The sequence below is a fragment of the Manis pentadactyla genome, chromosome 1, assembly GCF_030020395.1.
Source record: "Manis pentadactyla isolate mManPen7 chromosome 1, mManPen7.hap1, whole genome shotgun sequence".
In the NCBI taxonomy this organism is placed as follows: domain Eukaryota; kingdom Metazoa; phylum Chordata; class Mammalia; order Pholidota; family Manidae; genus Manis; species Manis pentadactyla.
In genome coordinates, this window is record NC_080019.1 from 44976407 (window position 1) to 45087407 (window position 111001).

The 111001-nt window shown below is 44.3% G+C and overlaps 2 protein-coding genes and 2 long non-coding RNA genes across 9 annotated transcripts; 2 read left to right on the forward strand and 2 right to left on the reverse strand.

Moving 5' to 3' along the window:
- Positions 1-931: 931 nt before the first annotated feature.
- LOC130682627 (uncharacterized) lies at positions 932-35441 on the reverse strand. Of its 2 annotated transcripts, XR_008995922.1 has the most exons (3): positions 35330-35441; positions 2272-2605; positions 932-1588 (listed from the first exon to the last, which is right to left on the reverse strand). It is a non-coding gene; the product is annotated as an uncharacterized LOC130682627 (long non-coding RNA). The 2 variants fall into 2 exon arrangements; XR_008995921.1 differs by lacking the exon at positions 35330-35441 and having other exon boundaries at positions 2272-4529.
- Positions 35442-35450: 9 nt separating this feature from the next.
- HIGD1A (HIG1 hypoxia inducible domain family member 1A) lies at positions 35451-43106 on the forward strand. Of its 2 annotated transcripts, none has more exons than XM_057497378.1 (4): positions 35451-35588; positions 40547-40661; positions 41268-41402; positions 42093-43106. In XM_057497378.1, exons 2-4 carry the CDS (start codon positions 40565-40567, stop codon positions 42140-42142), a joined length of 282 nt encoding a protein of 93 aa, XP_057353361.1. In that variant the 5' UTR covers positions 35451-35588; positions 40547-40564; the 3' UTR covers positions 42143-43106. The 2 variants fall into 2 exon arrangements, with proteins under 2 accessions (XP_057353361.1, XP_057353369.1); XM_057497386.1 differs by lacking the exon at positions 35451-35588 and adding an exon at positions 35658-35815.
- Positions 43107-54039: 10933 nt separating this feature from the next.
- CCDC13 (coiled-coil domain containing 13) lies at positions 54040-105864 on the forward strand. Of its 4 annotated transcripts, XM_036897194.2 has the most exons (16): positions 54040-54949; positions 66951-67177; positions 68969-69117; positions 72635-72777; positions 74339-74428; positions 78282-78398; positions 79511-79615; positions 81767-81928; positions 84625-84801; positions 86343-86549; positions 88576-88715; positions 89223-89306; positions 91222-91344; positions 101995-102149; positions 104347-104461; positions 105008-105864. In XM_036897194.2, the coding sequence occupies exons 2-16, from the start codon at positions 66957-66959 to the stop codon at positions 105165-105167; spliced, it is 2148 nt and encodes a 715-aa protein (XP_036753089.2). In that variant the 5' UTR covers positions 54040-54949; positions 66951-66956; the 3' UTR covers positions 105168-105864. The 4 variants fall into 4 exon arrangements, with proteins under 4 accessions (XP_036753089.2, XP_036753090.2, XP_057353397.1 ...); XM_036897195.2 differs by lacking the exon at positions 81767-81928; XM_057497414.1 differs by lacking the exons at positions 104347-104461; positions 105008-105864 and having other exon boundaries at positions 101240-102110.
- LOC130682635 (uncharacterized) lies at positions 78875-84423 on the reverse strand. Its single transcript, XR_008995942.1, has 3 exons — positions 84095-84423; positions 81070-81263; positions 78875-78958 (listed from the first exon to the last, which is right to left on the reverse strand). It is a non-coding gene; the product is annotated as an uncharacterized LOC130682635 (long non-coding RNA).
- Positions 105865-111001: the final 5137 nt, after the last annotated feature.

Consider the following 111001-nt stretch of genomic DNA (forward strand, 5'->3'; position numbering starts at 1 on the left):
CTGGGACAGTCAGTGGGAGGAAACTGTTGAACCAAGTCTGCGGGACAAACCCCTGGGGTCTACAGAGGACCACTCTGCCTCCTCTGGTTCCACAAAACAGTGGGGCCCAGAAGGGTTGGGGTTGGGAGGACAGAACAACACAGATGCTGCTCCACACGAGCACATGCTTCCCTAGATATTACATATTACAATGGGAAGTGTGGCCACAAAATGAGGAAACCATGAGAGATAAGGAAATGCAGAACTGAAGAATGCAATGGAATGTTTGGAAGCAGACCTGGGTGTGGCCTGAAAGTCTAGAAAAAGGAATATGTGGATGAGATCAGGAAGCTGACTGTGAAAAGTCCCAGAGGCTTATTTGACCTGGTTCCAACCCTCCCTTCTAGAGAGCTCAGTCCCTCAGAGGTAGAGAGAGCTCTGAGTATGTGAATAGGCTCAAGGACACTTTGGTTAAATCAGAGTCCCAAGCATAAACATGTCACTTTCACATCTGAGCCACCAAGCAAAATTAATCTACGTCCGTGGCTCAGAGGCTATGGGGACCACCCCACTAACCAGCAGGACAGGAGTAGAACTTCTACTAGAAGCCAGGCCCATTTCCACCCACAGTAGGATATGCATCTTACCTGCAGGTCCATTACACAAGTTTCATAAAATAATAATTAACCTAACCGCAATGCATTTCAGTATTTTCTATTCTATCTCATATTTTCTAAATGCTGGACATGACCCATTAACTGATTTCACAACCCACTTTTGGGTGGCAACCCACAGTTTGAGTGTATCCTTCTGGGGTGGATCCAGAAATGAAAGGGTGTGGTCAGTATTTCTGGACTTTTCCTAAATACTGTCAGCCCCCACGTCCCATTCAGTACCACAGGGATTGCTGGGCTATGCGAGGTGTTAAAAAAACGAAATTCAACCAACTAAATTTGAAGATCTAATTGGCTTTATTAAGTGTTTCATGGATCAGGCAGCATCCCACCTAGCAAGTAGAGTAATGCTCCGAAGGGCAACAGAAAGGTTTTTAAAGGCAAGACAAGGAAGTCATAAACAGCAAAAAGGGTTGTTTCAGAGGTCACCTCCATCTGGGGACAAAAGGGCCTTATTAGGTTGATTCCTTTGGGGAATGGAGAGGGCCCAGATGACATTTTCTTATTGATGCTTACCAGAAAATTCCTGACTGACTACAATCTGGGGGAGGTTGAAACTGCAGCTAGGTGAGGTATTAAGCCCCAGTTTGGTGACTTTGCCTAACAGAAGTGACCCCAGGTTGGGCCTGTGTCTATCTTTTTAACGGTTCCCTCCCTTATGATCAGATTCTCAGCCTGACGGAGAGATGTGATCAGAATGTCAGGCGTCAGCGCCACTGTCAGTTACTGCTCTGTAGCTGCTGCAGCTTTTCTAGCTTCTCTTATGTGGTGGTGTCCATGGGTCATGACATTTGTGCTTTTACCTCTGTGATATTCACAGGTTAATTCAGATTCAATGAGAGCCTTAAGTCGGTCATTCTCTTCAATTCTCCTCTTAAGTTCCAGTATCAGGGAGGTCATCTGTTTGGTAGTTAGTTGTTTAACTGCATTTAAACCTTTTCAGAGAATACAACACTTCAGAGAGATTATTATGGTAATTATTAAGCAGGATGATTCCAATGTTTGGAGTGCATTTCAGAGCCATGGTTCCCAAACCCAAACCAATCAAAATGAAATAAATCAAAGAAAGACACCTTTTTAAGCTAAGTGGCTTGTTCTGTGATCCTACTTAACCGAGTTTCACCTTCCCCAGAAGTGTTAATCCAGCTTCAGCAGGTGGTGTGGCCACAGCACAGACGATTCCCTTGCTCAGCTAAAAGATACTCAAGGGCTATACGGTCATCAAGAACAACTTTGGCCAGAGTCCGAGGATCTTTGTTGGGCAGCTATTGCTTCAGTAGCAAATTCTGCAGTAACTTCAGAAATTAGGAGAAGTTCCTGATCATATTCCCCTTTACCTTTACCCCTAACCAGGGAAGCAGGGACCTGCCAAAAGAAACCATGAAAGCCTGTGGGAGGTTTTAAGCCCATGATATAAACGTAGGGGAATTTGCCAATGAGATACCTTATTTTGCTAGTAATAAATTAGGGACACAGTTTTCTCCTAGCCTGAAATTAAAAACTGTTCTAAATTCCAGAGGTTACCACCCTTAGCAAGGGCTGAGGAGCTATGGATGAGAGTGCTATCTTTCCAGGCCAATGCTAGAGTAAAGGAAAGGAAAAGAAGAAGTAGTTTCACATCTAGTTGAAGTATAGTCTTGATCCATCATCTTGGGATGAAGCAGTCTACACCAATGTCAGCTTCTCTTCCTCAATCTGATTCACAGGTGGTCTCCTGTGTCTGTTCAAGACCAGGTGTCAATGTGAGCCGCATTTAGTTGTGAGATGTGTATCCGGGTTTCAATGCCCTCTAATTCTGCAACAGTGTCAGTGGTCAGGAGCACTCAGAAAGGTCCTTCCCAGGGTGACTCAAGAGCTCTCTTCCTCTGATGTTTCCAGTATACCCGGTCGCCAGGCTCTAGTCTGTGACCAACTGGATCCTTTGAACTGGGTTCTGGTAAGGCTTCTTTTACCTGCTGACGATATGCTTGGGCATAATACATTAGACACTTGCATTTTAGCATGATATACAACAAGGGACCAACAAAGGTTGTACACCAATAGACATTGTTCTGCTGCTAACTATCTCACATGGAGTGAGTTTATGTTTTCAAAAGCTGGTACTGTGAACAGTCAGCAAAACCAAAGGCAATACCTTAGTCAGGGAAGTCCAGTCGTTTTTGCAAGTTCAGAAACTTTAAGATTGAGGTCCAGAAGTTTGCGGGGCTTTCCTTAAAGCTTATATGATTTGCACAGTGAAGTGAGGACCCCTATCATTGGAGATTACAGAATGTATACCCTAAGTGGAAACATGTTCTAACAGTTTCTTTGTTACTGTGAGGGCACCAACCGTGTAACAAAGGAAGGCTTCAACTCTCTGGAAAACAGAGTACAATAATAAGAACATTTTATAACCTATATACTAAGTGGCAGTTGAAGTTCAGCTGCAGGTGTTCACAGAGTCCAGTGAGAGGAGGTCTGAGGCCTCTGGAAATCAAAATGGTTTCTCCTTAAAGGCACTAAGTGAGTGAAGAAATGCAAAAACCAAAAGAAAAAAGGAGTCTGACAGGGATCCAGGAAGGGACCGCAGACATCTTGGGGTTCCCATAGCCCTGACTGTTTAATTTGCAATCATTGTTTGCTTAGCTTAATTTCTCTGACTCTGGTGAAGACTGTTGCTACATCACAGGAATATCAGAATGGCAAAAGTCTGGCAATAAAAGGTCAAATTTTGCAGAAGCTGAATGGACTTCATTTACATGTGCCATAATCTCTTTATAGATATATTGGCTATTGAAGAGACTCGGTTTTCTTAAGAAATCAAAGACCTGATTAAGACAATGAGAAGCACAAGAAATTATTCTGATAAAACAAAAACACTAAGGACAAGGAAAACCCTTCACAATCTCTTAATATTAAGCAGACCAATAGTTCAAGAAAACTCTGTTCTTTCACACAAAGAAGAAGTTTCAGTTTTATATAAGATTATTATTGATATTAAAGCTTACTTTTGACATTGAAATCATTTTTAAATAAATTAATTTTAATTTTCACCAGCTTGATCACACACTAACATTCTTTTTCAACAAACTAACATTCAGATTTTGTCCTAAATTGTCCCTCTTTAAAAAACCAGCCTCTCACCTGTGGGACAAAATTACTTTCTTTTCACTTCAATGAAAAATGTGTTTTGATTCTTCACACCTTCTTTTACCAAAACGACACATCCTACTTTTCTTCTCGCAGAGATGTTTCCCTTATTTCTAGTGGCTTTAATAACATTTATGAGAATTCTTAATTTTTAGAAACCTTAATTTCTAGTGAAAAATAAGTAGTAAGCAATTGTGAACTGTCTGTTGCACCAGTATTCTTTATAATGGCAAATTTAAGACTACATTTCGTAATTTCTAGAAACTTGCTTCTTCATAGTACGGTCTTTCAATTAAGTACAAAACATGTTTACCAATAGACCAAATTTATCTTTAGTTTCTCTGTAATAAGGAGACAAAAGTATGTAAATTTAGACTTGCCTAGTAATTATATCTTATTTGGAAATGATTTAGATATTCAATGAACTCCCATCACTTAATTTAACTTAGCAAAATTTTAAGGTTTCAGGTTATCAAAAAGATTTTGGATGCTATTTTTAAGTAAAGATCTTTACTATACCAAGTTATTATTGACAAATTTTGTAACAGTGGTTAAGATGAGCTTATTCTTAGTCACCTTGGGTAGAATATAAAGGATACTTAATGTTGGTAATGCTAAAGACATGTCTAATTTTATTAAACCAACAAACCTAAGCTCATTTTTACTAAATGAAAATTATCCTAGATCACATGCACTTGAAAAACATTTGGGTTAGTTTCTATTACATTTCTGAGATTTAGAAATGTTCAATTTATAAGCACTTATTTTTAAACCAATTAAATAGAGCTTTTTACAAATTAACTTTAGCAATACTATCTGGAGGTAGAAAATGCCACACATATTGTAAAGAAGTGCAAAGAGCAGCAAAAGTCAGGAAAAAGAATAAAACCTAGCTAAACCCTAGAGCAAGAGCCACCCAGTTTTCGTAGAAACTGCCCGAAGCTAACACGCCTGCCCTAAGTTAGATAACCAGAGGTGGGCAGTAGCCTTGGGACATAACCCGGGATAAGTCACGAAGACATGCTTGTGTGAGCTGGAGATTACCGGGAGCGGTTAGGTAACCGGGGCTTTCTCGTTTCAACTCCATTGGTTAAAATATAGAATATATAGAATGTGTTTTAAAATTATTGGTTGTAGAAATGCGCGGGCTTCAGTGCAACGGCTGTGAAAACCCTATATAATCCCTACCTAAAGTTGCCTGGGGGTCGGCAGCTCGGACTCGGCCTGCGTGTCAGGGGAGGTGCTAGCTGGCTGAAGACTTTGCTTGGATTTACATCTCCGTGTCCGTGTGGTTTGCTCTCTGGGGAAACCCCGGAGTCCTGGACCCTAACAATATAAAACACACACACACACACACTCACTCTCACTCTCTCTCTCTCTCTAACTGCAAGTTCCTCCCAGAGTTTACCAAGCATTTTGAGATAAACAAGGGTTGGGGATTGGTAAAAGAATCCGTGGGCTTTGAATTGTTACTGGAGCCACACCTCCAATCCTGTAAAGACTATAGTTGTAAAACAAGAACAGCTGTTTTTAATTCCAGAAAGAATTGGGTTGCCACCTAAATGATATCAAAGGACAGACCCACCCATCCACCTATGTTAGAATATTTTTCTTCCCCTTTGGGTACATTTAACTTGCGGAAAATCCTTTAAAAATTCCTATAAGGTTTTTAATATCAGCTTCCAATTTGGAAGTTATTAAATCCTTTCAAACACCATCTCGGGTTTCAGCCAGGACAAACAATAAAATTTCTTGGCAGTACTGAACAACCTCATGGACCCAAAAGGCATCCTCAAAAACAGTGAAGAAGATACTTCTTCACAAGATCTGGAGTTACTACTAAAGATAGCCTGATAACCTACATGTCTGAGGCAGGCAGAAAGCTGATGCAAGTTCTTGGGATATAATATGAGCAAGCAAGAAGGCAATAGTTAGTCACTCCTAGGAGAGAAAAGATCAATAATCAATTGGTCTGGATTAGGAAGTATTGGGGAGGAAGAATATTCCTCTACCCTTCAAGGTTCTTCTAGCTGGTCTAAGAATCAAATTTACATGAGACATATTGACAGCTGAAAAAAAAAACAAAATTTAATTACATACAACAGGGAATCCATAGACATTAAATTCTAGACAGTCAGGGACAGTGACATATGTATGTCATCCTGAACTAAGGAGAGAGGGTAGGGAAGGAAGGCAATCCACTGGAATATGAAAGAGTAAATGTTTGGTAAACAAATACTTGATGGGCCATACAGAAACAATAGGATAGAGACCAATTTTAACAGATTTAGTCACATCCCTGTCTACCACACCTACTTCATATTATAAAACATTGTTGTCTGTGGTGACAGCTCTCATCCTGGAGGAATCCCTCCATCTAAATTCTTTTTATGCAGTTGCAGGTGTGTGTGTGTGTCTTTCTGCATCTTGATTGTTTTCAGCTGACATAATCTATGTGCCAAAGTGGCATTCTTGGGTCAGCCTGCTCTGCCCATGGCTCCTACAGAAGGGACAATGGGAAATTTTATTTTTCTCTCTGTGCTTGCCTCTATTTACAAAAATTTGAGGATTCTCCCCGAGGGTAAGAAATCTTTTTAACTGTGGCCCTTAGTTCTGCCTTTGACCAAGGAGTGAAAGATACCTGAAGAGGATCTCCTATAGCCCTGGGTGGTTTTTATCTTAAAAGGTAACTGTTTAATAGTAGTTGGCATGGAAAAGAGTCCAGAATGAAAACTCCCTCTTCCACAGGCTAGTGTCTATGGTTTGAACTTCCCACCCTTACCAATGAGAGGAGCACCTGGGTTTTCCTACTGGTATGTCTAAGCGGGGCAAAAAGGAAAAGGGGAGTAATGGGGTTTGAATGATATCAGTGGTCAAACATCAAAAATGGAGTCAGACTCTTCATTACAGGGTTATTACAAGTAGCACTGCTATGAACATTCTTGTATAAGCCTTTGGCAAACATGCATTTCTCCTGGGTTAATCTCCAGGAATACAATTGCTGGATGTATTGACTTTGGTAAATACTGCCAAACAGTTTCTCAAAGTGATTGTATCAAATTACATTCTCTCCAACGTTTGTCTGTACTGCAGCTCGTTTATCCTCCCTGCATTTGAGGGATATTCAGTTTATATAAACAGGATGTTTCCAGTTTTTTTGTGATTATAAATATTCATGTGCAGATTTGTGGTAAGCATAGGTTTTCATTTCACTTGGGTAAATATTATGAATGAGATGGATAGGTTTTATGGTAAGTGTATGCTTAACCTTGTAAGCAAGCGGGCCAGCTGCTTTCTGAAAGTGACTATATTACTTTGCCTTAGCAAGTCCTGTTCCAACTCCAGGGGCCTTTTGAGTTCTGATTCTCCACATTCTCATAAATACTCAGTGTGGTCAGTCTTTCATTTTAGTCTGTTAGGTAAGTGTGAAGTAGGTTTTAATTCATTGTGGTTTTGATTTCCATTTCCTTATTGAACATATTTTCATGTGCTTACATGCCATACAAATATATTGTTTGGTGAAGTGTCTTTTCAAATCCTTTGCTCCATTTTTTAAAACACTGGGCTGTTTGTTTTCTTACTATTGAGTAAATAGGGCTCTTTATATATAATCTTGGATATATAAAGATGTAAGTCCTGGATATAAGTCCTTTATCAGGTATATGATTTACAAATACTTTCTCCTAGCCTGTGATTTCTGACTTGTGATCTGTGAGTTTTCACTACTTTAACATTGGAAGAGCAGAAGTTCTTAATTTTGGTGAAGTTCAAACAATTAACTTTTTTCTTTTATGAATTGTGTTTTTTGTGTCTTATCTAAGAAATCTCTGCTTGCTCTAAGGTCACAAATATTTTCTTCTAGAAATTTTATAATTTGGAGTTTTACATTTAGGCCTATGATAAGGGGGGTTCTGATAATGTACATTTTTAAAAGTCATAGCTTATGTCCAGTAAAACAGTGAAGGTATATAAGGACAGTCATAATTCCTGCGTATATAGTCGAACATTATGGATTTCTGTAACTCAAAGCTTATCTTTCAGAATAAATGACATGAAGCTCTGGGAACAATGGGGCTGCTTTCCTCTTTGTATCCTACCTTTGATAGGTGTGCTGTCAACTATCTATTTAGTAGGCTATAAATACACCCTTCCATGCTATAAATAATTTCACATAGTCTTGGCTTTGTCTCTCTGCTCCTTAGAGGCTCATTTGTTTGGCCTTTCAAAAAGTTAAAAGTTGGGAAGCAGGTTTGCTTAATGAAACTGACAAGCAAACCCTCAGTAGTATAACAAACATATGAGAGTTCATCTTGAAATCAGAATAATTTGTAATTAATAACTTTAAAATTGTCTACCAATGTCCAGGTCCACCTCAACAAACTGACGGATTATTCCTCTCTTAGAGAGTGAAGAACCTTGGATATCTCTTTATTTTTATGTGTACCTTTTTTTATCTACCCTGAGTCACAGTTAAAGTTAATGAGCTATTTATTTCTTTACAGAGGCAAGAGACACCTCCTTGATTTGTGGAGCACCAGTGGCATCCCTGGTTGCATTTGGCCTTGTTCTAGAGTTCCCACAGGTTTCACAATGGGCCTTCAAGCTCAAAAATCCCAGTTCCAGGATTTGAGCTAGATAAAGGACATAACTTTCCTCAAGGTGAAGGAGTTCTCTATATTCCAACACACATGCAATGTCAGAGAGAGTTCACATCTTAGAGAGTCTTTAGGTGGGGGAATCTTTATAGCACTTAGCACATTGTGTCCCAAAGGTAGGACATGCAGCAGAGAACACAACAGACAATGCCAAAGTCTGTTGTGCACCAACTATTGTGTGGGTATGTGTAACCCTCTGCAAAAGACATTTGAAGGAGAGCTATGGTGCACAGGGACAGGGAAGATGGACCTCCCTGATATGCAGACTGTAAACTATGGAGTTAAGCAAGGTGAAGACTTAAGAATCTTATAGTATTATTAGCCCAGCAGTCTCCCATTTCACAAATGAGACCTAAGACTATTTGTCTTGCATCCCCACACAGTCCTATATAACTCCTTTGTGGTCTTCACTGAGCCCAACTTGAATGCCATCCAGTAACCCAGTCTTTTCCAGGTTAAAGATGCCACAGGGCTTTGGTGGTCACTATGAATTATATCCAGATTTACCTTGCTTGCTCTTGGTTTTGAGGTAATTGTGACTTGCGACCCTTGGATCCTTGAGGATGGTCTGGAACCCCACAGTCATGGGGATGGTCAAGAGAACATCACAGGCTACTTTCCACTTGTGTTCTTGAAATTCCCTGTCATAGTTCTAGTATCCTGCTGGAACATATGTGCCGGATGGAATGGAGGGTGGTCTGGCCTACTGCAAAGGAGCACCCAGGATATAAGTAAGTACTACAACAAGAGAACAACAGATTATAAGGAAGTTCTCAGGGTTTGAGCCACACTACTGGAATACCATCCAGACAGCAGTGTTGGTAAGGCCTGAGTCCTGAGGTCTGGTGGATTGTAGAATTGCAGCATTAGAGTCCATTTGGATTCTTGGAAGGGCTTCAGGCCACATAAAGCCTGCTTGTTGCAAAGTTTTATTTAGTTTTGTTTACCACCATAGTTTTGCTTCTCTCACCAGTGCTTTGGAGGATGGAAGGGGGGATGTGTGGTTTGTAATTTATACACGTTGGAAAAGTCGTCCCATAAGGTGAGAATATTACTGAGTTTAGATATGAATCTAAATATGAATCTATGTTTTCCTGGAGAGGAACACATTTTTGGAGATTTGACTGTGGTAGCACCTGCCTTCCAGTAGGGGTCGTCTCGGGCTGCCCACAAAATAAGCCTAACTCAGACCCAGGGATGGCTCCTAACCTCACATCTCTTAAGAGGGTGCTTCCCCACATTACCAGTGGCAGAAGAAAAGCAGGGCACACAAGGAAAAACCACTAAGTTAAAAAATCCAGGTGTGTGCCTAACATTTTTAATTCTCTCATGCTCCTTCATCCAGTTGTGTGCTAAGCTGTCAGGGAGAGTAAGGAGGAACCTGGGGATCACAGGTGGGCCATCTTGGTGGAAGTTATAAATAGATAAGACAGGATGGCAACCTGCTAGTGTCCAGGCAGCCTTTTCTATATTGGGGCTCCATCCTGTGTGGCTCTGTGGTTGTTCTTACATGGGGAAGGGAGGAGGGGTCAGGGACCAGGGTGCTTGTAATTGTATGTATGTGGTGGACTGCTTCACCACATTTCCTTTTGGGTACTTCAACTGCTTTAATTTAGTAAACAGCTTTCCTGGGTAGAAATTCATACTTATAAATCCAATGCAGCAATAAACTTATAAATATTAGGCATCTAGAGATCTCCTAGTTGTTTCAATATTAAGACTAGTTCAGTAAGATTTCACCTTAAAATAAAAAATCTATATTGCTCAAACATTTCAAATCACGCTGTCATCTATCAGACAAAACCCCCATTCCTGTGACAAATATGTAAAACATCAGATACGCAAAGCCACTTTCTTAACACAAAAAAAATATTAATACCAATGGATCTTTTCTCTTAAATATTTCTATGTTTTATTCTAAAGCTTCCCGGGTTAAAAAATGTTTACTACCTGAAGAAGGCAGTTAACATACCAGTGACCTGAAACTACTTACCAGCACTTGGGCTGGGAGGCTAACAACCTTGTTTTAGATCCCATGGGAAGCACTAAACTCTATATATGGTTATGTTAATGATTCATAATGTCAAGAGGGTAATAATTGGTTGAACATATACAATATCTGATATTTGCTTTAAAATATTCCACAAAAAAAGAAAATACATACTTTAATACATAAATAGGGGAATGATCACCTAGACACTTCCCTAGCTTTGTTTTATGTTACATATTTTTTCTCCTTAAAAGTATGTGGTTTTTAGCCAAGTTGAATACTTGATTGAGTTCTGAAATCTTTATATAAATGTACATGTTGATATGTAAACACCTTTACATTAAAAAGTAAAGATATGTAAATATCTCTCGAGATCCTTGAATTTGATGTTACATAGTAATGTCTTTTGCATTTAATTTTAAGACATGAAGAACTGAGGGAGTTGTGCCTTCTTTCATATTCATAGGACTATATAAATCCTGAGGATCTTAAAAATTAAATGCAATTGGATTTTGGATATTTTACATGGCTAGATCTGATTCAAGGTCTGGACTTCTAGGTTCATTCTACTAATAATCCTTTTGAGTCAGAAAATGTATCCTAGCTGCTATATTTAAGTTTCTATATTCTTCATGATATCAATAAACAAGTTAATATCAACATGATTGAGTAACAAGCTCAATAGTTATGCAAAGCGTTACTAATAGAATTCTTGAATCTGTGAAGACTTCCTATTTATAATGAAAATCTTGATTCCTAAAATACACATAATTACTGTTTATTTGTATCTTAATACAAGAAAATGACTTAAAAATACAATATTAATTGTATCAATAAAACTCCAGAATAAAGCCCAATATTTTTTATGCAGTTTCTTTTGTTTTAACTCTCTCCCACAGTGTCATTGCCATTAAGTGTGTGTGATCAAACATGTTCTAGAACTGCACTGCTCAATATAAGTAGCCACTAGCTCTATGTGCTGAGTGCTTGAAATGTGACTAGTCTGAGCTGAGAAGTGCTGCAAGTATGAAGCACACACCAGATTTTGAGACAGTATACAAAAGAATGTAAATATCTCACTAATATTTAATATTGATTATATCTTGACAATATTTTTGACATTTTGGGTTAAATGAAAATGTATTATTAAAATTAATTTCACCTGTTTCTCTTTACTTTCTTAATGTGGCTATTAGAAAATTTTTAATTACATAAGTGGCTCACATTTGTGGCTCACCATTTATTGCCATTGCCCAGTACTGGTCTTGAGTCACCCAGTCATGCATTCTGTGTGTGCTGATAGAGTTCCTTCATTGGATAGATGGACTGGTGCAGTTTTTTTCAATTTGAGGGCATTGGATTTCTAACAATGGATGGTCCTGAGGTCTTAAAAGGTGGAGGCTTTCTGCTATTAGACTGTTCTTAGTGCCAATGCTACTAGAGGGAAAGGGAGAATCTGCTGTTTTACTCCAGAAATCTCAGTCTCCAAAGTTTTGTTAAGAGTTTTATTTCACTACCATTAAACCATACAACGATTTAATGCCAATTCTAAGTATAAAATTAATAATATGATTTCTGGCTTATTAATAAGCCAGTTCTAAATCATTATGTATAATTTCCAGTGATATTAGGAACCATGTATTTTCAGATGCTCAGTTGATTTTGAATTTATGAAGACTTTGACCTAATAGTATTAAAAAGAAAAACAGGCCCAACATGGTGTCACTTCTGCTAGGCCAAGCATCACACCTGAGCTTACAACAGTCTCAGCCTCTCCCAGGAATGGGATTTTAAACCAATCAATCAGGAATTTCCTAACCATTGGTGAAATAATCTGCATAAGGTCCCCTGCTCTTCCTCCTACGTGAGGGCGACCTTTCCTGAAACAATCCCTAATCTTTTCTATAACTTGTCACATCCTCCTGCCTATAAAAACCTTCCATGATGTACACTCCTGCAAGCATCTGTGCTTGGTTGAGGGGATGCTGCCCATTCATGAATCGCTTAATAAAGCCAATTAAATCTCCAAATAGACTGGTTAAATTTTGTTTTTTAACGCTAGTAAAATCAGCATCATGACCCACAGAAGGACAGTCAGGAGACAGTAACCACAGTCATTTGAATAGGGAAAGTTTAACATAAAGAATTTTAACTATTTAAACGGGACTAACCACTATGAGAGAATAAAAGAGAACTTGAAAAAATACCTTAAGACAGAGGGAGAGTATTCAAAGAAGGAACTAAACTTGGAAGTGGAGGGAGTTCCTCCATGAGGTTGGGACCCAGACCTCACTGGAGAGGGTGTGACTGCTGCCAACGGATGGCAGAAGTTCGCCGGGTTGCCCGGGGCCAGAGCTGTACAGTCAGCCGCTGAGGCTGGCAAGCAGGAAACTATGGGCGCTGGCTGACAGGCAGAACTAACCCAACAGCTGGGGTACAGTAGGCAGAAGTTAGAGAGCAGGAAAGCACCTGCGCTTGTGGATGAAATTTACCCTCGAGCACCCCCTACTGATAAAGCTTCACATTGAGCCTGCTGGCAAAGAAGGAAGGTTCCATCAGGAGCAAGGAGGCATTAAGTGACAATTGGCACACCTCCTCTAAAGGTAGGAGGGCCTAATCTTCTGCCATCTGAGGCCTTTTAAAGGTACATAAAAGACCTCCTAGAAGATAATTTTACCAATATTCTTAGTGAGGTTTTGTAATTTCTCCCAGTGGCAATTAAGGGCTTAGCCTTTTACTTTATAAGATCTCTGACTCAGTCTGGCAAGGATGAAAGTTCACTTTTTTTTTTGCCTTAAACATTTCAGGAAGTAGTGGTCCCAAGATCAGTACCAGAAGTTTTGGGTCACCGCTGGTACACCAATCCCAAATTATAAGGAAGAGGGGCCAAGATGTTTAAAATTAACTGACTTGGGGAAGGCTGGGCTTTCCCTCCAGCCAAATGGCATCAAAAGGACACTAATCTAGCCTGAAGGGAAATAGAATGCACATGATATTGAGGGATCTGAGAGGAGAGGGGCACAACAGAGGCAAGACAGTCAAACGGGTAGAAAAACAGGTTTCTGATACTTGCCTGAAGCAACAAGGCCTTTCTAAGCCAGCCCAGGGTCAGAACTTGATACATTAATACCAGTACGCTGTGGAAGGCTGCGAGAGGCTTGGAGGAGGGCACAGAAGACACTAAGGGGTCTCACCGAGTGGGCACTTATTTCATCCTGCATTACATCTCTACTCTTCCTGGGGTCTGTACTGCTCCTTATCTTGGTGACTATGCCAAATTGTTGCAGGGCGGGGTAGAGACAAAATTTAAAAGCATTATTTTGTCACTTGTAGGGACTGCATCACAGAAGGAAGGGGGGAGCGCTCACTCGCCAGAGATCAGAGACCAGCACTTGCAATTCTTTACCTATGAAAACTGCACTCTTCCTGTGATACAAAATGGATTCAGTTTAAGACCCCCTCCATAATTGCCTGTGGTCACGGGAGGAGGAGAATGTTCCTGCCTCGGGACATCCCGGCAGGAAAGATGAGACCTCATCCTGTTTATCAGGGGAGAAAAACTGGGCCTTGTTTTAAGTTCACAAACTTCAAAAAACTGTTTTAAAAGGGGAACAGAAAACAAAAATCTTGAAAAGAGGTCCCAATATTTGTCTAGCAAAATATTAGAGATCTATGAAAGGGTCACAGAGTTTGTTAGCTCAGAGTTTAATTTTTAGAGAATGCAACCTGAAACTGGATTTTCTGTTGAGAATAGGGTCTTGAAAGATCAGCCTCTGCCGTCCAACTCCTCCTGCCTCTCTGTAAATTCCCTGGAGCACTTCACAGTTGAGAGACATCCCCTTCAAATTTCCACCATGTCTCCCGTGTCCCCTGTTGGCTGGCACTCAAAGAAGAAAGTGACATGGTGGGGGCCGGAACAAGGGGCTGGTAGCCAAGAGGCCCTGCTAGTGCCAGCTCTGAAAAAAATGAGCTGCTGCAATAAGGGTGAATCATTTCTCCTCTCTGGACCTTGGCATCCCTCTCTATAAAGTTAGAGTTGTTCCAACTCCAGGGCCTTTTGTCAGAAAAATCAAAGAATGAGAGAGTTGACAGAACTGGGATTTGGGGAAAAGGTGAAGGGAATGAGCAGCAGAGGCAAAAGCCCTTAGCCTGGTTTCCTGGTATCAGCCCTGGAGCAGATGACTCACTCTGGCCTGCCCAGAACTGCCCATGATTCTCTGCCCACCACTCCCATTCTCTCCTCTGACCTCCTTGGGCAGAGAATTCCTGATAAGTCATGTTTGGATTGCCTTAGTCATCAACTCAATAATGACTATTGCTTAGTGCACAAAGAGTCTTGAGGATGACTTATTTGCACCTAGTGACCTAATCTTGCTTAAAAGCTCTAAGAGTCCTAACACACCTATGTAGGCACACGGACAGCAATTTTCCTCTGCCTTGTCCAAAGACCAGGTTTGCAGCCTTCCAGGTACTTTTGTTGCCAGGCAGTCCCATCTGGGGAGGTATCTCCCTGCACTCTAAGTGAAACCTCAACCCAGGAGGTCCCGGACTCTGATAAAGAGAAAGAATTCAAGAACAGGTTCAACAAGTACAAGTAAAAAGGAATTCGTTAAAGGGAAAGTAAAAACAGGTATCAAAGTTGAGTAGTGCCAGGAAGAGTGGCTTATTTATTTGTGCAGTTATGCATGTGGTGAAAAGCAAGAAAGATCAGAGGAAGGAAAGGAAATTTCATTTAACTCTTGCTTGGCATAGGACAAATCCCTTGCCAACTCCTAAAACCAGGGTCCAATGTCCACGTGGATGTGTGTGGTGTGGGAATTACATCCCTACCACCCAAGAGTTATGGGAGCCTCAGAACACTGGATGGATTAAGTTATGATCTTAGAACTTTCCAAAATAAAGAAAAGGAGACATTCAGGCAGGCTGCTAAAGAACATGACTATATGGCTGCAGTCCTGTCCAGGTCACCCAGGCAACAGGAACATGCAAGCCTCCGCAATGAGAGGTCTCTGCAGCTGCTTTCCTACATCTGAAAACAGCAGAGAGAAAAGACTTGAGCTTAAGGCATGAATGAAATAACAAAGTAACAAATATACTTAGCACCAGTGATGGAAAGGGGTCGCCTATAAACCTCCCAACAGGCTTGGAAGGATTCACAGACAAAATGCAAGAAGCTAAGCAGCAAGAAGGTTTTATTTAAAGCAAAGTACACTCTCAAAGAAAGTGGAGTGTGGGCAAACTCAAAGGAGAGGTGTGCTTTAAAGGTTTAAGTTTTGAGTTTTTATAAAACCTTTTGGGTAGGGGTCAGTATAAGGCATGATATATACAAGTGGTTAATAATTAATTACTTTGAAGTTTTATCTTAAGAATAGGCTTGTCATGTTGATTTATATCTCAGCATTTTTTATCCATCAAAACTGACACATTGGTTCATTAGCACTGTAGGTCTGTTCTCTGTCCTGACTATGCTCGGGAAGTTTGTTCTCTGTCCTGACTATGCTCTGGAGGTTTGTTCCCTAGAAGAAGGGAGAACAACATGTTAAAGGCTGAGTTAAGGAATAAACTAGGCCTGGAGATTCAAGATGGCGGTGTGACAGAGAACTCCTAAAACCATAGATAGTGTGAAAATATAGTTAATACAACTAACCCTAAAAAACAACAGGAAAGAAGGCAGCACCAGACTGCATAGAGACCTCATGAAAAGAGCAGACCTCTCGAAACAGGGTAACATACGAAAGCCTTGATCCAGCGGGACCCAAGGCCTTCCCCAACCCAAGCTCACCGGTTGGAGGAAGAGAAACAGAGCAGGGAGGGGGTGGAAGCCTGGGACTATGGAACACCCAGCCCTGGAGGTCTGCTTTGGGAGCAGAAACCTACACTGTGTGGTGCTTTGGAGGATTGGGAGCTGGGACAGGCAGAGTACTTGAGAGACAGATTCTGGCCATTTGTGGAGGAAAGGATCCACACCTGGCTGCTCTGGGACAAGGGAAAGGCAGGTGGTCTGAGAGGCTTCCTAGCAGCTGAAGGGGTGAGGCAGAGCTTGCTGCGCGGGAGAATGGATAGGGGGACAAGGATGTCTGGGTGTGCTCTGCCCAGCAGATTGGGAACTTTGAGGAGCTTCAGACGCTCCATTCCCCTGGCTGGCTACTCAGCTCTGAGGCCCCCCACTGTGATTCACAGCCTGCTGCATCTTCCTACTGGCCTAACAGTACCGGCTCGCAAACCGGCAGTCACTGTGCAGGTGTCAGGCCAGTCAAAGGTAGGCCCCGCCTAAAACAGCTAGAAACGCAAAGCACAGAGGCTTACACCTGTGTGCTCAGACCACTGGCTCTGACACTGGAGACAGGCACGGCAGATGGGAATCAGGAATCCTCCCCCCAGGCACCAGGTTTGCTCCTGTATGACCCTCAACCTCACTTTAGGGGCTGAGCAGCTCCAGAGACTGGACTTCTGGGCACTAAAGGAAACCACACAGAAATATAAAACATCAAAAGAACATGGTTCAGACCAAAATCTCACGAACCCCAGAAAAAGGGTCAAATAAAACTGAACTCACCAATCTTCCTAAAAGAGTGTTCAAAATAAAAATTATAAACATGTTTACGGAAGAACAGAAAAGTATTCAAGAAGTCAAGAATGAAATTAAGATGGAGATTCAATCATTAAGAAATTCTGTATCTGAAATTAAACATACAATGGAGGGACATAAAAGCAGATTAGATGTAGTAGAAGAGACTTTAAGTAAGTGGAACAGAAATTAGAGAAGAGAAATACAAAGAAGCTGAGGCACAGAGAGAAAAAAGAATCTCTAAGAGTGAAAGAATTATTGAGAGAACTGTGTGACCAATCCAAACGGAACAATGTTTGTACAACAGGGGTACCAGAAGAAGAAGAGAGAGAAAAAGGGATAGAAAGTGTCACTGAGGAGGTAATTGCTGAAAACTTCCCCAATCTGGGGAAGGAGATAGTCTCTCAAGCCATGGAGATGCACAGACCACCCAACACAAGGGACTCAAGGAAGACAACATCAAGACATATAATAATTAAAATGGCAAAGGTCACGGATAAAGACAGACTTTTAAAAGCAGCAGAGAGAGAAAAAAGATCACATACAAAGGAAAACCCATCAGGCTATCATCAGACTTCTCAACAGAAATCTTATAGGCCAGAAGGGAGTGGCATGATATATTTAATGCAAAGAAGCAGAAGGGCCTTGAATCAAGAATACTCTACCCGGCAAGCTTATTTAATTTGAAGGAGGGACTAAACACTTTTCAGATAAGCAAAAGCTGAGAGAATTTACCTCCCACAAACAAACTTTTTTGTTTGGAGAGACTCCTGTAGATGGAAGTATTCCTAAGGTTAAATAGATGTCACCCAAGGGATAGACAAACAGTACAGAATATGATTCGTAACATACAAAGAATGGGGGAGGAAGAAAAGGAGAAAAAAAAAAGGAATCTTTAGGTTGTGTTTGTAATAGCATATGGGGTGAAGTAAATTAGACTGTTAGATAGTAAGGGAATTACCCTTGAAACGTTGGTAACCACGAATCTAAAGCCTGCAATGGCAATAAGTACATACTTATCGATAACCACCCTAAATGTAAATGGTCTGAATGCACCAATCAAAAGATGTAGTCACTGAATGGATGAAAAAACAAGACCCATCTATATGCTGCCTCACATCAAACCCAAAGACATACACAGACTGAAAGTAAAGGGATGGAAAAAGATATCTCATGCAACTAATAGGGAGAAAAAAGCAGCAGTTGCACTATTTGTACCAGACATAATAAACTTCAAAACAAAGAAACTAACAAGACACAAAGAAGGACATTACATAATGATAAAGGGGTCAGTCCAACAAGAGGATATAACTATTATAAATATCTATGCACCCAACTCAGGATCACCTACATATGTGAAACAAATACTAACAGAACTAAAAGGGGAAATAGAATGCAATGTATTCATTTTGGGAGACTTCAACACACCACTCACTCCAAAGGATAGATCCACCAGACAGAAAATAAGTAAGGACACAGAGGCACTGAACAACACACTAGAACAGATGGACCTGATAGACATCTATAGAACTCTACATCCAAAAGCAACAGGATACACATTCTTTTCAAGTGCACATGGAATATTTTCAGGAATAGATGATGTACTAGGCCACAAAAAGAGACTCAGTAAATTCAAAAAGATTGAAGTTGTACCAACCAGCTTCTCAAATCACAAAGGTATGAAACTAGAAATAAATCACACAAAGAAAATGAAAAGGCCCACAAACACACGGAGGCTTAATAACATGGTCCTAAATAATCAATGGATCAATGACCAAATAAAAACAGAGATCAAGCAATATATGGAGAAAAATGACAACAATAATTCAACACTGCAAAAATCTGTGGGATGCTGTGAAGGCCATGCTAAGAGGGAAATATATTGCAATACAGGCCTACCTCAGGAAAGAAGAACAATCCCAAATGAACAGTCTAAACTCACAATTAATGAAATTAGAAAAAAAAGAACACATGAGGCCCAAAGTCTAGAATGAGGGATATAAAAAAAATTAAAGCAGAAATAAATAAAATCAAGAAGAACAAAGCAATAGAAAGAATCAATGAAAGCAGGAGCTGGTTCTTCGAGAAAATAAATTAGATAAATCCCTAGCCAGACTTCTCAAGAAAAAAAGAGAGTCTACCCACATAAACAGAGTCAGAAATGAGAAAGGAAAAATCACTGTGGACACAACAGAAATACAAATAATTATGAGAGAACACTATGAAAAATTATATGATAACACACTGGACAACCTGGAAGAAATGTACAACTTTCTAGAAAAATACAACCTTCCAACGTTGACCCAGGAAGAAACAGAAAATATGAATAGACCAATTACCTGCAAAGAAATTGAATCGGTAATCAAAAAATTACCCAAGAGCAAACCCCCTGAACCAGACGGATTCACCGCTGAATTTTATCAGACATTTAGAGAAGACACAATACCTATTCCTTTCAAAGTTTTCCAAAAAATAGAAGAGGAAGAAATACTTCCAAACTCATTCTATGAAGCCAGCATCACTCTAATACCAAAACGAGGCAAAGATACCACCAAAAAAGAAAATTACAGACCAATATCTCTGATGAACATAGATGCAAAAATACTCAACAAAATATTAGCAAACCAAATTCAAAAATAAATCAAGAGGATCATACACCATGATCAAGGGGGATTCATCTCAGGGATGCAAGGATGGTACAACATTCGAAAATCCATCAACATCATCCACTACATCAACAAAAAGAAGGACAGAATCCACATGATCATTTCCACAGATGCTGAAAAAGCATTCAACAAAATTCAACATCCATTCATGATAAAAACTCTCAACAAAATGGACATAGAGGGTAAATACCTCAACATAATAAAGGCCATATACGACAAACCCATAATAAAGGTCATATATGACAAGCCAACATCGTACTTAACAACGAGAAGCTGAGGGCTTTCCCTTTAAGATTGGTAACAAGACAGGGATGCCCACTCTCCCCACTGTTATTCAACATAGTGCTGGAGGTCCTAGCCACGGCAATCAGGCAAAACAAAGAAATACAAGGAATCCAGATTGGTAAAGAAGAAGTCAAACTGTCACTATTTGCAGATGACATGATAGTGTACATAAAAAACCCTAAAGAATCCACTACAAAACTACTAGAACTAGTATTTGAGCTCAGCAAAGTTGCAGGATGCAAAATTCATACACAGAAATCTGTTGCTTTCCTATACACTAACAATGAACTAACAGCAAGAGAAATCAGGAAAACAATTCCATTCACAATTGCATCAAAAAGAATGAAATACCTAGGAATAAACCTAACCAAAGAAGTGAAAGACCTATACCCTGAAAACTACAAGACACTCTTAAGAGAAATTAAAGAGGACAATAACAAACGGAAACAAACTCATTCCATGCTCTTGGCTAGGAAGAATTAATATTGTCAAAATGGCCATCCTGCCTAAAGCAATCTAGAGATACAATGCAATGCCTATCAAAATACCAACAACATTCTTCAACAAACTGGAACAAATAGTTTTAAAATTCATATGGAACCACCGAAGACCCCGAATAGCCAAAGCAATCATGAGAAGGAAGAATAAAGCATGGGGCATCTTGCTTCCCAACTTCAAGCTCTACTACGAAGCCACAGTAATCAAGAAAATTTGGTACTGGCACAAGAACAGAGCCATAGACCAGTGGAACAGAACAGAGACTCCAGATATTAACCCAAATATGATAATGGAGCCATGGACATACAATAGGGAAATGAGAGCCTCTTCAACGGCTGGTATTGGCAAAACTGGACAGTTACATGTAAGAGAATGAAACGGGATCACTGTCTAAACCCATACACAAAAGTAAATTCAAAGTGGATCAAAGACCTAAATCTAAGTCAAGAAACTATAAAATCTTAGAAAAAAAACAGGCAAAAATCTCTTGGATATAAATATGAGTGACTTCTTCATGAACATATCTCCCTGGGCAAGGGAAACAAAAGGAAAAATAAACAAGTGGGACTATATCAAGCTAAAAAGCTTTTGTACAGCAAAGGACACCACCAATAGAACAAAAAGGCATCATAAAGTATGGGAGAGAATATTCATAAATGACAGATCCAATAAAGGGTTGACACCAAAAATATATAAAGAGCTCACACACCTCAACAAACAAAAAGCAAATAATCCAATTAAAAAGTGGGCAGAGGACCTGAACAGACACTTCTCCAAAGAAGAAATTCAGATGGCCAACAGACACATGAAAAGATACTCCACATCCCTAGTCATCAGAGAAATGCAATTTAAGACCACAGTGCAATAGTGCCTCACTCCAGTAAGGATTGTCACCATCCAAAAGGCAAACAACAACAAATGTTGGCGAGGTTGTGGAGAAAAGGGAGCCCTCGTACACTGCTGGAGGGACTGTAAATTAGTTCAACCATTGTGGAAAGCAGTATGGAGGTTGCTCAAAAAACTCAAAATAGAAATACCATTTGACCCAGGAATTCCACTTCCAGGAATTTACCCTAAGAATACAGCAGCCCAGTTTGAAAAAGACATATGCATCCCTATGTTTATCGCTGAACTATTTACAATAGCCAGGAAATGGAAGCAACCTAAGTGTCCATTAGTAGATGAATGGATAAAGAACATGTGGTACATATACACAATGGAATATTATTTAGCCATAAGAAGAAAACAAATCCTACCATTTGCAACAACATGGATGGAGCTAGAGGGTATTATGCTCAGTGAAATAAGCCATGCAGAGAAAGACAAGTACCAAATGATTTCACTCATATGTGGAGTGTAAGAACAAAAAACTGAAGGAACAAAATAGCAGCAGAATCACAGAACCCAAGAATTGACTAACAGTTACCAAAGGAAAAGGGACTGGGGAGGATGGGTGGGGAGGGAGGGATAAGGGGGAGGGAAAGAAAGGGGGCATTACAATTAGCATGTATAATGTGGGGGGGGTCTCGGGGAGGGCTGTGTAACACAGAGAAGACAAGTAGTGATTCTACAGCATATTACTACCCTGAATGGACAGTGACTGTAATGGGGTTTATTGGGGGGACTTGGTAATGGGGGGAGTCTAGTAAACATAATGTTCCTCATGTAACTGTAGATTAACAATACCAAAAGAAAAAAAAAAACTACCTAAGAACAAAACTCCTGGACTAGATGACTTCACTGCTGAATTTTATCAAATATTTAGTGAAGACCTTATACCCATCCTCCTTAAAGTTTTCCAAAAAGTAGAAGAGGAGGGAATACTCCCAAATTCATTCTATGAGGCCAACATCCCTCTAATACCAAAACCAGGCAAAGACAGCACAAAAAAAGATAATTACAGACCAATATCTCTGACGAACATAGATGCAAAAATACTCAACAAAATATTAGCAAACCAAATTAAAAAATACATCAAAAAGATCTTCTATCATGATCAAGGGGGATTGATCCCAGGGATGCAAGGATGGTACAACATTTGAAAATCCATCAACATCATCCACCACGTCAACAAAAAGAAGGACAAAAACCACACAATCATCTCCATAGATGCTGAAAAAGCATATGATGAAATTCAATATCCATTCATGATAAAAACTCTCAACAAGATGGGTATAGAGGGCAAGTATCTCAACATAATAAACTCCATATATGACAAACCCACAGCCAACATCATACTTAACAGCGAGAAGCTGAGAGCTTATCCCTTAAGATCAGGAACAAAACAAGGATGCCCACTCTCCCCACTTTAATTCAACATAGTTCTGGAGGTCCTAGCCACAGCAATCAGACAACACAAAGAAATAAAAGGCATCCAGATTGGTAAGGAGTCAAACCGTCCCTGTTTGCAGATGACATGATACTGTACATAAAAAACCCTAAAGAATCCACTCCAAAACCTACTAGATCTAATATCTGAATGCAGTAAAGTTGTGGGATACAAAATTAATACATAGAAACCTGTTGCATTCCTATACACTAACGATGAACTAGCAGAAAGAGAAATCAGGAAAACAATTCCATTCACAATTGCATCAAAAAGAATAAAATACTTAGGAATAAACCTAACCATGGAAGTGAAAGACTTATACTCTGAAAACTACAAGACACTCGTGAGAGAAATTAAAGAAGATACCAATAAATGGAAACACATCTTGTGCTAATGGATAGGAAGAATTAATATTGTCAAAATGGCCATCCTGCCTAAAGCAATCTACAGATTCAATGCAATCCTTATCAAAATAACAACAGCATTCTTCAATGAACTAGAGAAAATAGTTCTAAAATTCATATGGAACTATAAAAGATCCCGAACAGCCAAAGCAATCCTGAGAAGGAAAAATAAAGTGGGGGGAATTAATGCTCCCTGACTTCAAGCTCTACTACAAAGCCACAGTAATCAAGACAATTTGGTACTGACACAAGAACAGACCCATAGAATAATGGAACAGACTGGAGAGCCCAGGTATAAACCCAAGCATATATGGTCAATTAATATACGATAAAGGATCCATGGACATACAATGGGGAAATGACAGCCTCTTCAACAGCTGGTGTTGGCAAAACTGGACAGCTACATGAAAGAACATGAAACTGGATTACTGTCTAACCTCATACACAAAAGTAGACTCAATATGAATCAAAAACCTGAATTTAAGTCATGAAACCATAAAACTCTTAGAAAATAACATAGGCAAAAATCTCTTGGACATAAACATAAGCAACTTCTTCATGAACATATCTCCCTGGCAAGGGAAACAAAAGCAAAAATGAACTAGTGGGACTATATCAAACTAAAAAGCTTCTGTACAGCACAGGACACCATCAGTAGAACAAAAAGATATCCTCCAGTATGGGAGAATATATTCATAAATGACATATCCAATAAGGGGTTGACATCCAAATTATATAAAGCACTCATACACCTCAATAAAGGAAAAGCAAATAACCCAATTAAAAAATGGGCAGAGGATCTGAACAGACACTTCTCCAAAGAAGAAATTCAGATGGTCAAGAGATGAAAAGATGGTCCACATCCCTAAGCATCAGAGACATGCAAATTAAAACCACAATGAGACATCACCTTACACCAGTAATTATGGCCACCATCCAAAAGACAAACAAGAACAAGTGTTGCCGAGGATGTGGAGAAAGGGGAGCCCTCGTACACTGCTGGTGGGAATGTAAATTAGTTCAACCATTGTGGAAAGCAGTATGGAGGTTCCTCAAAGAACTCAAAATAGAAATACCATTTGAGCTAGGAATTCCATTCCCAGGAATTTACCCTAAGAATGCAGCAGCCCAGTTTGGAAAAGATATATGCACCCCTATGTTTATCGCAGTACTATTTACAATAGCCAGGAAATGGAAGCAACCTAAGTGTCCATCAGTAGAAGAATGGATAAAGAAGATGTGGTACATATGCCCAATGGAATATTATTCAGCCATAAGAAGAAAACAAATCCTACCATTTGGAACAACATGGATGGAGCTAGAGGGTATTATGCTCAGTGTAGAAAGTATTAAGCCAGGCGGAGAAAGACAAGTATCAAATGATTTCACTCATGTGTGGAGTATAAGAACAAACAAAAAAACTGAAGGAACAAAACAGCAGCAGACTCACAGAACCCAAGAATGGACTAACAGTTACCAGTGGGAAAGGGACTGGGGAAGATGGGTGGGAAGGGAGGGATAAGGGGGGAAAAAGGGTATTACGATTAGCACACATAATGTAGCAGGGTGGGGGATATGGGGAAGTACAGCACAGAGATTCTATATCATCTTACTATGCTGATGGACAGTGACTGTAATGGGGTATGTAGTGGGGACTTGATAATAGAGGGAGTCTAGTAACCATAATGTTGCTCATGTAGTTGTAAATTAATAATACAAAAATAAAAATAAAAAGAATAAACTAGGACTTGTTCATAGGCAAGAAAAATTAATCATGATGCCTGCATGTGCTATGTCCCTGCTTGACTTCACTTTGCAGTGATCAAATAGTATATCTCACACATTCCAACCTCTGTAGCCCTCTCAGTGACCCTCACATTTTCTTCCCTTCTCTCCATCCAAAGCTTGCCCATTCTTCAATCCTGCTCAAGTCTTGTTATTCACCAGACCTACTCTGTATATTCTCTAATTCTCCAAGATTAGGTGGCTTGACATTCCTTCTCTTAGAAGTGTTCTGCCTAGTAGTATTCTGACTCGCTGTCAATAAAGGTGACCACCACTAATATATTTGAATGACCACAAAATACTCTGAGTTATGGCTTGGTTTATACAGAGCCACACTATTAAACATAATCTTGCAATAAACTGCTCTGAATATATGGATTTTCCCATATTTTAAATTAATTGCTTTGTACAAATTCCAAAAATAAAGATTACCATGAGACTAAAAATAAAAAAAAAGGTGACCATGATGATTCTATTAAAGATATCACTCATTTAGTCCACTACTATAGTGTATAACTGTGGGCCACCCTTTGTATCATCCTCCTGTTTTATTTAATGTGTACCACCAAAATTGCAGGTATTGTACTTCAAAGTATAATTTTACTTCCTAATATAATTCTATTTTGAGAGGTTACTAGAGAAAAGAGTTTACATTCTGGCTTGAAAATCTTCATCAGACTATATTCCTGACAAGAAATCTCCAAGGATACTGATTAGTCCCAGAAATCATCAGTGTTACCCTGAATTAGATAAAGTGCCCAGCTGGTATGTGGGATGAATTCAACTCTCCTTATCTCATTCCTTTTGATCTTTCCAGAAATTTCCTATACAAGTAGGCTCTAGGAGAGTAATAGGCCTCAGAAAGTAATTCACCTTTGTTCCCTCAGAAGTGACTCTTTCAGGATGAAATTGATCTGACTTTCCTTACATGATATCCAAATGCAATTTAAGTATCCTTTGACCTATCCTCCTGGGATTGAAGATTTTGATGAGGGCTCTTTCCTTTCCTTGTTGACTTTATACGTATTCTTTCAGGTTTATTGTTTATTTTATGGGAAAGATTTAAGAGTGTATTGCAGCTAAAGAGCGGTTTGATTTTCTTAGTGCCTGAAGTTGACAAACAGCCATTACCAAATCCTAACCGGGGAGTGTTGGGCCTTCTTCCTGTGAGTGAGGGTGTACAAGAGTCTGGATCACCAGCTTCCAGAGGAGTCTACACTGACTGAAAGCTGATAATCAGGAGACAGAGACCTATGGGTTGTTCCAACAGTACAACTCTACAAGTCCCTTTCCCATGCGTGGAAAGAGAGACAAAGTGGACAAGCCCAAACTCCTAGAGCCCTCATCTTGGTACTTGGTTAGATCCTACATTACAGATTTCTCATGTAGATATATTGTCTTAACTAAGCTTCAGGTCCCCAGAGGCAGGATGCACTGCCTTTCTTCTCCTGCTCCAGTCTCTACAGTACATAGCCTAGGGCTCAATATTTAAAGTGTTCAACAAACACCAAATTTTTTCATCCTTTCAATGGCATGCTTTAAAGTTACTACTAGAAGTTAGGTTTCAGAGATATGGAAATACAGTTAAGGCAAAGAAACCTGTAGCATCAGAGTATAGAATGACGGACTTGTAATAAAAACTATAACATACTTATGAGTATTGGCATACCCATATAGCACAGTTATGGGTGATGGAAGTTCAAATGAGGAAACTATGTTTTAGCTGGTAAAATGGATTAAGAAAGACTTGACTGATGAAATCCTTTGGACCTGGGACTCAAAGGATGAAAGAGTTTACGAGGTGAAAAGTGAATACCTAAGAACTTGGATAAGTAGAACACTCCACTCAATAACACATTATTATTCTCAAGAGCACATGGAGCATTCTCCAGGCAAACCATATGTTAGGCCATAAAACAAGTCTCAATAAATTTAAAAGAAATGAAATGACACAAAGATGTTCTCTGACTACAATGAAATTAAATCAATAACAGAAGGTAATGTGGGAATTCACAATTTTTATATGAAAACTAAACAACACACTCCTAAATAACCAATGGGTCAAAGAAGAAATCACAGGGGAAACTAAAAAACACTTTGAGATTAAGCAAAAACAAAGCACAGTAAAAAAATGTTTAATTAATTAATTTTTATTAAGATATCACTGATATACACTCTTATGAAGGTTTCACATGCACAACATTGTGGTTGCTACATTCACCCATATTATCGAGTCCCCCCCCATACTCTACTGCAGTTACTGTCCATCAGTGTAGTAAGATGCCAGAGTCACTACTTCTCTGTGCTACACTGTCTTCCCCATGACCCCCCCACACACACCAAAAGCACATAAAATTTATAGGATGCAGTGAGTGCAATATTTAGAAGGAAAAGTAAAGCTGTAAATGCCTGTTAAAAAAGGAAAAAAGACCTCAAATCAATGAATTAATCTTCCTTCTTAAGATCCTAGAAAAAGTAGAGCCAATTAAACCCAAAGCAAGCAGAAGGAAAGACAAAATAAATATTAAGAGTGGAAATAAGTGAAAGAGAATAGAAATACAATAGAAAAAAATTTTTTAAGTAGATTTTTGAAAAGATCAACAAAATTGACAAACCTGTAGCTAGACTGACTAGGGGAAAAAAGGGAGAAGACTGAAATTATGAAAATTAGGAGTAAAAGAGGGATTATAAAAAGGATGATAAAAAGGAAGTAAAAAGGTTTATAAGGGAATACTGTGAACAACCACATGCCAAGCCATTAGGTAATTTAGATAAAATGCACTCATTTCTAGAAAGATACTACCAAAACTGTTAGAAGGAAATAAAAAGTCTGAATAGATTTATTTTAAGTAAAGGGATTGAGTTTTTAATCAGAAAACTTCCCACAAGAAAAAAAAAAAATGGAACCAGATGGCTTCACTGGTGAATTCAATCAAACATTTAAAGAATAATTACAACCAATCCTCTCAAAATCTACCAAAAAACAGCACAGGAAGGAACATTGCCCAACTCATTCTATGAAGCCATGATTACCTGATACCAAAACCCAACAGAGACACTACAGGAAAACTGCAGACCAATATCCTTTGTAGATATGGTCACACACACACAAACTCAACAAAATACTAGCAAACCAAATCCAACAACATATAAAAAGGATTATACACCATGATCAATTGGGATTTTTTCCCAGGAATGCAGTGTTGGTTCAACATTCTAAAGTCAACCAATATAATATGCCATGTTACTAGAATACAGGACAAAAACTACTTGATCATTTTAGTAAATTTGGAAAAAGCATTTGACGATCTTCAATATCCTATCATAATAAAAATATGTAATAAACTGAATAGACATTTTTCCAAAGAAATATCAAATGGGCAATGAGCATATGAAAATATATTCAACACTGTTAGCCAAGGAAATGCAAATCAAAACCATGGTAAGATACCACTTCACATCCACTAACATAGCTATAATCAAAAAGATGGACCATAACATATGTCAGTAAGGATATGGAGAAATCCGAACTCTCATACACTGCTGCTGGGAATAAAACAGCTACTTTGTAGAAAAATTTGAGGAGAACAACTTCCTTAAAAAGTTAAACACAGAGTTACTATATGATCCAACTAGGTATATACTCAAGAAAATTGAAAAAATAACATGTACATGACTGTTTACATTAACTCTATTCATAATAAACAAAAAGCAATCCAAATGTTCATCAATTGATGAATAAATAAAATGTGGTAGAGCCACGTGGTGAAATATTTAGCCATCAAAAAGGAATGAACTATTTATATATGTTATAACATAGAACATTGGAAACACTGTGCTAAGTGAAACCAGATACAAAATTCTATATATTATATGATTTCATTTTTACAAAATGTCCAGAATAGGCAAACCCATAAAGAAAATATATTATTTGTTGCTTATTGGTGTGTGGAGGCGGCAATATCGAGTGATATATATGGGTGCTGCCTGTATCTGGCATGATAAAAATGTTCTGGACATGATGATGGTTACACAACTTAATGAATTTATTTAAAAAACACTAAATTATACACTTTAAAAGGGTGAACTTTGTGATATGTGTATTATATCTCTACATTTTAAAACTCAGATAAATCATGGACTCAGAATCAGTGTGATATACTTAGTACAGAACAAAGTGGGACTGTTTACCTTTATTTGGTTGTTAGCTGCAGTAATGTTAAGGGAGGAAAGCACAGCATAAAATTCAATAGGTTTTATTCATTCTGTAAGATTTTGGAATCCTTGCTCTCCAATGAAACTATGCCAGTTGTTCCAGAGCATACAAAGCTGAACGATGCTCAGCTCTTCTCCAAGGGTCATAGAAGCTTACGAAGAGGCTTGCAGGAGGACACAGTAGAATGAAAGCCCAAAGAGTGCTGGTTCTGTGTGTCTGCCCAAATTGGGCATCTAAGAGCAGGCCACCAGACTTCCAGGTCTGGGCACCCAAACAGGCCTCTCTGGAAAGAAAATAACCAGTGAGATGAAGGCTGACAGGCTGCCCAGAAGAAAGACACTTGAATAAATTATAGAAGAAATCATATCTCCCATTGGTCTCCCAGATAAGAGTGAGAGAGAGCAGTTGTGCATGCTTCTGTCTGGGCCCTTTGACTAAGGAGAGGGAAGGACTGGGCCAGATTACAGTGACTCCTGAGCTAGCTTAGTATAAATTCCTCTAGATAAGGGGGAAGGGGAGGGGATGCTGCAAAAAACAGAAAAATTCAAACATAGGAGCTGTCACACAATGTTTTATCAGAAATTAAGAAATAAGAGGAAGGGGTAAAAGCACAGCCTGGGTGGGAGTTGGTCCTGCTTCTCACTTCAGTAAAGTGAGGAAGAGAGGCACCATGTGGACTGTGTGGGGCCTGGTGGAATAATGGGGCCTAGCTCAGTACAAATGATAGGAGAGGGACAGTGTCACACACTAACACCAGCGTGAGCATGGTGGCTGACTCGTGTCATGGGAACAGCAGTGAGGAAGAGACACAGCAAAGACCACAGGGATGGGAAGGGACATCCGTATGGGACATGGGGGTGCAGCAGGAAGACCCTAGCTTTCCTAACGGGGGCAGCCTGGAGTCATAACTATTCCGTTACTATTTTTTCCTTTAGCTGTGCCTTCTTGACTCTTCCACTCTGAATTTGTGGGCCCTGGGAAATGCTAGAAATGACCAAGGAAAATACAAATTGCTGGGGAAAGGGAGTGTGTTTCAAAAGAGGAAGAGGTAGCATCAGCCTAAAGAAAGATTTTATGCACAAAGGGAAGGGCATATGAAATTGAAAGGACATGAAGAGTTTAAAAAATTGTTTTCTGGTAACAATGAAATAGTTTAATAAACACATGAAAATGAAAACCACAAATTCTACTACTCAGATAAAGCCACCATTAACATTTGAGTATATCTTTCCTAATTTTATCTATATTGATAAATATCTACATCTACCTACAAATATAAATAGATATATAGCTATGAAAGTGCATGTTTGTGCACACATTTTTCAAAACAAAAGTTGTGATCGATAAGGATCCTGACAGGGGAAACAGAAGGTAAGAGAGAAAGCAGGCACAGGCAGGGAAAGGAGAGCAGAGGCAATGCAGCATACCAGAAAGAGCATGAGCTGTCCAGGACTGGATCCAAACCCTGCCTCTGCCTCTATGGAAACCCAAGCAAGTTACTTAACCATACTGAACCTCAGCCTCCTCATGTAAAATGGGGATAATAATATAGTGCTGTTTTATTGATCAAAGACACTTCGTATGTCAAGTACATAGTAATGTGCCTAGCGAACGGTAGGCACTGAGCACAGGCTGCTGCTGTTTCACAGCAGGCCATTTGGGTAGATCCATGTGGCTCTCCTTGCTTCTGGGGTAAGACATTACCAGTTACGGACCAGGTCAGGCACAACTCACTATAGCCCATGGATCACAAGCATTCCAGATCCCAGCTAAGAACAAATTAGCCAGAAGTGGTTACAGGTCTTTTAAACTATTGGTGAACTGCCCTTGAGCAACAGCCCACCCAATTTCTAAAGAAATCACAATCTATGCAGTACATTTAACACTTAGCCATCTCACTGCCTGTGATTTCCCTCTGATCAGCCATATTCCACCAGGCAACAGGCCAAGGTTACTGGCTCCTTTTTATGGTTATTTAAATATTCATCAATCTTGAAAAATTCTTCTGACCCTCATAGAGCAAAGTAGCAGAAGGACTCTGATAGCTAGCACCTAAACCGCTGGTTCACTGAGTGAACTTGGGTCAGGCAGATTGTTTCTGTTGCAGTTTTCCCTCAAACAGGGCAGGCAGGTTCCTGTGCCTAAGCAAAAGCATTAGCATCAGGAGAGTAACTCAGGGCCACCAACTTGGGTAAAGTATCTCTTTGTGTTATCTACTTTTCTCCCAGAGCTATGAAAGTAACTGTCCATCCATTCTGGCAAAGGAGACTATTATCCTGTCCATACTCTGATTTGGACCTAATTTAGATGTCAGCTGCATTTATGATCCCTTAATTCATTAAGCCATCAAGACCACAGATGGTGCCTCACAATCAGTATAAGTGCACAATGACTTGGGGAACCTGGATATCAGTCAGTAAAAACCTATTTGCAGTGCCACTGGGTATGGTAGTGCCTCCCAGATGAGGCACCTCATTCTCACAGAACCAGCAGACTGTAAAAATAGCCCTAAATCGCTGGGAGAAATAGTGAGGGAAAGCAAAGGGGCAACCAGTATCCAACGTGGGGGAAGGGGGAAGGGTTCTGAAAGGGAGACTCCAAACGTCAGGTGATCAAGAGAACTGAGAAGGCAAAGGAGGCCACAGACCCCACCCAGGGACTGTAGCCCCAGTAGCTGATATGCGGTTGGTATCACTGTATTCAGGTACCTGCCTCTGCACAGAAACAGCTTTGAGTCATTCAACCAGTATTTACTGCAGGCCTATGTGTAGGACATCAGTAGGTACTGTGTGGGTGATACAAAGATACATGAGGCAGGGGTCTGCTGCCAGGGTACATGTAACCCAATATTCACATGTAACCACTATTCAGTATCACACCAAGTACCAGGAACCAGCTAGGGAGCCCAGATGAAAATCATATTTATCCTTTCTGATGCAGTGTTCACTGTGATAAACAGAAAGCTTTTGCTTCCAATGATCAATACTGTTTTTGTGTGATCTAGTCCCATTCTTGTACAAATACAGAATTTTTTAAGTCAATCTTTTAGGTTAGACTATATAATATCTGCTTTTTTAATTAGCATATAAAATAAAAAATTGAATATTAAGACCAAATTCTGTCTACTTGTTCTCTACTGAAAGACATATCTAATAACAAAATATATGGGATATAAAATTATGTAAATTTTAAGAAGAGATGGTAGTGTTGTTAATCCCAAATCCAAATGTCTTCAAAACAAGAAAAAGAGGCAGGAAGTCTTCAAACTCAGATGGGCTTCAGCTAAGTTAGGGAAACTCTGTGCCCAACCACCCCACCTGCCCATCTTCCCTGCTCCCTCCAAAGAACTAAGAGGAAGAACAACAACAAATTTGAGGAGCTACAATGAAACCACTTTTTACTCACAACCTCACAGCATTTTGTTTGGAAATATTGTCAGTGATAACTGTCTTGTGTCAAGCCTAAAATGATGCAAATGTATTTCCTTATTTGATCTGTTAAGTGCTTTCGTGTATAAATTATCCTCTCAACATCACTGCATACAGGAATCAGGCTAATCTGGGCATGTGGTCAGCACTACGTGACGGTGAAGTGCAGGCACAGTTTCATCTCCACCATAGGTCTTCCCCTGGAATTTCCCAGGACTGGCCCCTGGTCATTCAGTTCTCTGCTCAGATGGCACTGGCTGGATGTGGAGAAAGGAGGGAGTTATGTCAGGGATTTATCCAGGTTTCATGTTTGGTTAATGGGATGGACAGCTGTTCTACCAATGAACTCAGAGGATTTAGAAGGCAGGTTTATAAGGAGCAGGAGAGAGATGATTAACTCAGTTCTTGTGGAATCTGTGGAATACCGAGTAGAGATATCCAACACTCAACTGAATATATAGTTCTGGAGCTGAGGCAAGTATGGCAGAGAACATCAGTATGCAGATAAAGTAAACCATGAAGATCCATGAGATCACCCCACAAGGAGGGACGAGAGTAAGAAGGAAATAATAAGCACAGAATCCTGGAAAACACCAACATTCAAGGAAGAGAGGAAGTGAAAATAACTAAGAAAGAATGGCCAGATTCTTAGGAGAACCAAAAGAAAGGTATTCAAGGGAAAATTCATGGTACCAGATACGACAGAGGAGTCAAATCTGATATGGGCTGAGAAAATGAGTCATGTCCACTGAATTGCGAGGAGTGTCTACAGTGTCCCAAGCATGGTTCTTAGTGTCTTATGCAAGGTTATTTTAGATCAGATAATGTAACTCTATATAAGGTACTTACTAAGACCCTCATTTTGTTGATGGAAAAGTTGAGGTTCTAAGAGGCTCAACAACTTGTTCAAAGACATCGCTAAAAAGCACTGTCAGCATTTAAATCCAAGTCTCTTAATTTCATGCATGTAGCAATCCTGGGTCCCCAGGCCAGTCCCCCTTCTACTCCACATGTTTTTCTCCTGGTACTTGAAAAGAATACTGCTGCCCCAAAACAACAGTAACAAATAATTCTGAATGCATCAGTGGAAAAATCAATTCAAGACTAAAATATTTAAAGTATAATTTTGTTCACTACAGAAAGTAGCACTACATAAACACACAAATCCTACTACTACATTGGTTACTAATGGAAAAATACTTTGCATGACTGATTGAAACCGATGACAGAAAAGGAGGAGACTGTGTAAGCAAGAGATGAAAAGATGCCTGGTAGCTTCTTGCTTCTTCTCTACTGCAGTACTGGTCATAAGCATCCTGTATTTATGATTTTTTTTTTGTAAATCTGTAAACTAAAGACTTTTAAAAATGCAAAGTACACACACACACACACATACACAAACCCAGAAATACAATGACAAATACATAAGGCACTTACTATGTGCCAGGCAATGCTGAGGTTTTGCATATTATTTAACCCTCCCAAGGGCCAGATTAGGTAGGTCCTATTATTGTAAAGTGAAGAAACCAAGGCATAGGATGATTAAGTTAACTTGTTCAATATCACACAGCTAGGAAGCAGCAAAGCAAATTCCAGAGTCTCTGGTCTTAAACACTACTATACCGTGTTTAAAAGAAGGCAAGACTTCCCTCCCTCTGGCAAGTTTTAAGACTGCATTTTAGAACTGTTCTTCCAAAGGGCAGAGAGATGGACCAGGTACCTTCGAATTTAATGTTCTGGAATATATATAAATTGTGAAAAAGAAAAACTGTCTTAACCCTGAGCAAAACATGATGATCCGATATGATTATCAGCTGCTGCTTCTGGAGGAAGAAAAAAGCATTTTTTATACAACACTTGATAAATTTAACTAAGCAGTCCAGGGAGGGCCCAATTACTTTTTGCCAAGAATCCTTTGTTTGCTTAAAAGCACCTACCTTTCAAAGGGAAGTTTCAAAAAGAACTTTAAAATGTGTTATTAATATGCCTGGGAAGTTTGTTTTTGTTGAAAACAGCTTAAGTACTATTCCATGACCCTGCAAAGAGTAAAATACAGAGTTGTAACATATTATGCATAGTCCTTCAAGGCAATCCTCTAACATGGAATTTTACGAGGTCTAGACCCTATTCCTTGGGGACTGGTCTGTAAGGACTACTGCTGTTTTTGTATTTGATTAAGAGATTCTAATTTAGTCACAGATATATTCCCCACGGTATAGTCACTGATGCTTTGCATCAATTCGTCAGATAATTAATGATTATCCACCCACTCTACAAACAAATTAGGGGCTCTGTCCCCGTAAGTTCACTGTCGGAAGGGGTCTCTGGCGCTTTCCACAGAAGGAACTCCCTTCCCTGTCTGGGTTGATATCACAACTCTAGAGACCCCGTGTTTGCAATTAATGGCTGCCCCTCACTGGAGTGTAAAATACATGGAAGCCCCGCGGCGCACTTTCGTGGCGAATAACCGCCATGATCGAGGATTCCGTCACACCATCGCCATCGCGGCCCCTGGGGGAGCGAACACCTCCCCCTCTCACCCGCAGCCTCCAAGGATCTGGCCGCTGTCGAAACCTCTCGTTCCCGGCCCGCAATCGGAACCCGCCGATTGAGGTTCTCGCAGCCGCTACCGGAAGGAAATTAGGGGAGAGAGACCTGCGTCCTCGGCAGGCCTGGGACTCACGGCAGCTCGAGCGTTCTCGCGCGAACCCCGGAGCGCTCACCTGTGATAAGATTCTGATGCGAGAACCGGGGCTGCGGAGCCAAAGCCGGCGCGCGTCACTTCAGCCAATCCGGGGCCCGTCCGGGGCCGCCCCACCCACCACGCACACGCACGCCCCACCCGTCGGCGCAGATCCCGGCATGCCGGCCGCTGGCCTGTGATTGGCTGGAGCCTGCAGCGGGCAGGCGAGAAGCCGGTCAGAGTGCGCGCGTGGGCCAGGGTCAGAAGCCGGCTGGAGCTGGGAGGCCCTGTGACTGTGGGTAAGTGAGGCGTGAGGCGTATTGGGAGGGGGCCCGCCCGACCGTGGGACGGGAAGAAGTGGGAGCAGCGTTACCCTAGGCCGAGAGCACTTTGGGAATGTTGGGGTCTCGGGGCCGGGTGTGCGGTGCTTGGGACGAAGCAAGGAGCTGAAGCTGGCGGAGTTTAGGCCGGCCCTCGCGGTCAGGGCCTGTCGGGGACCCAAAGGCAAGGCCTGACTCCCTGTCAGGTGAGGGAATGCAGAACCAAGAGGGAGGTGAAACAAAGTCATTGCTGAGAGGGGAGACTCGCGGATGGGGCAGTAACGTGGAGGGGGCTGGGGACGACTTCAGGGAGTCGGTAGCCCGGATGGTACCCGGAGAGTGGAGCCTACCTGAGAGCCGGGCCGGGCTGTGGGTGAGGACGGCCTGGGAGGGTGCGCGCTCCTGACATGGAGGCCTGACGAGGTCGCAGGGAGAGAGGGGGGAGGATGGCTGAAAGGCTGAGGAGGGCGTAAAGCCACATGACCTTACAGTCGTCGGCTTACGTTTGTTCCTAACCCGGTGTTTCCTCCCGCCTTTGGCGACCCGCTCCTGTCCTAGGATGGAAAAACGGCCTCGAGCCCTGTATAAGGTCGCTGTGACGGAATTTGCATCAGTTAATGATAAGTAAGCCGAGCAGCAAGTGTTTAGAATTGAGAGCAGTTGAAGTGGTCGGGCAGTGTTATTCGCCTTTCTCTCATTACCGGTGTGGGAAGCGGCTACAGCGATTTCCCTCTTGGGGTAATCCCTGCGGAAGGAATCCATGCTTTCCGAAGTACCCGGGCACTTTTAGAGTATGACCGGCTTGGATTGAAGAGTTCTGACAGATTGAAGCGGTACCAGGCCCCAGCGTGAAGTGTGTTTGAGTAGTCTAGACCAGGGGATCTCTTATTTCCGTGTGCACCTTGGAGGGCCTGGCTTCTTAAAACACAAGATTCCACGGGTCATGCCCAGGCTATCTGAATCAGAATCTCCAGGGCGGGCCCTTTGTAGCCCATTTTAAATTAAGCAAGCTGAAAGATGACTGATGCGAAATCTGAAATCATTGTCGTTAGATAGTAGTTCCTGCGCCAAAATACCCGGGCGAAGACTCTTCAGTCTGTTACATTACATCATGTTGGGCAGATCATTTTCCCTTACGGGAACTCTTATGGGTTCCCATGCATTTGGAAAAGCCTTCAGTAGTATCTTACTAAATTACAGAATAATTCGCCTTTCCCAAACTGCCTTTGAATATCTGGTTATTGGTGTTTCTTTTTGCACCTGTTCAATTTGACAAACATCTGGGTCCATTGCAGTGGGTGGCTGAGAAAATTATAATAAAGGATAATCTAGAAGTAGTGCTAGTGAAAAAAAGTTTTCAAATCACAATTGAAATTGTTAGATGAGTTAAGTCACTGGAGAAGGAAGGTTCCATTAATTTTAGGCATGACTTAATGTATTTTTTTACAATTGAAAGAGGTGCTGGCTTTTGTTAAAGAATGGATCTTAATATTTTCAGATTAAATATGTACCAGTATTATAAGGTTAATGATTTGGCAATATATTGTCCATCAGAAGAACCCTAGACCATGTATCAGAAGATCTAGGTTTCTACGCCTGTACCGCCAGGGATGTATTCCTGGTGTTGAGCAATTCATATAACTCTTCATAACCCTTTTTCCATTTGTAAAGTAAAGCTGTTGGTGTGGATTAATTATATTGGTTGTATTCTCAAATTATATGATTTGCAGTTATTGACCCTGATACTTTTTAAGTTAACCCTTTTCAGTTAGCTGGCTATAAATCATTTGTACTTGGGAAACTTCCAGGTAGTAACTAGGAAGAGAATTACCAAAATCTTATATTTGGAGAGTGTTATAAATATATACTACGTTAGAGTTGATAAGATGCTATAAAAATATAATTTGTGAAAAAATATAGCTGTGATGTAAGTGTTGGGCTTTTAGGGATCACAGATAGATTATCATTAGTCACTTAAAACAAATAATGACTACCTGGTTTGCCCCACACCTTGATGCTCCAGGGACTACTGTCTGAAAGCCAGAGCAAATGTCCAACCCTTACAGACTTGGAGTCTGTATCATAGCTGAGAAATGGAGATCAGTGGATTTTCTTCTGTTCTTTTACATACAGGAAGGAGAGCCATCCCCCTCCCTCCTGAAAGAAAGGAGAAAAAAACTTGCTCCATTGACCGGTTAGACAATTATAGTGATCCAGATATGAGAGTTTAGAGGAAAAACTACCAATTTCTTGCTTTTAAAATGCAGTTCCCAAGTGACTTTTTAGTTTAGGAATAATCATGCAAAGCAAGAAAGGAGACTTTTTTATCTGCAAAGGAAGGTGCTAGTTTTTAAAAGTGGATTGTAGTATATATTAGTTTTGTCTCCTGTGGTTGCAAGGAACCAAGACCTATTTGGGTTATCATTTCTTTCTTCATAGCTACAATATAAGAATTTAAAAAGAAATAAACACTGAGGCACATACAGTTTGGCTTTTTCTTTTTTGCTTACTGCTTAAACTCTACAAATGTGTTTGTTATTGTTTTCACTACTATTCCTAAATAAATTACCTGAGAATAATTTTAATTGTTGAAAAATACCAGTTTTAAATTTATCCAGCAAACATTTTGTAGTATACTTACTATATGCAAAGCATCGTATAGGGCAATAGGAGTAGATATAAGCAGGGCAGCAGCAGCCTCCTGACTTCAAGGATTCTAACAGGATAAACAGTGAAACAGGTATTTATAAGAAAATTATTATGGAGAAAGCATGGGGTAGTATGGGGCTAGTAACCAATGCACCATAAACTTGGAGAGTCCAAGAAGGCTTTCCAGAAAAGGCCAATTAAGATAAGAACCTGAAAAATGGAGTTAGCTGGGAAAGTGAAAAAGATGGAAGGGAAAAAAGTTTAAGCAGAGGAAGCAGCTTGTGCAAACGCTTAGAGGTGAGGTATAGAGAGCATCTATACATTTAATGGATTAGAATATGGGGTTGGTTGGCAAGGAAGGTGGAAGGAGGATTTAGGATAAAACAACTATGCCTTTGAGAAGTTTATGATTAGTTATGAAGGCAACTAATGAACATACATTAGCCCAAAATAAATACAATGTCTAATCTCTGGTCCATTTATGGAGTTTCTTGGTCAATTTCTTGGTATTTCTGAGTGAAACTTTCCAAACCTACTTTAGCTAAAAGGCATCACACTGTAAATTCAGTTTTCATCATTCTGTGAAATGCTGTTGGCAAGTAATCACACTCTGTTCTGTCCCCCTTTTAAAAAATTTTTTTGATTTTGAACGATTATTTTCAGTGTTTATGTTTTATCTCTGCAAATATGTAATGAGCATCCTGAACCTTGAGTTTGCTTAACCTTGTATATAATAAAAGATCAATAAGTAGTGGTTTATTCAACTATCAGGTAATATAGTACAAAAAAAAAGAGAAAGTCTAGTTCTAATCTGAGTTTTCTCCCATGTGCTGTGCGATACTGTACGATTAAGGTTTTCTTCTCAGATGGTGGAATTGGACCCTTGGGATGGGGACTTGGCAGGATGATTTCACTTTTCAAACTAAGCGCTAAGTGCTACCTCTAGAGCTGGATTTTCTTTGAGGGCCTTAACTACTACCAACACCCCTTGAATAGCAAAGTGTTGAATGAGTTATTGTAACCAAAGGGAGTATGATGCACATAAAAAACACAGAAGTGAAGTAAGATTTTATATGGGTAGTGGGATGGGTAGTTGACTTTTGCATTTATTGTAATTGACAGTAGCCAAAGACTTGTGAACTTACATACTTTAATTGACTCCCTTATTTTACCTATAGATAAAGTTGATAGGTAACTCAGATAAGCTCAGTGAAGAAGGAAGTGTATAATAGTTACTGTGACTAAGGTAAAGTTGGATTTGTTACTAGCTCAGTGTGATGAAATGCCTATTAAATAGCTTTGTGTACAAAGACTGAAAGGGGAGAACAGAAACTTTGGTCCCTATGATAATGGAAATGAATCTTTTTTCCCCTCCCCCCTTATTCATATAACAGTCAGACCACTATATTGCCTTTTTGGTACCACTTAACCGGAATAAGGTTATAAAAGAAGAAAATTTTAGGAGGCAAGCCCAAGGAATGTAAGATGTATAGAGGAAGGTAGACCTGAAGCTTAGAAGATATTCATTCATTAAGAAGACCCTGGAGGTGGTTCAGTTTTGTGCTGCAGTGATGTTAAAAATGATAACTCTAAGTAATAGAAAACTAAAAGGCTATTACTATGTTCAATTGAACATAAATTATGTTTAAAAAGAGGCATTTCTCTAGCAGTAGGAAAATAGAAGCTTTGTCCTTAAAAGGAGTAAATAATGAGCTAAGTGGAAATTGTGACTAAATGTAATCTTTTCCCCAAAGACAACCACCATCAATAAGAGATTAGTGTGCTTGATTGAAACTATTAACAAGTGAGAACTGAAGCCATGTAGCATGTTGGAGTAAATATCAGTTGCAGTTGAACGCAGTTGAAACATTACACTTACCAAACTACTTCAAAGTGCTTGGTGCTTTAACATGATATTGAAGGGTCAATGAGGAGTATCATTTTCGTTTTAATAATTTAAAGTTGTTAAGTTGAAGTTAAGGATGAAGATAGCCAGGAAATTAATAGCTACTATTTGAATTGATAAAAGTAACTTCGATTTTTAGAAAATTTCACTATTAACAGTGTGGTTCTAAGAGGGAATCGGTTGCATGGGAGAAACATCAAAACGGGGAATAAATGCATGTAGCACTCCCTAAAGATGTCTTTGAGTTAAAAATACAGCTAATTTCATAAAATATTTTTTAAAGTTCATGGATTACATATACCAGGTTTCTATGAAAATTAAGATTATTTTAAATACATCTAGATGCTTTTAATTGCAGAACCTCATAGAAATTTTCTTTCAGGAACATTCTTCAACCACTATGTCAGGCGGCACAGATGTTTCTCTTTCTTCATATGATGAAGATCAGGGATCTAAACTTATCCGAAAAGCTAGAGAGGCACCATTTGTCCCTGTTGGTGAGTTTGACTTTGATGTTCTAATAATCAGTCTATTGTAAGCTTTAACAATAGAAGTGTGGTCAGCTCGTTCATCCAGCACATCCTGACATCTATTTTCAAGTATTTTTTCAGACATTGTTGAAATATGCTGAGATTGGCGTGGTACAACTCATTATAAAAGTTATTCTGTGAGTATTCAGTCTACTTGTTGAGTGGTGGGACTCCAACACCACCTTCAGTCTCAGTGACTTGCTAGAAAGACTCACAAGACAAAAAGCTGCTATACTCACAGTTTTGGTTTATTACAGTCTGTTATATTAACTGATTCCTTTCAGAGAGGGAAATACAGGGAGGAAGAGTTCCCCTGACATGGTGAAGGAACTCATCTACTGGCTCCACAAGCCCACATGTTGAGGACAATCTTAACTTCCAGTTCTGTTTGCTCCCAGTTACCGGTTTTTGGTTCTGACAGGGAAAATTTAAAAACTCAATTTGTGTGTTAGCTAATAATGGTCTCATACAGCATTCTTCTAAAAACAGTAGGAAGTATATTTATTGATGGTAAAATCATCTTGGTTTCCTTTCCCTATGCATCTCACATACTCTAGACTATTTGTCTTCCAGGAATGGCAGGTTTTGCTGCAATCGTTGCATATGGATTATACAAATTGAAGAGCAGGGGAAATACTAAAATGTCTGTTCACCTTATCCATATGCGTGTGGCAGCCCAAGGCTTTGTTGTGGGAGCAATGACTCTTGGTAGGTTCCTACAGGAAATTTTCAAATTTGTGGTTCCCCATTAATGGATTCCTTTGTAAATAAAACAAGGCAGATACTTTTAGCTGACTTTGAAGCTATTTGCAGATATGACATATTTAGTTTAATGTAAAAATTGAATTACTAAAAGTAGTTCATGTAGTGGCATAGTTTTACTGCCCATGCTATATCTTATTAAAGGTTTTAAAGACTGACCTGTCCATCACTGAGTTTATAATTTCATTTATGAGTCTAGACCTGTAAATAGGGTTGGTAATAAGGACCATTATCTGGGAGAGACATGATTGTATTTTATTGAGTTTTTGAAGGTGATTTTATAAATGAAGGTATTATATACTTTTACAGGCTTTATGATTTATTAGCTATATCTGATATTATGTAGCAAGAATGACTCCTTTTAAAGTTGTTAGAAAAATATTGATTGTTCTTTAAGACAGATATTTTAATAGTCTGAGCTAGTCATTACTAGCCTTGAGTTACTTGGGAAGCTATGTAAAAAGAATTTTAGAAACTTAAATTGTTTTAAGAAGGAAAGAGTAAGCAGCCTAGGTCTTGCTCCCCTTGTAAATATTACATGCTAGTAAGGTGCTACTTTTAGCTATTTTCTGAACTGCTTTTAACTTTCTTAATATTGAAGAAAATAAATGTTTAACAAGCATTCTTTTTCTCTAGGTATGGGCTATTCCATGTATAAGGAATTCTGGGCAAAACCTAAACCTTAGAAGAAGAGATGCTGTCTTGGTCTTACTGGCGGTGCTTGCTTTGGTTAGACATCTCATTTTGAGGTTATATATGTATGTTGAAAATAAATCATTTGAGTGGGTCAGACAATAACATCGTAATTTCAATATTAACTTTCTTTCTTGCAAGCTTGATTGCCTGGTGTCCACATTACTGTGGCTAGTTCACTAAGTAGGTCATTTATGGGAGTCAAATTTAGCACAAAAAAAACCATGTCACTTTTAAATGCACTTGATACTGGTAAAATGTCCACCTTCTTAAGCCTTCAGATGAAATCAGTTCTAAAGGGGGACAACAGTCTGCAGAATATCATTTGCTTTTGCTGTTCTGTAGGAATCCTGTTTACCCCAATTAGTTTAACTTCTTTCTGCCTGTCTTGTAGATTGAGTACTCCAGTTTTTAACTGTTGGTTGGCTCTTGAAGAGCCCTTTCAGAATTGCACATAGAATGAAACATCAATGTACCTCCCCACAACTGAAAGTGTGTGTGTGTTTAAACCAGACCTAAAAGGCTGATTTGCTTAGCAGTGGTATTTATTTCAGAATTATATCAGTAAACATGAGAATAACTTAATTATGGATCCCAGTTTAGCCCTTTTGTAATTGCAGAATTATATTTTGCTGCTGTTACATTAGAACACTTTTAAAATATCATCTTGAAATAGAAATGTGTATTTTAACTACTAATGCAAAGGTAAATGAAGAACACTTCTCAAAATTGTACAGTATGTTTATTTTCTCTCTAATAATCATAAATCAAACAGATTTCCTATAATGGAAGTGATTAATGGTTGATGAGTGAGCTGGTTTGGTCAGACATTATACACAAACTTCAGGATACTGCAGAGTGTTTTATTGTACTTGTGAAATTCTCTTGTCTAACCTGAATTTACATTCCATGGTGATAACATGGTAAATGTAGTGTTATTAAAGTAAGTGAACACATCATGTCTTGTATTTGTTTCAATTTGGAATAACATCGTTCCTCAAGTAGCACAAAAATTAAGTTTCAAGAAAAGAAAATTTTTATACCTTTGGTAGGAATGACAGTTAAAGAATATTTACCAAATAGGAATAATGCTAACATTTACTGAGAATTTCTGTGTGTCACACAGTGTTCTAAGCACGTTCATGTATAATGTCATTTATATTTTCCTAATGACCCTAAAAGGCAGGAACTATGACCCTTTTCACAGAAGAGCAAACTGAGACATTAACAGCTTAAGTAACCAACTCAGGTCACATGGCTAGAGAAGGTTGAGGGTTTGGAACTGGAACCTGGGCAGTCAAATGGTATATGCCAACAGGTGATAGAGACTTGAAATGTTGGCCCATGTGAAATTAATGCTGAAGTGGCAGCAGTTATAAATTAATAAGATTAGACAAGAGGTTACAACATGGTCTTGACTCACCACTGACTGTAACCTGGACTGAATCATGATTTTCTCAATCTTAGTTTTGAAATGAGAGGTTAGACTAAGTAATTTCTATGCCCCTATCTAGCTTTATCGATCATTAAATGAGCCTATAAGAAAGTGCTTTTAAAATAAAAGCTATTACTAGAAGCTATTTTCTCAGCTTCAAATAGACATCATATAGGGGATGCTTATAGGCAGTCCTAAAAACTTTCATGAAGAATAACAAATTTGAAAAGAAGTTAAGAAAACTGTCATTCTAATAGATGAGTACACTATTAATTTTGTTAAACTAAAATAACAATTTGAGAGAGATTGATCTAGAGAAATGCCAGAGGACAGAATAAGCGTGAAGTGTTGAAATGGTAGGGAGCATTACTTGACCAAGAGGTGGGTTTGTTTGAAGAAGAGAATGGTAAATTAGGGCAGGTGAATAAGCTGGCATCAGATACTGGAAGTTCTTAAAAGTGACTCAAGTGGGTGTGGTACTATTTTTTTATTGAATTAGATCTAGATTGATGGCTTCACCTACTAAACAAGTAGCCATGATTTCCTCAGCTGTAAAATGGAGACACAGTGGCTTAGGGTTGTTAGGAAGATTAAAGGCCATGGTGAATGTAAATGGCTTAGCATAGCAAGTGTTGAATTAACAAACAGTAAGTGATGGCTGTTACCACTGTTACTGTTAAGCTTGGGAATGCAGCCCAGAAGATGCCTGCCTGGCTCTGCCTTCTCACGACTTAGTCTAGCAGGAAGGGCTGGAATTAAGTGATTGCAAAAAACATGAATATTAGGTATAAGATGGAGCACAAACATCTAGCCAGGGAACCTAACCCAGGCTGGAGTCAGAAGGTAACCCTGAGGAATCAACGTTCCACTGTAAGGAGATGGTATGTTTATTTTTCACTGAGCGTTAAATTCCTTGGCTTAATGTTGCATGTTTTGGGAGCATTGATATGTGATTGCCTCCATGCCTTTCTCCTCCACTATAATGTTTGAGGACATGATGATCCTTTTCATCCAAAGCACCTGGCATTACTGCCTAGCTCATATGTATATTCATTAAATATTTCTTGAATTAGAATAAATAGGTTTTGTATTTCCATTCAGGATCCTGCCATTCCCCAGAAAAAAAATATTTACCTGGTTCTAGTTAACAAGCAGTAGTGACACCTGGGGCTAAGAGTTGAAATTGGACTCCACACTTAACAAAAATCCCCCAAAATACTCTCCACTGTGTATCACAGAGTCAGAATGTTGGAATAGAGGATTGGTTGTGAGGCTGTGCCATTTGCCTCACAATGAGGAATGCTGCTCACAGTTCTGGAACTTGAAATTTAGGCCCAATCCCCTTGTACATCTACAGTATGGCCCATCAGAGCATAACCCCTAGGCCAGAACAAAGGTGAGTGAACAAGGTCAAGGTATTTTGAAGTTATGTCTTAACAGTGGAACCACCAATCATTATTTATATACTTGACCCTGTTTGAAAGCTCTTCAAATGGAATGGAGAAATTTGAGAAAGGAAAGCAAGTGTGCACCAGCTTCAACTGGATTGCCACTTTCTCAGTGAATGATTTACTTATGGAGGATTGGATTAAAGATAGTGGCATGAGAGGTGAGACAGAGGCCTCCCAAAACCACATATAATATGAAAAAATAGTTAATATAACTAATCCTGGAAGAGCAACAGGAAAGAAGGCTGTGCCAGACTCATACCTGGAGAAAAGAACAGACCTCACAGAACAGGGTAATGTACCAGAGCTGTGATCTGGCTGGGACTGGAGCCCTTCCCCCACCCCAGCTAACCAGCAGGAAGAAGAGAAACAGAGCGAGAGGAGGTGGAGGCTTAGGACTGCTAAACAACCAGCCCTGGAGATCTGCTCTGGGAGCACGAATCTACATTGCATGATGCTTAGGAGATTAGTGGGGTTGGAAAGCTAAGACAGGTAGGATACTTGGAGAGATTTGAGATTCCAGCCACTTGTGGAAAACAGATCCATATCTAGCCACTCTGACACAAAAGAAAGGCAGGCACTCTGAGAGACTTCCTAACAGCAAGAGGGCTGCTACAGGGGCAAGGATTGCACAGAGCTTGCTGCTCAGGAGAAAGGACAGGTGGACAAAATTGGGCACACTGCATAGCAGGTTGGGAACTTTCAGGACCATCAGGCACTCCATCCCTCTGGCTGACTATGCAGCTCTGAGGCCCCACACTGATACACAGCCTGCTGCACTTTCCTCTCGGCCGGCACTGGCTCGCAAATTGGCAGCCCCTGCCCCAGTATCAGGCCACCCAGAGGGAGGCCTTGCCTATGGCAGCTACAAACACAAAGCACAGAGGCTTACACCTGTGCACTTGTTCCACTGTTTCTGGCAGTGGAGGCAGCCATGTCAGCCAGGAAGCAGGAAACAGCTCTTTCCTCCCCCAGGCACCAGCACTGCTCTCCTGCAATGCCTGACATCACTCGAGCGGCTGAGCAGCTCCAGAGAGTAGAACTTCTGGGCACTAGAGGGTGCCACCTACAAAGATGAAACATCAAAGGAAGCTGGTTGAAACCAAAATTCCACAAACACCAGAAAAAGGGCCAAGTGAAACAATTCATCAATCTTTCTGTAAGGGATTTCAAAATAAAAATCATAAACATGCTCATGGAGGTAAAGAAAAATATTCAAAAACCCAGGGAAAAATTCAGGACTGAGATTGAATCATTAAGGAATATGATAGCTGAAGTGAAACATACAATGGAGGAATTTAAAAGATAGCATGAAATAGAGGAGATGGTAAATTGAATCGAAATTAGAGAACAGGATTACAAAGAAGCTGAGGCAGAGAGAGAGAGAAATGGATCTCTAGGAATAAAAGAATATTGACAGAATTGTGTGACCAATCTGAATGGAACAGTGTTTGTGTTATAGGGGTACCAGAAGAAGAAGAGAGAGAAAAAGGAATAGAAAGTGTCATTCAGGAGATAAACTTCCCCAATCTGGGGAAGGAGATAGTCTCTCCCCATGGAGGTGCACAGACCTCCCAACACAAGAGACCCAAGGAAGACAACACCAAGACATATAATAATTAAAATGGCAAAGATCAAGGATAAGGGCAGAATATTAAAAGCAGCCAGAGAGAAAAAAAGTTCCCATACAAAGGAAAACCCATCAGGCTATCATCAGACTTCTCAACAGAAACCTTACAGGCCAGAAAGGAGTGGCTTGGTATATTTAATGCAATGAAACAGAAGAGCCTCAAACCAAGAATGTTCTACCAATCAAGATTATCATTTAAATTGAAGGGGGGATTAAACAATTTCCAGATAAGCAAAAGCTGAGAGAATTTACCTCCCACCATCTCTACAGTATATTTTGGAGGGACTGCAATAGATTATAGTGTTCCTAAGGCTAAATAGCTGTCACCAGGGGAACTAAAACCAAAGTAAAGAAGGAACAATTACTGAGCAGATGCAAAATCAAATCAACTACCCAAAGTCAGTCAATTGACAGACAAGGAGTACAGAATATGCTACTTAATACATAAAGAATGGAGGAGGAAAAAAAAAGGAACCTTTAGATTGTGTTTCTAATAGAATAGAATACTAAGTGAGTTAAATTAGACTTAGTAAGGAAGTTACCCTTGAACCTTGGTAATCTCAAATCGAAAGCCTGCAATGCAATAAGTACATACCTATCGATGATCACTCTAATATGCACCAATCAAAAGACATACAGTCACTGAATGGATAAAAAACAACCATCTATATGCTGCCTACAAGAGACTCATTTAAATCCAAAGCATACACAGACTAAAAGTGAAGGGATGGAAAAACATATTTCATGCCAACAATAGGGAGAAAAAAGCAGGAGTTGCAGTACTTGTATCAGAGAAAATAGATTTCAAAACAAAGAAAGTCACAAGACACAAAGAACGACATTACAAAATGATATGGGGGTCAGACTAAAAAGAGGATAAATCCATTATAAATATCTATGCACCCAACACAGGAGGACCTACATGTGTGAAACAAATACTAACAGAATTAAAAGGGGAAATAGAATGCAATGCATTCATTTTAGGAGACTTCAACACACCACTCACTCCAAAGGAGAGATCAACCAGACAGAAAATAAGTAAGGAGACAAAGGCACTGAACAACACGTTAGAGCAGTTGGACATAACAGACATCTACAGAACACTCCACCCCAAAGCATCAGGATACACATTCTTCTCAAGTGCACATGGAACGTTTTCAAAAATAGATCATATACTAGGTCACAAAAAGAGCCTCAGTAAATTCAAAAAGATTGAAATTGTACCAACAAGCTTCTCAGACCACAAAGGTATGAAAGTAGAAATAAATTACACAAAACAAGCAAAAAAGCCCACAACCACATGGAGGCTTAACAACAGGCTCCTAAATAATCAATGGATCAAAGACCAAATAAAAACAGAGATCGAGCAATATGGGGAGAAAAATGACAACAATAATTCAACACCACAAATCTGTGGGACACAGTGAAGGCCATGCTAAGAGGGAACTATATTGCAATACAGGCCTACCTCAGGAAAGAAAAACAATCCCATGTGAACAGTCTAAACACAATTAAAACTAGAAGAAGAACAACTAAGGCTCAAAGTCAATAGAAGGAGGGACATAATAAAGATTAGAGCAGAAATAAATAAAATCAAGAATAAAACAATAGAATCAATTAAAGCAGGAGCTGGTTCTTTGAGAAAATAAACAAAATAAACCCCTAACCAGACTTATCAAGAAAGAGTCTACACACATAAGCAGAATCAGAAATGAGAAAGGAAAAATCACTGTGGACACCACAGAAATACAAAAAATTATGAGAATACTATGAAAATTTATATGCTAACAAACTGGATAACCTAGAAGAAATGCACAATTTTCTAGAAAAATACAACCTTCCAAGGCTGACCCAGGAAGAAACAAAATCTGAACAGACCAATTACCAACAACAAAATTGAACTGGAAATCAAAAACTACCTAAGAACAAAACCCCTGGACCAATGGCTTCACCACTGAATTTTATCAAACATTTATTGGAGACCTAATACCCCATCCTCTTTAAATTTTTCCAAAAAGTAGAAGACTAGGAAATATTTCCAAACTCATTCTATGAGGCTGGCATCACTCTAATACCAAAATCAGACAAAGACACCACAAAAAAAGAAAATTACAGACCAATATCCCTGATGAACATAGATGCAAAAATACTCAACAAATTATTAGCAAACCGAATTCAAAAATACATCAAAAAAATCAAAAAGATCATCCATCATGATCAAGTGGGATTCATCCCAGGGATGCAAGGATGGTACAACATTCGAAAATCCATCACCATCATCCACTACATCAACAACAACGAAAAGGACAAAAACCACGTGATCATCTCCATAGATGCTGAAAAAGCATTCGACAAAATTCAACATCCATTCATGATAAAAACTCTCAACAAAATGGGTATAGAGGGCAAGTACCTCAACATAATAAAGGACATATATGACAAACACACAGCCAACATTATGCTTAACAGCGAGATGCTGACAGCTTTTTCTTTAAGATCAGGAACAAGACAAGGATGCCCACTTTCCCCACTTCTATTCAACATAGTACTGGAGGTCCTAGCCACAGCTATCAGACAACACAAAGAAATAAAAGGCATCCAGATGGGCAAGGAAGAAGTCAAACTGTCCTGTTTGCAGACGACATGATATTGTACATAAAAAGTCCTAAAGAATCCATTACAAAACTGCTAGATCTAATATCTGAATTCAGCAAAGTTGCAGGATACAAAATTAATACACAGAAATCTGTTGCATTCCTATACACTAGCGAACTAGCAGAAAGAGAAATCAGGAAAACAATTCTATTCACAATTGCATTAAAAAGAATAAAACACCTAGGAATAAACCTAACCAAGGAAGTGAAAGACGTATTCTCGGAAAACTACAAGACCCTCATGAGAGAAATTAAAGAAGATACCAATAAATGGAAACATATTTTGTTCTCATGGATAGTAAGAACTAATATTGTCAAAATGGCCATCCTGCCTAAAGCAATCTGCAGATTCAATGCAATCCCTATCAAAATACCAACAGCATTCCTCAATGAACTAGAGTAAATAGTTCTAAAATTCATATGGAACCACAGAAGATCCCGAATAGCCAAAGCAATCCTGAGAAGGAAGAATAAAGTGGCAGGGATTATACTCCCTGACTTCAAGCTCTACTACAAAGCCACAGTAATCAAGACAATTTGGTACTGACACAAGAACAGATCCATAGACCAATGGAACAGACTAGAGAGCCGAGATATAAAACTAAGCATATATGGTCAATTAATATATGATAAAGGAGTCATGGATATACAATGGGGAAATGACAGCTCTTCAACAGCTGGTGTTGGCAAAACTGGACAGCTACATGCAAGAGAATGAAACTGAATTGTTGTCTAACCCCATACACAAGAGTAAATTCAAAATGGATCAAAGACGTGAATGTACCTCATGAAACCATAAAACTCTTAGAAGAAAAACATAGGCAAAAATCTTTTGAATATAAACATGAGCAACTTCTTCCTGAACGCATCTTCTCAGGCAAGGGAAACAAAAGCAAAAATGAATAAATGGGATGACATCAAACTAAAAATCTGTACAGCATAGGACACCAGCCAGCAGAACAAAAATGCATCCTACAGTATGGGAGAATACATTTGTAAATGACATCAGACAAAGGGTTAACATCCAAAATATATAAAGAACTCACACACCTTAACACCCAAAAGGCAAATAACCCTTTAAAAAATAGGCAGAGGATGTGAACAGACACTTCTCCAAAGAAAAAATTCAGATGGCTAACAGGCACATGAAAAGATGCTCCACATCGCTAATTATCAGGGAAATGCAAATTAAAACCACAGTGACATAGCATCTCACTCCAGTTAGGATGGCCAACATCGAAAAGACTAGAAACAACAAATGCTGGTGAAGATGTGGAGAAAGGGGAACCCTCCTACACTGCTGGTGGGAATGTAAATTAGTTCAACCATTGTGGAAGGGAGTATGGAGGTTCCTCAAAAAACTAAAAATAGAAATACTATTTGACCTAGGAATTCTACCCCTAGCAATTTACCCTAAGAATGCAGCAACCGCGTTTGAAAAAGACATATGCACCCCTATGTTTATCACAGCACTATTTACAATAGCCAAGAAATAGAAGCAACCCAAGTGTCCATCAGTAGATGAATGGATGAAGAAGTGGTACATATACACAATGGAATACTACTCAGCCATAAGAAAGAAAGAAATCCTACCATTTGCTACAACATGGATGGAGCTAGAGGTATTATTATGCTTAGTGAAAAAAGTAAGGGAGAGAAAGATAAATACCAAATGATTTCCCTCATATGTGGAGTATAACAACAAAGTAAAACAAGGAACAAAACAGCAGCAGACTCACAGACTCCATGAAGTAACTAGTGGTTACCAAAGGGGAGGAGTGCAGGCAGGCCAGTGAGGAGGGAGGGAGTAGGGAATTCTGGGGTATCATGATTAGTGCACATGGTGTGTGGGGTGTCATGGGGAAGACAGTGTATCACACAGAAGACAATGACTGGCATCTTACTACACTTTGGATAGTGACTTCATTGGTGTATGGGGGGGATTTGGTAATACATGTGAATGTAGTAACCATAGTATTTTTCATGTGGAACCTTCATAAGAGTGTATATCAATCATACCTTAATAAAAAATTAAGTTAAATCAAAATTTTAATATTTGAGGAATAATGTTGTGTACTAAACTCATAAATGAAACTAAGTAATTCTTTTTTTAAAATAATTTTTCTTAAGGTACGATTGGTAAACACTCTCATGAAGGTTTCACATGAAAAAACAATGTGGTTACTACATTCACCCATATTATCAAGGCCCCACCCATACCCTAATGCAGTCACTGTCCATAAGTGCAGCAAGGTGCCACAAATTCACTATGTGCCCTCTCTGTGGTACAATGTTTTCCCCGTGATCTCCCACACCATGTGTACTAAACATAATACCTCTCTATCCCCTTCTCTCTCCCTCCCAACCTGCCCTCGCACACCCCTCCCCTTTGGTAACCACTAGTTCATTCTTGGAGTCTGCGAGTCTGCTGCCATTTTGTTCCTTCAGTTTTGCTTCATTGCTGTACTCCACAAATGAGGGAAATCATTTGGCATTTGTCTTTCTCCGCCTGGCTTATTTCACTGAGCATAATGTCCTCCAGCTCTGTCCATGTTGTTGCAAATGGTAGGATTTGTTTCTTTCTTATGGCTGAACAGTATTTCATTGTGTATATGTACCACATCTTCTTTATCCATTCATCTACTGATAGACACTTAGGTTGCTTCCATATCTTGGCTATTGTAAAAAGTGCTGCAATAAACATACGGGTGCATATGTCTTTTTGAATCTGAGAAGTTGTATTCTTTGGGTAAATTCCAAGGAGTAGGATTCCGGGGTCAAATGGTATTTCTATTTTTAGTTTTTTGAGGAATCTCCATATTGCTTTCCACAATGGTTAAACTAGCTTACATTCCCACCAGCAGTGTAGGAGGGTTCCCCTTTCTCTGCATCCTTGCCAGCATTTGTTCTTCGTCTTTTCGATGCTGGCTATCCTTACTGGGTGAGGTGATATCTCAGTGTGGTTTTAATTTGCATTTCCCTGATGACTAGTGATGTGGAGCATCTTTTCATGTGTCTGTGGCCATTGGAATTTCTTCTTTAGAGAGCTGTCTCTTCATATCCTCTGCCCATTTGTTAATCGGGTTATTTGCTTTTTGGGTGTTCAGGTGTGTGAGTTCTTTATATATTTTGGATGTTAACCCCTTGTCGGATATGTCATTTACAAATATATTCTCCCATACTGTAGGATGCATTTTTGTTCTGTTGATGATGTCCTTTGCCGTGCAGAAACTTTTTAGTTTGATGTAGTCCCATGGGTTCATTTTTGCTTTTATTTCCCTTGCTTGAGGAGATGTGTTCAGGAAGAAGTTGCTCATGCTCATATTCAGGAGATGTTTGCCTATGTTGTCTTCTTAGACTTTTATGGTTTCATGAGTTACATTCAAGTCTTTAATCCATTTCGAGTCTTCTTTTGTATATAGGGTTAAATAATAATCCAGTTTCATTCTCTTGCATGTAGCTGTCCAGTTTTGCCAACACCAGCTTTTGAAGAGACTGTCATTTCCCCATTGTATGTCCATGGCCCCTTTATCATATATTAGTTGACCATGTATGGTTGGGTTTTTATCAGCTCTCTTGTCTGTTTCATTGGTCTATGGGTCTGTTCTTGTGCCAGTACCAAATTGTCTTGATTACTGTGGCTTTGTAGTAGAGCTTGAAGTTGGGGAGCATAATTCACCCTGCTTTATTCTTCCTTCTCAGAATTGCTTTGGCTATTTGAGGTCTTTTGTGGTTCCATATGAATTTTAGGACGATTTCCTCTAGTTCATTAAAGAATACTGTTGGTATTTTGATAGGAATTGCATTGAATCTATAGATTGCTTTAGGCAGGATGGCCATTTTGACAATATTAATTCTTCCTATCCATAAACATGGCATGTGTTTCCATTTTTTGCTATCTTCTTTAATTTCTCTCATGAGTGTCTTGTAGTTTTCAGAGTATAGATCTTTCACTTCTTTGGTTAGGTTTATTCCTCAGTATTTTATTCTTTTTGATGCAATTGTCAATGGAATTGTTTTCCTTATCTATCTCTCTGCTAGTTCATTGTTAGTGTATAGGAATGCCACAGATTTCTGGGTATTAATTTTGTATCCTGCAACTTTGCTGAATTCAGATATTAGATCTAGCAGTTTTGGAGTGGATTCTTTAGGGTTTTCTATGTACAATATCATGTCATCTGCAAACGGGGACAGCTCCATACCACTGAAAACTTCTCGTCAAAAAAAGGAACAAATTATTGATAACAACTTGGATGAATCTCCAGAGAATTCGCAGTAAAAAAAGTCAATCCCACAGAGACCTTGGAAACCATGGTTGATGATGACATTTGCAAAATGGATCCCATAGTCACCACTTGGAGGGGAAAGGCCAGGAATAGCCACCCAGCCAACATCTGACTATGAACTAAACAAAAAATAAACATTTAATTTTTTTAAAGAAGTTAATCCCAAAAGGCTACATACAATACATAATGATTTTGAAACGACAAAATTGTATAAATGAAGAACAAATTAGCGAATCCCAGAAGTCAAGGACTCGGGTGGGGTAGTGAGGCAAAACAGAGGTGAGTGTGATTATAAATGAAAGACAAACAAGAGGTATCCTTGTGGTGAAGTGTTTGGTAATTTTGAGTGTGGTGGTGGATATGTAAACCTACACATGTGATAAAACTGAATAGAAAAAAATGAACACAAAAAATGAATACAAATGAAATTGGGGAAATCTGAGTAAGATAGGTGCATTGTATCAATATCAATATCCTGGTTGTGACATTATAGTATAGTTCTGCAAAATGTGGTCTGGTTCCACATCTTCCTGTGTGCCTATGGGGTGAGTGCCTCATGAGGAGGAAAAGAAAAGCAATTATGAGATATTTGAGGATGTTCAAATTGTACAGACTGGAAAAAGTATTTGGAAAGCTTTCTTGGATCTCCTGTTCTAGAAATTTGCCTCCTACCTGATTATAATAATGACTTAAATTGGTGTCTTTAAAAAAAAAATACAAGTGTTTTCTACTATGAAAACAAATCATTCATTATTTTTTGTCCTCTAAAGTGCAAAACTAAAAACACCACTATAATTCCACCACCCAAATAAAACGTTTTAATATTTCTATCCCTTGCAATCTTGTTTCTGTGCCTCTTTTTACAAAACATATCTTTATTTAGCAATTGCTGTTTTGTGTCCTGCTTTTTTCACTCAGCGTCACTGCCTTTCTCCCCATATTTTTCAAAGACATTCTGAATGGCTATGTTAAACTTCATGGTGGAATTATTTACTTTCCAACTCCCCTGCATGACTGCGGAATGTGCATCTGTGCAGAATGTTTCGCCCACAAAACTTTCAAAACATATTCCAGAGGAGAACTACTGGGCCACCTTTCAAGTCTCAGGTACTCGATACCCTCTCTCATCCAACCCACTGCACCTATTTCCATAGGGTCTATTTTCCAGAGTCCCCGCGTCGGTCACTTCAAACTCCAGGCGCCCTCCGTCTCCCGTAGGCACGTGACGATGTCACGCAACAGCATTGCTGGTTTCCCTGGTGACGGTTGCTGGGGCAGCGTGTGCAGGCGTCCGGAAGAAGTGACCGAGCTGCGGCGGCCCTTGAAGGGAGGAGCGGAGTGACCGCTGTAAGTGCCGGGAAGGGCGGAAGGTCCCGGGCCGGAGCACGGGGAGCCCGCAGCTCCTGGGGCGCCTGCACCGGAGCCGGAGCGCACACGTTCGCCCGAGCTCGCCGCTACCAGCCAGAAGCTCCCCGCAGGCCGGGCGCCTAGCGAGGATACGCCCTTCGCGCAGAGCGCCTCCCCTCTCCCTGCAGGCACATTTTCCGCGCCGTACCGGGATTAGTGAGACGCAGAGGGTGGGCCACCTGCCCAAAGTCACAGAGGTGATGGCATAGTAAAAAACCCAACTCGTTACCGCCTGACCAGTGCCCTCCTCTGGTCTCTGCTACGGAGCCGGCCGGCGTCACGCGGGAAGGCGGAGCGGGAGCTCTCCGTGCTGGCGGCGTCCCATGTCCTGCGCGCTCCCAGGGCCAGCCCCCACAGGACGGGGGCTCCGAGGAGTGAGTCCCCTCACAGCTGGAGCGAATCCAAAAGCTTTTAATTTGAATGAAGTAAAGGATGTCCATTCCCGCCCGGCAAACCAGGCATTTGTACCCCAACCCCAACCCCATCCGTGCGTTTGTGCTGGCCTGGCAGGCAGTGAGGTTTGTCCCGCAGTGTTCAGGGCGCCCTACCAGTGTTTCCGGGGCGTCTCCTCTCCATCCCCAGGACTCCCGCTGCTGCTGGGAAATCTCTACGAGAACATAATTTAAAAAGGGAGGCAAGCTTGCGGGGGCAGGGAGGCTCACACCTGGAAAGGGCCCCAGTCCTTCCTCCTCACCGGTCCCTGTCCCCGAGGCACTCAGCTGCCTCTGGGACCTTGAGTTCACCACAGGGAGCAGTGTGGTGGGTGGGTGCCGTTCTCCCCACTCCATGGCTCTTAAGTCCTTCCTGAGCAGAGTTCCTTACATGCAGCTTTAGCCACAACTTTTGTTAAAGGAATTATTAGTAGGCCTTATAAGGCATTTTAGATTTACAGAAACATTTAGATTGAACAGAAAATACAGAGTTCCTGTATATTCTTCCCCTTTTCCCCCATTATGAACATTTTGCATTGGTATGACATGTTATCTTTGATAAACCTATATGTTGTTAACCTAAAAAGTACATAGTTTACATTAGGGTTCACTTTTTGTGTTGTACAGTTGTATGAGTTTCACCAAATGCATAATGTCGTGTAGCCACCATTAAAGATCAAAAAGAATAGTTTCACTGCCCTCAAAACCCCCGGTACTCCACTCATCACTCCTCCCCTCGACCCAACCCCCAGCAACCACCTGTCCAGGGTCAGGGAAGTTGCCACATAAATACTTTGGGTAGAACATTTCAGCAGAGGGAATAGCTGGTGTAAAAGAATGCGAGTTTGATGTGTTATTTCTCTATAGGTTTGCCTTTTCCAGAATGTCATATAGTTGCAACCATACAGTATGTAGCCTTTTCAGACTGGCTTCTTCATTTAGCAATATGCATTTAAGTTTCCTTCATGTCTTTTCATGGCTTGACAGCTCATATTTTCATCACTAAATAATATTCTCTAGAGTAAGTGTAACTGTTTGTTTATTTATTCCCCTATTAAAGGATATCTTGGTTGCTCCTGCCTTTTGGTAATTATAAGTAAAGCTGCCATTAATATTCACTTACATATTTTTGTGTAGACAAGTTTTCAGCTCATTTGGGTAAATATGATTGCTGGATCATTTGGTCAGACAATGTATAGTCAGCTTCGAAATAAACTACCAAACTGTCTTCCAAAGTGGATGTACCCTGTGCATTCCCAACAGCAATGAATGAGAGTTCCTGTTGCTGTATATCCTCCTCAGCATTTACTGTTGTCAGTGTTGTGGATTTTAGCCATTCTTAAAGGTGTATGATGATATTTCATTGTTGTTTTCATTTGTAATTCCTAATGGCATATGATTTTAAATATCTTTTCCTGTGCTTATTTGCCATCTGTACATCTTCTTTGGTGGTGCATATTCAGATCTTACTTTTAATCAGGTTATTTTCATGTTGTTAAGTTTTAAGAGTTCTTTTTATATTTCAAATATAGTCCTTTATCAGTATTTGCTTCATCAGTATATGTTTTACAGATAATCTTCCAGTCTGTGGCTTGTCATTTCATTCTCTTAACAGTGTCTTTTGCAGAGTGAAAGTTTTTAATTTCAAGTCCAACTTACCAATTTTTTCCTCATGGATCATGCTTTTTGATCCATCATATGTAAAAACTCATTGCCAAACCCAAGGTTATCAAGAGTTTCTCCTATATTATCTACTGATAGTTTTAAAGTTTTTTAATTTTATGTTTAGGTTTATGATCCATTTTGAGTTACTTTTTGTGAAAGGTGTAAGGTCTGTAACTAGATTCATTTTTCTGCATGCAGCTGTCCAGTTGTCCAGCACTTTGTTGAAAAGACTACCCTTTCTTCATTGAATTGCCTTTACTTTATCAAAGATCAGTTGACTCTATTTGTATGGGTCTATTTCTGGGCTGTCTGTTCTGTTGCACTGATCTATCTGTGTATTCTTTCACCAGTATCACAATGTCTTGGTTACTGTTGCTTTATAGTAAGTCTTGACGTCAGGTAGCATCAGTCCTCCAACTATGATTTTCTCATTCAATATTGTGTTGGCTATTCTGGGTCTTATGCCTTTTCATATAAATTTTAAAATCAATGTATTAATATCCACAAAGTAACTTACTAGGATTTTGATTGGGATTGTGTTCAATCCATAGATCAAGTTTGGAAGAACTGACATCTTAACAATATTGAGTGTTCCTATTTGTGCACATAGAATATCTATTTTGTTGTTCTTTGATTTAGTTTGTTAGAGTTTCATAGTTTTCCTCATACAGATCTTGTATATATGGTACATTACACATACATACATTAGATATATTCCTAAATATTTCCATTTTTTATGCAAATGTAAATGGTGTATTTTAGTATTCAGTTTTGAATTGCTCATTGCTGGTATGTAGGAAAACAATTGACTGTTGTATGTTAACATTGTGCCCTGCAACCTTGCTATAATTGCTTATTAGTTCCATGGATTTTTGTTGATTCTTTGGGATTTTCTACATAGACAATCATGTCGTCTGAGAACAACATAGTTTTATTTCTTCCTTTCCAACCTATAATGGTCATAGAGTTTCCTCTCCCACTACCAGAAACAGGAAAGAATTTTCCTCTGATTTTCACAATGAGAATCTGGTAGGGCTGCTGGAGGTAAAATTCATGAAAGTATGAGGGCCCTCATAGGACTGAATCCTTGGAGTTTTAAGCTCTCGAGCTGGTCCACATAAGCCTGCAACGGTCCATCAGTCACAGCTCAGAGTGTTCCTTACTGATGCTGGCTCCAGTTGCAGGTGTACGCTCCCAGTAAACTGTGATTCTCTGTATTCACCTGTCTTTCCAGTTTTCAAGGTAGCACTTTGCCCTGTGACCTTAATTTTCTAATGATTCTAAGATCGATTGATTTTTCAGCTGTTGGCTTTCAGTTTGTTAAGTGTTTTTATTGTGAGGATGGGAGTGACAACTTCTAAAGTCTTTACAGTCAGAAGTTCTGTTTAGCCTTCACTTTTCAAACTTTCTGCACCTTGGCTTCTACTACTTAAGTCCAGAGCAAGTAAAAAGACCCTGGTCATGTCCCAGAGCACTACATACAGAAGGCATAGATGTTATTAAGAGGGATTTTAAAAGATTATCCTTGTCTAGGCATTTTTTTTTTTTTTGCTTTACTTGTGAATAGGCTGTTCACAGATATAGCAGCTAGTTTCCAAAGACATTGGACTAAGGAAGGTCAAATTCATTCATTTGTTCTAGAAATTTTTTTTGAGCACCTACTGTGTACCAAATACTGTTACATGTCTGTAATACAGCCATGAACAAAACAGACTAAAACGTGCCCTCTCAGGTAGCTTCCATACTGGTGGAGAGAAGACGGAAGATAAATAGGTAAAATATGACATATAACAGATGATGGAAAGTACGCTGAACCTGGGCAGGAGAGAGGGACTTCAGGGGTGGAAGCAGGGGAAAGGGATGCAGTATTAAATAGGGTGGTCAAGGAAAGTCTCCATGAGAAGATGCCCTTTGAGTAGACACCTGTCCAGGGTCAGGGAAGTCGCCACATAAATACTTTGGGTAGAACATTTCAGCAGAGGGAATAGCTGGTGTAAAAGAATGCGAGTTTGATGTGTTCTTGAAAATGAAAGATGAGTTAGGAGGAGATGCAGATCACACTGGGCCCTGTTTTTATGCTGAGGTGGGCATGGTCTGACATATGTATTAAAAGGGATACCCTGGCTGCTGTGTTGAGACTAGACTGTGGGGTTGGTGGCGAGGGCAGATTCAGGGACCTGAGTTGGGAGGCCATAGTAATGATCCAAACAGGAGATGGTGGTTCTTGGCCTAGGGTAATTGAAGTGGAAGAGTTGGGAAATATTCAGGTTCTGGATATATGCTGAAGGTAGACCAAGAAGAGAGTTTGCTGATGGATTGGATTTTCAGGAGGGATGGAGCACACTGATCATTAGGGTCACTGCCATTCTTCATTTTGCCACAGAGCCTTTGCACAGGCTGCCCCTCTGACCAAAGTGCTCTTCCTACTTGTGCTTTAGGTCTCAGCTCACTTCCTTGGGAATGCTCTCCCGCAGACTATGTCAGACTTCCTGATAAAGGCTCTCAGCACCATGTATCTTTCCTTCACAGCATCACAGTTATCATTTTATCCTTATTCTTCTGATCATTTGATTAGTGTCTCTCTCCCCCACCAGACTATAAGCTCCATAAGGTCAGAGCTCTTTCATAGCTCTTAATGCAATGCCAATAAATATTTGCTGAGTGAGTCTTTAACCCACATCCTGCATGAGCAAATGATACCAAGTTGAGTATTTTTAATGCTGTTTGCTCTAGGGCCAAAATTGCTGCTGTGATTCCTTTATTCATTCATGGCACGAATGTTAACTTAGCACCCACTGCACACAGTGCTGGCCTGTCCTGCAGAGATGAGATTCAGAGATGAACATGACAATTTCTATCTTCAGGGTGGGTGGAAGGTGACAGAAACTCTTCCAATCACCCATCTGAACTCCCCAAAATATAAATGACAACCACATAATTGCCCCTATTTTTATTATATACCAACCACATTGTCATGGAAGTAATCAGGAATCAGATAGGCCAAGGGGTGTTTTGAAAATTTTAGTTTTAGCTTTATTGTTATGTGTTTTTGCAAAGAAAAGTTTTCCTTTCTGGTTCCTGGGAAAAAGCATCTCCAACTGAGATTCACATTGTCTTTGGTCAGGAGTCTAAAACAGACTTGCAGTTAAGGTGTTAAGAAGAGAAGGAAGAATGAAATGGGTCTGGGGCCCATTTCAGAAGGTCTCTGGCATTTTCTCTCTTACTGCCCCTGTGGCCTCTATCCTGATCCACTCCACCCTGCCTCTCCTTTGCTCAGAATCACACATCTGTCCCCATCTCTACCTGATGACATCTACTCACCTCTATCTGCTGCTGCCCATCTCATCTTCCTCCATTTTCCTTTTCCCTCTCTCCTACCTCCTTGCCAACCTCCTCACTACTTTGTCAACACGTCAGGTCTCAGCCATCTGAGACTCCAGTCCAACTCACCCTCATTAGCCCCAGACCCACCCAGCCAGCTTCCCACCGAGCATCTCCATGTGAAAAGTGCAAGGAGTCTTAAATCCAACAGTGCTTGGCACCAGGCTTGCCTGCAGCCTGGAAAACTGCTCCTCTGCCTGGATCCACCATCTCCCCCGCCACTCAAACCCAATCCCCCTAGATACCTCCCTCCTCGTTTTCGGCATCCCATCTCTTCCATTTGGCAGAGATTCCTGTTGCCATTCTCCATACCCACTGCCACAGCCTTGATTTGGGACCATATCCCTTCCCAGAAACATCCTACCAGCATACCCCTTGCCTCCAGGTTCACAAAATGCAAGTGTGATTCTTGATCCTGTCTGCATCCTCTGAACATCCCAGCACCTTCAGGATGAAGTCCAGGTTCCTTAGATAGACTAGATAAGACCATCTTTCCAGATCCTCCCCAAACCTCTGGCCATCCTCCATCTTTCTCAGTTCCCCACAGTCCTCATATTCTCTCTGCAAATGATCTTCTGACAGGACAGCACTCTGCCCCCCATTCAGACACCCTTCCTCCCCAACCTTAGGCCAATTCTTCAGCACTCCACTACAGGCTGACTGGGGTGCCTGCTTCTTCTGCACTTATCACCCCTCATTCTCAGCCCCAGCTCATCATTATACTCACCTGGGAAACTAACACTGGACAGATGCCGAGGCCACAGCCCACACCAATTAAATCCAAACCTCTGCTGGCCACATTCATAGCACAGAGCATGTGCTAATGCCCTGGACGCTGAGCTGGACCAAAGGTGTCCTGTCACTGCAGGTTTGCTGTCCATCTCCTGCAGGCTTGGTTAGGCCAAGGGTGCCATTTATTGAGATGAGAAAGATAATAGCCAAACTGTCAGGAGTGCTTCTGTGCCAGGCACCATACTACACACTTCCCATGCATTCTCTGATTTAATCCTTGTAGTCACCCTATGAAGTACAGAACAATTTCATACTGAAGCACAGAGAGATAAGCAATTTGCCTAGAATACAGTGTACATCCAAGAAGTACCTGTTCCCCAGTGACTTCAAGTGCTCATTGGGACTAGAAAAGGAAACAGGCCTTACAAGTTACTGTGTTCATTTATTTACTCATTCATTCTTTCTCTTATCCTTGAGTACCTGTGATATTCATTTAGTGACACTTATACAAATATTAATTGAAGGCCTATTCTGGGCAAGATGCTCAGAATTAAAAAATAAATAAGACTTAAGACCCTGGCTCTGAGGAGCCCTTTTAGTAAATGGAAGAAATAGAAATAAAGTCATAGACATAATATATTAAAGTAAGTTGAGTGATCAAGAGATGTCCCATTGGGCATTCTAGAAGGCCACAGAGCCTCCAGGGGGATTCTAAAGGCTAAATGAGGGTTTGTGGGAAGGAGAAAGGAGGCAGTGGGTTGCCAGGGAGGAAGGCATTCCAGGTAGGTAGAGTGGCTAAAGCAAGCCTATGAGATGCCTCCAGGCTTGAGACTTAGCAGGGGTCACAAACCCAGAGATTTTCAGGGGCTGATATGAAATAAAATGGGTGAATCCATCAGGTGTAAGAAAAGAACAGCATTTACAAACAATGATAGCAGGAGCTGATGGGTGAGCTCCAGCATCCGGTAGTGGTAGGGATGCTGGTTGAGTGGAGAGAACATACCCTGCCCAGCAGCATGGAGCCCCTTAGGATCTGGTTTTAGAAAGGTCCCAGATGGTTATGGGCTGTATGGATCCAGGGAGCTAAGGTGTGAAGCAAGTAGCTAGAGAAATGGGGGGCACTGAGGGATACTGGGGTGAGCAGGCAAGAGGTAAAGTACAGAGGAGGTGACCTTGAGTTGTGAGGCAGTGGCTGCAGAGGCTGGAAGCAATATGTCATTGGGCTTGGCCACTGTGTGGGCCCCACGGCTGGGGAAGGCTTTCTGAGGACATGTCACAAGAATCACTGTGAGGGACAGCACGCATCTGGATGTGGGGAGGGAGCAGAAAGATGTCCACAGGCAGATCACCAGGAAGGGAAAAAATACCATATTTTGTTCCTACCAATGTATAGCTGACAAATTGTTTCACACCCCGCTTTGAGTAGCATTTGCCCCTCACAGCACACCTGTGGCCTCCATGTCATCATCTCCTCCTTACTGAAGAAGAAACCGAGGCTCAGAGAGATCTCAAAAGTATTTAGACTCACACCACTGGTACAAAGCCAAATTCACCCTAAATCCCAGGTGCTATCTCAGCTCGGGCCAGGCTGCTTGTACAGTAGCCCAGACCAGCAGAACCCATCACCCAGGCTGCACCCTGACCAAGGGCTTTGAATCCCTGGTTGTGCGACCCAGGCATCAGTGTCTTTAAAGCTCTCCGCTGATGGTTCCAGTGTGTAGGACAGGTAGGAACCACTGCCTTACATGCTGGTCATGGCCTCCAAGCTGCTTTCCCAACTTGCTGTTGACCCAGAGTGATTATTAATAGCTTTTCCTTTCATTCTCCAAAGTGACCCAATTTGGAAAAGGAAATGTATGGATGTCCTTTCTTATAATGTACAAAAATAGGAAGTCATGGCATAAATTTATTTTTAAACTCTATTAGTTATATCTTCAAATTAATAGGCTCAGTAATGTTTTATTCAATAGCTAAACACCTTTGCAAGTGAAATTCTTCTAAATCAGGTTGGCGAACTAAGGCCCACAGTCTAAATCCAGCTTACTGCCTATTTTTGTAATAAACTTTTATTGGAACACAGCTACGCCCACTCATTTACATCTTATCAATGGCTACTTTCTACTGCAATGGTAGAATACAGTAATTGCAACAGAAACCATATGACCCACAAAGTCTAAAATATTTGCTCTCTGGCCCTTCACAGAAAAAGTCAGATTTGCCTAAATTTACAGTGTTGAGCCCCATTGTAGACATCCTGCGGTGGAGACTTAGCTATGGCCGTCACACATTCAGCAGCATTATCCAGGAGTTCCTGCAGTTTGAGGGTCCCCAAGACCACCCTTAGTTTCCATGATTTGATTGAAGCATCCACAGAACTCAGAAAAGCCATTATATAGTTACAGTTTATTATGGTAAAAGGGTACAAACTAAAATCAGCAAAGGGAAAATGCACACAGAGCAGAATCCAGGAGACACCAGGCACAAGCTTCCTATTGTCCTCTTCCAGGGGAGTCAGGGGAACAGCGCTTACTTCCCCCAGCAACAATGCATGGCAACATGTTCAGAGTATTGCAAGCCAGGGAAGCTCACCCAAACCTCGGTGTCCAGGGTTTTTACTGGGGGTCAGTCATATAGGCATGGCTGACCTCTGTCATTCAATTTCCCAACTCTTCAGAGGTCAAGCTTATGCTATGTGGCCCAAGCCCTCATCATCAAATCACATTTAAGCATAGACTACCTGGAGTGTCTGTGAATAAAGCGTCTTTGAATGAAATGTCTAAGAATAATGGCAGGATATTCCAAAGGCTTAGAGGCTACCTCCTAGGAGCAGGTCAGGGACCAAATCTTTCCTTGGAATGTGCAGAGTGTGGACAACCCAGACTTACTGTGTTAATTCTTTACTTTTACTGGGCAGAGCTATCCCGTGAGGAATTCCAAGGTAACGCTGTCTCCTCCTTTGCTACAACAGGCTCCAGGGCCAGGCTGTGGGCTCAGGCCTTAGCATGGAACCACCTGGGCAGTGTTAAAACAGACCCATGCCTGGCCACTACTCCAGACTAATTAAATTGAATTCTCCAGGGCTGGGGCCTGACATCAGTATTTTTAGGCTGCATCCCTGGGATTCAATATTAAGGCAGGTTTATCAGCTTTGAGTATAGGCTCTGGGACCAACCCTGTGGGCAGGGTGGAGATAAGTACAATGGAAAGGTGTAGATGAGGCAGTTGGGGGTGTTCAGGCAGGGAGTATGTTCTTCCTGGAGGGTCAGGAAAGGACATGGGGTTCATGCAGGGGCCTGGAGGGGTTTGTAAGATTTAAGTCTGGGGGAAGGGTAGGAGAGGTGTAGTGGGAAGAGACCAAGGTGACACTAGAACCCAGTACTATAAAGGGGAAAACGGGCTGGAAGAAGAAACTGAGGATAAACCTCCCAAAGCCTTTATTGCCTTTGGACTTGGCTTTTTGACTAATGGGAATCTACTAAGCTGTTTTGCACAGGGGTCTCTCAAGCTCAGAGCTGTGCTTTAGAGAAAGTAGTCCCTCAGCCAGTGCAGGCTAGACTGCAAGTGAGGTGGGAAGAGAGAGGGGCAGCAAGGACAGCAGGGACCTGTTTAAGTAGTTCTGGGGACAGAACCATCATCATATACTCCTTTCATGCCTGCTAGATAGGAAGCCTGTTATAAGTCCTGAGGATCCAGCAGTGAGCATCACACAGTGCCTGCCATTGTGGGACTGGCAGGGAGAGAGGGAAGGAATCAACAAACAAACAAATACAATGCATCAGGTGAAGCTGAGTGTTATGGAGAAAGATAAAACAGGGTAAGGGGCAGGGGGCACGAAGGGAGGAATGCCTTCCACAATAGAATGGTGAGGAGAGTGTCTCTGGTTAGGTAACATTTGAGAGAAGTGAACGTGCTGGATGTCTGAGTGAAGAGCATTTCAGGGAGAGGGAACAGCAAGTGCAAATGCCCTGAGGTGGCCTGAGCCTGATAATGAGAGTAGTTTCTGTGGGCTTGGAAATATGGGGACAGATTTAAAGACACTTATAGAGAATCAACAAGATTTATGAATAATTGGATGGTGAGTGGATGATGTGACTTTAGTTTGGTTTAAGGAGGGATGCTTAACACTGGCTACACTTTAAAATAGTGTGGGGGCATTTAAAAATTCCAATGTCCATGCTCTATTATGTGAAGCTCAAAAGTAGACAAAACATCCCGACTGTATAAGGAATTCTGCCCCTTCAATAATAAGACAACATAATTTTAAAATGGGCAAAAAAATTGTGAATAGACTCATCATAAAAGAATACAGGCAAATGGCCAGTAAGCACATATGAAGATGCTCAATATAATTTGTCATGAGAGAAATACAAATTAAAACCACACTGAGATACCACTATATACCCACTAGAAGGACTAAAATTTAGGCTGACCATACTAAGTGTTGACAAGGATTTGGAGCAACTGGAACTCTCATACACTGCTGGTGGGAATGTAAAATGGCACAGCCACTCTGGAAAACAGTGTAGCAGTTTCTTATAAAATTACCATAGATTCACCATACAATCTGGCATTTCCACTTCTAGGTTTTTACCCAAGAGAAATAAAAGCATATATTCACACAAAGATTTTCTTGTATATGAATGTTCATATCAGCTTTATTCATAATGGCCAAAAATGGGAACAACTCAAATGTTCAATGACAGGTAATGTATGAACTGTAGTCTAGCTATACAGTGGAATACTACCCAGCAATAAGAAGGAATGAACTGATGATATATGCAATACAGATGAAATCTCTAAAAGGTAGTATTAAGAAAAAAAATCAAACACAAAAGACAACTTACTGTATGATTCCAATTACATGAAATTCCAGAAAAGATAAAACTGTAGTGACCAAAAGAAGATCACAGCTTGCCTGGAATTGGGTCAGGCAGGACACTGACTGCAAAGGGGTACAAGGGAACTTCTTGATGTGGTGTGAATGTTCTTTCATTGTGATGGTGGTAGTTTACACATGTGTATGTATTTATCAAAGCTCTTTTGCACACATAAAATTGGTGTATTTTACTGTAAGTAAAGTATATTTCAATAGAGCTGATTGAAATTATAATAGAAAAACTCATCTTCAGTGGCAGTCAGAATAGTGGTTGCCTTGGGGGAATTGACTTGAGCGGCTATGAAAGAGCCTGCTCAGGGATAGGAAGTGCCCTTTGCCTTGGTTTGGGTTGGCACCACAAGGGTGTATACTGATATAAAGATTCATTGCACTACACACTCAGGATTCATGCACTTTACTGTGTATAAGTTATACCTCAATTAAAATTATACTTCAGCTTTTAAAAGTAATAATGTCTGGGCCCCATTCCTAGAAATTAGAACTTAATAGATCCAGGGATGTGCCCAAGCATTTCTATATCCTAGGGACTCCTAGGAGATTCTAATATTCCACCAGCTTTGAGAGTCACTGTTTTTAGGGACAGGAAGGAATGAAGTGTTGAGTCTGAGTGATGGGAGTATTCTGATGCCATTCAAAGTCTGGCACATTCATGGCTTGGGGAGGATGGTCCACTCAACTTCAGTTTTCAGGGGATGTGAATTGAGGGTGAATCTTCTGAGCTTCTAGAGGGACCCATGCAAACCTAAGCAGAGTTAGAGGCTATGTGCTGAGCACTCTTGGGAAATGTGTGTTTCATGGCATTTGCTTCAGCTTAGGCTTTTCTTCCGACTCCTAGGGCAAGATGGCAGCAGATGAAGGCTCACAGGACACCTTGCGGCTCCAGTTCAAGGCCATGCAGGAGATGCAGCACAAAAGGTTACAGAAGCAGATGGAGAAATGGAAGGAAAAGGAACTGAGCTTCAAAAGCAGAACTGATGACCACAAAGAGCCCTTGGAGATTTCCAATGGCCTCAGCCTTCCTCAAGCTGGGGAGCAAAACTCAAAAAACAGCTTTGAGCAGAGGTAAATGCAAGTTTGAACTCTCCCGGCAGCTCTGCAGGGAAGTAGGGATGGTGGGAGAGAAATGATTGCAGACAGACAATCAGGCTGACTAGTGTATTTATCAGTTGAAACACAGAGATTTTGAAACAGAGGCTGTCATTGAAGACTCTTGCATCTGGTAGAAGATCTGTGCTCCTGTGGACGTAAATTGATATGAAATGTGTTTTAAAATTATTAAAGTTTTGAAACTCACCAGGGTGTAGTTTACTCACCTGAATTTTTTATGCAGTCTATCTTTCATGAAAACTGTGTTTGGGTTTCTAAAGAGCTGGTGGGCTGACTCAGGATGACCATGGCTCCAAACCTCACCTGTGCCAGTTTCACCTTCCTGACACATAGTGACATAAAAACATACCTGTCCAAATAAGTTCTTGATGGGTTCCTTGCTTTTTCACATTCAGGGAAGAGGTTGAAAGGAATCCAGAATCTTCTCTTTTTGCTCTAACTTTGACAGTGTCACACAGATGCATATTGATGTATACTGGTTATTAGAAGCAGGAGTCCATATTGATATAAAATCCTCTGCTAGTCAAAAAAAATCATAAGAGTTGCTGAGTTCTCTCATGGCTTCTGGTTTTGCCCAGAATCTGTTTTCTCTATCTTTAGATTCTACTTTTTATCACTTTTCAATATTCAAAATGCTCTACTAAAAAATGCTAATAGGGAAAAAAATAAATATTTCTCAATAATGCAAAACCTCCTATGGCTTCTAAATATTACCCCTAAAATAACTCCAGACCTATTTCTGAAAGCTCTTCCCCCAAATCAGAGAAACTGGAATTGGTGGAGGCTTGAGCCATTGGTGGAATAGCAACAACAATAATGATAATGGCTGTTACCTAATAATTACTGTTATTTATAACTTCTGTAACTTACTTACTTCCTGCACCACTGTCTCTAGGGAGCCTATTCCATGCCTAATGGTAGATGTGATCATAGACCCATCGGTCACATATTGCTCACATTTTAAAATTCTGTAAAGAGGCTCACAACACAACTCCTAATACACAAAACCAACCACCCATTCTGATTTTCTGTCCAGCATACCTGAAACCTGGAGACCTTGGTTTGACCTCAGGTTTAGACAATTCCTGTGTGGTCTTCCAATATCTATGTGTAGTTAAGACTATAAAGTTCCTTCAAAGTATCACTTTAGCTACATTTCAAAAGTTTTGATATATTGCTTCTGCAATCAGTCTGTTCTAAATGCTTCATAATACACATTATGATTTCTTCTTAACCCATAAATCATTTAGGAGTACCTTTTCTTTTGGTCCCAAACATATGATGGGTTTTGGGTTTTATTTCTTGATTTTATTTTTTGCTGTATTTTTAATATTGATTTCTAATTTTAATCAATTGCCATTAAAGAAAAAGGTCTGTATGATGTTCACTTTATGGAATTTGCTAAAATTGTCTTTGTAGTCTATAATATATTTTTATGCATATTTTTATGGATGCTTGAAAGGAGTATGAAATCTTAGGGGAAGGGTTTTGGGTATCTCTCTCTCTTGACTCCATAGTAAACAATGTCATTCAAAACTTTTTTCTCATTTCACTTTGTGTGTGCATGCACACATGCATGTGTAATTCACTCAGTTTTGAGAACAGCGTGGTAAAATCTGCTCGTTGAGGTTTCCTGTTTTGTACAGACCAATATTTATCATCACCCAGTGCCCGACCGTGCACAGTGAACTGGTGGAGGCCTGACCCCTGCCCACCCACCCCTGTAACTCAGCCTTCGCCTTGTAGAGTGCTTGAAGATGAGCTCGAACAGCTTCGCCACCAGCTCAGGGAAACAGTGGATGAGAACGGGCGACTGTATAAACTGCTGAAGGAAAGGGACTTTGAGATCAAACACCTCAAAAAGAAAATAGAAGAGGACAGATTTGCCTTCACAGGTATGTTGTGACAGTTCCTGCTCTTAAGTCCAGCTGAGCTGGCCCCGCTGCCATTGTGCCCACTGGGCAGAACACACAGTAGGTTCCAGAGGACAGGTGCCCTAAGGAAAGTCCAGGGTCAGCAGGGGTCAAACCTGTTCAGATGAGTCCTGGAAATGAAGGAGAGGGCAGAGGAAGAGAGCAAGCTAAGGAGGCCAGCACACCAAGAATGGGAGTGCAACAGCAGGGGCAGCAGGGCAGCTGGGAGTGCTGGTGACCCACATGGGACTCATGACAAGGGTTCTCTGAGATGCATGATGCATGGTCTATGAGCCAGCAGGATCCATTTTCTCTTGGTGGTCTGGCTCAGATGTCGTATCATGGGTGTGAAAAAGCCCTGGCAGAAGCAGGTATTTACTCTACAACACTTGCTGCTCCAGAAAGGTGGAGGAAACAGGAAGTTAGCTGTTTGGGGCTATTTCCTGGGACTGAGCAGAGACCAGAGTGGACCTTGGCCCTTCAGGTCTGGGCTGGACCTAGGCTCTCCTGGTGGGGACCTTGGTCCTGTGGGTCTGGGGATGACCATAGCCCTGTGGGTGTGGGTTTGGCATTGGGTCTGTGGTTATGAGCTAGACCTTGGCCCTGTAGATCTGGTGGGGACTTTGGCCCTGGTTGTCCTTTGTCCTATATATATCCATTGAGCAATTCCCAGGTGACTGACTAATAAACCGGAAATTTGGTGTCCCCAATCTCAGAGAGCAATAGGCCTCACCCGACATCTGTTGGAGCATCTCTCCCTGCCTTTGAGAGCAATGCCTTTAAGGGTGGGTACAGATAGAGGTCCCATGCTGAATTTAAAAGCAAGAGGAATTTGGTGACATAAAGGCCCTCGGTAGCCTATTGCTCCTCACTACATTCTTTGGCTTTTTCTGTCTGAAACAAAAACCACAATGAAGAGGAAGCTCTGTGTTGTGAGGAAGAGCAGCACTCCCAACCTCCCTCAGGTTTCAGATGTGAAGGGGCAGCTTGCACTGTTGTAAAGCTGTAGAGAAACTGATGGGCTCCAGGGGGCCAGCAGGAGATGCCCACCTCGCTACTTCAGAGGACCAGGGAGACAGGCCCTGGGGCTCCTCCCTCTTTCCCAGCCTGCCCTGCGCTCTCTGTCTTTGCTGTCTCTGCCATCTTGCTCACCTCATCTGATTGCCAGTCCTAACTCGCCTTTAAGATCTCTTAAATCCAGTCCTCACTCTGAAGTCTTGATTTCTGATTTCCAGATTCTCACTTTAAAGAGAAAACACTGACTGGCTCAGTTCATGTTTTCAACCAGGCTACAAGTGACAGGCTGCTGACAGCAGATAGACTGGTTTTCCTTTGGTTGGATTTCTAGTGATTGCTTTAGTTTTTTTTTAACTATATTTCTTTGTATAATTTTTTAGTGATTGCTCAGTGATTAAAAAATACATACTTAACTTTTCAGAATTTACTGAAAATTAGTATTTCACCACTTCAAGTAGAATGAAGAAACTTTCCCCTATACAGATCCCTTTACCCTCCCCTTTTGTATTATAGCTTTTATATGTACATCTATACATATGTTATACCCCATCAAATGTTATATCTGCTTTTATACCACTATACAATACCATTATACATATTTAGACAAAAATAGTCTATTACATTTACTCAAATATTCAGCATGTCTATGCTTGCCCATTCTCTGCTGCCCCATATTCACGGGGTTGTAGCTTCAAAGTGGGGTCTGGTTGGGAGAGAAGAGAAAAAAAGCGAGGTTTCCCCATTCTCTCTGAGCCCGCATCCTGCCCTTTGAACTAGAGAGGGCTTCTCTTGGATCTTTTTCTAATGTCTAGTTCCAGAATTTGAACTGCTTTTGAGTCCTGGGAGGAAAACACAACCCAGAAAACTCACCACTGGACCATCTGTACTTCCAGGCATGGTTTCCTTCCCTCTGTTCTGAGCCCTTTCTCCTAATGTGTCCTCAACAGATGATAGGTTGCTGAGGGCAGCCACTCCTTGCCTTACTCATTGCCTGGCCAGGCCAGCAGCAGCAAGCCTGGCTTCGTTGATCTGAAAACCATCAAGCACCTTCATTTACCTTCCACCAGCTGTCACTGTCTTGTGAGGCGCATCACAGTCATGTCAAAAAGTAGACCTAAGAAGGTGTCTCTGCCAGTCACTCACTGCTGGAGTGTCGGAGGCATTCAAGGAACTTGCAAACTATCTAACTAGACCTGCTGTCACACAGATGCGGAAACTGACCTCCAGAGAGGGCTAGGCACTGCCCGCGCTCCCGCTGCCTGCCCTTAGCACAGCCCCACGCCAGGCGGTATCCCCCATTTTATACCCTTCCAGCTCTCTCTTCTATAGCCTCCCGCCCTTGCATACTGTGCTCCAGCTTCTCTGGCCTGCTTGATGGGCCTCAGATATTCCAAGCTTGCTCTTGCCTCCAGCCCTTTGCACTTGCTGTTTCTTCTTCTTAGAACACTCTTCCTAGTTGAGAGCACTCTTATTCAGAGCTTGATCCCTCACTTCATTCACCCAGGTCTCTGTTCACATGTACCTTCTCAGAGAGGCCTTTAGAACCCTCTAAAATAGCATTACCCCCATCCCTCCCATCCTCTTGCCCAGCTTCAGTTTATTTCATAACACTTATTCCTCCTAGATATTAGAGTACATGTTTACTTATTTTTTTTGTATCTGTCTCCCCTGCTCAAATGTAAACTCTGTAAGTCTTTTTTACTAGCCATTGAATCCCTAATTCAGAGTGTTCAAAGCTTGGTAGAAATCCAATAAATATTTACTAAATGAATGCATGCATTTGTATTGGTTAGGTCTTACCAAAGAATTCTGTAAAAAAAAAACAAAACAAAAAACAACCACATAATCTCAGTAGCATTCAGCAATAAGCATTTAGTTAGCTCAAATATTTAGGGGTTCATGGGGGATCAGCTGATCTAGGCCAGGCCTAGCCAGGGTGGTTCAGCTTTGTTCCACATGTCTTTTTCCTCTTCCTGGGACCAGACAGCTGGCCTGGATATGTTCTTTTGGAGATGGCATAAGGAATTTTATATAAAAAGCAAGTTTAACGGCACAAGTGCTTTTCAAGCCTCTATCTGCACCTTATCTGCTAACATCCCATCAGCCAAAAGAAGTCAGTGGTTGAGCCCAGAGTCAGGCAGGCGTAGAGGGGCGGAGGGGGTGCACTCTACTCACTGGAGGGCACAGCCAACTTGCAGGGTACAGGAACATCAACTTAACTCCCATAGAATTAGAACTCTGCTTCCTGATTTTATGATTTTCCTAGAACATATTGAATCTCTAAGTGGCTGCATTTCCACTCATTAGAGTTGGGTTTCAGGGTGCCTAGGTATGTATTGACTCCCCTGAGCTTCTGCCCTTTTGTTAGGGGTCACACCAAGCAGCTTTAACTTTTAAAACCCTGGTGCTATTGGCAGCATGGCAGGAGTTCAGTGTGTGAGCCTGTGATTTTAACTGACCTCGCTGTTTTCCTGCATTTTAGGGACAGCAGGTATGGCTGGGGATGTGATCGCCACCAAAATCGTCGAGCTGTCCAAAAAGAACCGGGTGCTGACAGCAGAGTCAGAGGGTGCGAAAAGCAGAGTGAAGCAGCTGAGCAATCGCATCCAGGAGCTGGAGCTGGAGGTAAGGGGCCTCGGTCATTCCTGCCTCTAGAGGGGACTCCCCGGACCCGGTGCCACTCCTCCAGAGAAGGAGCCACACCTAGATGCTTTGGGTCCTTCTGAAAGGCTGTGGGTCATGTTTGCAGAGTTCTTCAGTCTTTGTACATCCTGAGAAGGCAACGTGTGTTGGGAAGCAAGGAGGGTACAGGACACAGAGAGGCAGCCCAGCATAATAGTTAGGACACAGACCTGGGTGTGCGTCTCAGCTCCACCACAGATATGCTTTGTGACTTTGAGCAAGTTATACACTTTCTGTGCCTCAGTTTCCTCCATCTGTTGTAATAATAGTGCTCACCCTAAGGTTTTCTAAGGATTCAATGACTTAACATTGTAAAATGCTTAGAACGATGCTTGACATGTAGTAAGCACTAAATAAAGTTTTGTTAAATAAGTTAACAGGGATCCTTGCTAATTTGAGGCTAGAGCCAGGAGCATTCTCACTTTGTCCATCTTCCTCTTTCTGCTACCCTGTCTTCCCACAGCTGTCTTCCCACAGCTAATCACAAACCCCTCCAGTTGAGCAAGGGCACAGCCCAAGCAGCTCATGGTCCCTTAGGAGCTTGAATGGAGTCCATGTGCTAGAGAGAACCTACATAGCTGCTTCTTATATGGCTGGAGGAGCTGGAAGAGCTTAGGCAGCCTTCTCGAGTGCACAGTATGTGGTGGTGCTGGATTTCAGATCCACTTCCACTGCCTTCCAAAGTCCTCCCCAGTCATTATGCTTGGCATTGAGTCAGAGCTTTGTTCTATAACATATTGTTTGAGAACAATCTCAGCTCTGTGGCAGGCCCTGGGGAGCAAAATAGGCATGGCCCTTGCCCTCCTTGGAAACAGCCCAGCACCAATGGCCTCTTAGAGGAGGGGACATACACAGTGGGTGCCTGGAGAAGGGACCAGACTCCAAAAGGTTGGGGAGGGGTCTCCGTGCAGAGGATCTAGCAGGTACAGAGTCCCTGAGTGGGGAATAAGGCCTCAAAGGAGACCAGTGTGGCCAAGAGTGGAACAAGATGGGGTCAGAGAGGTGGAAGGGCATTCATAGCCAACCTCATCAGACAGGGGATGGTCTTTATGTGAAGAACAGTTGGGAAGCCCTTAAAGGGTCAGTTGGCTGTCTGTACACAGTGATGTCTTAGCTACCGGGCCGTGAGCCCATGTGGCAGGCTTTTCAGTGTCTCTGGTCCTGTCTCCCTGTCTGAACACGAAGTCCCTAATTCCTTCACCCTCCACCTCCCAGACTGTTATCAGAACTCCAGGATACTGCAGTCCTGTTATTTATTAAGCTGTTAGTGAGTCCTAGTGCTGCTCCGGGGAGCAAATGGGAAGTGGGGTGACCGATACAGTCCTCTGCCATCACAGAGCAGTTTGTACAGGAGAGCTCCTCCATCAGCGATCCTTAAGTGAGCTGGAAGGATAAAGCACCAAAGTCAGCAGCGACCTTGGTACCAAGGCGGCACCAGAGCACTTCACTCAGGCGCCGTGGTTGTCAAACAGAATTAAATATTAAGTGAGGTTTGCTTTTCCAGCTGCAGGCCACCCTAGCCAGGCTACCAGCCAAAGGCACCGCCAACACAGGAGCCAAGCCACCAAAGGCCCAGATGGGAGACGGAGCTGTGGTATGAGTTCTCTTCTGTCCTGGGGAGTCTGTGAGGTGGCTGTCCCTGGGCCCTGTCCTCTTTGGGTGGGTAGGTGCCTCTGCCCAGGGTCCACCTCCACCCCATCGCTGAGCCAGTGTCCCCTGATGCAGCATCCTCAGAGCTGCCATCCGGGAACAGTACTCAAGGGGATGGCCGGAGGCCAGGAGTACCCCCGTGGAGGCCTGTGAGGTCTCCAGAGAGGGAGGTCCTGTTGGGGTGTGGGGACCCCGGGGAACCCTGGAATGTCAGGGCCAGGGAGCAAAGTCTGGTTCAGTTGGCCTCCCACTCTCAGCTTAGCCCTTTCCTTTACAGCATCCTCAGTGGGGAGACGTCCAGCCCCTACCTTACCCTTGGTTCAGGGAGCTCATGTCTACCCAATGGAGCTCTGCATTTTGGGGAGCAGTTCATATTTTAAGAAGTCTTCCTATTGTGGAGCTCAAAATCTGCAGAGTGAACATCAGGGCCTTGGGAACCGGGGCTTATGGCCCAGACTCCGTTTTACTAAGCCAGTGAGGGTCAGTGAACCCAGCAGGGGGGAACCGCAGCTCCGGAACGGATGGCAGTCTGGCTCAGCAGCTGCCAGGGGCCAGGGCAGGGGTTGTGGAGCCCAAGCCAGGTAATAAATAGCATCAGTCTCAAGCACATCCCTGGAGGCCTCCCCAAGGCTTCTCTTGGGAAGCCAGACCAGCAGGGGCATCCAGCCCCACTGCCCATCCACTGCTCCTCCTTTGGCCCCGCCTCCTCTGCTTCCTGAACCTCAGGACCAAGCCACCTCATGCCCGTCTTGAGAGAATTCAGTCCTCCTTGTACAGTGATAGGCCCCTCAGCTTCTGGGGGTAGATGCGGAGTGAAGGCTAGTCTTGGATAGACCTGTCTCATTGCCGGGGAGGTCCTGGAGGGGCTTGAGACTTGCAGGGGTGTCCCAGGGCACTGCTGACCCTCCCTGGGCCATCCAAAGCAGTGAGCACCTCTGTGTCCCTCACTAGAGCTGCCCTTGATGGGAAATCGCCTGTTCAGTCACTTGTTGAGCCTGACAGGATTTTCTGAGCCTTGTGACACAGGGAATCAAAGACAGGGTCTCTGTTCATGGGGAAGTCTGAAAGGGGTGATGAGTAGACATACTGAAAAAAGGAAGGGGACAGGCCTTCAGAGAAAGCCCCCAGGCTCTGAGTTCACAGGGGGAGCACCCCCCACCTGAGGCAGCCAGGAGGTGGGGTGGAGGAGGGTTTCCAGAGGCAGGCCTAGTTGGAGAAGGAGGGTGGGGGCGGGCCTCCCAGCAGGAACCCCGCAAGCTAAGGCTGGGAAACCAGGAACACTCAATGTTCCTACTCTGTTTGCTCACTGGGGGTCAGCTGAATAATGTTTCGCTGCAGCCCAGGACCCATGAGAGGGACAGGGGGACATAAGCCAAACAAAGCTAGGATGGGGTCACCTATGGAGGGAGGACTTGAATGGCAGCTGCAGCAGGAGTTTCAGCTTCATTCTGTGGCCACACGGAGCCTGGTAGGTTTCTGATAGAAGAGTGGGTGATGGGCTTGGGTCTCAATTCATCAGCAGACATTTTTCCAGGGCATCTTCTGGTCAGAAAGATAACAAAAGCAATGTTCCCCCACATCAGACTGTGAGGGCAGCCCAAGCCCGAGCTACACTCCAAGGCCTGGGGGCTCACTCCACAGCCTGACCCCAACGGCCAAGCACATTCCCGAGCGGAGCTGTGTGCCCTGTCCCCCCTGGGCACAGAGCTCCCAGAAGCTGTGGTATGGGCAGCACTGGCATCATCTGCCCCTCCATAGGCTGCATTTCAGTTATTCCCTCAAGGAAAGTAGTCCCCAGTGGGAAAGGGTTATGCCAACCTCCAAGTCCCCCAGAAAGCCTGGAGGACTTCACCCTGGGCAGAAGCAGCTCTGAAATGGCAGGGAAAGAGGGTTGGCCCAGTTGTCCAGGAGGGAGGAATGGGCCCGGAAGAGTGGCCAGGCTCCGGAGGTTGGGGGCACTGCGAGGAATGACTGCTCTTGCACATGGGCCCAGTCTTCACAAGAACACCGCAGCCTCCTGTACCAGCTGCCCACCCAAGCCAGGCTTGGCAGCCCCAGCATTGCCCTCTGCCAGAATCTGCCCCACACAGCATCCTTTACATGCATTATTTTATACCCCCACTTTACAGATGAGGAAACAAGGCTTGGAGGGGGTGTCGTTGCCTGGGTGCTAATCCATGCCCAATCTGTGTGCTCTTGCCGTGATGCCAGCAGCCACAGCAGTTGCGTGGGAAGCTCATATACTCCCCCAGCTCCCACACCACCACCACCCATCAGAGCCCATGGGACTCACAGCACCAGAGTCTGACAGGCAGGGGGCAAGTGCACAGCCTGGCACGGGGGGAGACGGCACCGACCAGCAGTGAGGAGAGGTGGCACACGGCCAGACAAAGGAATGTGTACACACTCAGATAGATGTTTTTTTAAAAAGACACATTTGTGTTTTATATACACTCAGTTTACAAATACTGTTCTCATTGGTCATCCTATCGGCCTCATGGTGGTGCTGTGAGGAAGAAGGATGGAGAGGCATTTTTTACCCATTCCACAGATGAGGAAACCAGATGAGGTCAGGCTTTCTGGACTGTGCGTTCATTCCCTGACTGGTGGTATCTGGAGCCTCTGGGGTCCATGGCAGGTCCCAGACCCTGCCTGGCTGGCTCTGGCACTCACAGGAGATTCTGCCTGTGCCTGACAGGGAAAAAGCAGCCGGCCACTGCAGGGCTGCCCTGCTTCCCAGAAGCTCAGCCCCCCGGTCTGTGAGGGCAGGAGCAGGTGGTCTCTGCGCTGCTGCTGACGGGACGCTCAGCACACCCACCAGCGGTCCTGCTGCCGTGATGCCCAGGCGTCAGCAGCAGCTTGCAGTGAGACAGTCTGCTAGTGCAGGGGAAGGATCGAGCTTCTGATCCCACTTATGTCATCCCCAGCCAGCTGTGTGCCCAAGCACAAGTTGCTTCCCCTCTCTGGACCTTATTTCTATCCCTGATGGAAGAGGTTTGAATGGGCTGACCTTGGAGTCCCTTTAATGCCAAACTTCTGAAGACAAGAACTTCTGAAGACAGGGAAGTGGGCAGCACATTTGAGAAAAATTTATATCCAAATAGTTTAAATCAAACATTACTTTTTTAAAAAAGACATTGCTAAGAGTTCCAATAGGCAGAGTTTTCATGTTGCTGCAGTTCCTCAAGCCACAGAAATGGACAGTTTGGGGATTAAACTGGGCCCTTATTTCTGTTCAGTGGACTGATTGCCAGGGAAGGAAGCCCACCCAAAGCCCAGGCTGACGGTTCCAGGAGAGGGAGCCCTGAGTGAGGATGGTTGTAGCCCACCTGCCCAGCTGGGGTTGCCGCTGCGGATGAACTAGTTCCCTCTGTAGCCCGAGGATGGTGTCACTGTTATGCGCAGCAGAGAGATTTCCCACCTAGGACGTGCCTGCCATCTGTGGAACTGCAGGCCACCTCCAAATTCTCCACCTCTGTGGCCACTGCATGCATCTGCATGAGTGTAATACTGCACAAAAGCTCAGCCCCCAGAGTTAGGCTGCCAGGATGCACAGCCACACTCCACCTTTCCCACCAGGTACCCCAAGCCAAGGGACTCACCCTCCACCAGCTTCTGCTTTGTACGTATAAGGGGCTGACAACAGAACCTACCTCATGGGGGCTTGTGAGGATTAAATGAATTGCTCTATGTTGAGCAACTGAGTACAGTGCCTGACACATACCTGGATAAGTGGAAGCTCTGATTATTATTATTTGAGCATCAAGTGACTGCCTTCCCTCCTATCCTTCCACCAGCTGGAGACCCCAGAGGTGAAGGTCTTGCAGGACAAGCTGGCGGCCACAAATCTGAAGATGAGTGACCTCCGCAACCAGATCCAGTCTGTGAAGCAGGAGCTCCGAATGGCCCAGAAGGTAGGACAGAGTCAGGAGTCAGGTCTTCTTATATGACTGGGACTGGGAAAAGTGTGGCTGGGACAATGGTTTCATTCAGGAGCAGTGCATGCCTGGCCCTGTGGGCATCATGCTGCTTGCTCTGGGTCAGGCTCCAGGTCTGCGGACTTCCTCCCAACAGTCTTTGATACAGACAGTGGGTGAGTGGTTGTGGGCTGCCTTAGGGGCCCTGCATATGTACCCTTGTGGTGGCCACCTGGCCTTGGCCAGAGGAGGACACTGTTATTTACCCAGGGAGAGTCCTTTAAACTTGCTTTGTGCTATATGTGCCCCAGTAGATCCTGTTCTGTCCTTAATAAGCCACCTTGGTCTTGGACCTGCCTCCTTCCCTCTGCTGTCTGTAATATTAGAAAATGAATAGGTTGTATGTGTATTAAAGGCCCCTTTCAAAGGAAAATACTGAGACTTGGGATGCAGGCCCAGCTGGTTCATTATTTATTTTTATTTACATAATGAATTCTCTGGCACTCATCTTCCCTGCTGGAATCGCTCAGGCCATCCAAGATTTCCAAAACAGTGTTCTATTGTGGAAACAAGCACAAGAGCCTCAGTACACTAGATTGGGTTTCTGTGACAGGCTTCAGAGGGGCCCAGGGCACCAGCTGGGGGGTTTGGTTTCCACCTCAAAGCCTGAAGGTGGGGCCTGAACACCGCCCTTCAATAGTTACAGAGCCGGGCCCTTCTGGAAGCAAACCTTCCTCAGGCCGCAGCCACAGGGCCCCTCGCAGCCTTTCACAGAGGGTGAGGCCCTGCGGTGGTGTGCCTCCAGTAGCCCTCCGGGACACTCTCAGTTCCAGGCGACAGCGAACAAATAAAGGAAGCAGGCTTGGACCAGCTTTGTGGTTGCCCCTTCCAGAGTATGTCAAGAGCGAGGTGTGCCACCTGGGCATTGGCAGCAGTTCCTCACCTAAGCATCGCTAAGAAATGCTGGGAGTGTGGGGCTACTGTTCCACAGGAAGCTGCCCTGAGCACCTTCCCACACACCCAGCACTGCTTCTTCGGGTGTAGCAGTGTGCAGCGGGCTCTGCTGGGGCCTTTCCTCCTGGCCACACTGAAGGCCTCATCTTTTTCAGGTTTTGGTCAGCGAAGTGGGAGAAGATGTGAGTGTACAGCAGCTTCTGTCCTCACCAGGGACCTGGAGGGGTCGGGCTCAGCAGATTCTCGTTTTGCAGAGTAAGGTGAGTGAGCTTCTCCTCACCCTGAACAAAGGGCTTGCAATGCCCCAGACCGGCCCACACTGACCCACATTAGAGACACAAAACCCATAAAGGGCCTTGAGGTACTGCAGAGCGCATTTGCAGGGCTATTGTGTTACATTCTCCCCAACCACCTTGATTTTAATTTGTTACATAATGAACAAGCACTTATGTAACACTACATGCCAGGAACTGGCACTCAACAAATGCCAAAGGCTTTGATTTATTTTACTCTAGGCATATTTTTCCCTAGTTCATGTAAATTTGCATGACTGTTGTACTTACAGGATTTTTCCAGTTTTGTCCAGATGCTTGTAGACTTTTAAAACTTTTAATTACCTAATAAAAACTTACCCTTGTCTCCTCTCTATGTTCTAAATATTTTGGAGCACCCCTAGAGGTGAGCCAGGACTCATGAGCCAGAAGGCTTGGATTCAAATCCCAGCCCTCCATTCCCCAGCTGCATGGCCTTGGGCAAGTGACTTCATGTCTCTGTGCCTCCTTGGTTTCCTTGTCTGTCCTCTGTGGGTAATGATAGTACCTACCTCACAGGGTTGTTGGCAGGACTGAATGACTGAGTATGTGTAAAATGCTCTACACAGTGCCTGGCATGTGCAAAGATTAGCTGTGGTTATTTTCCTTTTTTGCCTTCCAATCTAGAGTCATACAAGAAAGTATGTAACTTCCACTATTTGCGAGACACATTGCCTTCATCCCCAGGGACTTCAGGCTCACAGTTCCTGTGTGGCTTCTATCCTCAGGGTCTCCTATGGGATTCTTGATGCCAAAAACAAGGGGGAAAAGTCTCCAAAAATATGTTATTAATGACCAGTGTGTGGCCTGTTGTTCAAGAGACCTTAGTTTGAATCTGGCCTTAGTCACCACTGGTCTAGTTTGGGGACACTGGGCAAGTCACCATCTTTCTGTGCCTGTCTTCCTCACCTGTGAAATGGAGATAATAATACCTTCCTCATAGGATAGTTGTGGGTAAAATGAAATAGCAAGTGTAAAGCACCCAGCACAGTGCCTGGCTATCACACACACTCAATACATTAGTTATTTTTAAGTTGTGTAAATAGAAGTAATATGAAGTAATACTATCTTTGCTAAATGGAATTACCACACAGTGTCACACAAAGACGCTAAAATGTGCTTTCAAAGCCATGCTTTTGCCCTTTACCAGTGGTCCCAGTGAATTTTGCCCTGGCTCATGTTTATCTAACTCTGTTCCATTATTTTTGTTGTGTCAACATGGAAACCAGGGTTAGAAGGACCCTAAGAGCTCTCCAGTTCAACCCCATTGTGATGAAGCCATTGTTTTGTGGGATGGCATCTACCTGCTGCTTGCTGAGAACCTATGAGTGCTGGACTCTGTGCTGAGGTCGTCACCTGGGCCATCTCGGAATTTCTCAAAGTTGCCTAATCCTAAAAATTACCTGCAGCACTCGTTTAAAATGCAGGTCCCAGGTCCTTCCCTTGGAGCTGAGTTGGTGGTGTGGAGTAGACCTCAAGATTTGTCATTCTAAGAAGCAGCTTGGCAGTTCCCAGGCACAGACAGGTTCAGGATACTGAATCCTCATAATAACATTGTGCAGGGTGTACCCTTAGGCGCATTTCACAGATGAGGGACCTGAGATTCAGAGAGATTAAGCAACCTGTGCACAGTCATACAGCTGTGAGGCTTTGGGCTGGTCTCTCAGCTTTCAAACCCTGCCCTCCCTCTATAGTATCTTGTGCAAATGGCCAGGAATCTGTGGCCTCCTAAGGAGCCCAGCCATCATGGGTGGTCTCTCTGCCAGAGAGTTCTTTCCTGCACTGAGATCCTCTATCCTTTCCCACTGGGGCTCCTGGAGACACGCATCTGCTCCTGAGCCTCCAACAGCCCCTCAGAGATGGGGTAATTTTTCTCATCCCGAGGTCTAATCTCCCCAGTGTTCTCCCCTGTTTTGCTCAAGATGCCACCTCAGATTCCCCCCATACCCCAGTCCCCCTCATATGGGGCCTCCACATCCATGAGGAACTGAGGTGTCCTCTGTCTAGTGGGGCCCCCATTGCACCTCAGGGCATCCCCTCGGAAGGGGTAAGTCTGCAAGTGCAGAGCCATTGTGGAATGATGAGGTTTAACACCATCAGGTCCGAGAGCTTGAGAAGCAGCTGGGACAGACCCGGAGCCGGTCTACGGGGACAACCAGTGATGAGCCGTCTGCCTATCCAGACCCAAGGAAGCTGTCAGCACAGGAGAAAAACCTCCTGAGGATCCGCATCCTGGAAAGGGACAAACAGGAAGGCTGGGAGGTAAAGTCTGCCCGGGGAGGAGTCGGCTGAGCACATGGGACCAGGAGACCCTGACTGCCCTGAGGGGGCTCTGAGGCCCATGTGGTCAGAAGCTCTGAGCTGCCCCTTAGGGGCGGGAGGTATGTAGGGCCTGGGCCACCTTTGCACATGGCCCTTGCATCTTGTTGGCCCAGCTAGAGGGGCCTGACTGGGACCTCACCCTCAGCCCATGTCATGGACTTTGGGTGGCTCCATCCTGGCTGCTTTGGAGATGTTGGACCTGGAACTTTCATTGTGGAGGGAGAGGGAGAGTGTCATAACCCTAGAGATGTAGTAGGGTTAGATGGGGCCTAAAGGAGGAGAGTGCCAGGCTGGTGAAAGAGGTGGGCAGGCTGCTATCAGCAGCATGTGCTGCATCTCCCTGGCTGTACCGGGAGTGTCAGAAGCCAACCTCTACCAGGCTTACGCAACAAAGGGAATGTATTGGCCCATGTAGAGGAACAGTCTAGAGTTGGCCTAGCTTCAAGCACAGATGGATCCAGAGATCTGGGATTTGATCTCAGCACCACTTTCTTCCGGACTGGCTTCACTCTGTCCCATTGGGACTCCTGGTAGACCCAGCTTCCTCCAGCCCATCCCCTACAGTCAGAGGATTCCTCTTTCCCAGTGATTCCAGCAAAGTCCCAGAACTGAGTGTCAGCAGCCAAGCTTAGGCCCTGTGCCATCCATGATCCATTTTCTGTGGTTCAGTGTGCAGGATGCTTCACCTGGTTAAGCCTCAGAAGCCTGCCCCTAGATCTGGGACTGAGTCAGTCATCTGAAATGTGGCCTGAGGGTGCTGAGTAGAGGCTTTCTCAAACAAAGTAGAGGAAGAAGCAAGAGGAGGTGCTGGCATGCCAAAGAGACCAACTTCAGTGGCCCTGGCAATGGGCTTCCTAATAGTTAGACCTTACCTTTCCATTGGGAGACTTCTATTTGGGATGCAACTTAGGGCTAGGCCCTGCGCCGGGAACATTGTACCCATTGCTGTATTGTCCCTCCCAGCACTCTAGACCAATAGATGGGAGAAGGGGAACAGTGAGACTGGAGAGGGAGGCAGGGCCAAGTCCTGCTGGACCTTGTGTGCCAGCCAGGGATTTGGGTGTTTTATTTGGAAGGCAATGGAGAATCCCCAAAGGGTTTTAAGTTATGGAGGGACATGGCCAGCTATACATTTTGGAAAGGTCACCCGGTCAGACAGGGTTGGGGGAGGGGGCTGGGTCAGAGGAGACACGGAAGGCAGAAGCAATAGTCCACTGGAGACGTGGCTGAGGACCTGCCCCAAGACAAAGGCTAGACACCCGGGACATTGGGAGTCTGCTTCACAGGCTCCATGAGCCCATTGTGGAAGGGGCAAGGAATGGGAAGAATTATGACGGACTGCCAGTGAGCACAGCAGGTGGAGTGGGGAGGCAGGGAATGGACCCGAGGGACGTGGGAGTTGAGATTTGAAAATGCTGAGTTCGAGATGCACCTGGCTCAGACTTAACATTCACACAGAACAGAATATGTTGGAATTGCTGGCCCAACTATAAACCACAGTGCAGGTAAAAGGAAATGATTTCCTGTGTGCATTTACTCTGCCAACATTTGCTAGAGCCTGGCGTGGGCAGACAGCAGAGCAAGAGGTGAACAATGGCTGCCATCCTGAAAGAGCTGTGGTCTTGTAGAGTCATCATCTTTCACTATTTCTCATTTCTATGATTTACTTCATCAAGGATCTGACAGTACTTTTCCAGTGCTACTTAATCCTCAATACCAAATCAGATCATGTCACCCACGGCCCCAAACCCTCCTTGGGGTCTCATGCTTGGCTCTGAGGGCTTACCAGATCTGGCTCTGTGCAGCACTCACTGCGCTCTGGCCACACGTGTGCCTTTGCTCACCTCCTTCAGCCTGCTCAGGTGCCACCTTTACAGGGAGGCCTTCCCTGACCGTGCCATTGTCTCCCCTTTCCTTCCCCCACTTTTCAGTTAGCACCTGACACCATTGGACATCTGCCTTCCCCATGAGGATGTCAGTTCCCTGGAGACAAAGGTTCTGTCTGTTTTGACCCCTTTTGTATCCCCAGCACCTGTACCAACGCCAAGCCCATAGTGGGCTCTCAGGAAATAATTGAGAATGAATGGGTGAAAGCACGTGCAGTACCTGAGTCTCCTGTCTGTAGTTGGCATGCAGTCTGGGCTGGGTGCTGGACATGCTGGAGGAAGTGAGAGGACGGAGTGGTGGGCGGACGTCCCTCTCACTCTAGCTCCTGGCGGGGGAACCCTAGGCTGAGCGTGCACTAAAGCCTGGCTTTTCTTCTCTCCCTAGCTCAGGCAGGGACTGAGGGGGGTGGGGCTAACCATGCTGTCTGGAAGACACACCAGAGTTGGCCAGTGTCTGACCCTGGCAGAGCAGAAGCAGCTGCTTGGACCCTCTGTGTTCCCAGGCTGAGGGAGGAGCGCTGCCATTCATCAGTGTCATCTGCCATGCGTTCAGACAAGGACAGGAGGCTGCCAGCCCACCTGACACCCCTGAGAGGCCTGGGCTGTGAGCCAGGGCCCTTGCTCTGTTGACTGGCTCCTCAGCAAGTCCCCCCACCTCTCTGGGCCTCACCCATAAGTGGGAGTGAGAGACCAGATGGGGCTGATGTCCCACTCAGCCCTGCTGCCCACAACTGCACATTCTGATTACAGAAGCTTATGGGTGAGCGGGATGCCCTCCAGAGAGAGCTTGAAGAGCTGAAAAGGAAGGCTGAGGGCACAAGGTCACGGAACAAGGTGCTGTCAAGTGAAGTGAAGACCCTCCGGAGTCAGATGGGAACCCTGGTGGAGAAGGGCAGGCACGACGACGAGCTCATCGACGCCCTCATGGTACGAAAGGCCCCGCACAGACCGGGCAGAGCCAGGCCCTGCCCCAAGCATGGCCCCCGCTGCCCACACATGTGACCCAGCAGGTCAGGGTGAGCTCTCACTTGCCCTGGGACACCACCTGCGTGACCCAGAAGCCCACTGCCCCCAAGGGATCCCAGCCCCACACCCCACCATAGGGCGGGAGCAGCTCTGAGGCCACCCAAGCATGCGCAGAGGGATGCGGCTGTGATGTGGCCCAGCTGTATGCAAGTCATTGGGTGTGTGGACCCCGAGGGAGGAAGAAGTGGAGAAGGGGAAGGAGATGGGATCACACCCTGGGTTATTTTTCTTCAAGGAATGGCAGGGACAACCGAGGGGCCAGCAAAATCTCTTGGTGTGACAACGAGAGGCCCCCTCCTCCTGGGCACTTGGGCTGTGGCTTTTAATAGTCACCAAGACAACCCCTAGGATCTTATAAGCCCATTTTACAGATGGGGAACCTAAGACTCCAATTAGTTAGCTGAATCATCTGAGTTGATACAACTGAGTTGGCATCAGTGTTACTTGACTGCAACACCTTCCCTCATTAGCTAGATCACACTGCTTTCCTGACCCTAACCGGGTCTTGTCTCTCCAGGATTTTGGTCCCCGAGTTCCACGATGTGCCCACGGGCCCCGGGATGGTCATGCCAGGTTTGGCTAGGGTGCACAAAGGAACTGACCCTGGCACTACCTTAGTCCATAATAATTTCACCATGCCAAGCCCAGAAGACCTGAAATCTAGGCCTGCCTCTGTGGATACCTCCCTGTGAGATTCTAGGCCAGTTGATTCTCCTTTCTGAGCCTCAGCTCCCAGTTTTTAAATAAGGCCTGGGGCTGGATGTCATCAGAGGTCCCTATGTGCCGCCATTTTCTGTCCTGAACAGATGGCATGATGAGAGCCACAGACCAGGCCCCAGCCCTGCCATTCACCAGAAGTGTGTCCTTGAGCTCTCAAGGCCTCAGTTTCTTCCACTGTGAGCTGAGGACAACAGCCCCCACCTGTTTCCCATCACTCACACGGTCCTTCCTGCTGGTCCCCAGGCAGGAAGCCTCCACCCCAGTAGCCTCATGGGGCATCTCCAGGGTAAGGGGCCCCAGTCCAGTGCTATAGGATCCCTAACAAGAGATCCAGGTACTGCCTTGAGGGCAGTCTTCCAGCAGAGTGGATAGGGCTTCTTTTTACCCAAGTATCTCCCCCACTGGTGAAGGGGCCACCAACTGAGCTTTCTGTTGTCCTGAGAGCCCCTTGGATATCGTTCTTAGCCCTGATCTCAAGGAGTAGGAAATTGAATACAAGAAAAGGGCACGGTCCCCACCTGCCTGGTTGACCCCCCAACACACACACCAAACTGAGGGCAGGTGAGGATGGTGTTCCTCCTGCTCCTCAAGGGAACAGGGAGGTCCCACTCTTAAGTCCCTGTAGGGGCAGGAAATGGTGTGGGGGGAGGCAGTCTCCTCTTACCCTGCCTTGCCCAGGGGCCATGGCTAACCCTCACCCACTCTCCTGCCTGGCCCCCCAGGACCAGCTGAAGCAGCTGCAGGAGGTTCTGAGCAGCCTGAGTCTGCAGGAGGAAAAGGCACGGGCATCCCAGCACCACCTTGGCCAGCAGCTCAACAACGAGGCCCAGAGGAGCAGCAGCCTTGTTGCCCAGCTGCGGGCCATGGTGGCTGAGCGGGAGGCCAAGGTGCGGCAGCTGGAGGTGGAGATCAGGCAGCTCAGTGCGCAGGTGAGTAGATGCTCACGTGACCTGCATCCATTTCCATGCAAGTCCATCCCCCGGAGAAATCCCAGCAGCTTCCCCTTCCTTCTGCCTGCCTTCACTCAGACCATACCACATTCCACCTGGTCGGCTTTGGCCCTACTTCCATCTGGCCTCCCGGCTCCACCTGACTCCCCAGCCCATTCTGCACACGCCTTTCCTCTCTAATGTACAAACCTGATTGTCTCCCTGCTCTGTGTAAAGCCTCCCATCACTCTCAGCCTCACCCAGCCCTCAAGGTCCAGGTTCCTTTCAGGTCACCTCTCCCTCCCCAGCTGTGGCCTGCATCCTGATTATCCAAGAAGGTAGCTACAGTGCCAGCCTTCACATCCACATTACAGGCAGCAGGATGGCAGGAGGGAAGCCATACTTTTTCATCTAGCTTGCAGAGCTCCGTGCAGCTAGCCCTTGCTGCCCCCGCCCCTGCGCCTTCTCTTCACCCCTCCCTCTCCCTGACACTCTGGCCCCCTGGACACCATTCAGCTCCTCACATGGCCCTGCTTTCTCTCTGCCTCAGGCCTGTGCACAGGCCTGAGGCACATTCCTTCCCTCTCCTCCCCCAGTGCCTCTGCCTGGCTAACTGCCCTCAGCCATTGGGTCTTATCTAGTCATGAAAGGGGGCAACAGGGTGTCCATTTGTGCTGCGTGCCCCTCCTGGGCACTGTCTTACTCCCTGTGCATCGCCAAGCCAGATGTGGTCATTCCCCTGTTTTCTCCTTGAGGGGGCACGCAGTATGGTACCCTGGTGCCTGGCACAGGACTGGGAACGTGGTAGAGGCTCAGCCGTCCTGAGCGAGGAGGCTCCTGAAAGCGCAGCTGGCTTGAGGGCACCGCCTGGGCTGCCAGGAGTCAGGTGCCACGGGCTCTCCGGGACTCCTTTCTGTGGTGGTGGCGGTGCTGCTGCTCAGAGAGGAGGGGATTTGGTGGCCTCTGGAGGGAAAGATTCCTTGACAGGCTTCTCACAGCCAGGTGGAATGGTACAGACAAACGCTTGCCACAGAGCAGCCCTGCCCTTTGTTCCCAGGGAGCCGTGGGAGCCCTGGAACCCCTAGGCCCCAGCCTGAGGCTGGTGTTGGTGGTTTGTCCTGCTGCTGTCTGTCCCCAGAGGCCAGGACAGTCACAGGGCTGACTGTGGTAGAAAATGCTGAAGCCCCCGAGGCTGAGGGAGAGGCCAGGGGCGTGAGGAATGCCTGGGCACAGAGGGTGTGTGGCAGTGAGGGGGCATTGCCGTGCTGTCCTCACCCTGCTTCCTCCTGCGGCATGAAGTCTGAAGGAGCAATGGGCACAGGCCAGCCACTTCACCTCCCCGCTGTCCTGGCACCCGGCACACACAAGAGGACTGACCCTTACTGACTGGGGGCCAGGGTCACCCAGCAGACAGGGTGACACACACCGCGTGTTTTCTCATCACGGGTGGGGCCGGGGGAGCTCACCCCGACTGCCTACCCCTCAATGGCAGCCTGGCCGCCTGCCGGGAGCCCTCCAGTGTTCCTTCCTCAGCCTGGCCTCACCAGCTGTCCAGAAGAGAGAGGCTCAAGGCTGCTGGCCCTTGCCGAAGCCCTGCCAGCCTCTCTGGCTCTGGGTGTCAGGAGGTCTAAGTGTCTCCGTTCAACAAGGGCAGATGGCCTCAAGTCACACCCGCCATCCACCCATGTGTGGATGGGCTTCCCGGAGAGGGGGACCCGCACAAGGATGTCAGTCTCTGATGGGGCCCACATCAAAGGACATGCACTTCCCTTTGGGATCCAAACGTAGAACAGCTTCCTGGCCCTCACCACCCCACACCATGTAGCTCCCTTTCTGAAGACAGGCATTATTAGATGTCACTATCATGCAAGGGTTGCTTTCACCAAACAGGCCTGGCTTTTCACTCCTGAAAAGAAGCCTCTTTCATACCCCTAAAAGCCCCAAAGCCAGGCCAAGACCCCCTCCTGCCTTCTGCAGGCCTCTGAACTGAAGCCCTGAACATCGAACCTGTGTTTGTTCCCTGCAGTATCTTCGGAATAAAGGAGTGGGTGAGGGATCCCATGGGCCTGAGGTCAACCCCACCTTCACCAAGTTCCTGGAGGACCCAGGCCTTACCAAGTCCCCAGCCTCAGCAGGCGATCACGTTGGCAGGGTTGGATCTTCTCGGTAAGAAAAAAATGGGATAGAAGGGTAGGAAAGTGAATATTAGTTTTTCAGAAGAAAGGCTGCCTCTGATGGGAAGGCATAGGTGCAGTTTTAAGATGACTGTGGCATTGTCCTTTTACTATATGGGCCTCTCATAGTCCATCAGCCTGCATCCCATGAGAGCCGGTTACTGCAAGCATGTTTGGGTGCAGCCCCCTGTAATATCCTCTCCAAGCTGGCCTCAAAATGCACCTGCTCCTGGGATTCTCAAACAGACCCATGTTGGGCTGTCTAAGGCTCTGTCTCCTGGTCTGTCTCGTTTTGACTAAGCAAGAGTCTGGAGAGAAGGGCAGGAAATCCACAGAGCTGCCCAGGCAGGGCTGCTGTGAGGGCCAACACTGGGCTCCCCAGATCCCTGCTGGTCCCTGCTGGTCCCTGCTCCCCTTCCAGCTGGGCACATGTGGAGATGAGGCACAGTGCAGCCGGTCTGCCTTCCCAGGGTCATGAGCCCCTTCTGCCTCCACACAGCTCTCTCACCAGCCTGGGCCATACTCTGGTGGAATCAGTTCTCACACGGCCTTCCCTGCCCAGTCCTCACGTGTCTTCACCCAGGTATGAACCCAGAACACCCCAGCTCTCACAGTCCTTCCTGTCTCTGTCTTTGATTGCTCAGCCAGTACTGCCATACCATTAAAAGGAGAGGGAATTTCCAGTGACTCTTCCAAGGTTACCTAGGACACAGAGGGTCAGGGAGGTCCAGTGCCTTGTCCAAGGTAATAGAGCAGGTAGCCTCAGAACCAGAGCCTTGGCCTCTGACTCAGTCTAGTGTTCCTTTCTGCTACCCCAGAGTCTTCCAGGGTCTAAAGTCCAGCTCCTCTATTGCCTACTCTTGCCCATTGAGAATCAGTCTTTAGTGGGAGAATTTCATATCATATCGGTTCCCAGTTTAAGCCACTGACATCCCCTCAGTTCTCTGGACCCCTCTTTGTTTTCAGATTCAAGCCTTAGGCTTAAATGGGCCCTTTGTTCTTCCTGCCAGCTCACAGATAAATGGTGGCTTTGTCCTGCCTCTGAACCTGGCCCAAGTCTGACCCGCTGGCCGCTGGAGCCATGCTCCGGCTGTCAGCCCTGATCCCGCCCCTCAGGCAGGTCAGCCCAGGCTCCTGTCAAAGCCTCTGAGTGGCCCTGGTCTCCTGTTTGACTTGCTGTGTGGTTCCAGGCAGATCGGTCCTCTCTGAGGTGCTGTTTCCCGAGAAGTGCCTGAGACCCTTTTGGCCTGACAGTTGGCAGCGCAGGGAGATTGGGCCACGGCCAGCCCTGCAGCTGCCCCACCCATCAGCCTGGGGTCACAGGGGCACCTGCCACACTTCCAAAGGTATCCATCAGGGCAGCAATGGTGACTCTGATACGGTACTGGAAGTAGGATGAGCTGGAGGAGACAGGCCACTCCTCTGTGAGCCCCCTCCCTGTGACAGTCATAGAGGTAACTAGAGCAGGGCTCTCTGACCTGCAGTGTGCACAGACCACCTGGATATCTGCCAGGTTGCACACAGGCTCAGATCCAGCAGGTCTGGGCTAGAGACTGGGAGCCTGCATGTCCAGCAAGCTCCAAGTGGACCAGCCATGATTTAGAGACCACACTTGGAGCAGCAAGGCCTGGAGAGTACACTTAGGAGGCGGAATCCAGAGGGATCTGCAGTGCTCAGGGCCCTCCGCCACCAACCCCTTCACTGTTCCAAGGGGAGACTGTTGTCCAGAGGGAGAGGAGACCTGCAGAGACCACAGAGTCAGCCTCTGGGCTCCAGGCCCCTGCCCTGCCCTCCCCGTCTCCTGGGATGCTGGAAGAGCAAGTCTAGGGTTACCAAGGACTCACTGGGAAAGCAGCGTGGGACTCACATGTGGGCTCTGGGGTGTCGGGGTGGGGACAGAGCTCACCTTCTGTCCTGACCCCAGCTGGCGGGGAAGGGGCTGGTAGGCAGGCCCGGTCGAAAGGAGAGAAGCATCGATGGACTAGACCAGGGCTGGAAAATACCAACCAAGTCGCAAGGCCGAGTGTACAGGCTCCAAGGAAGTGGGCTGGGCTGGGACTAAGCCAGGAGAAACAGGAGGACTGGGGCAGGGAGCTAAAGGGCAGGCCCACCTGGCAGTGGGCGGAGTGGCCAGGTCCCAGGCCACACAGGTACCCAGGGCACACCAGGTCTCCAAGAGCCAACTTCCATAGCAACCAGCCTAATTCCAGGCCCTACAGGGATTAGATGGACAGAGGCGCTGATACAACTGTCATAGAGGTGGGTCTGGCTGTGGAGCCAGTAAGGGAGGTCTAGAGACTTCTGTAGGCCTGGAATGATGGGCTGAGGAGAAGCAAGAAGAGAAACACCAGGAGGACCCAGAGGGATGGGGTCACTTCCTTCTGTCTGGCTGCCTCTGGGGACCCTGCAGGTCCTTCCAGTCCTTTGCATCATCACAGTGGTAATAATGTCTTCAGGTAACTCTTCCAATGACCTCTGCCCCCGACCCTGGTCCCCAGGTTCTCGAACTCCCCAGAACAAAAAGGCTGGCAGGCACAGGTGACAGAGTTCAAGGCCCTCTGGCAGGCTGCCGAGGTGGAGCGGGACCGGCTCACCGAGTTTGTCTCTGTCCTGCAGAAACGGTAACATATGGCACCCAGGGATACACTCTTGTGGGTTTCTGTGTGCTGGGGAACAGCCTGGCACAGGGGCATCCCTCCTGGGGGTGGGGGTTCAGCAGCCTGGCACAAGGTTACTCCTCTAGGGGCCAAGCCTCATCCATGAGTGGGTCTGCCTTCCTGGAGAGTTAGGCTCCCACCGTGCAGGCCCATGGCATTTGCAGCCACAACTCATGTGCCCACCAAGTGCCCACAACCTTGGGGCCCTGTCCTCACACTTGTGGCTTGCCCTATCCTATGTGTACCCAGTACGATTGTTGCATGCATGTAGGCATGAGGTGGGAGTCTCCGGGGAGAGGCTCTCTGGAGTGGTTAAGTCAGTCAGATCAGCCACCCCAGTAATTTAAATCTGTGATAACTGTACTTGGTGCTGTTGGAGGGGTGGTGGGAAGGAGACACAGGCTAGACCGACATCTGGAATTATAAAGAGCAAGAGAGGCACTGATATCTGGAAAGCTGAGACTTCTCTAGGGAGGGCAAGGGAAGCATGTGGCCCGAGGCAATGGACCAGTAGGTATGGTTTTCTCCAAGGGGTTGTTGACAAATTTCCAAATCAGGTAAATCAGTGTTGCTCAAGTGACCCTTCTGGCATGAATTGGAGGTGCCCAGGCCAACACACGGCCTAGCCATGTGATCTCCACACTGAAAAATATAAAGGACATTACTGAGATTCTGCCCTAACAGAGCATGTCAGTCAGGACTCTCTGGTGACAGACAATAGAAACCAGTTCTGGCTAAGGTAAAGGAATGGCAGATTTGGGGAGGTGCTAGCTGACTCCAAGGTGCAGGGCAAGAGAGGAGCCCAAAAAGGCCCAGGAGTCTTGGTAGCAGGAGCCCTTGGTTGGCCTCTCCTGGGCCACAGAATGACATGGGCCCCAGGGGCTTTCAGGTCTTGTACCAGTGGGTTCCCAGCTTTCTCACAAGTCCATCCCTGGACACAGGCAAGGCTCCTTGATGGAAGTACATCCAGGTGCTGGAGTACTGTTACCAAAGGAGTTTGGGGTGCTGGGGAGTGGCCAGTGGATGGCCACTACCTATGCAGTGAGAAGTGATCAGCTTTAATGGTTTTCTTTCCATGGAGTACATAGAATATGAATTTCAGACATACTCAGCTACATGAGAAAACTAACATTAATTCTTTTTCCATAATGGAAATGTAATGGATAGTATAAAGCCCCTAATCTAGCAAATGGGAGAAACATACTCAATTTAGGCTTTCTCTCCCATTTCCCTTGAGTTGCACCTGAGTTTGGGGGTTTTGTGAACCAAGGTGACTCAGTTATCTCTTGCTGTGTAACAAATCATCTCAAACCGAGTGGCTTCATGTGCAGTGGTCTATCGTCCTTGTGATTCTGTGTGTTGCCTGAGCGATTCCATGCCACTTAGTGCTAGCAAGGATTGCTCATATGGCCCCATTCAGCTGGAAGCTCGGCAAGACTGCCTCATTCTCCTTTCCATGGCCTCTCTCTCCATGTGGTATCCCATCTTCCAGGGCCTCTCCATACAGTGCTGGGATTAGGGTGAGACAAGCAAGGCGCCTAGGGCACCAAACTTAAGGAGGTGCTTCTCAGAGTCACACAAGTGATTGCCTCTCAGCTGGTACCCTTGACCTTTTTGGGTTCACTCAGCTGCTCCATGTCATCTTAGGGTATAGGGAAGCTCTCTGGGGCCCTTTAGCCAAGGGTTATGGCCTTTTCTGCTCCGACACATTGCTATCTCCCTGGGCTCTAGCAAGGGGACTCAGACCCCCTCTTTACTCAGATCCTTCCAAACCTATTTGAATTCCTCACCCCAAAGTACTAGATCTTCCTTGCAAAGGGATCCTCAGTATTTACTGCTTTCTTTATCTGGAAAGTCCATTCCTGTCTTCACCAAGGGAGGGCTTTCTCTGCATAGCTTCCCCCTCTCCTGCTCTGCCTTACCAATTCCAGCTACTTCAGCTCCACGCAGCAACACCCCAGTCCCGTGACCCTACCCCTTCCCTTCAGGGCCCTTGGGCTGAAAGCAATGTAGAGCCTGTGTCGTTTGTGTCCCTTCTCTCAGGCCTGTGTCCAGTGTCCAGTGTCTGTTGTCCTGTTGTCCTGCTGTCCTGCTGTTCAGTGTCTGAAGACAATGTATTTCTTATATGTTACCTATTTTCCTAGTTGTTTACAATGGGAGGGGCTAGTCTGGTTAATCTGCCATGACAGAGGTCACTAAATATGTCTCTTTAAAAAACACATCGAGTTTTAAATTCAATTTGAGAATTTGTGTTTGAATAGTAGAGTTTAATCCATTTTCATTTTTGTAATATTTGGAAATGTTTTGATTACCTTAATATTTTCTATTTGCCATAATTTTTCTTTGCTCCTTTTTCCCCATTCTTCTTCCTTATGTTGGCTAGATCAAGTTTTACTTCCCTGTCTTCTCTGCATTCTATCTCCATATTCTTTAGTGGTATCCTTAATTTTTAATATAAAACACAGCAAGCCTAAAGTCAGTGGGTTTTTTCCTTGTTACTTCAAGCAACAGAGTAAGTTTAGAATGTTTGCCCTCTGATTTTCCTGCTTGTGTTTTTTCATGTTACTGTTCTCTAATATTTATCTTCCACATTCTTTTTTTAAACCCTCTGAAATTAACCCTCCAAATCTATCTTTTAAAAATACATTCAGTATTCATTTGCTTTTGCCAACATGTTAAAAAATGTCTTCCCTCACTGTTGCTCCTTGCATCTCAATCTTTCTTCTGGGTTCAGTTTCCTTCTTACTGAAGTGCACCCTTTTAATTCAGGTAAATTCTCTTGAGTCTTTGTATTTTTAAATGTCTTTATTATACCTTTCCCTTTAATGAGAATTTAGACATAAAATTCTAAATAAATGGGTAGTTTTTCCTCATCACTTGGGAAGCTATGATAGTCCATCATTTTTGAGCATTTACTGTTGATAAAAAATAAATCTGCCATCAATTTGATTTTTGTTCCTTTGTAGATATGTTCCTTCTCTCTAGATGCTTTTTCAGATACTCTCTTTGTCTTTGATATTTTGAAGTTTCACTATATTTTTATTTCATTTTATTTTACCTGCTTAGGAAAGAGGTGTGCTTTTTCAATCCACGGACTTAAATCTATATGCTACCAAGGACTTCTCTCTGTAAACTGTATCTCTCCCATTGTCCCTGTTTTTTTCATGTTAAACTCCTTGTCAGTATATGTAAGGCCTTCTTATTCTTTCCTGTACAACTCTTATTTAAGCCTTCTTAATATTTTGGGCCAGTTACTTGGTGGGTTCTTCAAATCCACCTGCCAGCTTACTGAATCTCTTCAGTGGCGCTTCATCTGCCATGAAGCCTATTTTTTTCACCAATCCCATCATTTTCCATTTCTAACAGTTTTTTTTATGTAACACTTTCTGTTCTCTTTTTCACGTTCTTAAAATTTCTTGCTTTTCTCTTTTTAATAAACTTATTTAGTCCCTTTAAGGTTGCTTTGTCATCTTCATTACTGTTGACACCCCTTCATTGTGATTATTTCCCTATCTGGTTTGTATTTTTGTGTTGTTTTTGTAAGCTTGTCTTTAATATTTTTTTTTTTCTTGGAGATTATGAAGGTGCTCCTGTACAACAGTTGTGCTTTTGTTTCTGTAGAACTTTGGGGCTTCACTGGTCCCGGTCAGTACTTGATGCTATTTTGTTGGTTTAGGGTTTCCTGGCCATATGGGAGCTCGCCTTGGGTCTCAGTTCTCTCCTGAGCAGACCTCTTTCCTCCCCTCTTACAGCCCAAGCAGGCTGCAATCATCCTCACTGCCCAGTCCTCCCATCGTAGACAAGTCACTCTTTTGAGGTTCAAGAATTATGCCGAAAACTCTCTTCTAGTTTGCTACCTTATAGAAGCCAAAATTTGTATCTTTTGCCCTCATATTGGCTTTAAAACCCTCCCTTACATTACTGGAAGTTTTATGTATAATTATGGCAAAACACCTCTTTTCCCAATCTCCAGTTCTCCATTCCTCATAAAAAAGAACTGTTAAAACTTCCAAAATGTAAACAGACAACTTTCTAGAAAAATAACCTTCCAAGGCTGACCCAGGAAGAAACAGAAAATCTGAATAGACCAATTACCAGCAAAGAAATTGAATTGGTAATCAAAAAACTATCTAAGAAAAAAATGCTTGGACCAGATGGTTTCACTGCTGAATTTTATCAAACATTTAGTGAAGACCTAATACCCATCCTCCTTAAAATTTTCCAAAAAGTAGAAGAGGAGGGAATACTCCCAAACTCATTTTATGAGGCCCGCATCACTCTAATACCAAAACCAGGCAAAGACAACACAAAAAAAGAAAATTACAGACCAATATCCCTGATGAACATAGATGCAGAAATACTCAACAAAATATTAGCAAACCAAATTCAAAAATACATCAAAAAGATATCCATCATGATCAAGTGGGATTCATCCTAGGGATGCAAGGATGGTACAACATCCGAAAATCCATTAACATCATTCACTACATCAACAATAAAAAGGACAAAAACCACATGATCATCTCCATAGATGCTGAAAAAGCATTCGAAAAAATTCAACATCCATACATGATAAAAACTCTCAAAAAAATGGGTATAGAGGCCAAGTACCTCATCATAATAAAGGCCATATATGACAAACCCACAGCCAACATTATACTTAACAGCAAGAAGCTGAAAGATTTTCCTTTAAGATCGGGAACAAGGCAAGGATGCCCACTCTCCCCACTTTTATTCAACATAGTTCTGGAGGTCCTAGCCATGGCAATCAGACAACACAAAGAAATAAAAGGCATCCATATTGGCAAGGAAGAAGTCAAACTGTCTCTCTTTGCAGATGACATGATACTGTACATAAAAAACCCTAAAGACTCCACTCCAAAACTACTAGATCTAATATCTGAATTCAGCAAAGCTGTGGGATACAAAATCAATATACAGATGTCTGTTGCATTCCTACATGCTAATGATGAACTAGCAGAGAGAGAAATCAGGAAAACAATTCCATTCACAATTGCATCAAAAAGAATAAAATACCTAGGAATAAACCTAACCAAGGAAGTGAAAGACCTATACCCTGAAAACTACAAGACACTCTTAAGAGAAATTACAGAGAACACTAACAAATGGAAACTCATCCCATACTCCTGGCTAGGAAGAATTAATATTGTCAAAATGGCCATCCTGCCTAAAGCAATCTACAGATTCAATGCAATCCCTATCAAAATACCAACTGCATTCCTCAATGAACTAGAGCAAATAGTTCTAAAATTCATATGGAATGACAAAAGACCCCAAATAGCCAAAGCAATGCTGAGAAGGAAGAATAAAGCAAGGGGAATTATGCTCCCTGACTTCAAGCTCTACTACAAAACCACAGTAATCAAGACAATTTGGTACTGGCACAAGAACAGACCCATAGACCAGTGGAACAGTATAGAGAACCCAGATACAAAACCCAAACATATATGGTCAATTAATATATGATAAAGGAGCCTTGGATATACAATGGGGAAATGACAGCCTCTTCAACAGCTGGCATTGGCAAAACTGGACAGCTATGTGGAAGAGAATGAAACTGGATCATTGTCTAACCCCATACACAAAAGTAAACTCAAAATGGATCAAAGACCTGAATGTAAGTCATGAAACCATAAAACTCTTAGAGAAAAATATGGGCAAAAATCTCTTGGACATAAATATGAGCAACTTCTTCATAAACATATCTCCCCAGGCAAGGGAAACAAAAGCAAAAATGAACAAGTGGGACTATATCAAGCTGAAACCTTCTGTACAGCAAAGGACACCATCAGTAGAACAAAAAGACATCCTACAGTATGGGAGAATATATTAATAAATGACATATCTGATAAGGGGTTGACATCCAAATTATATAAAGAGCTCACGCACCTCAACAAACAGAAAGCAAATAAGTCAATTAAAAAATGGGCAGAGGATCTGAACAGACACTTCTCCAAAGAAGAAATTCAGATGGCCAATAGGCACATGAAAAGATGCTCCACATTGCTAATCATCAGAGAAGTGCAAATTAAAACCACAAGGAGATATCACCTTGTACCAGTTAGGATGGCCAACATCCAAAAGACAACAACAAATGTTGGTGAGGATGTGGAGAAAGGGGAACCCTCCTACACTGCTGGTGGGAATGTAAAATAGTTCAACCATTGTGGAAAGCAGTATGGAGGTTCCTCAAAAAACTAAAAGTAGGCATACCATTTGACCCAGGAATTCCACTCCTAGGAATTTACCCTAAGAATTCATCCACCCAGTTTGAAAAAGACATATGCACCCCTATGTTTATCACAGCACTATTTACAATAGCCAAGAAATGGAAACAACCTAAGTGTCCATGAATGGATAAAGAAGAGGTGGTACATATACACAATGGAATATTATTCAGCCATAAGAAGAAAACAAATCCCACCATTTGCAACAACATGGATGGAACTAGAGGGTATTATGCTCAGTGAAATAAGCCAGGTGGAGAAAGACAAGTACCAAATGATTTCACTCATCTGTGGAGTATAAGAACAAAGAAAAAACTGAAGAAACAAAACAGCAGCAGACTCACAAAACCCAGGAATGGACTAACAGTTAGCAAAGGGAAAAGGACTGGGGAGGATGTGTGGGAAGGGAGGGATAAGGGGGCAAAGGGGCATTATGATTAGCACACATAATGTAGCGCTGGGTTGTGGCAGGGACACGGGAAAGGCAGTGTATGCAGAGAAGACACGTAGTGATTCTGTAGCGTCTTGCTGCACTGATGGACAGTGACTGCAGTGGGGTATGTATGGGAGACTTGATATTAGGGGGAGTCTAGTGACCATAATGTTGTTCAAGTAATTGTACATTAACAATACCAAAATAAAATTAAAAATTAAAAATTAAAATAATAAATAAATAAACTCACAAGCACTTCAGCTATTGAAATTGTCTGACTACAAAGTATAAAAAAACTATGCTTCTTATATTTTAAAAAATGTAAAAGTTTGAAAATGGCTGCAAGATATAAAATATATAAAAGATGACAGCAAAATTGAAAAAAGAACTAAAACTTGAAGAAAAAAAAAACTTCCAAAATGTTTTCTTTGCACATCCAAAAATATATCCATATATATGTATATGCATATATATGCACACACATTTTATTAAAAAATGGACTCACACCAAACACATCTTTACATTTTTGTGGGATATATTGTTATCATAAATTTCTAAATGTGGAATGGCTGAACCAAATAATATGCATATTTAAAACGTTCACGAATAACAGCCAGTTGCCCTTTTAAAATGAATCAATTTACATTCTCATCGATAATGTTAATTGCGACCATTTCCCCCAAACTCTGACCTACACTGTTTTATCAATGTTTAACATTTTTGTGAAACTAATAAACTTGTTTTTATCTGCTTTGCTATAACCAAAAGTGGATATTTTTCATGTTTATAGCTTTTACATCTTCTTTTCTGTTAATTACTTATCTATATTATTACAGCTTTTTAGGTATTTGTTTATATTTTCTCTTAACATCTGTAAAGATCTCTTTACAAATTATATATAGAATTATATATATAAAATGTATAATATTATGTATATTTGTCTTCATAAAGATCTTGTATCATTTCGGTTAAATTAATTCCTGGGTAGAGGGACCTCCTCATCTGAGTATTCTTTATCAGTATTCATTGTCCTCACAAAAGCAAACATTTAACATCAAAACATTTACTAATGACTTGACTTCTTAATACTCTTCCCACTGCCATTGAGTTAATTCGGTCAGACTCTTGAAATACAATGAAAATCAATTACAAAGTAAAAAGGAAAATCTTTAAAGGTATTTGGAATGTCATGATGTTGATGCACATGCTGTTGGACAGCTGTTAAAATCACACTCACAGCCATTGACAAGAGAGGATCTAGCTGAATTAGCCTAGCTGAAGAAGAGAAAATCAGTGAAAATGAAGACTAGTCAAAAGAGAATACTCGGAATACCGATTGGTCTCAGAAACTGGACTCGTACAGGCGGCAGATGAGGCCCTGGGGAAGGAGCGGGCAGGCGCTGCAGGAGCCGACAGAGGGGAAGCCGCCGGGCCTGCCTGCGACCTGGAGGCCTGAAGCAGAGGGGAGGAAAGAGAAGGCAGGGGGCCTGCGGCGGCGTCACGCCCAGCGACTGCGCGGCGGACGGCGACGTCTGTCAGGCCCCGCGAGGCACATCTCGGGAGAAGGGAGGGGGTCAGCAGTTTGGTGGTTCCTAAATTTTGTCAGAATTCATTAAGTTCTTTAGCATTTTATATGGTGTTTGCTTATAGTTTCTTTTATTTTTTCCCCATCACAAATGAAATGTAATCTTAAACCAAATTGCAGACATTATTGAAATATGTAACAAAAAAGTGAAGGGCCCCTTTCGCACAGATAACTAGTCAATAACTGCTGCATATTCCTCTGTTTTCAGTTCACTGGCTGAATGTCATTAGCATTAGTGTTTGTTTTAAAATTTTTGTTATGAATTTTTAAATTACATCATATATGGTGCACAATCTCTGCTACTGATTTCACTTAGTAGTATATCACAGACATTCTCTTCATGTCAGTACATAGTCTTTTTATGGTTAGAGTAGTTTATTGCATTAATCCTCTATGGTTTATTACTTATTTACATAAATAGTTCTCTATCTTATGTATTCTTATGGCACTTGCTTTTTTTCACCTATCCCATGATTTGGAGATCTGTCCATATTCATAAATAGCTGCCTCATTCTTTATCATTACTAGAGCAGTGCTGTCCAGTAGAACGTTCTGTGGTGATGGAGATGTTCCATATCTGTGCTGTCCAAGCAGTAGCTATTGGCCTTTATGTGGCTTTAGATCTCTTGAATGTGGCTAGTGTGACTAAGGACCTGAATTTTTAAATTTTATTTAATTTTCACTAGTCTTAATTTAAATAGCCACTGTGTTGAACAGCACAACTCCATTATATTCTGTCATGTTCCATGATATGAATATGTTGCCATTTACATTTTCTTTCCCCTGTTGATAGACCTTCAGGTTGTTTTAGTTTTTTGCTCTTGCAAATAAAGTTTCAAGGAGCATGCATGAAGAAGCTGCCCTAGTAAGTCATATACTGTGTTAGGGGACAGGTTTGCTAGCAGTTGTATATTGATTGTTCAAAACCGTCATCATTCTGCTCCCTCTCGACCACTTCCTCCAACACTGTAAATTTCCAGGCTTCTGCTCTGAGTTGCCTGTGTGTCTGTGCCCCTTTGCTTGGGCTAAATTTCAGGGAGTCTGGGCCTTCTAGTTGAGCCTTTAGTATCACAAAAGTCTGGTGCCATACCTAGCCACAGGAAGGGCCTTAGCCCCAGCCCAGTAAGATTAAACAAATCCTTCACATGAAATGACCAAATAGAGATCTTTAAAGCCCACAAATTCATGACAGGCATGCAGAAAATAATAATAAATAATAACAACAAATAATAGTAAACAGAAAGCAATCACTAAATCCAAGAAAAACAAACAATTAAGAAAGAAAATGTAACCATTAGTCTGCCACATGTCTAAATAACTCTTCTCATGTACCCCTGTGGTAGACAGGGTTTTTGTCCCTGGGCCCTTTGCTCCTTGCTCTTGTGCCTGTGAACACTTTATATTATTTAGCAAAAGGGACCTTATAGATGGAATTATCATTATGGACCCTAAAATAGGAAGATTATTCTGGATTACCGGGTGGACTCAATCTAATCATGAGCCCCTTCCTTAGAAGCTGAGAAATTTCTCCAGCTGGGGTCAAAGAGATGCTGCAAAAGTCAGATTCAAAGTACGATAAGGGTATCTTCAAAGGTTGGCTTTGAAGACAGAGGAACCAAGTGGCCTTTAAAAAATGAAAGGGACCCTGACAACAGTCAGCAGGAAGCAGGGACCTCAGTAACCTGAATGAGCCTGGAAGTGGATTCTCCCCAAGAACTTCCAGGTAAGAGTTCAGGCCAGCCAACAACTTGATTTTGGTTTGTGGAACCTGGAACAGAGAAACTAACAGAGCCTGCTGAACTTCTGATGTACACAACTGTGAGATACAGGTTTGTGTTGTTTTAAGTTTGTGGTAATTCGTCACAGCAGCAATAGAAAACTAATACTCCCACCTTATACGAATTCAGCCAAGGAAAGGTAACATAACTACACTGGAGGTAGAGAGCTGATTCTGTTTGGTAAGGGGAGAGTACTAAAATAAAACTAAATTCTCATGTTGCATGACAGGAAGTCAAAAGATTATATTTAAACCTTAAAAATAGCAGCATGGGCATCTGCAGAAATATGGCAGTAAATATTCAAAGAAACAGCTAAAAGTGTTGTGAGTGGTTGCTTCTGGAGAGCAAGAATTGGGAGTGAGGAGGAGTGTGGAGAGGCTGTCGAGTTTTTATTTTGAGTCCTTGGAGAGAACTCGATTTTTAAATGAATGTTTCTAAGTTATTGTAATAAAAATAATGTGTCCCACCACCACTAATGTAAGATGGGCCCACCTCTCCTGAGAGCCTGAGCAGGTGGGGTGGGGGCTGCCCTGGGCTGCCCCTGGGTTTGGCAGCCCCTACTAATTACAGGGTGGAGGAGAGCAATGGCAAGCTTCTGGCGTCAGAGAGGAAGCTGCAGGAGGAGCGGCAACACACCGTGGCGCTGGAGCAACACCTGGAGAAGATGCGCCTGGAGCCTGGAAGGACTTCAGCCCCTCGGAGAGCAGCGGCCAGGAGCAAAACAGGTCGGGCTGGACCCTGGGCCCCAGTGGCAGGGGGGCAGCCTTGTGCTGCTGGAGGAGCCAGTCAGCGTGCCGCTCAGCCCAGTGGAGTAGCGTGCGGGGAGCAGAGGGCTCCGTCAGGGTGGGGTCTGCCTGCCCCTGCTGCTGTGCGTCCTGGTCCCTCGGCCTCTTGGTCAGAACCGGGGGCCCCAGAGCGCCATCAGCCCCTGTGGCCCCGGCCCGGCCCTCCCGCGAGCCCTTAGCGTAAGGCGGAGTGCCTTCAGCAGCCACCCACGGCCACACCACCTGCTCCTTAACCCTCTGTCTTGAGCTGACTTTATTCATACCTGGTCAAGGGGCAAAGTTGGTCTGCTGGGGAGGCCAGAGAAGCAGGGGCTGACCAGGAGAACGGTCCCTTTCTGCTTCCTGTAGTGTCAGCAGGGGGGAGGTGGCCTCTCCTCAAAGCTGGGGGACCTGGGCTCCTCTGCCTTGTATTCCACAAGCTTCCATCTCATGATCTAAGATAAGATAGCTGCTTCAGCTTCCCTACCAGCAGTAGGAAGGGGAAAAGGGAAGGGGACAACCTGCTCCTTTCTTTTTAAGGGCATGACCCTACATTTGTTTGCATCACTTCTGCTTTCATTCCCTTGGTTAGATCCTAGCCACATGACCATACCCAGCTACAGAGCAGGGCCAGTTGTCCTAAACTACAAACCCTCTTGCTCTGTCATGGAGGTTGTCAAGGTGTGGTCCCTAGACTGCCAGCATCAGCATCATCTGCAGGATGCCAGGGCCAGAAGCCATTTCTGGGATGGCTGCCTCTCAAGGAGGAAGAATCCTCATTGTGGATGGGCCAGGGCTTTGCCCCTCTGATCCTGCCATCCCAGCCTCCTCCAGGATCTGGAGTGGGGGTGGTACCTCCGCAGCACTGCCTCCCAGCACCCGGCACCCCCCACCTCCGTCCCCAGCATGGACACTCAGACCTTTGTTCCCAGCCCAGATGAGATCGGACCGTCTCGGAAGGATGTGCTGGGAGTGGGACTGAAGGCGGGTCGTGCCCTTCTCTCTTCCTCCCACAGCACGGCCCAGGGCTCGAGGGGGATTTTTCAGGAGCTTCTGAGAGTTCAGGCTGGGGAAGGCCCCTGGGGCTGAGTCCTGCTGACCCTCTGGGGCACTCAGGAACTCACCGTCTGCCAGGCAGCCAGGCTCCCCACCAGGCATGGCTAGGCCACGACAAGGAGGACAGCGTTTGTCCTGCCTGGGCGGTGAGGGGCGACTGCCTGAAAAACGGTGCCCACATGGCCTCCGCCCCCTGCCGGCCCGTGACGTGGCAGAGCGCCACCCCGCTGGAAGGCCATGGCACACCCCACATCTGTGAAATGAGGAGACCTCATTTCTGAATTTGATCACCCATGGCAGTGGGGAAGATAGGAACCAAATAAAGCCGCCAAAGACATGCTAGGTCAGATGGCGGCAGATGCTGAAGGCAGCTGTCTGCTGGGGACCAGCAGGACCTCACTGCCAAGCTGACACCTGAGCAGGGAAGGTGGAAAGGGGTGAGGCATACAGAGACCTGAGGAAAGAGCAAGCGCAGAGGACTTCAGCGGGAGCTTGGCTGGAGGCTGGGAGGCATGCGGCTGCAGCGGTGGGTGGGCGCTGGGTGATTCCCCTGGGCAGCCCTGTGCCCGAGAGCCACGCCACTTCTGAGGGCCCTTCCAGTGGAGGTTCTCTGATGCTGTGATCGTGCCCAACTTCCCCACCAGCCAGGCTCTGATTTCTTTTTCTGAGCATTCTGATGCCCCTGGCCCCAGCCGCCCTGGCTCCCCTGTGTGTGTGTGTAGAGCTGCTGGCCAAGATGGGAGCTGAGGCAGGGGGACCCAGTGGTATGAGGGCATTAGATGCAGTGACAACCTAGACTCAGGCTCAGCCTTTAGGCCTGGCTGCCTTTTAGAAACGTGTAAAGTGCAAACATGGAGGGGAACCACCTTGGTGCAAAGCAGGCAGTCAGGGCTGTAGCAGAAGCCAAACCTGAGTCCAGGAAAATGGAGAGCAAGCATCAGGGAGGGCTTTTAGAGGGAAGCAGTCCTTGTCCTGCACTTTGAAGGAGGTACAATCTTTTAACAAATGGAAATGCAGGAAATGGGCAGTCAGGGGAGGAGAAGGAGAGTATTAACACAGAGCTGCGGCTCCATCACAGAAATTGGCTGCTATTACCCCACAGGTCTGCCTGCCTCTAACACCAGACAAAACCTGAATGGGAATGAGAGAAAGGACCCATCCTTCACCCAGCTCTCCAACGTGCCTGTGGAATCCCAGATGGAGGAGCTGACCACCAGGTGCGCCCCCCCCCCATCTTCCTGAGGGTGCAGTGGCTGGGGGAAGCTGTCTCAGTGGGCAGAAGGGTCATGTCCCTCCACCTTTGACTTCTGTTTGCTCAAAAGTTTGGTCCTGCAGGGTCCTGGGATCTAGGCCTGCAATTCAGTGACTGGCCATCAGGGGGCAGAGAGAGACCAAGCCAGGAACCCAAAGTCCTAAGAGTTTTTTTAAGCATGGTTGCTTAACTCACATTTCTCACTCAGTTAAACCTTTCAAGGTCAAATGCAGTGATGGAAAAGGAAGAAGGGGGATGCACTACATATTAGTACTCATCCTTGAGGCAGCCAACATTTTGGGGAGTTACCAGGTGTCTGACCCCAGGGCCCAGAGAGGAATCGCACATGGTTTTTCCCCCAGGGGCCCCTGGGAGGAGGGCACAGATCAGAACCCTGAGCCTCAAAAGCAGCCATGCTGGCAGCCCCATTCCCAGGACCCTTTGACACATCATGCGCACACAGACATATGCCAACGCAGGCCACACTGAGCCCTTCCTTCGCATCTTCCAGGCTGGCCATCCAGGTGGAGGAGAATGAAATGCTGAAGGCTGCCCTGGACAGTGCCCTGCGGGGAAAGGAGGAGGACTTTCGGATGTACCATGAAACCCTAGGCCAAGTGAAAGGGGTCTTCCTGCAGGCCCTGCGGCAGCAGAAGGTGGACAAGCATTAGGATGGTAGCCCGGTGTCAGCCTGGCCGGATGGGGCAGCCTCAGGCCCTGAGTGGACAAGGCTTTGCCTGAGGACTCTATTTTCTCCCAGAGTCAGCTTGGCCCTTCTCCTGGAAGAGGCCCTCTAAGGTGAACAAAGCCAACATCTCAGGCCAGAAGGGCAAAGGAGCTGCCCTGGAGGAGGCCCTGGGCAGGTTAGGCTGCAGTAGGGAAGAAGACCAAGCAGCCCACTCAGCATCAGCGAGAGCTCTGGATGAGCAGCCAGTTGTGCAGACAGATGCAGTCCCTCGAGCAGCTGCTCGGCACCCTGTCCTAGGGTCTAGCTGCATGCCCCCCCAGAGATCCCTTGGTGCTCCCAGTTGGAAGCATCCTTCAGGGCACCTAGCCCCACCCGACCCCCTCACCAGGGCATCCCACACCCTGCTCCCCACGCCATGGCCCCATCAGCAGCCATCCCTCCCTCTGCAGACTTGGGGGCACCATGCTCCCAGCACTTCTCAGCCCACACCTCAGGGCTCTTCCTTAGATGCAGACTCTCAGACTTGTAATAATAATGATTTTCATAGCTGCTGAGTGAGCGGGCATGTACTGTGAGTGGGCATCTACTGTGGAAACCTGGCCTCATCTACTCCTCTAGTAATACAGGGGATTGTCATCCTGTTTTACAGATGAAGAAACAGGCTTACAAAAGAAACTCTGGCCTGCTCTACTCCAAACCAGGGTCCTCTGTTGAGCAGATTAGCCAGGACAGGCTTGGCCACCCCTCTGTTGGGTGGCTCTACCACCAGCCAGATGCTCCAAGAAGCCACCTCCATTTGCTTCCAAAAGGCTGCAGCTGGTGTGTGCTGGTGGTGGAGGGCAGAGGTGGGGCTGGGCAGGAGGACTTTGAAGCAGTGAGTTCAGAGGAAGGCGTGGTACACCTCCCTCACCTCGGCACCCAGGTGAGCTACGTGGGCCGCTGCGAGAGAGCCCCCTGCCCTTTCTGTGACTGCCACAGTGCCACCCCCCACTGGACTGCAGTTACAGCCATGGGGAGAGGTAGCCCTAAGGAAGGTCACCCACAGCTGCATGCACCAACCCCAGAGGACCTGACCACATCTGTGCCCACAGGCCCACACAAATATCTGAACTCAGGAGCATGCCGCCACATGTGCACACACAGGAGCCCACAGACAGCACTGACACACACTCAGGCCCTGCCGTGAGACATGGGTGCACACGAGCATGTGTACAGGTGTAGACTCAAATTCCCACACATGAAGACCAGTCATCTGTGCCTCTTATTGTTCATAAATATGGGTGCACATACTGTGCAAATGCCCCTCCCCAGGAGAAACCACCTGGTACTCCTGGGACCCTGTCTGCTCAGGCCCTTCTCAGGGATAGGGCTGTGGAGGGACTCTGCTGGCCCCCAAGTCAGGAGCCCCTGAACTACATGGCATGGCACAGGCCTGAAGATCCTCTGGCAAGGTGCAGTGAAGGCCGTCAGGATGAAGTGGTGATTCTGATGGGGTCTTAAGGATCCCTGAGAAGGAAGAGTTTTCCTTTGATCCTTGTGAGGGAAATAGCCAGGCAGAGCCAGAGGGAGTGAGAGGGCCTCCTCTGGGAGGAGACAGCATGTGACGGGAGTGGGCCAGACGCAGTTGGAGCACCAGGCCAAGTCATCAGCACCTTCTCCTGCAGGCACTGGGGAGGCCCAGAGAGTGATTCAGGTGTGGGGGCTGCAGGCTCTGGCCCTCAGCGGAGTCCCTGGGAGGGAGTGGCAGGCATAAGACCAGCTGTCCTTTGCCAGGGATGAACAGAGGAGCAGGGGCTGACCTCAGGGAGCTGCAAGGTGGCAGAAGCCACATCCCGACCTCTCAAGGGCAGTTTTGCTGCCCTTCTTGGCTCCGTGCTGGGTCTGAGAAATAAAAGGGCATCAGGTCATGGGGTTTGACTGGGTGGGGGTGCCTGGGCAGCTCTCCTTCCCCAATTCACCAGCTGTGTGGCCTTGGGCAAGTTACTTAACCTCCCCGAGCCTCCATGTTCTCATCTGTAAAATGGGGACAATGATGGAAACCTCCTTCAAGGGCTGGTATAGATGTCAAAGAATAGCTCAAAGACATTTAGCTACTTATTAGCTTGCTGTTTACTTCGGGACATACATGAATAGATTGATTTCGTTCCACAAAGATAAAAATAGGATTTAAATGAGGGGGTGGAGGGAACTATAGTCAGGCAAGTAAGTCTTGTTTGCATATTTTTGGGTCAGCTGATCAGCTGGCATCTTGCAGAGGTCAGTCTGGGCCTTCGGTCCTTGCTCAGGGAACTCAGGGTATAAAGGTAACTGTTTCAATCTCCAGATTCTACAGCAACCTTGACGGCTTTGCTGTGGAGCTGTGTGCCGAGACCCCTGTCATGTCTGCTGGCACCTGCCATCAACAGCCCCCGCTTGGTGGGATCAGGGCTGCTCTCTCCCCCGATCAGAATCCCCCTCAGAAGTCAGTGAATTAAAAAGTGCCAAGTGCCAGAGCAGCAGCTGGCACACAGTGAGCTCTCGGTAAATGCTGGCCTTTAGCATTGCCTCTGTTATCTCCGCAGCCCTTGTCAAGCAGCCCTACTGCCCCAGAAGTGGGCATGCTGAGCAAGGCAGACATGGCCCCTGAGCCCCAGGAAGCCCCAGGCCAGCTGGGCACAAACTCACCAGGCCCCATCCGCTCAACGGCCGGTGCCGTCAGGCTGCCTGTGAGCGCTGACCACGCACCAGCCTCCCCAGGCCTGCGAGGGTCCTGGAGGTGAATCTGACTGCTGCTGCTGTCAAGGAGCTCCGGGTGCAGTCAGAGAAGCACAGGGAGAGCCGCGAAGGAGCTGGAGCAGGAAGGCGGAGGAGGGACACGGAGGGCACGCAGCGCCTCAGACGCACCCGCCCCCTCGGGGCGGCTCCCGGCCCATCGCTGGGCTCTGGGAGGGGAGGGCTGTCAGGTGGGGGTGGCGGGGAGGGAGGCTGAGGAGAGCCTGGGGACAGGATTCTGAGAGGACGGAGTGGTTGTCGGTGGGACCAAAGACTGGGGCCCTGCAGGATCTAACCCAGGTGGGCCAGGGAGGGAGTGAGGCAGCCCCGTCTGTGCAGGCTAGTGCCTACAGCCCCGAGTGAGCAGCACCACCTGAGGAGGATGGACTTCCCAGCTCTTAGGCAGGTGGGCAGCAGGTGGGCTGGACTGGCCTTTTACAGATGAGAACACCAATGTCCCTGACCGTCGCCAAGAGGTGGTAGCCAGTGGGGAACAGCTGCCTGGAGGGCAGGGGCAAGGACAAGCACAGAGGCTGGTGGTGGACGGGCTTCACGGGAGGACTCTCCTAGCCACACTCCAGGCAGTGCTCAGGTTCTAGCGCTAACAAGTGAGACCTGGCTGAGCTATGGGCGTGGCTTGGCCACTGTTCCCACGGGCATTTCTGGACAAGGGTGCAGCCTGGCTCAGGCTGATCTGGACCCCAAACACATCCCATTGCCTCTAGGCCCTTCCCCTGCCCCCAGAAGCCAAGGAAGGGCGGCCTGGAGGGGGGTCCTCCGGGCCCCCATGTCTACTGGCCTGAACCGGCTCCTCCTCCCCATCTCCTCCCCGAGTGAGCCCATGGCCACCCCCACAGGAAGTCTCTGCCTGCCCACCCCCTTTCCACAGGCACTGCCTCCACACACACCATCTCTCCCACAGTCCCTGTGCCTTGCAGATACGCACCAACACAATACACACATCACACACATATAGATACAACAAATGTGCACACACAAATACATGCAACATACACATACAACATACACATGTCACAAGCAACAAAACACAGACACAGAACCCACAGAACAAACACAAAATATACGCACACAGAATACTTTCCTCACGTTTTTACTCAGAGCAACAACAATAAAAAACAGGAGGGAAGGGCCACTGAGACTTGAAAGAATTGGCCCCCCTGCCTGCCATATCTTTCCCAGTGGCCCCTGTACCATTTGGGAAGCTGACCCCAGGCTCTTGGGCTGGCCTTGGCCCAGTCAGCTTCCTGCCCCTTCTCCTGTGGGCTGGCCACTCTGGGTTCCCTCCCCTCCTGCCGCCTCATTCACAGACAGGGTAGAGCTGGTGTCTGGGGCTGTCCAGCCTCAGTCCGAAGGGCCTCCCTGGCCCAACATCCCCACGTGCCAAGCTCCCTACTGCATGGGGTCACCCAGGACACAGCACCTGCTGTTTGAGTTCTGCCTCTCCGGGGCTCTGGAGTGAGGCCTCTGTGGCTCTGGTTAGGATGATTCGTTAAGTCAGGTGATGGCTGAATCCCCCCAGGACCTCAGTGAGGTCAGGGCCAGCAGGATGCCCATTTACAGACAGGGATCTTAGGCTCTGAGCAGTGAATCACACCAGTGAGGTGGAGCTCAGGCTTTTTTCTTAGTTGTGGTGCCACACCACCCTGTCTGCTTCCCTGAGCCACTCTCTTAGAGCCTCACTAGGGCACCAGCTGGATGGCCAGCCCAGGCTGGGCTCAGCCTGCATTCAGTGTGGGTGAGCTGGGTTCTTGCCCCAGAAGCTTATGAGACTGACCCAGCTACTTAACCTCCTTGTGTATTAGTTCCCTTTTCTATCAACTGGGGATAATGGCAACAGCTTCCCTAGGGGCTCTGGTGACATTTAAAAGAGCTAATCCATGTGCAGCCACAGAACTTTGCCTGGCTACTGTGATTACATTACTCCTGACAACCACTGATGCTACCTCAGGTGTTCCCCACCACCAGCCACATCCCAAAGTCCTCCCTGACCTCTGCAGGTCTGGCTCAGGCATCACCACCCTGACCCTGGGCTTCCTCTAGTGCCCACAATCCCAACTGCAGCCCTCACCCAGCCCCCACACTGTGAAGTAATCTCAGTTTAAGCTGCTCAGGGGCAAAGACCAGTGATACAGGCTTCTGTGTCACTCTGTGTGGAGTGTGTGCTGGGGTCTCCTTGCTTCTTCCTCCGGGCCAGTGGGTAGGGTCCCTCTACCCTTCCCAGACCTTGCTCAGGTTCTGGAAGTGCCCCAGCTGGGGATGCAAGGAGCAGCCCCTTCCTCCCCTATCCTCAGTTGAGCCTATGGCTGGGGTCAAGGGCTCAGAGGGGCTCCAGGACCTGCCCCTTATTACAGTCTCACAGCTCCTCCTACCCCCTAAACCCCAGGCCCTCCTCAGTGCACAGGCATGAGCAGGCCCCCACAGACATGACACAAATGCAAACAGCTCTCCTAAACTCTGAGGTCTTCATCCCAAAGGGGGACTATCAGAGCTTCCTGTCCTCTTGGTGGTGGGTGGGCTGGGTGACTTTAGGGTACCTCTCCCCATCAGGGAGCCTGGGCTGAGGGTTTGGCTGTCCCTTCCCAGAGTGAAGGCCCTGTCCCCCAACTCCCAGAAGAGTCCCAGTTGGCTGGGAACATTCCTGTCCACCTCCTCGTACCACCGGGAGGATGCCAGCTGCTCCAAGTGCCTACTCAAGTCTTGCCAAGTGGGTCTGCTAGCGCCCCCCACTGGGCAGCCCCCTGTGGGCAGAGCTGGGCTCTGGGGTCCCCTTCAGCCATGTCTCACGCCTGTTCCAACCCCTTGAGGCAAGTCAGTCTCCCCCAGGCTCTGACACCCAGCAAGCTAGAATGCTTGGCCTGGTGAAATGGACCAAGGCAGGGAGCTAGATGGGTCTGCCCCGGGACAGTCTTCGGGAGTTCACAGGTAAAGGTCTGGGCTGGATGTAAGGAGCCAAGTGTGTGTGTGTGTGTGAGTGTGTCCATTCAGTGAGGGAAATGGCTCACAAGAGTCCAGAGGGGGGCCATCTGGAAGGCTTCCTGGAGGAGG

Bases quoted from the DNA above. Each gene is read 5' to 3' on its own strand.
- HIGD1A (XM_057497378.1), top strand. From the start codon at position 40,565: ATGTCAGGCGGCACAGATGTTTCTCTTTCTTCATATGATGAAGATCAG. The intron at 40,662-41,267 runs GTGAGTTTGACT...TTTGTCTTCCAG, and splicing joins GGCACCATTTGTCCCTGTTG to GAATGGCAGGTTTTGCTGCA. The intron at 41,403-42,092 runs GTAGGTTCCTAC...CTTTTTCTCTAG, and splicing joins TGTGGGAGCAATGACTCTTG to GTATGGGCTATTCCATGTAT.
- CCDC13 (XM_036897194.2), top strand. From the start codon at position 66,957: ATGGCAGCAGATGAAGGCTCACAGGACACCTTGCGGCTCCAGTTCAAG. The intron at 67,178-68,968 runs GTAAATGCAAGT...TTCGCCTTGTAG, and splicing joins AAAAACAGCTTTGAGCAGAG to AGTGCTTGAAGATGAGCTCG. The intron at 74,429-78,281 runs GTATGAGTTCTC...TCCTTCCACCAG, and splicing joins AGATGGGAGACGGAGCTGTG to CTGGAGACCCCAGAGGTGAA.